We start from the raw sequence: 142265 nt of genomic DNA, 5'->3' as shown, positions 1-142265 counted from the left end.
GTATAATTGCGAGTTTATTTCTGGGTTATTCTGTTCCATTATCTATGTGTCTATTTTTATGCCAGTCCCATACTGTTTTGATTACACAGCTTTGTAATATAACTTGAAGTCTGGAATTGTAATACTTCCAGCTTTGTTTTTCTTTTTCAAAATTGCTTTGGCTATTTAGGGTGTTTTCTGGATATATAAATTTTAGGATTTTTTGTTCTAGGTCTGTGAAAAATTCTGTTGGTATTTTGATAGCGAATGCATTAAATCTGTAGATTGCTTTGGGTAGTACAGACATCTTAACATTATTTGTTCTTCCAATCCATAAGCAAGGAATGTCTTTCCATTTCTTTAGGTCCTCTTTAATTTCTTTCATCGACGTTTTATTGTTTTCAGTATACAGGTCTTTCACCTCTTTGGTTAAGTTTATTCCTTGGTATCTTATTACACATAATTCTCTTTTGAGGTTTTTTTTCTCACTACTCTGAGAAATTAAAGCTTTTTGAGAAACAAAACATTCACAGGAGTATGAAATCAGAAGCTACCTTCAGATAGCATCACATCTCCCTGCCTCAAAGTGTAGTAAAATTGCATAAAGAGATAAACATCTTTACTCCAAAATAAATTTTTTTTAAAGATTTATTTATTTATTCATGATAGACATAGAGAGAGAGAGAGAGAGAGGCAGAGACACAGGAGGAGGGAGAAGCAGGCTCCATGCCGAAGCCCGACGCGGGACTCGATCCAGGAACTCCAGGATCGCACCCTGGGCCAAAGGCAGGCACTAAACCACTGAGCCACCCAGGGGTCTCCAAAATAAAAATTTTAAGAGTGCAGAAATTCATACCATATTTGACTCTTCGCATTTATATTTATCTTATACTATCAAAATCTAATTACAGTTTTATATAATTAACTTAAAATATACTTATTTATTCATTTGAGAGAGAGAGTATGCATGCATGAACAGGGGATAGGAGCAGAGGGAGAGAGAACCTCAAACAGACTTCCCACTGGGCATGGAGCCCAAAATAGGGCTCAATCCCAGGACCTGGAGTCATGACCTAAGCTGCATCCAAGAGCCTGATACTCACCCAACTAAGCCACTCCAGTGACCCAGTTTTAAACATTTAACTTTTAAAAATGAAAACAGTTGTTATACGTATAAGTTAAATTTAAAGCAGCAGAGTAGAAATATGTGAACTAGGAGAAATTACTTAATCTCTCTGAATCTCAGTTTTCTCATCTGTAAAATGGGTATAATACTTCTTACTATTACTTATTATAATACTTCTAACTATAACCAAGGATTAGAAGAGATGACATATGTAAATTATTAAGCATAATGTTTGTCACATAGTGGGAGCTTCTTATATAGTAGTAATTCTTTTTTGTTTATTTTTTTTAAGACTTTATTTATTCAAGAGAGAGAGCGAGCATGAGCAGACTTCCTGCTAAGAAGGGAGATTGAGTCAGGGCTCAATCCAAGGACTACAGGATCATGACCTCAGCCAAAGGCAGACACGTAACCAACTGAACTACCCAGGTGCCCTGAGAGTTATAATTCTTATTGTTAAATATGATTAATGATAAATACTTAAAGTTTACTAAAGTTCTGTGAATGTGGGTGTGCATAATCATGTTATTTATCATAGAGCAGCATTCTTAAATCAGGCTGGTAATTACTTTAACTTATTTTTTAAAAACCAGACATGCCCCAGTTACAAAGTATATTTATAAAGATTAATAGCTTTCCTATATTTAAGGTGCTGGAAAATGCAAAAAGAAATCATCTCATTCAGCATAACAATAAATACAATAAAATATAAATTATTTAGGAATAATGGTAGTAAATGTACCTCTCTATATGACTGTGTGCATTAAATTATGTGAATACATTTAAAGTAGTAGGAAGTCAATAAATATTCACTGCTAATTAAGAAGAAAAATTATGCAGGATTTACATAATAAGAGTTCTAAAACTTTACTGAAGTGCTGCACTCTACACAAGTGAATTGAAAAAATGGAAAGAAACACTGTTTTTCTATATGAGAAGATTCAATATTGTAAAATCATTTTTCCCTTCAAAATTATCTATGTATTTAAAACAGTTTCAACCAAACACCAGTTCAGATTTTTGTGGGCCTTTAAATTTTATTCTCAAGTACATCTAGATCATAAAATGTTAAATATTTGGTACAGGTTTTTTTAAAAAAGAGGGGAGGTTTTGGCCCACCAGTAATTACAACGTATTATAAAGATATAAGATATCTTTATATTTATATCCAGTAACAAATATAAACACAATATATGTAAAGATACAGTATATGATAAAGGGATCAGTATGAAACAGGGCAAAAGGAATAGTTTTTCAATAAATGGATTTATGCTAGTGGCTATGTTATGCAAAAATTATATCTATACTTTACATCTACACAAAAATAAATTTTAGATGGATTAATATGTAGACATGAAACTTAAAATCATAAAGGTCCTAGAAATTTTCTTTCATTTATTCCACAAATATTTATTGAGGTGTTACTATGTTCTAGATACCATCTTGGTACAGGGAGACAGCACTAAACAAGATGGATGAAGTCTGTACTCTCTTAAAGCCTATATTCTATTGGGAGAAAACAGTCAGTAAAATAATAAAGAGTGATATGAAAGTTACTAGGACACTACTGTACATAGGATGGTCAAGGAATATTTTTCTGAAGAGATATTAGCTGAACTCAGAATTGAATGATAACATATAGCCAAATGCCTCAGCTGAATTATATGGGAAATAAAACCAACACAAAACAATTATACCAGGTAGTTAAATAGAGGTTGTTTCATATGGATGTCAAGAGTTGTTAAGTCAAATGGAGTATGGTAAGGCAACCCAGAGATGAGCAGGAAAGAAATCCACTCCCAGTCCTATGCAAATGAGACATAGGATTACTATGGCATGGGCTGCCAGGCTAGAGCTGGAACCACAGAGAAGATGCAATCACTGCTAAAGATAGTTCCTCACAGAGAGGTGAGGGGAATACCATAATCTCTCCCCTCCCTCTGTTTAATCTCTTGTAGGTGCTTTTGCAAAACCTAGTAGGCAAAGGACACCTGGGTGGCTCAGTGGTTGAGTGTCTGCCTTTGGATCAGGGGCTCAGGGTGTGATCCCAGGGTCCTCGGCAGGGAGCCTGCTTCTCCCTCTGCCTATGTCTCTGCCTCTCTCTCTGTTGTCTCTCATGAGTAAATAAATAAAATCTTAAAACAAAACAAAACAAAACCCTAGTGGGCAAGGGAATCTCAGGAAATGTGTTTGCAGATTTTGGTACCATGCAATGCAGAGAGGATCAGTCTGACTGCCCAAAATTGTGATAATCTGGGAGAACTTCCTTGGCAAGCAATAGCAATGCAAAGGCCAGTAAGTAGGAAGCAGAAAGAAAAGCAGATATTGGGATGTGATATGAAAATAAGGAAATCAGTGTGGGCAGAAGTTTGGTCAGTGGGCAGCCCGGGGGGCTCAATGGTTTAGCACCGCCTGCAGCCCAGCGTGTGATCCTGGAGTCCCAGGATTGAGTCCCATGTCTGGCTCCCTTCGTGGAGCCTGCTTCTCCCTCTGCCTTGTGTCTCTGCCTCTCTCTGTGTGTCTCTCATGAATAAATAAATAAAATATTTAAAAAAAAGTTTGGTCAGTGAGAAAAGTGTGGTATGAGATGCAGTTAAAGAAATGAGTGGGAATCACATGTTGTAGTGCACTGTGGGCTGTGATAAGGAATTTAGATTTTAGTCCAAGTAAAATAAGAAACAATTGTTGGTTTTACAAAAATGAATCTTATTTTTCATTTATGTGAGCATTCTGGCTTCTCCATGGAGAATTGAATATAGAAGTTGTCAAGAATAGAAGCATGGGTATGAGTTAGTATGCTATTTCAGTGACCCACATGAGTGATGCTGGTAGCTTTGGTAGAATCACTGGAGGGGTACACAGAGAGCAGTGGATGGATTCAAAATTTATACCGTAGATGTAGCTGCTGGAATTGCAGAGAAATTGGATGTGAGGAAGGACAAAAAAAAGAATCAAGGAAATTTAAGACATTTTGAAGTCTGATTCCAGTTAGGATGTAAAAGGATATGAAAATTCTTCCCTGATAGAAACAGCAAGAAAAAAACAGAATAAGATAATAATCATACTTTGCCTAATGAATAGTGGGGAAAATGAGGTCCAATTAACTGAATTTAGAGAGAAAGGAGACCTTCGTAGGTGGACAGAGTTGCATCAGCTTTCATATACAGAGGCAACCACATATGGGCAGGGGTAACAAGCCTGCCATCAATGAAGACTTGAGGACAAAAAATTGGCTAAGCCTTAGATGAAAGTGAAAACTAGTAGGATTGATTAGAATCTAAAATCTAAAAGTACAAACCAAACACAAGTACAAACCACTTGGCTGAATAATTCCCCATTCTGTCTCTACATTTTGAAAAGAGGTAGCTGAGGAGGAGCTGGTAAGCAGAGAGTAACCATATAGTTCCATGCATCCCTCATAGCTTTTGGATTCTGAAATCCTGATGAAATTGAATACAAAGGTGAATCAAAAATACTTATAGTTGTAGTCCAACTTCCTTCCATATCAAAGTCTGAGAAGATCAACAAGGTAACTGCTGTATAGAATATTAGGGGAAAGCTAATCAGAAATAAACTCAGTCTAATTGAAGTTGTGGTCCAATACCAACTCAGCCCAACTCTATGAAAATTATAAATGATCAGCTCCCCATTCTAGCAATCAAACAAAGGAAATGACTTATATTTTTTTGGAAATAAACAAAATACAAGCACAAAATCTATATTTTAAACTACACTATTCTTTTTTTGCACTATGTAAAGAATGAGACCAAAAAAAATGACACACATGAAAAAAGAAAATATGACCCAGAATTAAGAGGAAACACAGTCAATAAAAGCAGATCCACAGAGAACTCATTGCTGGAATTAGCAAACAAGAACTTAAAAAAAACTATTATAAATATATTAAAAGATTTATAAAAATATACATATAGCTGAAAAAAAAATCAATGTTTCAAGACAGAAATAGAAACTTTGTAAAAAGACAAATGGGAAGCACCTAGTTGGCTCAGTTCATTGGGCATCTGCCTTTGGCTCAGGTCATGACCTGGGAGTCCCGGGATTGAGGCTTGCATCAGGCTCCTTGCTCAGTGGGGAGCCTGCTTCCCCTCTCCCTCTGCCTGCTACTCCCCCGCTTGTGCTCTCTATCTCTAATAAATAAATAAATCTTTTTACAAAAGGCAAATGGAAATTCTATTTAAAAATTTCTTAAAAATATACAACATATAAAAATTTTAAATTTACTGGATACATTTAACATCAGATTGACACTACAGAAGAAAGATTCAGTGTACTTAAATTCATTAGAAATTATTCTGGCTGAAGCAAGAGAGGGAATATAATTGAAAAAAAATAAGTAAATAAAGACAGCAGTGAGCTGTGGGACAATATCAAGTAATCCCACATTACTTTTCTATGGACTTAATGTAACTGATGTCCCAGAAAGAGAGGGAAAAAAAGAATGGACAGAAAATATTTTGAAATATTAATGGTTATGAATCTCTCAATTTTGGTGAGAAACATTAACCATAATTTAAAAAACACAAACAATCCCAGCAGGATAAATAAATAAATAAATAAATAAATAAAACCACACTTAGGCACATCATGGTCTAATTGCTGAAAGCCAGAGATAAACAGAAAATCTTAAGAGTAGCCAAACAAAAAAAGGCAGATTACATGAGAACAATGATAAGAATGATAGCTGAGTTCTCACTGGAAATAAGGTAGGCCAAAAGACAATGAGATGACATTTTTAAAACACAGAAAGGAAAAAAAAACTGTCAAGTTAGAATTCTACATCCAATGAGAATATCCTCTAAAAACCAGGTTAAAAAAAAAAGACACTTTCAGTTAAATGAAAGCATTATTACTTCACAAGAAATCTTAGAAAATTTTTCTCCACAGCAGTATTAGGCTTTCTTTCTTTCTTCATGAAAGAGAACGAGAAAGCAGAAGGGAAATTTTATCTGATGGAAATCCAGATCTGTACAAAGATATGAAGAGTGTTAAAAAATACTGAAGAAATGCATAAACATAAAATATATTTTTCCTCTTTCCTCAATTTATTAAAAAATCAATTTATTGCTTAAGAAAAATAATAACAACATGTCATGGCTTTTACAAGATACATAGAAATAAAATGTATGTGAATAATAATACAGATGATAAGGGTGGGTAACTGAAAGAATGAAATATGATTCCTAGGGTTTTGTCCAAGACAGTTGTGATTATGGCAGTGCCATTTACTAAGGTTGAGAGATCCATGAAGAAATAGACTGGGAGGGAAGAAGTAAAAAAATAAATAAATAAAAATAAATAAATAAACCTCATCTGGACACTGTCAACTGCCTTAGTCAGTGTCCGTCTCACCGTGCTTAATAGCATTCTGATTCTTTCATGTACTTACCAATTTTTCATATACCCCAAGTGATTCAGGAAAAGCTGGCTTCACCTTCTCCGCCAGACTTGGCAACTAGTCTAAGGATAATTGCACTCTCTTCCTGTTATTAACTAATTAAGGAGTCCTGGCCTAAGCCAATAATTGTAAGGCATTCCATTGGCTGGAGGGAAGGTTTAGGAATGGGTTCAGGTGAGGAGTTTTCTGGGGTTTTATGAGAACAAAGTTTATTCTTTTTTAAGAGGGATCTATCAAAAAAAGCAATGTCCCTTCTTCCTCTGGACACTGTAGTAGGGAGAAGTGAGGCTGGAACTGTGGCAATCATCTTGAATCAGCTTGAGGATGAAGCCAGCCTCACAGGAGGGCAGTGCTAAGAGTGAAAAGTCATGCTGCTCCCTGCCTAGCACAGAGAGCCTGATGATGTGGAGCTGGATCCCAGGACCCTAGAATCGTGACCTGAGGTGAACACAGCCGCTTAACTAACTGAGCCACCCAGGCATTCCACAAACAAAAATTTAAAATCAAACAATAACCCAGAAAAATACTTAAACTGTAGTAACAGACAATGGGTTAATTCAAGTCTCTTACAAATCAATGAGAAAAACTGACTACAGCAATAGAAAGTTAGCAAAGGTCATAAACTCAGAACACACACATACAAATATAAGTGCCCATCAATATTTTCAACCTAACATACCAGCATATATAAAAAAATAAGAATGACAGTATTTAGAGAATGGATTGAAATAGGGGTTCACGCACTGCTTGTCCAAGTATAAATTAGTTGAACCAAAAGTGATAAACAATATGCATCAAACTACCCAGATAGCCTAGCAATTCCACTTCTTGGAATTTACCTCTAGAAAAAAATGATAAATACATTCATATTGGGCAGCCCTGGTGGCCCGGCGGTTTAGTGCCGCCTTCAGCCCGGGGTGTGATCCTGGAGATCCAGGATGGAGTCCCCCATCAGGCGCCCTGCATGGAGCCTGCTTCTCCCTCTGCCTGTGTCTCTGCCTCTCTCTCTGTCTGTGTCTCTCACGAATAAATAAATAAAATATTTTTAAAAATTCATTCAGATTACAAGGATGTTTACAATGCAAAATATTGGAAATGATGGGAGGTTTACAAATAAAGTATGGTTTATTTCATAAAATGGACTATGGTGCAGCCATTACAAGCTAGTTGAATATTAATGGTGTCTCAGGAAAATTTGGGTTGTGCTAGGCCAGTGTAACCAAATGCTGTAAGTGCTGTGAGTCAATGATAGCTAAGGACTGAAATGAACTTAGTCGGGCCACACTAGAGATTTAAAGATACCAGAGATAATGTCTCTCCATGTTTCTGGGGCCACATGGTCTTTAATTTCCACATCCTCTGTATCTATTCAGATAGGCTCCCTGCCTAGCAGGGAGAGCCTGATGATGCGGAGCTGGATCCCAGGACCCTAGGATTGTGACCTGAATAGATACAGAGGATGTGGAAGTTAAAGACCATGTCTTCTCTCCCCAGACAAGATTCCTGTGATTCTCTTAACTTCTGCCTTCAGATGGCTCTTCCTGACTGCTTGCAGCTCCACCAGAGCTTATAGCTGTAGGGTCTCACATCATATGATTGGCTTGATCTCTGGCTGTTAAGTTCAACTTCTTGAGAAAGAATACCTGACTGGCTTAGCTGAGCTTGTGGGTTGGCTCTGCCTGGGTGAGAAGTGTCAGCCTCAGCATTGTGGGCTGTGGCCAGGGATGAGGCCAACCCCCACTGGCCCCTGAAACACACCCTTCTGCTATGTCTAGTCCTGGGTGCCTCAACATCCCTTGTGGGTGCCCCGAACCCTGCCAACAGCTCTGAAAATCGTCCCCACATTAACTCCTCCTTAAAATTTCAGCCACGGATGCCTTCTGTTTTATGATAAAGATGTGAATATGATGCTTTCTAGAAGTTGATTAACTGAAACTGAACTGGTACCAGCTTCAACCTTGTAATAGCAAAGTGCCTTCTCAGGCCCGCTCCTCACCAGTCTCCGCATTGTCTTACAATGTAATATGAACAAGACTGTTACTCATGGTGAAAGTCTTTCTTGGCCACTAAATCCTCTCCTTTGCTAAGCATGAATTCTTCTCTGCTCTCCTGAAGCAGTGAGTTATTAGAATAATAAGGACCATAGAGGTAATCTATAAAAATGCCATTTTATATCTTACAGTCATTCAAACTTAGGACTAGAAATGTGAAAGGATAAGATATCTTTTTTTAAGATTATTAATTTATTTATTCATGAGAAACACACAGAGAGAGGCAGAGACACAGGCAGAGAGAGAAGCAGGGGCTTCAGGATCACGCCCTGAACCAAAGGCAGATCCTCAACTGCTGCCCCACCCAGGTGCCCCTAAGATAACTTTTTTGATGTCTTTCTGGGGGCAAGGAATATGCATTCCTACAAAATGCCAATATTCTTGATTCTTCCATATTTTTACATGCTGTACACCTGGGACAAAGGTGTAGCAAACATGGAAACCCACAACTTCATGTCTTTTCATATCCCTGACTCCACATGATGTTGGTATAGTGATAGGATAAGGCTCAATCATTTGAGATTTTCAAATTTGGTTTAAAATTTCAAATCTCAAGAGCACCTGGGTGCCCCAATTGGTTAAGCATCTGTCTTCAGCTCAGGGCATGATCTTGGGGTCCTGGGATAGAGCCCTGTGTAGGGCTCCCTGCTCAGTGGGGCGTCTGCTTCTTCCTTTCCCTCTGGCCTTCCCCCCATTCATGCTCTCTCTCTCTCAAATAAATAAATAAAATCTTTAAAAAATTTTAAATCTCTACAAATCCATATACCTAAAATAAATCAAATATTAATTAGTAAAAAGAATAACTTATTGGGATCCCTGGGTGGTGCAGCAGTTTAGCGCCTGCCTTTGGCCCAGGGCGCGATCCTGGAGACCCGGGATCGAATCCCACGCCGGGCTCCCGGTGCATGGAGCCTGCTTCTCCCTCTGCCTGTGTCTCTGCCTCTCTCTCTCTCTCTCTCTGTGTGACTATCATAAATAAATAAAAATTTAAAAAAAGGAATAACTTATTATTTGAAATTAATATCAATGGTAAGTGGCATTCCTGGGGTGGTGAGATGTCTTTTTAAGTGCATTATGACTTTGGCAGTCCTCTTGGCTGTGAGGCTGTTGACATCAGAGCAGTGTTTAACTGGGGAATTAGGCAGCTCAGCAGTGCGGGAATTACTTCTGTGATATCATCTATGTTATGCTGCCAGTAAATGTTCTGAAAATACTCTGCTCTGGAAAAGCTATGTCTGAATGAGAGAAGTCAGTTTTCCAAAATAATTCTCATCAATTCCTGCCTGCCCCCCCAAAAGCCAGTTGCGTAGACCAGAGAGAAATACAAGCAGCCTTGGCAAGGGGCATTGCTGAGAATTCAGGTTGAAGAGACATCTGCTGATAATGACCTCCAAATACAGCATAACATGGGTGTCATTAGATGGATGGTCCATTAACTGTGATTCCAGAATGTTCTATTTTACCTCTCTCTTTCTTTCTGCCTCCCTCCCTTCCCTCTGCTCTTTTTTCCATGGAAGAAAACAAAAGGGCAGAACTGCTTACATAAAGTTTTTATTTGAAAGCTGATATTAGACCCTAAAGAACATAGGACGGTTAAGGACTAAATATCAAGTTTAAAGTTGATGTAATGAAGAAACAATGATCATTTACTCTTGTAATTAAAGGAAAAGTCCTTACCAGCCTATAAAAGATAAAAAAATTCATTTTAAAAGATTTAGGGGATCCCTGGGTGGCTCAGCGGTTTGGCGCCTGCCTTTGGCCCAGGGCGCGATCCTGGAGTCCCGGGATCGAGTCCCGCGTCGGGCTCCCGGCCTGGAGCCTGCTTCCCCCTCCTGCCTGTGTCTCTGCTTCTCTCTCTCTCTGTCTATCATGAATAAATAAATCTTTTAAAAAAATAAATAAATAAAAATAAAAGATTTTAACAACTCCACAGTCCTTCAAATCATGTATTTTTAAAATTAATTAAACTATTACTTTTGCTTTAAAAGATCCCAAAAATGTTATAGGGGGCATCAATACAACATTTTTCGCAATTCCAGATTCTGAGTTCTTTGTTTAAAAAAAAAAAAAATCATTACATATTTCCTGGAACTGTTTTTTTTTTTTTTTTAAGTAATTCCTATCTATTTTGGCAAGCTCTATGAAAACATTAGCCTGCCTTGCAATAACACTTTAACAAAAGTTAGTTTCAGAGCTTAGCTAAGGAGAGTAAAGGATCCAATAGCCTACAAAGCAAATTTATAGCTGATGTAGTATTACTAAAAAAAAAAAAAAAAAAAAAAAGTAAACATGAAAAGTTATTTTTAGTTGATGAGAACTATGTGTTCCCATACTTTCCCTCCTTTATTCTGTAAACCATTCCCGTACATTTGCCAACAATCTAGCTAAACAGCACTGGGGTGCCCCTGGCTAGAGGGCATAAGACTTCCCACATTTGCTCGATACTGGTGTTAGACTCATCACTACCAGTGGCAACAAAAATAATCTTCACTGTCCATGAATGTACTGCAAAAGAATCATTCAGCCATTGCTGTGGGTGGTATTCTCAGGAATGGGTGACCCCATTGCTGAGGTCAGAAGCCTACCCTGTACTGCCTTTCTCAACACTTTATGTCCCCCTGAGGCTGAACCATATAGGTGGTCACAGTGGTCCTAGACCAGATCCTTCAGGAACTCAGAACCTTCTTTAGTGCATACAGTGACTCTATATTCCCCTTAGCAAAGAGCCAGTGGTAAAGGGGAGGGAGGGAAACGAGACTGAGGACTCTCTGTTGATGGGGTAGTTCTGGGGTCTTATGGCCAAAGCTGTTCCTGGAGGACCACAAGTAGATCACAACCTTTTACTGGTACGGTGTCTCTTTCACAGACTCTTGAGAGATTGGGTCACCACAGTAGTGCTGACACACCAGTTTTGGTAAATCTCAGTCACCTTTGGTATATGGTAGGTTCAGGGCTCTGAATTGCTAATAGTCCGTGTGTGTGGATCCATATGGCCCATCTGGATTGGATGTTGCCTGGGGTCAACAGCACCTGAGGGCAGCAGGGCTGGCAGCAGGTGTCCTTACCCTATGCGCCCCCTCTGGTACCCGAAGTTGTGACTTTGGCCACTCTGCGGGTACCATGCCATATGTCATCTCCTCTGAGGGTTTGTGTGACCTTTGCTTTCAGACCCCAGGAGGAGCTTGCAGTTGATGTCCTCTCTTATACTCAGTCAATGTGATGATGCCTTGTTTTACCTGGTCAGTCTTAAATCTTTCAGAATAAACTTCTTGCTCAGTCCATGGGCTACTTGCCTGCCCTCTCACTCCAGGGGTAGTATGGAAAGCATAGTGAGGCCAACAATGAAAGAGATCACATTCTAAGAGTGCAATGACTATAGCCTAAAGGAATCAAGAAAAAATATGGTTGGAAGGTTGTTGTTTTACCATTATGCTATAAAACTCCAAACAGTATCTTTTCTAACATTGGAAAATGAACCTTTGTTTGCATCTTCCTGCACTCTCTGGGTAATCCTGGCATTGGTGGCCACATCAACAAAACAACCTGGAGAGAGTCCGTGGATGCTAGTGTTTATGGCAATAGGCAGACAGCATGTCTCAGCCTCCTGAGCAATGGTGCAGCATTAGTTCTAGCATAAAGTCCTAGGGAACCACAGTCAGGAGAGTCACCATTGTGTCAACCCAAACAGGTTGCCAGTGCCATGACATTGCAAGTAATGGCCACATGGCTGTTTTTTCTCAAAAATGACAACTCTAACACTAGCTAAATGGTGACTTGACAATACAGAACAGGAAGAGATGGTGCCTGGACGCCACAAAGAATATTCACAAGTACCAACTAAGTGATAAATGAATATGGAAAGATCCCTTTTCTTTCTTTTTTTTTTTTTTAAGATCCCTTTTCAATTCACTATTCTAAATCTGTATCAGGGATCCCTGGGTGGCACAGCGGTTTGGCGCCTGCCTTTGGCCCAGGGCGCGATCCTGGAGACCCAGGATCGAATCCCACATCGGGCTCCCTGCATGGAGCCTGCTTCTCCCTCTGCTTATGTCTCTGCCTCTCTCTCTCTCTCTGTGACTATCATGAATAAATAAATAAAATCTTAAAAAAAATTTAAAAAAATCTGTATCAATAAATGCATATACATCACATGGTCCTATGAATTTTGTAATACATTCTTAAATTGTGTATATATTTATTTTAAAACAAGTATGCATTTGTCTAGGACAATGCACAACCTAGGGGCTTTGCTGGTTCTTCACAGCATATTCATATTTCCAGACTAACGTGCCTCAGTCACACAGAGCACACTACTGATGGGAAGTGAATTAGTATAGTGTCTCTAGAGGGAAATTTGGCAATACGCATCAAAATGCTCTTTATTTTACTGTTATTTATAATAGTAAAAAGTTGGAAACAATCTAAATGTCCAACAATAAAGGACTGATTAAATAAATTGTAATGGGACATTTAAATGGAATTGTTAAAATGAAAATGACACCTGAAGATCAGCTATTGTATTTTTAATTAAAATTGAGTGAGTTCACTTTCCTTTCCTGAGAATCAGCATGAGGCAATACAATTTCCAGTAGGTGGTTGTCTTGAATATTTCCCACTAGCATCTCCATTATACCCTCTGCCAACATAGATTCCCACTGCAGCATCCTCTCTGGGCCAAGAATCAATGTGATGCAGCAGAAATGTAAGAAGCATGTGCTCAGGGGCTGGCAGCTGCACTGGGTAGGAGCCATAAAAATGGATTCCACATAGCCCCTGTCCTCAAGAAGCTGACAGTCTGGGATGCCTGGGTGGCTCAGAAGTTGAATGTCTGCCTTCGGCTCAGGGTGTGATCCTGGGTCGGGGGATCAAGTCCCACATTGGACTCCCTGTGTGGAGCCTGCTTCTTCCTCTGTCTGTGTCTCTTGTCTCTCTCTGTATGTCTCTCATGAATAAATAAATAAAATCTTTTTTTAAAGAAAAAGAAGCTGACAGTCTAGGATATGAGATGAACAAGGAGGAATGTATAATAGAGTGATAGATGTTACAAGGTAGCACTTGCATGATTCACAACAAATGAGGGAAGTAATAGCTAAGTGTTAAGGTACAGGAAAGAAGTCCCAAAGGAAACAAGTCCGTAAACCAAGACCTGGAGGATGGGTAGAGTAGCCAGGGACGGGATGGGAAGAAGAGGGAATTCACTCAGGGGCTCAGATTTCAGGCACTCAGTGTGAGTCAGATGGTGAAAGTCTTGTAAGTCCACACTGTGCTGTCCTTGCCCTCTGCACTTCTCTGCTGAGCATTGCGTGATCATGATTGACACCTACTAACATCCTTGAAGGGAAACTCTGCTTCTAGTTTTTAAAGATTTATTTACTATTATACTTTTTAAATTGTTATATATTTTTTAAGATTTATGTATTTCGTTGAGAGAGAGAGCACAAGCTGGAGGAAGGGCAGAGGAAGAGGGAGAAAGAGACTCAAAGTCCCTGCTGAACATAGAGGCTGACGTGGGACTTGATCTCAGGACACTGATTTGAATGGAAATCAAGAGTCAATGCTTAACTGACTGAGCCACCCAGGTATCCCATAATCTTTTATTTTTAAAAAATAATATAAGGGGGTGCCTGGGTGGCTCAGTCAGTTAAGTGTCTGACTTTGGCTCAGATCATGGTCCTTGGATCAGCCCGGTATCAGGATCCCTGCTCAGCAGGGAGTCCGCTTTTCCTTCTCCCTCTACCCCTCCCCCTGCTCCTTCTCTCTCTCTCACTCTTTCTCTCTCTTTTTTTTTTTTAATTTTTATTTATTTATGATAGTCACACAGAGAGAGAAGCAGAGACACAGGCAGAGGGAGAAGCAGGCTCCATGCACCGGGAGCCCGACGTGGGATTCAATCCAGGGTATCCCGGATCGCGCTCCCGGCCAAAGGCAGGCGCCAAACCGCTGCGCCACCCAGGGATCCCTCTCTCACTCTTTCTCAAATAAATAAAAAAATCTTTAAAAAAATAGAATAAACTTTGTGTTGTGTGTATTTTACCATAGTAAAAAAAAAACCTTAAATATCAAAAAAGAAAAAAGTTATAAGACAAATACCCATATAGCTATCAAATGGAATAAACAAATATCAATATTATGTCATATTATATTTAATATAAATTTTAAAAATAAAATATTACCAACTTAAAAATTGAAGCTGAGGTCCTAATTTCAAATGGGGCCTCAAGAAAACATGCCAATGAGTCCCATGTTCCAAAGTAAGACCATCCATGCAAATGAGGAGGCCATCAATAAAGAAGATCAAAAGTAGTAAGCTTAAAAAAAAAAGTAGTTAGCTTATTTTTTTTAAGATTTTATTTATTTATTCATGAAAGACCCAGAGAGCGACAGAGACACAGGCGAAGGGAGAAGCAGGCTCCCTTGGGGAGTCCAATGCAGGACTCGATCCCAGGACCCCAGAGTCACACCCTGAGATGAAGGCAGACCCTCAACCGCCGAACCACCCGGGAGTCCCAAAAGTAGTTAGCTTTTATTTGGAATGAACTGCTGAAATAGTGAGCCAGTGTGATATTTCGTAGATGCCAAGCAGATCGAGATCCCAGAGGACTATATTGTGACACAAAGCAGAGTCCTAGAGTAAGACTAAGTATGTATTACTGTTCATTCCAAGTAAAAGCTAGCTACTTTTGATCCTTTTTATTGATGGATATTGAGAAGAACAATACTAACAGCTCAATAGCCACATAACAAGTTGTAGAAACTGTGTTGATTGTTCAGTCCATAGTACATGGAGCATGGCACCTGTGATTTGGGCTACCATTAGTTGAGTTTGCAGCAGGCCACCCTTGTCTGCCATGATTCATCTGAGTTATAAGGGGCAGCCAGGTAAGTGTTGAGGATCACCACCCCTCCATCCTTGAAGTCTTTAATAATGGTGCTAATCTCTGCAATTCCTCCTAGGATCGCTTCTAATTTTTTTCTTTTTTTTTAGAGAGTGCATGTGAGTGGGGGGAGGGGCAGAGAGAGACAGAGACAGAGACAGAGAATCTTATGCAGGCTCCATGCCCACTGTGGAGCCTTATATGGGGCTTGATCTCTCGACCCTGAGATCATGACCTGAGCTGAAATCAAGAGTCAGATACTTAGCCAACTGAGCCACCCACACACCCTGGATTGCTTCTAATTTTTATCAACTTGGTTGGGGGCAGTTTCAGTGACTTCTCCTTTTGTCTCTTATTCTACATTTCAGGAAATCATTGTAAGGGTTCTGCAAATTACTAAGTTTCTATTCTTATTACGCATGTGGGAGGTGGGAAAAAAACCACAGGGCAGGTCCATAGACCCAGTGGATCCATTGTAGGGTGTACTTGGATCAAGCTGCATGTATTATCTGCCCTTCATAAGCCCCAACTTAACTGGAGATGGTATTTCAGGTCCTGTGGTATCTGTGTCAATTCAGATTTTCTACCCATGGCTGTAGGTTTATTTGGGGGAAGGATTGAGGTAATATTTATCATTTATACTGTTAGTGGTGTTGCAGAGTCCTTCATAAAGGAGAACTGGCAGCCTTCCCTTCAATCAATGTGCTTTTAGGTCTGTGAATTGATTTAGCTTTGGACATTGAATAAGGTATTGTGATTTTCCATTGCTGTGGTAAATTTCAAACTTCAGCTTTCCAATGCTCAAGTTTTTTTTTGTTTTTTTTTTTTAATCCAAGTCAAAACTCACCATAGTTGACGGACATATTCATTCTAGCTCACCCACTAGAACAGAGCACCATGATTTATCAGTCTCCACTGCAGATCTTTGCACTCTAATTGCCACTCTGGCCTTGCTGCCCATTTTAGTAATATCATCCTCCTTGTGTTGTACCTCGGCTCTGCCACTTCAGAATCCTACCATCCACATTGACACTTGGCCGCCTATTGACAGTATCTCCCACTGGTCAACTCATAACCTACAACTTCTCAAAGATGACCATTCCTCCCTTGCCAGGGTAGTCCTTGTGTTTTGTGAAGGGTTTCTCTTCTGAGTTCTCCTAAGGAACACAGCCAGGTGGTGAGTTCTCTGCTCTCACATAGTGGACTATTCTAACATCCAACCTCCCTGAATTTTTCTAAAACTCCGCCAAGGAAATTCAAACATCTTAACCTCAATCTTTGTAGGTCATAATCTTGTCCATGCTTCAAGAAGCTATCTCAGCAATAAAGTAGAAGTGGATTTAGTGCTCTCACCAGGACTCCCAAATCACTGGAGTGTGTTACCATATCAATATATTCTCAAGGCATTGGGTGGCTCAGTGGTTAAGCGTCTGCCTTGGGCTCAGACCATGATCCTGGGGTTCTGGGATCAAGTCCCACATCAGGCTCCCCATGGGGGGAAGGCCTTTGTCTTTGCCTTTCTCTGTGTCTCTCATGAATGAATAAATAAAATCTTTTTTTAAAAAATTCTCTTCTACCCATCCTTATATTTGCCTCCTCCTTTATCCAGCACCTTTACAGTTACCCATTTTCTTCTCCTTCCTTTTTATGCATATTAGCCAGATCTTACAAATCTTTTGATTGTATATACTTTCTTTTTGGAGTATGGACTGTTTTCTCCCACTCAAGCTGTGCTGAGAGTGAACCCTGATTGGTGGCAGAGGTAAATCTTCAGAAGTAGAAGCATCATTTTGGACACCTCTTCAGGTGAGATCTTTAGTAAGCCTTGTAAGAATGAAGGTGTGTATCTGGTGCCTGGAGGTTCCAAAGACATTGAAGTTACAAGATCCCCAGGCTTCTCTACCCAATAATTCTAATGGCTTTGACTTTGATGAAGAAATCTTTTTATGGCTACGCATTTATTCCCCTCCACATCTCCACATCATTTTGTGTGTATGTGTGTGTGTGTGTGTGTGTCCCTGATTTTCATTCAGCACAATCAGTGGCTAAGAAGCTGTAACTTTGAACACTGCCATTGGACCCCCTTGTTTCTACAATCTGACTCAAGTTGGATATTACTGACCAAAACTTGCTTTTACTTTGTTGAAGTCTTCCAAAGCATTTGACAAAGGCCTGCCACCTCCAGAATCTTTATAATTACTCTTGCCCCAATACCATTTAGGTGCTAGAACTGTCACATAATCCAACATTTCACCTTCCACCTGTACCTCACCCAAGCCACCAGAGGTGAGATCCTTAGCAATTGTGATGTTACTGCATGCAGTTACCTCCCAACAATGGGTTCCTTATTGCTGTATGGTGCAGCTCCAAAATCCCATCCAGAATCTACTATCTATGGCAACTTCTGAGTTAGTTTGAATACTCTGAAAGCAGAGTCTTAGACAGGGCTTATGTGTAGGTACAATACCTGCAAAGGCACTTCTAGAGAGCAATGATGTAGGACTGGGGAGTGGAACAGAAGGAGAAAAAGTTAATAGGAGGAGAATGCCATACCATGTTGGCCATCTCTAGGGACAAATGGTGCCTATTCTTCCTGAGACCTTATAAGAAACCTTAAGAAACATATCTCAGAATTGTGTGCCTGAGGGATGAAAGAGGAAATCATCATTTGTTAAGGGTGACCCCACTTGTGCTAACTTTACCTGCACTTCTGAGTTGTTTTTTTAAGATTGTATTTATTTATTTGTTTGACAGACAGAGAGAGAACACAAGCAGGGGAGTGGCAGGCAGAGAAAGAGGGAGAAACAGACTCCCCACTGAGCAGGAAGCCTGATGTGGAGCTGGATCCCAGGGTTCCAGGATCATGGCCCTAGTTGAAGGCAGACGCTCAACTGACTGAGCCACCCAGGCACCCCTGCACTTCTGAGTTTTGCATGTTTGGATGAACAGTGGGTACTTTAGGCTTTGCCATGGCACAGCATCAGAGAGACCCTAGGGCAGGAAGTAAAAGGTGCTCAGAAACAGAATTCATATTGCTATGATGCTGAGTGTAACCGAAAAGGTTTGGGCTTTTGAATGTGTATTCCATAGCAAGAATAGGGACACCTGGGTGGCTGAGTGGTTGAGCTTTGCCTTCCGCCCAGGGCGTGATCCTGGAGTTCCGGGATTGAGTCCCACGTCGGGCTCCCTGCATGGAGCCTGCTTCTCCCTCTGCCTGTGTCTCTGCCTCTCTTTCTGTGTCTCTCATAAATAAATAAACAAAATCTTTAAAAAAAGCAAGAATATACTTCCTGTGATTTTTTCTAATAGAAAATATTAATTAAAACTGTATAGACGGCAGCCCGGGTGGGTCAGCGGTTTAGCACCGCCTTCAGTCCAGGGCATGATCCTGGAGACCTGGAATCGAGTCCCAATCAGGCTCCCTGCATGGAGCCTGCTTCTTCCTCTGCCTGTGTTCTGCCTCTCTCTCTCCCTCTGTCTCATGAAAACATAAATAAAATCTTTAAAAAAAACTGGATAGTCTCTGTCCCACCTAGGCGTAAAAGTGTTTTTGCAACAACATTAATTCCTTGTGATTTTTTATTTGAAAGAATTTATTTATTTATTCATGAAAGACACACACACACAGAGAGAGAGAGGCAGAGACACAGGCAGAGGGAGAAGCAAGCTCCATGCAGGGAGCCTGATGTGGGACTTAATCCCGGGACTCCAGGATCATGCCCCGCACCGAAGGCAGGTGCTAAACCACTGAGCCACGCAGGGATTCCCAATTCTTTCTGATTTTATATTCATTTCATTTTAATTTACTTTAGAAGTAGCTCAACATACACACGAGCACAAAATAATAGGAAGTGGGGAGAATTGCAGACAAAAAGAAAGCAAAAGGAAAACAACATAGTGCCTTCAAATATCCTAAATTTGTTAAAATGATTATGGTTGGGCAGCCTGGGTGGCTCAGCAGTTTAGCGCCACCTTCAGCCCAAGGCCTGATCCTGGAGACCCGGGATGGAGTCCCACGTGGGGCTCCCTGTATGGAGCCTGCTTCTCCCTCTGCCTGTGTCTCTGCCTCTCTCTCTCTCTCTGTGCGTGTCTCTCATGAGTAAATAAATAAAATCTTAAGAAAAAAGAATGATTATAGTTACTAATGTTACTAAGGATGTGGATAAACTCATATCATTTTATACTTCTACATGGAGTATACTTTGGTTCTATTCTTTCATAAATCAGTTTAGCAGTGCATTTCAAAAGGTATAGAAGCATCTTCAATAGATGCTCTAAGTGCCTTGCCCATATGCTGCAACATTCACTTCTGCTCTCAGAGGTTATCTGCTTAAAGATGTTCTGGCCATGGGCACTGTCTTAGTCCATACGGGCTGCTTTAACAAAAATATCATAGACTGAATGGCTTAAACAACATTTATTTTTCACAGTTCTGGAGGCTGGGAAATCCAAGGTCATGGTGCCAACAGCTTTAGTGTTTGAGAGGAGATAGCTTTCTGGTTCACAAATGGCCATCTTCTGTCTTCTCAATGTGACCTTACATGGTGGAAAAGGACCAAGAGGGCTCTCTGGTGTCTTTTTTATGAGGGCACTACTCCCATTCATGAGGGCTCCACCATTATGATTTAATCACACCAAAGTCCTCATCTCCTAAAACCATTGGGGGTTTGGATTTCAACATTCAAATTTTGGGGGAATACATTTGGTTTATACCAGGAATATACTCAGCTTACACACAGAACAAGCTGGAAGTGCCAGAGGGGGCTAATAGCTTCTAGAAGTATTCTTCAAACCATGACTGGGCGTTGGTGGATAATATCCCAGTTTCCTTGCCCTTCAGTTTGGCTAACTCAACAATATGCTCCATACTTCCTCTCAGAGTTCCCCAGTGGTACTGAGATCTGGTTGCTTATGGTGGTAACTGGTTGTTAGCAAACCCTTTATTAGCTTCCTTTCTTGCCCTGTCCCCCTTCCAAACTCTCTTACCAATGTTTCCTGGTATCACCTCCCACATGGCTGACTTACACTCAAATCTCCACTTCAGGGCTTGCTTCTAGGAAAATCGTATGGAGATAACAATGACGCTTTTTTGCCAATAATTCTCCTTCTGGGTAGTTATCCAAGTGAAATAATCCTTTAAAAAGGAGGGAGAGGGCAGCCCGGGTGGCTCAGAGGTTTATCGCCGCCTTCAGCCCAGAGTGTGATCCTGGAGACTCCAGATCAAGTCCCACATCAGGCTCCTTGCATGGAGCCTGCTTCTCCCTCTGCCTGTGTCTCTGCCTCTCTCTCTCTCTGTATGTGTCTCTCATGAATAAATAAATAAAATCTTAAAAAAAAAAGAGAGGGAAAAGTTATATCCAAAAAAGATTTTTAAATGATAGGAAAATTGCAAACAATCTAAATGTTCATCAAAGATTCATTCAATCACCCTGCATCTGCTGTATTCTAGGCACTATGCTGGCAGTCAGGATATCCAAATGAAATGCCATGTAATTGGATAAGATGGAGACAAGTAGGAAAATGATGAAAATGAACTAAAATAGTAGCAGGAGGAAACAGAGAGTATAGTATAGATTTGGAAAATTTCTTAGAGGGCATGAATAAACAGAACCAAATAACCTACGATAAAGGAAAATGTTGAAGAGAACTTCCAGGTTTGTGGCTTGGGCAAGTGAGTGATGCCATTAACCGGGACAGAGACTGAAGGAAAAGAAACTATTTCCTTTCTTTGACATTAATTTTTTCTGTAGTTTATAACTGGATCAGCTTTAAATTTTTATATATAACATATATATGCATATGTTTTAGCATGTCTGAAAATATATTTATTCTAACTCTGAAATTGAGAGTTTGAAAATCCCTGCTTCCCTCTATGTGTGTGTGTGTGTGTGTGTGTGTGTGTGTGTGTGTGTGTGTGTGTTTGTGTGTCATTCTTTTTTTCTAGCTACATGCTTTCTCTGCTTCTCTGGCCTTAATGGTGTAAGGCTATTAAATACTAGGCCATTAGGTGTAGTATTTTCATTCTATTTACCTCCAGAGACAAACTGATAGGCCTGATTCTAAATTCCTGAGAGAGAGAGAGGTTCCAATTGGTTCAGCTTGAGTTTGGCATCCATCTCTAGTCCAGTCAGCTGCACATGTATTACTTTTTATTTTTTTTTATTTATTTTTTTATTTTTTTAAATTTTTATTTATTTATGATAGTCACAGAGAGAGAGAGAGAGGCAGAGACACAGGCAGAGGGAGAAGCAGGCTCCATGCACCGGGAGCCCGATGTGGGATTCGATCCTGGGTCTACCAGGATCGCCCCTGGGCCAAAGGCAGGTGCCAAACCGCTGCGCCACCCAGGGATCCCTGTATTACTTTTTAAACCAGAACAAAGATATTATTTGTCAATATGTGTAAAATCCTTAATTGCCTTTGTGCCAGATAGCCTGCATTTGCAACTGCAAATGCATACTTTACCCTTCTCTCCATCTCGTGTGCCCAGAGATTGACTTCTATAGACCTCAGGGTTTTCTTGCCTCTGCTACCTGTTTCTCAGCAGTGAGAGATACTAGCAGGATATCAGGGACAGGAGAGGGAAAGCAGGTAATGTGTAGAAGACAGAACCATGACCCCTCAGACTGTCCATGTCCTAATTTCCAACACCTAGCAAAAGGGACTTTGCAGATGTGGTTAAATTAAAGATCTTAAGATGGGGAGATTACCTGGGTGTGTCCAATGTAATTACAAGGGTCCTTTGAAAGATGAAAGAGGGAAATGAAAGGTCAGAATAGAAGAATTGATATGACAATGGGTGCAGGGGTCAGAGTGATGCCATTGCTGGAAATGTCCATGAGCCAAAAAAAATGTGGGAAGCCTTTAGGAGCTGGAAAAGGCAAAGATCAGAGTTTCCTCTTGAGCCTCCAGAAGGAACACAGCTCCACCAACACCTTGATTTTAGTCAAATAAAACACATGTCCAGATTCAGAACTCCAGAATTTAATATAATAAATTTGTTTCAATCCACAAAGTTTGTGGTAACTTGTTACAGCTGCAGTAGGAAACTAATACAGTGTGCCTTCCCGCTGAAGTCATGATTAGTGTCTGCGTTCCTCTAAAGAAAGCCACTGTGCCCATCTGGCAGCCCTCTCCTGCCCACTATCTGGGTTTGATAACTATCCCCTTACCTTGTGCCTTCAGACCCCTACCTGTAGGATTTCTCCACCATTGCTAACCTAAGGTGTGTCATCCCGCTTTATTGATTTCCTTTAATCTTGTTCACGACTTTGTAAGTGGTCCTGTCCGTCAACACTCTTTAATTATTCTTTTTGAGTGTACCAGTTTTTTCTTCATAGCACATTGATGGAAACATCCAGAATTTCAAGAATTAAGGAGACTTAAGAAACATCTGGCACTTACAAAAGATTATGGTTGTAATGAAGTATTAAAAAATGAATTATTTTAAAATCCTGGTCACCATTACCCTGTTTTTGCCTTCCTTCATCCATTATTTATACTTCCTTCTAAGATTGCTCAAGGCAAAAAGATGTCACAAGTTACATATTTATCCGTCTCAGGCAACTTCTCCTTTAACAGATTTTTATGCCACTTTTGTCCTCTGGGATGGTTCAAAGTGCCTCTACTTGCTAGAGCTTTACTTCTCCCAGTCAAAATGTACTTATTCATCCTGCTGGAAAAATTGTGGTTGCTCCAGTTCTCACCATTCTGGTGGGGATGAGAAATTATGTCACTGTGGATTTACTTTGCATTCTCTAGTGACCTCTTGAAATGTCTAATGGCCATCTGAATATCTTCTTCATAAAATGCCTATTCAGATCACTTGTCCATTTTCCTATCCAGTAATCTTTTATATACCAATCTGTAGCCATTCTTCATGCATTCTGCACTTGAGTCATCTGTTAGATCTATCCTTTGGAACACTTCTCCAATCTGTGGCTTACCATTTCCCTTTTTTAATGCTGTCTCTTGCTGAACAGAAGTTCTTAATTTAAAGTAGCCTAACATATTTTTTCTTGTGTCCCATTAAGGTTGCAATATGTCTTTTTTCATGTTTCTTTTCCCCAAATCTTTATTATTTACTTTCCATGTTTAGCTCTCTAGTCCTTCAGAATTATTTACTGTGAATGGTCTGCAATAGAGGGTCAAGATTCTTTTTTCCATATGCTTATCCAATTGACTCAGCCTCATTAATTTTGTTTTTATCCTTCTTTTTTGACATAATTATTTATTAGGGAAGGGAGTGCATAAGGCAAGGTAGGTGAATTCCATAGAATGTGTATCATTCATTCATTTATTCAGTAATTAAATATATCCAGTTATCAAGAAAAAAGTGTGGACTTTTCTTCATTCAAGAAGTTAAATTTAAAAGCATAGTTTTTTTAAAGCATAGTTTTTAAGTCTTTTTATTTCTCAGAGTATCACTCTGGGTCTAATCAGAAGAGAGAAATCACATAAAAATTGAACAGAAAAAATTTAATGTAAAGATTTAATAACTACAGCAGAATGCTGGAGTAACAAAGGATTTACTAGAAAAAGTACGGGGAACTCTAAAGAATATGAGTAGTGGGTATAGGGGCAACTGGGTAGCTCAGTCTGTTAAGCATCTGCCTTTGGCTCAGGTCATAATCTTGAGGTCCTGGGATCAAACCCACAATGGGCTGCTTGCTCAACAGGGAGTCTGCTTCTCCCTCTGCCTCTCTCCCTCACTCAACCCCTGCTCAGGCTCTCTCTCTCAAATAAATAAATGAAAATTTAAAGAGTAGTAGGTATAAGAAGCAGCCATCACCTCTGTAGCTGAAGATAGTGCCCAAGCAAGAACACCCCCTCTGCTCCCCTCCTGCCACAGATGCCCCCTTGGGGCTGAGAGCCAGACCTTCTTGAGAAGCCATGCTCCTGACATTCTGAATGGCAGAGAAGTCCCCGTGGTGCTGCAGCAGTGGAACTTGCTGGAAATCCTGTACAGCTGGCTGCCAAAATTAATCACCACAAATCTAGTGGCTTAAGAACAGCGATTCATTCTTTCCCAGTTCTGGAGGCTGGAAGTCAGAAATCAAGGGGTCTGCAGGGTTATTCTCCTTCTGAAGGCAATAGGGGAGACAGGGAAAGATCTTGCCTTGTCTCTGCTGGCTTCTGGTGGCTGCAGGTATTCCTGTGGCTCCATTGCTCCAATCTCTACCTCCATCCTCACATTGCTATTTCCTGTCTCAAATGTCACTCTGCTCTTCTAAGGACACCTGTCATTGGATGTAAGAACTACCCAGATAACTTAGAATGATCATATCATCTTGAGGCCCTTACCTTATTTCAACCACAAATATCCTTTTGTGGTTGAAATAGGGCCACACTCACATGTTTGGAGGACACATATTTTTGGAAGGCTGCAATTCAATGCACTACAGTGCTTTCTGAAGGCTGCTGGGAATCAGCTGTCTAGGGTGCACAGGAAAGCTGCCCCTGGGAGAAGGTAGTCTGCTACAAAACTGCCCAAGGAACAGGGTGCTTCAGGAGCTTAGAGTTGGAGAAGACTGCTGAGCTACAGGAGCCTGCTGAGCTACACTAGAGTCAGGAAGCAAACCCTTTGCTCTTGCAATGTCTCTCTACTGACAATGATTGACATTGTGTGAGCTGCCTTCTAACACAGGGGGAAAATGCTTAAAGGGCCCAGATCTCTTTTCACAGAAAAGACAAGAAAATGACATGTTGGAGCTTTAAAGCAATAAATGGATAACCAGTATACTCAGATACCATGAAAGTCCTTTTGAGAGTCTATCACATATGCTGTGATATGCAGTTAGTTTTGAAAATTTTTCAAGGTTTTAATTTTAACTTCAGTATAGTTAACATATAGTGTAAGTAATATTAGTTTCAGGTGTACAGTGTAGTGATTCAGCACTCCCATCACTTTTTTAGCCCATCCCCCTGCCTCCTTCCCTTCTGGTAACCATCACTTTGTTCTCTGAGATGAAGATTCTGTTTCTTGGTTTGCCTCTCTTTTCTCCCCTTTGCTATTTGTTTTGCTTCCTAAATTCTACATATGAGTGAAATCAGATGATATTTATCCTTCTTTGACTGACTTATTTTGCTCAACATAATACTCTCTAGCCCCCAACCACATCATTGCAATGGTAAGATTTCATTCTTTTTTTTTTTTTAATTTTTATTTATTTATGATAGTCACGGGGGGGTGGGGGGGTGGGGGCAGAGACACAGGCAGAGGGAGAAGCAGGCTCCATGCACCGGGAGCCCGACGTGGGATTCGATCCCGGGTCTCCAGGATCGCGCCCTGGGCCAAAGGCAGGTGCCAAACCGCTGCGCCACCCAGGGATCCCTCATTCTTTTTTTATGACTAATATTCTGTTATATATCTATTCTGAATCTTCTTATCCATTCATCAATTGATGGACACTTGGGTTGTTTCCATAATTTGGCTATTGTAAATAATACTGCAATAAACATTGGGGTGGATGCATCCCTTTCAATTAATATTTTTATATCTTGGGAGTAAATACTCAGTAGTGTGATTGCTGGATCATAGGACAGCTCTATTTAAATTTTTTTTTTAAGATTTTATTTATTTATTCATGAGAGACACACACAGAGAGAGAGGCAGAGACACAGGCAGAGGGAGAAGCAGGCTCCATGCAGGGAGCCTGACGTGGGACTCGATCCCGGGACTCGATCCCGGGACTGCAGGATCACGCCCTGGGCCGAAGGCAGGCACTAAATCGCTGAGCCACCCAGGTATCCCCAACTATTTTAAATTCTTGAGAAAACTCCGTACTGTTTTCCAGAGTGGCTGCACCAGTTTGCATTCTCACCAATAGCGCAAGAGGGTTCTCCTTTCTCCACATCCTCATCAACGCCTATTGTTTCTTGTATTGTGGGGGAAATTTCTTTAAAGCTACAACTTATTTGGGCTTTTACCAAAGCTATTTTGGAGGCTATGCATGAAATTGAATAAGTATCAGCATTTTTGTTAGATATAATTCCATTTGGTATAAACTTAGGCAGCAGATATAGTTTATGGCTCCAAAATGTGGACTCATCTTAATCCCTTGAGCTTCATATCCATACATTGTTGTTGCTGGCAATTTGAGAAAATTAAAGTGCATTGTGTGGCTTTGTAATCTGTGTACAGTTTTTTTTATATTCACTAGATGACATAAGCCTATTAAATGTCATGTGAGACATATTTCTAAATATATTCATAAATAATAGTACCACTGACCTTTTTAAAAATTTGAGTATCGGGACACTTGGGTGGCTTAGTGGTTGAGTGTCTGCCTTTGGCTCTGGTTGTGATCCCAGGGTCCTAGGATTGAGTCCCACATTGGGCTCCCCACAGGGAGCCTGCTTCTCCCTCTGCTGTCTCTGCCTCTCTCTGTGTCTCTTACGAATAAATAAATAAAATCTTTTTTAAAAAATAAAATAAAAATTTGAGTATAGTTACAATACAAATGATGTTACATTAGTTTCAGGTATACAACATAGTGATACAACAACCCTCTAAGTTATGCTATGTTCACCACAAGTGTAGCTACCACCTGTCACCATACAATGCTATTATAATACCATTCACTATATTCCCTATATTATGCCTTTTATTCCCCAGACTTATTCATTCCATAACTGAAAGTTTGTATCTCCCATTCCCTTTCACCTGTTTTGCCCACCCCCAATCCTGCTCCCCTCTAGCAATGATCAGTTTGTTCTCCTTATATGTAGGTCTGATTCTGCTATTTCTTTACTCATTTGTTTTGTTTTTTAGATTACACATATAAATGAAGTCAAATGGTAGTTGTCTTTCTCTGTCTGGCTTATTGCACTTAGCATAAAACCTTCTAGATCCATCCATATTGTCATGAATGGCAAGATATCATCCTTTTTTATGGTTGAGTAATATTTCATTATATATATAACACAAATATTATATATGTATAATATATATAACATTATATATATATAATATAAATATAACCTCACATTTTCTTTATCCATTCATCTATAAGTGGGCAATTGGGCTGCTTCCATAACTTGGCTGTTGTAAGTAATGCTGCAATAGGGCAGCCCGGGTGGCTCAGCGGTTTAGCAATGCCGGGATCGAGTCCCACATCGGGCTTCCTGCATGGATCCTGCTTCTCCCTCTGCCTGTGTCTCTGCCTCTCTCTCTCTCTCTCTTTCTCTCTGTATCTCTCATGAATAAATAAATAAAATCTTTAAAAAAATCTTAAATGTATAGCTCAATAAATCATTATAGACAGATACACAAATATGTGTATATTATATACAACCTAGATTAAGATACAGAGTATTTCCAGAATCTCATAAATTTCTCTCATGCTCCTTCACAGTCAATATCTCCATCCCCCTGGCTGCCATATAGGTACTATTCTGCTGCCTCCTCTCAAATGTTGTATAATCTTCATTTAAATGTCTGCTGCCTATGTTTGAACTTGATATAATTAGAAACACATGGTATCTACTTTTTTGGAACAAGCACCATTTGAAGACACCTTCATTTCCTCATTGTATGAGTCAGCCTCTGTGAAATACACACACACACACACACATGCACACACATATGTGTGAGCCTGTTTTTTGACTTTCTATTTAGTTCTCCTGTTCAGCCTGTCAACTCTTGCATTAATATCACACTCTATTGTAGACCCTAATACCTGGAGAGATGAATCCTCCAGATCCATTCTTCTTCTTCTCTACTCTTGGAACCTTGAGTTTGTTTCTGGATTCTATCCTGTTTCTTTCTATTTGTTTATTTTTGTACTTTTTAAATTAGCTTTAGAATATGTATTAACATCTAGCAGAGCAAAACCTCCGGTTTCCTCTTCCTCAAGATTATTTTGGCTATTTTCGGCTCCTTGCATTTTTATATAAATGTTAGATTCAGCTTGTCAATTTCCACTGTTAAAGTGTTGGGCCAAATTCAAGATGGAGTTACCTCCTGCTAAGCCCCATAGAACTCACCTAACTTTCTACCCTTGGCTCTCCCAGAAAAGGAAGGCCTAAGTCAAGCAGCCTGTACTTGCCTGGTCAGCACAACTTGTCTGACCCAGAGCCAAGACTTCCCTTTGCCCCATACAAGGAAAATAGCCCTGCTTTAACCAGTCAGCAAATGCCCAATATAACTTCCTTTTACACCAGATTTTTAAAAATTAAGCATAAAAGTCTTTTGCTCACTTTTGTCTATACAAATCTCTCACCTTGTACAGCTCTTTAGAGCTCCTTTCTACATGCCAGAGTGGAGGCTACTCAAGTCATGAATTGCTGAATAAAAGCCTACTAGATCAGTAAATCATCTGTGGAAAGTTTTCTTTTAACGCCACCAAATAAGATCTGGCAGGGTTTTGACTGAGATTGTATTGAATCCATACTCACTTTGGGAAGTATTGGTAACTTTATAACACTAAAGTTTTCAAGCCATGAGCATTATCCTTCCATTTATGTAGTTCTTTAGTTTCTTTCAGTAATAGTTTGTGGTTTTCAGCCTAGAGGTTTTGTTAATCTTCTGTTAAATATTTTCTTCAACAGTTTATATTATAAAATTTTTAATTTTCTATTTGTTTGTGGTTAGATAAAATTACAATTGACCTTTATAAATATTGACTTTGTATTCAATGACATTGCTAAATTCACTTATTAATCTAATAGTTTGGTTGTAGATTACTTTGGATTTTTTGTATTGGTTGTGATAATATCAACTTTGATCTTTTACATTCATTATGCCATTTCTTAATTTTTCTCAGCTATATAATGTTGAACATAAGTGATAATGCTGGACATCATTGTCCTGTGTCCAATCTCAGGGGAGTGAGATTGTTCTCTATATATATGGGTCTGATTTTGCTGTTTCTTTACTCATTTGTTTTGTTTTTTAGATTACACATATAAGTGAAGTCAAATGGTAGTTTACTACCATTTGACAACTACCAGTTGACAACCACTCATAAATCTGTTCAGCAATGTATGGTAAAGCTGAACACAGACATACACCCCAAACTGAAAATAACCAAATTTAGAATAAATAAATAAATAGTGGAATAATCAAACAATTGAATATTATTTAGCAATGAGAATGAATGAACTATTTCTACATGCAACAATATGGACAAATCTCACGAATGTGTTGAGTGAAATAAATCAGACACAAAAAAGTATTCACTGTATAATTAAATAAAGTACAATAAAAGCAAAACCAATCAGTGGTATTAAAGGGCAGGGTGCTGATTACCCAGGGTTAATATGGTATCTAGGCTAGAGCTAGAGGGGGCTTCTGGAGGTCAGCTAGAACCAGAGTATTGATGTATAGCTGTGTTCACTTTGTAAACACTCACTGTTACACATTTATGATTTGTGTATATTTCTGTATGTGTACTTTGTTAAAAGATGAAATTCAACTGAGTAAATTTTTTAAAATATTTATTTATTTATTATTTATGATAGACATAGAGAGAGAGAGGCAGAGACACAGGAGGAGGGAGAAGCAGGCTCCTTGCCAGGAGCCTGATGCAGGACTCGATCCCGGGACTCCAGGATCGAGCCCTGGTCCAAAGGCAGGCGCTAAACCACTGAGCCACCCAGGGATCCCTCAACTGAGTAAATTTGAAGACCTAATTGGCTATATTCAACAATTCATAAGTTAGGCAGCATCCTATATAGCAAGGAAAAAGGAGCTCTGGAGAGCTGTATAGAATGGAAGACTTTTATAGGCAGAAGAAGGCAGGGCAAAGAAGTTATTGTAACAGAGTGGATTGTTTCAGACAAGGTCACCTTCCTACTGGTGACAGTAGGGATCTACCATGTGGGCTACTACACTAGTGCTGACCAAGTGACTTCACATTGGTTGGTTAGAGGTTACATTCCTGGGAGAGGCTGAAACTGCAAGTAGTTCAGATATGAGGTCTTTGTTTGCTGCCATAGGGCCTATCACATGTGACTCCATTTTGGACTTTAAGAAAAAAAAATTTTTCTTATTTATTTATTTATTTATTTATTTATTTATTTACAGAGAGAGAGTACAAGCAGGGGGAGCAGCAGGTGGAGGGAGAAGCAGGCTTTCCACATGGAGCTTGATCCCAGGACTCCCATATCACAACCCAAGCCAAAGGCAGACATTCAACCAACTAAGCCACCCAGGGACTACCATTTTTTAAAAAAATAATTTCAATAAAAGTTTTATTTCAAAAAAATATATGTACTTAATTGATGTTCCATTCTCACTGGAAACTATGCAACATAACAAAAGTATGCTTCGCTCTGTAAATGTACATATTCTGTACAGACAGTACACTTTTTAGTTATATCTTGATATATTTGTCCCTTTGAAGTTCCAGCTAAGGGGCCTAAGGGCAGTAAGTAGGTTTGCCCTCAAAGTGTTATAAATTTCTGATGTTAATTTGGGGAAGAGGAACTTCTTAGGAAATGGAAATTCAGAAAGCAGGCCTTATGCTAGTGAAAGAAGGGACTCTATCATCTTTTACAAAAATGTCTGCTTTTATATACAAATATTAGAAACTTTATAATTTTTCTGCTCATATTAAAAGGAATAAAATCTTTGCATTCTCATACTTCGATAGCATGTACTGGGAGATTCTTTTTTGTTCTCTCTGTCTCAGAGCGCAATAAATTAAGGATACAGACAGTAAATTCTTGCCATGCCTCATTTCTTTTGGTATTGGCTAGTGGTTCCCAATCTGTGGCAGCAGAAGCTGAATGGGCCAAGACATTACTATGATCCATCAAGCGTTATCTGTAAAATGAATAAATATCTCATATACATACATATATATATGCATTTAAAAATACACATGGGGAGACACCTGGGTGGCTTAGCGGTTAAGCGCCTGCCTTTGGTCCAAGGGCGTGATCCTGGAGACCTGGGATGGAGTCCCACATCAGGCTCCCTGCGTGGAGCCTGCTTCTCTTTCTGCCTGTGTCTCTGCTTCACTCTCTCTGTGTGTCTCTCATGAATAAATAATAAAAATAAAATCTTAAAAAAAAAGAAAATACACATGGGTGCTTTTTAAAATTAAAATGTATTTTAAAAAGAATTTCTAAATTAACAGATTTGTTCGCTGTGTATTTCCTTAAATATTTAAATACATGTACATAAGAGTATAGCTACTATCAAGGGGACTTCAACAATGTAGAGGCAAAAGGTGAACCTGATACTTAAAACTCTTGAAAACTTCTGATTTCAATTTCAGATTGGGCAAAGGAATGGTTTGCAGCCCTTGGAATTGGCAAGGTAGGACCTTGTTGGGTTGGGCATTATACCACAGAAAACAAGCCATCCTTTGTACATAGAATATCTAGAAGCAAGTTACTTTATTGTTTTCTTTTCATCTCTGAGCTTTTGGAAAGGCTTGTACACCTATTCTTCTAGAACAATAGTTTCAAACTTCAATAGTGTAAGAATCTCCTGAAGAGCTTGTAAAAGCAGTTTCCTGGACTCCCATCACCAGATATTTTGATTCAGTCCCCCAAGCTGGGGACTGAAATTTGCATTTCTAACAAGCTCAGAGTTGATGTAAATAATGCTGGTGAGAACCACTGCCTTAGAAACTTAGCTGCAGCCAGCAAACTAAGGCAGACTGTTAGAGGAGCAAGCACTACTCCCCCAACCAGGGAGGTGGACAAATGAGTTCCAAAGGGATGGTAAATATCTGGATTGTTGCTTTTAAAGATTTTATTTATTTATGAGAGAGAGAGAGAGATGCAGAGACACAGGCAGAGGGAGAAGCGGGCTCCATGCAGGGAGCTCGATGTGGGACTCGATCCCGGGACTCCATCCCAGGACTCCATCCCAGGACCCCAGGATCAAGCCCTGTGTTGAAGGCAGGCTCAAAATCTCTGAGCCACCCGGGATCCCTGGATTGTTGCTTTTAGATCAAGATGCTCTTCCTTTTAGGAAAATACCCCCACTAATGCCAACTTTGGAGAAAATTGGTTCATCTAAATGGGCAAATGGATTGCCTTTCCTTATTGAACAGTATGTATTTTCAGGTTAGAAAGAAATCTGATGAGCTGATTGATGCTGAAGAAGTTCAGAACAAGTCTCCCCCAAATGTGCCACTTTGGCATGTGGACTATTTTCAGCTGATGGCACTCAAGACCCAGCAGACTCAAGAAAACCTTTAACCTCTCCCTTAAACTCCCTAAAATAATTTAAATAGGGGGCCTGGCCCAGAAAGAAAGCTATTCCCAAGAGATAACTTTTCAAACTGTATGGCAGGACAAACATCTAATTACCAAACATCTGCTCTTTTTATTGTCCTATGAATCACCTCCTCCCCTTTGAAGGCTAGACTCCTAGCCCATTCCTTAGCAAGCCTCAATTGCCAGGCTGTCCCTGACTCTCATATTCTTATGGGGCTCTCATATGTATGTAATCAAATTTGTTTCTCTCCTGTCAAATTGTTTTATGTTAACTTGATTATTAGACCAGCCAAAAAACCTATAAGGGTATATAATACAATTATTTTCCTTCCCAACAGTGGGCACAGTTGGCAGGATACCTTGCTGGCTGGACACTGCTCGCTGCTGTAGCAGAGAGATCCTGGGGCCTCTGACAAGTGCCAGAGAAGATAAAATTCTTACTTCATTTATCTCCTGGAGCTCTTCCTGTAGAGTCAGGTGGAAATGAGAGTGGTGAGAGTCCTTTTTATTTTTCTACATTTAGATTAGCAAGAGAAAATATCTGTGGAACTGTTTCCTTGGGTATAGTGACCCTGTTAAAGATTTGTCATGAACACTCTTGGTTTTATTGATCCTTTTCCTCGCACAGATGGTTGCTGTTTTTCTTTGTTTCTGTCCATTGTGTTGTTTGTTTTAGGGAGGAAAACCCATAGTGCAGAATGCAGGCATAGGCCCTATTAACCTGCTGTTCAGGCCAGCCTCATAGACTGGTGAGTTCATGGTTTTCACTAGACTGACATTTGTTTAAACAAACTTTACTGTGGCTCCTGATAAAGCTTTGCAATATAGGTGAGGTCTGTAGCTGACGACCAATAAAGAATTCTTGAGATGTCTTTGGTGTAAAATGGTGGTTTTATTAAACCTGAAGACAGGACCCCTGGGCAGGTAGAGCTGCTGCCCCAGGCCTGGGAGGGGTAACTAATTATATACCTGGGAGTTGGGAGGGGCTTGGGGATAGCTACTCTCTAAGATAGACTGCTTTCTCAGTCTAGGTCTGGGAGTGAATTTTTTAGATCTTTAGATCTTGTGAGGGCTGCATCTTTTGCATTCTTTTGTGGTAATGAGATCCTACTCATCAGTGGCCAGACAATGGATCCTTTGAATTGTCTATATCTGAAAGAAACAAAAATTTCTTTTTAGAGAGCTCTCAATCTAAACAACTATATTATTGGTTTTTTTTTTTTTAAGATTTTATTTATTTATTCCTGAGAGACACAGAGAGAGAAAGCGGCAGAGACACAGGCAGAGGGAGAAGCAGGCTCCCTGCTGGGAGCCCAATGGGGACTTGATCCCAGGACCTCAGGTCATGCCCTGAGCCAAAGACAGACACTCAACCACTGAGCCACCCAGGCACCCCTCTTATTGGTTTTTATGGGAGGACCAAATCGAATAGGAGACACACAAAAGTATAAGGGCTAGCCTTAGAGAATCCCTTAATAAGATGAAAGAACAGAAGTTAGACTTAGAACAAAAATCAAATGCAATGTAAATGTCCCTTCTCAAAATCCAGACTATTAACTTCCATCCATCTGCCTATTTTAACTCCCATCTATCTGCCTATTTTAACTTCCCTTTCCCCTACAAGCTTTACAGAGAGCACTCTGGCCTGATGTTCCCAGGCCCAGGTATACAGGTGACTTGTGTACAAGCTGAAAGTCAGGAGCACCTGGGGCTGGCGGTAGCGCTTGCTTTGCTGGGTTCTGTATTTTGGCTCCACCAGCTTCAGGTCTTCCCGTGCAGTGTCCTTCCAGATATATCCTAGACTCTCACTCAAAGAATTCATGTCCCTGAGCAGCAGCAGATCCTTATAAAACTCCCTTATCCCCACTTTCAGAGGACTCCACTGAATTTGAATTTAAAAATAAATTAAAAAGGATTAATGGCTATTTATAAACCCATTTAAAAGGAACTTGTTTGGCTGCTGAGGGGAATCCTTGCGTCCATGATTATATTGCAGCTATCAGACAGGGAGACGACCCTCTGGAACATGCCCCCTCCAGAGGAAACAGATGACCAGAATTTCTCCTAGGCCTTCCTGCAAATGATTAGCTGAGAGTCAATACTCAGGGGCTGATAGAGAGGCCTTTCCCCTAAGGTGAATCGATCCAAGGTTGAATCCCACACTCAGAAGGAAAGCCTTGGTTAGAACACTTTATGCGGACTTTACTGAGACAGATTGCATTAAACGCTGAAACTAAAAACAAAAAAAAACAAAAAAAAAACGCTGAAACTGGGGATCCCGGGGGTGGCTCAGCGGTTTGGCGCCTGCCTTCCGCCTAGAGCGTGATCTTGGAGTCCTGGGATCGAGTCCCACATCAGGCTCCCTGCATGGAGCCTGCTTCTCCCTCTGCCTGTGTCTCTGCCTCTCTCTGGGTGTGTCTCTCTCTGCGTCTGTGTCTCTCTCATGAATAAATGAATAAAATCTTAATAAAATAAAATAAATAACCCCTGAAGCTGTTTGTCCTGGCTGAAAACTTGCAAGATGGCTAAAAGACTTTTTTTTTTTTTTTTTTTTTTTTTTTTTAGGATAGACACACACACAGAGAGAGAGAGAGAGAGAGAGAGAGGCAGAAACACAGGCAGAGGGAGAAGCAGGCTCCATGCACCGGGAGCCCGACGTGGGACTCGATCCCGGGTCTCCAGGATCGCGCCCTGGGCCAAAGGCAGGCGCTAAACCGCTGCGCCACCCAGTTTTTTTTTTTTTTTTTTTTTAAAACGTAGCTCTGTAGTCAAAAGTTGGCCAGATTAGAAACTGATATTCAGCCTGATTAAAAAAAAAAAAATTAATGTCTTTTCTGCTAAGCTAAAGTAAAACTATGTACCTAGAGGGAAAGAAACAAATCGAGGATAATGTAGTTGGATGGGTAGATCAATCTATGATGCCATTTAGGTTGTAACCCAATTCCTTGAGGGATTAAAAGCAACTGTCCTGATTTTACAAATCCTTGCAAAAGGAAAAACATGGCCCCAGAAACTATTCAATCTTTCCTTTTAACCAATTCTCAAACCTCCACTCTTTATCTCAAAAGACTTGTAAGTATTGTCTTCAAGAAACCAACGTTTTTATTGGAGGAACTTGAGCACTTTCTTGGTGCATTTTGAGGAAGATTTTCTATCTCCCATTTTCTCTAGAACCTAAGAGCCATTCTTTTTTTTTTTTTTTTTTTTTTTATGTTATTTATTTATTCATGAGAGACACACACAGAGAGGCAGAGACACAGGCAGAGGGAGGAGCAGGCTCCATGCAGGGAGCCTGACATGGGACTCCTGGATCAGGCCCTGGGTGGAAGGCGGCTCTAAACTGCTCAGCTACCCAGGGTGCGGGGCTGCCAGAGCCATTCTTTGAAATGCATTATTTAGAGAGAAGTTTCTCAACAGAAGAAGAAAAAAAAAAAAAAAAAAAAAAAGAGGAGAGGAGAGGGGAAGTATTGGGAATTGGGCATAGAAAAATATCTACACATATTACTAACTGTAAGATCTCTGCATCAGTCTGTATGTCTTATGTATTTCTATGTGGATATATTTAGATGTGTGATATTTTTCTGTCCCTGAAAGATATTGCTAAAATTAATTTGTAAAGGAGCTCTATTTAATTGGCTTAAAATTAATCACTTATAAATTAAGCATTTCTAAAACTCAGAAATAAAATAGAAATTAATCCAAATATTTCTCAAATTCTCGTGATCTAGAATAATTATAAGTAAATAAAATCTAGTTTAGGGGTGCCTGGGTGGCTTAGTTAAGTGTCTGCCTTCTGCTGCTCAGGTCATGATCTTAGGGTCCTGGGTTCAAGCCCTGCGTGGGCTCCTTGCTCAGTGGGGAGTCTGCTTCTCCCTCTCCCTCTGCCCCTCCCTAAGGCTTGTGCTTTGTTTTTCTCAAATAAATAAATAAAGTCTTAAAAATAAATAAAATAAAAACAAGTTTAAGTATGTTGTTTTAATTAATACAGACATGTCTCTAGTATTAAATATAATACTTTTAGTCCACTTAGGTTTACTAAAAGTCATATGAGTTCATGTTATCTCTGTTACAGAATTTATCAGCAAGAAGATCATTTAAGATGAGGCTTAGCTGTTTAATATCACATCAAATTGTCATGACTAATTCAGACACAGTTGTTAAGCAAAATGAATTAAGTAAATGTTAGATAAAAATTTGTAAATGAACTTGTCAGCAATATTTATGCTTTAAATACCTCAAACCATTTTGGTAACTTAAAACCTTAAAGTTTTACTAAGTTAAATTAGATGATAATTATTAAATATCTAGATAACTTCCAAATTAAAGAAAATATTGAACATTTATTACTGGGCCTTCTGCCAAAAGTCTTCCATTTTGTTCAGCTCCATGGATCTCCTTAACATTTGCTACATAGGATTCTGTTTGATTCATGCACTTTGCCAATTACATCATCAAAAATACTCATCTGAGCTTCGTGGGTTTTTAAAAACACCATTACAGGGAAAATAAAAATATTTGGACCCGTTGGTAAACATGTGTCATATTGAAATATTATACTGTGAATAAGCACATGCTTCTAGAAATTATGAATGTATTAGTAAATTTGTGAATGCAAAGAGTGCTAGTATGATATGGTTCACAATTGCTTACTTTTTAGTTTTCACTAGGAATTAAGATTTCCAAAGGTTAAGAATTCTAATTAATATATGTGATTAGAGCTACTGAAATAATAAGGGAAACATCTTCATGTGCAAGGAAAGTCAAATGTATGTTTTACTGAGGAAAAAGAAAATTGTAAAATGTTTGTGGAAAAGGACTCTTTGGAAAGGATTTTTTTTTTTTTTTTTGGTATGGTCAGAGGTGTTGGGGATTGAAATAAATTTAATTAAGTGAATGAGCTTTCATATCAAAAGTAGCTGATACACAATTAAAATTTGGTTTTCTCTCTGTTAAAAAGACAAAGCTTTCTTGGAGTATTGGTCTGCTCTTGATAATAAGAGATTGTGAAAGGATTTTCCTTACCCTTAAAATAATCTACCTAGAAAACAAAAATTCTGTGTTTTGTCAAAATGTCCTGTGCCTGGAGAGCCTGGGTGATGATTCACTTGGTTAAGCCCCAACTCTTGATTTCAGCTCAAGTCATGAGCTGACTTGGGGTTGTGAGATTGAGGCCCCTCCCCAAGGCTTGTGCTTTGTCTTTCTCAAATAAATAAATAAAGTCTTACACTCAGCATAGAGTCTGCTTAGGATTCTCTCTTTCCCTCTCCCTCTACCCCTACACCCACTCAGACATTTTTTTCCTTTCATAAATAAATAAATAAATAGTAAAAATAAATAAATAAATAAATTTATTTATTTATTTATTTAAAAAAATGTCCTGTGCTTCATTTTGTCTTTTTTTTTTTTTTTTTGAAGTTTATTTATTTAGTGGGCTCAAACTCACAACTCCAAGATCAAGAGTCCTATGCTCCTCCTAACTGAGTCAGCAAGGCACCCTTCCTTTTGTCTTAATTAGATATTTGGGGCACCTGAGTGGCTCAGTGGTTGAGCCCTTGCCTTTGGCTCAGGTCATGATCCCGAGGTCTTTGGATGGAGTCCTGCATCAGGCTTCCTGCAGGAAGCCTGCTTCTCCTCCTTCTTCTGTCCCTCCCCCCTGCTCCTGCTCTTTTTTTCTCTCTCTCAAATGCATAGATGAAATGTTTTTTAAAAAATCTTAAAGTTCTTGTGTCCTGATATAATAATTATAGATATGATCTTCAAATTTTGTATGTCACAAAAACAACCCAATTTCCTTGTCAATTACATTATAATGAACTATCATCAGATCTTTAACCATGCGCATTTTTAAGTTTTTGTTATTTATAGACAGTTATTGTTTTACTCTGATGCTTTTGCAAATGTGTTTCATCTTCAAGATTTGTTGAAAGGATTTTGACTAAGATAGGTTTCTGGCAACTTTAAGATTGTGAAACTGAACTGGGTAAGAATTTCTAGAACAAATGGGAAACAAATCTGGATTCAAGCAAAACAAGTGTTAATTACATGGGACTACATGAGCTAAGGAAGATAATTATAATTATTTATGAGTTTTTATTTAAAATATTGCTGATTCCTGAGGCTCTTGCCTGGCTCAGTCAGAAGAACACGTGATTCCTGATCTCAGGGTTGTGAGTTTGAGCCCCACATTGGGTGTCAATATTACTTAAAAACAAACAAACAAATAAATAAACTTTAAGAAAAAAAGAGAAAAACAAACTATTGCTGATTTAAAAGTTTTTACTTTCCAGACATAAGGTCTTTTCTCTCAAGCTAACAATGACTTACAGAAATTTGGTAAATTATTCCTTTATAAGTAGAGGTGAAATAGTTTTTTTTCCCTCTCTGCTGGATCTCTCCAGAATTCAGAAGCTATTAGTGAGTATTCCTTCTATTTATTTATTTATTTATTTATTTATTTATTTATTTATTTATTTATTTATTTATTTATTTATTTTAGATTTTAAAAATTTCTTTGACAGAGAGGGAGAGAGCCAGAGAGCACAAACAGGTGGAACATCAAAGAGAGAGGGAGAAGCAGGCTCCCCGCTGAGCAGGGAGCTCAGATGTGGGGCTCCATCCCAGGACCTGGTATCATGACCTGAGCCAAAGGCAGACGCTTAACCACTGCGCCACCCAGGTGCTCCTTACTGAGTAATCTTATTTTCATGGCAGTATAGTTTTTTCATAAGTTCAGTAAGAATCTGTTCTCCTGGGGATCCCTGGGTGGCTTAGCGGTTTGGTGCCTGCCTTCGGCCCAGGGCACAATCCTGGAGTCCCGGGATCGAGTCCCACGTCGGGCTCCCGGCATGGAGCTTGCCTGTCCCTCTGCCCTCCTTGTAACAGGACCCAATTGGAAAGATTGGTTATGGGGCACCTGAGTGGCTCGGGGGTTGAGCGTCTGCCTTAGGCTTAGGTTGTGATCCTGGAGTCCCCGGATCGAGTCCCACATCAGGCTCCCTGCATGGAGCCTGCTTCTCCCTCTGCCTGTGTCTCTGCCTCTCTGTGTGTGTGTGTCTCTCATGAATAAATAAATAAAATCTCTTAAAAAAAGAAATAAACATTGGTTATAATACAAAGGCCTTAATTATATTTGAGAGAGACATAAATAGATTTAGATACAAGACAGCTTTAAGGAACTAAAGTTGACTCTACAGAGCCAATAAAGTCCATTGGAAAATTTGGCCTGGTACCTTGCTTATAAGGTTCCCAACAGCAGGTAAGAAAGGTTGCTTACTGGCAGGCACAGGAATCTTAGGGTATTTTGGGGACCTAGAGAAAAGAGGAATTCACCCAACTCTATAGGTATTGTAGGCACAGTCTGATGTGAGTCCTTGGGGCGTCTTCTTTGTCTCAAGAGGCTTTTAAAAATTCAATCTTAGATTCCCTATGAAAAGTTCCAACCAAGAACATATAAAAGAGCCTATGTGATCAATCACTCTCCTTGATGCACTTATGTAAATAATCAGGCCCAGTTTATTGAAATTAGATTTGATTTGCAGATGAATTAGTCTTGTGATTATCTTTGATACAAATGAGCAAAACTGTAGAGGGAAAAATTGTGTTTCAGTAATATACCTTTTTGGGTATAAAATTCTAGTGCTATTAATAGTCTTTGAGATTTTGTTTTCTCAACAATTGAACTAGATCCTGTATTCTTCTAATTTACTCAAAAATTCACCTATTTCTCTTCAATGTTTCCAATTTTCTCTCACCCTTTTGACTTGGAATCATTGAGAACTAAAACTACCCTTTTTCTGAAGCCATGCAAACTAAAACTGGACAACTTGATATAAACTTCAAAGAAATCACCACAACCATTCCCGTATAGACAATTGTCATGCCTGCTACTGTGTAGGCCATTCAGAAAGACCACCAGGGACATTCAAGTTGCAAATCAGGAGAATCTATCAAACTGTTACTGCCTGCCCTCACTCCATCCAAAGATGCTTCAAGCTGGACATTTAGAAATCTTCTTGACCAGCTGCCTTCAGAATTCAGAAACTGGGATTATATTCAGCTCCAATTATTAACCTTTGTTTTTCTTTTTTTTTTTTTTCATAGATATGCCTCTTAGTAAATACTTGATTGCTTGCACCATAGGCCTAACATTGGGAGCCCACTTGCATCACTGTCTCTTGAAATGAGACACAACTGTTTAACTGAACTGGACTATTCTCAGGACTGAGACCCCTGGTTCATTGAGCTGGAGCTTAAATTCTGGACTGTGAAACTTCTTGGGAAAGTTTCAAATGTATGAGGTAAGGAGTTCAGAACAAGTCCCCACAAATGTGCTACTTTGACATGTGGCCTATTTTCAGTTGAAGGCACTCATGACCCAGCAGACTCAAGAAAAACTTTTACCTCTCCTTAAACTACCTAAAAAAATTTAGATAGAGGTCTTGGTCCAGGAAGAGAGCTTTTACCAAGAGATATATTTTTTTTCTTTTCTGTGCGGCAGAATAAATATCTAATTACCAAATATCTGCTCTTCTTACTGTTCTGTGAATTACCCTCCTCCTCTTTGAAACCCTAGGCCCCTGTCCGATTCCTTAGCTCAAGATGGCATATTAGTCTCAATTGCCAGCCTCACCCTTGAGTCTCATAGTCTTATGGGGCCCCCATATGTATACAACCAACTTTGTTTTTTTCTCTTGTTAATGATTTATTTTGAATTATTTGAAACACCCAAAGAATCTGAAGGGGTAGGAGAACTTTTTCCTTCCCAACAATCTTGGAGATATCATGCTTTTAATAGAAATAATCAGTTACAGTGACAGAACTTTAGAAACCAGGGCCATTAGATTGTGGGGTATTTCTGGAGGAGGTGCCATGTATTTGTAAATTACACCATGTAAGGAGAAAGGCTAGTTGGCTGCTTAATTTTCTTTTTTTTTTAAATATTTATTTATGATAGACATAGACATAGAGAGAGAGAGAGAGAGAGAGAGAGGCAGAGACACAGACAGAGGGACAAGCAGGCTCCATGCTGGGAGCCCGATGTGGGACTCGATCCTGGGACTCCAGGATTGAGCCCTGGGCCAAAGGCAGGTGCCAAACCACTGAGCCACCCAGGGATCCCCTTAATTTTCTGTTACTGTGATTTCTTCTACCTCGCATAGTTTACTGTTTTTACTGGTAAAAATTTTCACTATGTGTATAAGGACTTTTTTTTCCCCTCTATGTATTTTAATCCTTTCAAGCAGCTCTGTCTCATAGAACTCTAGTTTTTATTTAAATTCTACTTAGTTAATATATAGTCTAATACTGGTTTCAGGAGTAGAATTAGTAGAATTCATTACTTACATATAGCACCCAGTCCTCATAATAACAAGTACCCTCCTTAATACCCATCACCCTTTAGCCTCACCCCCACCCACCTCTCTCCATCAACTCTGTTTGTTCTCTATCATCAAGAGTCTCTTATGGTTTGCTTCCTCCCTCTCATCCTCTTTTTTCCCCCTACCCTCACAGTCATCTATTTTATTTCCTAAATTCCACATATGAGTGAAATCATATGGTATTTGTTTCTGACTGACTTATTCCACGTAACCTAATACACTGTAGCTCCATCCATGTTATTGCAAATGGCAAGATTTCATTCTTTTTGATGGCTGAGTAATATTCCATTATATATATGTTGAATATATATAATATGAATTATATATAATGATCAATTATATATATAATGATATATGTATATAATCCATCAGTCAATGGACACTTGGGATTGAACTAAGTACTCAACTTTATTTTTTTTGTTTTATTATTATTATTTTTTAATAATACATTTATTTTTTATTGGTGTTCAATTTACCAACATACAGAATAACACCCAGTGCTCATCCCGTCAAGTGCCCCCCTCAGTGCCTGTCACCCATTCACCCCCACCCCCGCCCTCCTCCCCTTCCACCACCCCTCGTTCGTTTCCCAGAGTTAGGAGTCTTTATGTTCTGTCTCCTTTTCTGATATTTCCCGCACATTTCTTCTCCCTTCCCTTATATTCCCTTTCACTATCATTTATATTCCCCAAATGAATGAGAACATATAATGTTTGTCCTTCTCCGATTGACTTACTTCACTCAGCGTAATACCCTCCAGTTCCATCCACGTTGAAGCAAATGGTAGGTATTTGTCATTTCTAATAGCTGAGTAATATTCCATTGTATACATAGACCACATCTTCTTTACCCATTCATCTTTCGATGGACACCGAGGCTCCTTCCATAGTTTGGCTATTGTGGACATTGCTGCTATAAACATCGGGGTGCAGGTGTCCTGGCGTTTCATTGCATCTGTATCTTTGGGGTAAATCCCCAACAGTGCAATTGCTGGGTCGTAGGCCAGGTATATTTTTAACACTTTGAGGAACCTCCACACAGTTTTCCAGAGTGGCTGCACCAGTTCACATTCCCACCAACAGTGTAAGAGGGTTCCCTTTTCTCCGCATCCTCTCCAACATTTGTGGTTTCCTGCCTTGTTAATTTTCCCCATTCTCACTGGTGTGAGGTGGTATCTCATTGTGGTTTTGGTTTGTATTTCCCTGATGGCAAGTGATGCAGAGCATTTTCTCATGTGCGTGTTGGCCATGTCTATGTCTTCCTCTGTGAGATTTCTCTTCATGTCTTTTGCCCATTTCATGATTGGAATGTTTGTTTTTTTGGCGTTGAGTTTAATAAGTTCTTTATAGATCTTGGAAACGAGCCCTTTATCTGATACGTCATTTGCAAATATTTTCTCCCATCCTGTAGGTTGTCTTTTAGTTTTGTTGACTGTATCCTTTGCTGTGCAAAAGCTTCTTATCTTGATGAAGTCCCAATGGTTCATTTTTGCTTTTGTTTATTTTGCCTTCGTGGATGTATCTTTTTTTTTTAATTTTTATTTATTTATGATAGTCACACAGAGAGAGAGAGAGGCAGAGACACAGGCAGAGGGAGAAGCAGAGGGAGAAGCAGGCTCCATGCACCGGGAGCCAGACGTGGGATTCGAGTCTCCAGGATCGCGCCCTGGGCCAAAGACAGGCGCTAAACCGCTGCGCCACCCAGGGATCCCTCGTGGATGTATCTTGCAAGAAGTTACTGTGGCTGAGTTCAAAAAGGGTGTTGCCTGTGTTCTCCTCTAGGATTTCGATGGAATCTTGTCTCACATTTAGATCTTTCATCCATTTCGAATTTATCTTTGTGTATGGTGCAAGAGAGTGGTCTAGTTTCATTCTTCTGCATGTGGATGTCCAATTTTCCCAGCACCATTTATTGAAGAGACTGTCTTTCTTCCAGTGGATATTCTTTCCTCCTTTATCGAATATTAGTTGACCATAAAGTTCAGGGTCCACTTCTGGGTTCTCTATTCTGTTCCATTGATCTATGTGTCTGTTTTTGTGCCAGTACCACACTGTCTTGATGACCACAGCTTTGTAGTACAACCTGAAATCTGGCATTGTGATGCCCCCAGATATGGTTTTCTTTTTTAAAATTCCCCTGGCGGGGATCCCTGGGTGGCGCAGCGGTTTGGCGCCTGCCTTTGGCCCAGGGCGCGATCCTGGAGACCCGGGATCGAATCCCACGTCGGGCTCCCAGTGCATGGAGCCTGCTTCTCCCTCTGCCTGTGTCTCTGTCTCTGTCTCTCTCTCTCTCTGTGACTATCATAAATTAAAAAAAAAAAAATTAAAAAAAAATAAAATAAAATTCCCCTGGCTATTCGGGGTCTTTTCTGATTCCACACAAATCTTAAAATAATTTGTTCTAACTCTCTGAAGAAAGTCCATGGTATTTTGATAGGGATTGCATTAAACGTGTAAATTGCCCTGGGTAACATTGACATTTTCACAATATTAATTCTTGCAATCCATGAGCATGGAATATTTTTCCATCTCTTGTGTCTTCCTCAATTTCTTTCAGAAGTGTTCTATAGTTTTTAGGGTATAGATCCTTTACCTCTTTGGTTAGGTTTATTCCTAGGTATCTTATGCTTTTGGGTGCAATTGTAAATGGGATTGACTCCTTAATTTCTCTTTCTTCAGTCTCATTGTTAGTGTATAGAAATGCCACTGATTTCTGGGCATTTTTTTTTTTTTTAATTTCTGGGCATTGATTTTGTATCCTGCCACGCTACCAAAATGCTGTATGAGTTCTAGCAATCTTGGGGTGGAGGCTTTTGGGTTTTCTATGTACAGTATCATGTCATCGGCGAAGAGGGAGAGTTTGACTTCTTCTTTGCCAATTTGAATGCCTTTAATAATGTCTTTTTGTTGTCTGATTGCCGAGGCTAGGACTTCCAGTACTATGTTGAATAGCAGTGGTGAGAGTGGACATCCCTGTCTTGTTCCTGATCTTAGGAGAAAGGCTCCCAGTGCTTCCCCATTGAGAATATTTGCTGTGGGCTTTTCGTAGATGGCTTTTAAGATGTCGAGGAATGTTCCCTCTATCCCTACACTCTGAAGAGTTTTGATCAGGAATGGATGCTGTATTTTGTCAAATGCTTTCTCTGCATCTAATGAGAGGATCATATGGTTCTTGGTTTTTCTCTTGCTGATATGATGAATCACATTGATTGTTTTACGAGTGTTTAACTACTCAACTTTAAATACAGACTGGGCAAATGGGAGTTTATAGCCAAGGTCCAGGGTGAGGGGTCAGCAGATAGGAAATTACTAAGAGATATTACAAAACAAAATTCAATTGAATAAATTATAATGATAATATTGGCTTTGTTCAATGATCCATGAATCGGGTATCATCAAATTTAGCAAAAGGAAATGACCTGAGGAGCTGTCCAAATTGAAAGACTTTTACAGGCCAAAGGGGGCAGGAACAAGTTACTTATGCTAGGCAAAAAAAGGAGGTTATTGCAAGATTACTTTTTCTCAGAGGATGGCAGGGGTCTATCAACAGATTACCTAACTAGTGTTCATCAGGTGACTCCTAATTGACTCATTTAAGATCCCATTTCTTTCTTTCTTTTTTTTTTTTTTTTTAATATTTATTTATTCATGAGAGACACACAGAGAGAGAGAGAGGTGAGGCAGAGACACAGGCGGAGGGAGAAGCAGGCTCCCTGAAGAGAGCCCAATGAGGGACTAGATCCCAGGACCCGAGGATCACGACCTGAGCCAAAGGCAGATGTTCAAACGCTGAGCCACCCAGGTGCTTCAAGATCCCATTTCCGAGAGAGCTGAAACAGAAATTAAGTGTAGGTTCGGTGACAGGACGCTTAACAAGCAACTCCACTTTAAGAATGTTATTTTGTTTTTTTGTGTAAGATTTTTATTTATTTATTCATGAGAGAGAGCGAGAGAGAGGCAGAGATACAGGCAGGGGGAGAAGCAGGCTCCATGCGAGGAGCCCGACGTGGGACTGGATCCTGGGACTCCAGGATCACGGCCTGGGCTGAAGGCAGACTCTAAATCACGGGGTCACCCGGGCTGCCCTGTTATTTTGTTTTTAACACAAAAAACATCAGGGGCATTCTGACTAAACTGACTTACTAGGATTCTTGCTGAAGGCAGGCAAGGGTGATCAGATATGATTGGGAGGATAGTGGAAGATGAGAAACCTGATTAAATATTGAGGGTGATCAGATATTAAGAATGGGGGGACCTGGATAAACTGACTTAGCATGATTTTGCTAAAGAGAAACAGGGAAGTCCAAAAGTCAATGGCTAGTTGAAAAAGTGCTCAGAGGAACCTGAGTAGAATTTGTTAGAGGAGTGACTCTTTGTCATGTCACTTAATTTTAATTAAAATGTAAAGGATGGGATGCCTGGGTGCCTCAGTCGATTAAACCTCCACTCTTGATTGCACTTGGGTCAGGATCTCAGGGTCCTGGGATCAAGCCCCAGGTTGGGCTCTGTGCTCAGTGAGGAGTCTGCTGGAGATCTTCCCCCTCTCCCTCTGCTCCTCCTCCTCCTCCCGTGCCCTCTCTCCCTCTAAAACTAATAAATCAATAAATACTTAAAAAGATTTTTAAAAAGAAAAAATCTAAGCGTCAATATTGGATAGCACCGCTTAAAGTTTTCTTGATCCTTCACATTTGTTAGGATGGTGATGTAACAAGCTACCGTAAGCATACAGTTCACCAACAGTGAATCACCTTAATCTGAAGCGAGATCACTTCTATAACCAGCACGTTTGTGCGCTGTAAAAGATCATTTGTTCTTTTTTTATAAGTAACATTAATGTTTAAGTTGTGTGACGTTTACTTAACCACCTGTATCCTCCGTAACTGCCGGAGAGGCTTATCTGGCACAAAACCCATAGGTAGATGGGAGCTGGCACCCGGGCTGGTTTATACTCTCCCAGAGGGCTGAGAAATTTGTCTCAAAATCGGACACGGTCGCTACACTGATCTAAATGACGCTTAAAATGAAACGAAAATACTGCATTAGAAAATTAAGAGTAGGGATCCCTGGGTGGCGCAGCGGTTTGGCGCCTGCCTTTGGCCCCTGCCTTTGGCCCAGGGCGCGATCCTGGAGACCCGGGATCGAATCCCACGTCGGGCTCCCGGTGCATGGAGCCTGCTTCTCCCTCTGCCTATGTCTCTGCCTCTCTCTCTCTCTCTGTGTGACTATCATAAATAAATAAATAAATAAATAAATAAATAAATAAATAAATAAATAAATAAAAGAAAATTAAGAGTAGAGCGAAAACCAGAAATGGGACAGCAAGAGGCCAGGAGGTCCGTTCCTGGAACTCGCGTTCAGCAGCTCCCGCCTCCGACGCCGCTCCTCGCCGCTCGAGCGCAGCCAGCCGCCGAGTCCCCGGCGCCCTCGCACCGCAGCGTCCGGGTGGTCCCCTGGCCCCGCCCCCTCCACCTGGGTGCCCTCGGGGCCACGCCTCCTCCGAGCGCCCCGCCCCGCCCCGCCGCCGTGCGACTCCGGGCGGCGCGAGTCTGCGCGCTGACGTTCGACGCTTCAGGTACTTTCCCCGCGGCCGGCCGGGCCCGGCGTGGGGGCGGGGCAGGGCACAGAGCGCGCATGCGCCGCGGCGCCAGCGCTCTCCCCGGATCGTGCGGGGCCTGAGCCTCTCCGCCGGCGCAGGCTCCGCTAGCGCCAGCTCGCTCCCGCCGCCATGTCTGCCACCGTCGAGCGGGAGTTTGAGGAGTTGGATGCTCAGAATCGTTGGCAGCAGCTGTACTTGGTGAGTCGCGGGCTCGTGCAGCAGCCACGGTCCTCACCGAGGACCCGGGCTCGTGCCCGCCGGCTCCCTCCCGCCTCCCCCGCCTCCTGCTCGGGGCGGAAGTGGTGGCGCGCGGGCCGCGTCAGGGGCGCGCCTGCGCCGAGCGAGTCTCTGGTCCCTTCTGAAAAAAAGACCTCCGACGGGCGGGGGGGGCGGGGGGTACTCCTGGTGAGCGCAAGCGCGGAGCTGGCTCTGGAAGGCGGCTCCACAGCGGCGCCTGGTGGCGGGCGGGGGCGTGCTCCGCCGCCGGGAGGGACGTGGGAGGCTGCGGGGCCCGGGAGACCGGGGGCGGGGGGCGTCCGCGAGGCTGCTTTATACTGTCCCCTTCGCGCGCCCTGGTGCCTGCGTCTGCCCGCCGGTACCTCGCTCCCTGGCCGGGTGTCCTGCGGCCGAGCGGGGCCGGCGCGGCGCCCGCTCCCGAAGGCTCGACCGGCCCTGGCCTTGCTGCCGTGGGTGGGCCCGGGGCCCCGGACCGTGCGGACCGCCGCGCTCCCCGCGAACCCGCGGTCTTGGTGTTCGCGGGGAGCCCGGCGTCTCAGCGCCTGGTCGTCCCCACAGCTTCCAGGAACGAGAGTATCTGGCCTTGGTTGTGTTGGTTAGAAGAATAAGGATGTTCCCTTTGAAACCTCTTTACTGGGAAATACTTAACATACAGCAGAACTCACAGGTTTTATGTATGGAGTCGAGCGGGTTCTCTGGACACACAGGCCTGGGTGAGTTCCAGCCAGGTCACGGTAAGGAACCTGCCCGTTCCCCGCGGAGGTGCTGTGCTGCACCTTCTCCCATCCTTAGGCCATCGCTGCTCTCATTCTTGCCGCCATACGATCATCTTGCCTATTAACCGAAATCGTGTGAATGGAATCACCTAGTTGAATTCTTAGGGGACTAGTTTTTTTTTTCACATCAGGGAACCTTTTAATTCAAATAGAAATTTATACCCTTGAAAATGACTTAGTTGCCTGTTCTGTACTGCTTAATTATTAGCATATTATTCCCAAGATTAAATTGAGTGGTTGTTCAGTTAAAAGTTGTTTCTGCTGTTCGGTTCACTCTTTATACAGGAAAGGGGGGGGGAAGGTTTTCCTATAAATCTGGATGATCTTAGGTTTCTTCCCATTTAAATTCATTTAAAGGACAGTAAGAATTGTTTGTCTTCGTGTTCAGAATGTATCCGTTTCTTCTTGAAGACATTAGCAGGAAGTATAATAAATACCCTGACTCACATGACTACAGAGTATGTTAAAATAAGAGTACTAACCTTTAAGAATGCTGCTAAAGGCCTTACCAAATATAGAAAATTTTAAATGCAAATTCTAGTAGGAATCTTTATGTGAGAGCCTGCCAGCTGTGTCTTCTCCAGTTACATTTGTTTAAATAGAAGCTACTGTCTCCAAGTTGCTGGTGGTATATCAAAGTACAGATTTGAGAAGAGAAAGGTGAATGCTATGATTTAATTGAGCTTAACATTTTGGTTGGGGGTGGGGTGGGGTGGCAGTAGCATTATCTTTGAAGAAAAATTTTTTAAAGTTTTATTTGAATGAGAGGGGGAGAGAGCACGAGCAGGGGGCAGAAGCAGAGGGAGAAGCAGGCTTCCCGTTGAACAGGGAGCCAGATGTGAGGCTTGATTCCAGGACCCTGAGATCATGACCTGAGCCAAAGGCAGATGCTTAACAAACTGAGCCACTCAGGTGCCTCAGTATCTTTGGAAACTTAATGAAAACTGTAATCCCTTTGACCAGAAAAGTATACTTACTTGCATCATCTGAAAATTTCACATTCAGTTTCAAGGAATTCAGGAAAACCTTCCATGGACTTGTGCCAAGGAATCAATCCTTTAGTGGGTTGGTCAATGTGCATACTTTCTTTTTTTCCTAATGGAAGAAGAAGAGTATTAGTTTGGTCTTTAGAAATCATACAATACATACTGGTGTTATAGTAAAAGTAGGTCACAAAACAAGAAAGTAATGGAAAGCAAGTCGAGGAAAAGGTTTTTCCTTTGACTCTAGAATATCCATTCAGCCATACTATAAATTTGTATTGAGCACTAGTGGTGTGCCAGTCCCTTCTCTGGACCTTTGAGATTTGGCATCTCGAAAATACAGTGAAGTTTATTCTCTTGAGGAGCTCACAATTCTAGGACTTCTTCTTTTGATGATTTCTTCACAGTTCCCTATTTTCATTCATTGACTCCCAAGGTGCCTATTATGTATCACATTAGACTGAGTTCCAGCTCTCAAGGATCCAGCCTGGTGGGGAGTAGTAAATGGGTAAGAAGATGAAAACATAAAAGTGAGAAAGGCAAAACTGGTGTTAAGCACAGAATGTTGTCTAATCACCCAAAAGGGTGCACCTGGGAGTTCTGGTGATGCTTCCTGCAGGAGGGATAGCCTTCCCTAAGCCTTGAAGGACAGATTGGCCAGGTGAAGAGAATAAGGGAGGGTGGAAAGAATTAGTGTTCCAGAGAAGGGAGGAATGTGTGCAGAGGCACAGAGCATAGAATGCCAAGAGGACTACCAATAAATTAGCCTCGTGAGGATAATGGAATGAAATTGAGATGCTGGAGGGATAAGGCTGGAGAGTAAGACAGAGTCTATTAGGTACCTGTAGATCAGACTGGCATGTGGGCTAATTGATAGGACTCATTGAGGAATTTTAAGCCTGGAAGTACCATGATCATACCATATTTACTTTTTAGTAAGATCACTCTACTAGTATAATTGATGGGGCTAACCATAGGAAGGTAGTGCAGGGAAGTGGTCTGTTGGAATAAACCTGACGAGAAATGTTGACTAAGGCAGTGGCAGAAGAAAGGAAGGGGAAATACAGATTTGAAATGGTAGGGGATAGATGTGTTTGGCTTGGAAACTATTCAGTTCAGTTGAGATACTTCTAAGATACCAATATGGAAATAGGTCCAGGGGAGGCCTGAGCTGTAAATAGGGTTTGGGAAATCATGAGCACATAGGTGGTGTTTGGGGTCCTAGATATGGATGAACTCATCCAGGGAAAATATGGAAGGTTTGGAAATGCTGAAGCCCAATGACAGAAATCTTGACCACCACCTACAATTAAAGGCATAGGTAAAGAAAGGAGCTTGCAAAAAAGACTGGAGGGAAATAACCACAGAAGTAGGGAGAAAATCGATTGTAGGTGTGAACAGAGTTGATGGTCAGGAGCGCCACATGGAGCAAATGGGACAAATAAAGTCAAAACTGAAAGGGCCCATTGACTTAAGGAGCAGATGGTCGGATACCTTTATTTTTTATTTTATTTATTTTTTTTTAGAGAGAGAGAGAGGGAGGAAGGGAGGGGAGGGCAGAAGGAGAGGGGGAGAGAGCGAATCTTAAGCAGGCTTGGTGCCCAGTGTGAACCCGACGTGGGTCTCAATCTCACAACCCTGATGAGATCATGACCAGAGCCTAAATCAAAAGTCGATGCTTAACCAACTGAGCCACCCAGGTCCCTTCAGATACCTTTAAGAAGAACAATTTCAGTGGAGTACAGAAGACAAGCTGGGCATTGAGAAGAGAACATGGGAAGAAGTACAACCAAGTAAATATAGACCATTCTTTTAAGAAGCCCATGTTGACCAGTGGAGTGGGGAAGGTAGCTAAAATGAAGCAGTTATGTCCCTTCTTACAGAAAACCTTCAGTGGTTTCCCATTGCTCATAATGTAGAACTCATATTCTTCTGTGGCTCACAAGACGACATGGCCTGCCTCTCCGTATGACTTTCTTCCTTCTTTCCACTGGATTCTGTTCCTTGATACGTGTCTATTCTGTCCTGAAGGCCTTCATAATTGTAGCTCTCTTTGCATTAGCACTACTTCTCCTTTCCCCTCCATTTTTGCTTAACTACCTCCTACTCATTCCTGAAGTCTCACTTCCTTGGTGGGGTCCTTCCCGATCCTCTAATGCAGGATATGATCCTCTGTTACATACTCTATAGTGTTCTATGACTTCCCCTTTCATAGCAGTGTGTTGGATGTCATATGCAGCAGATTATTTAAGGAACACAAATTTGCATTAAGCAAACAACTATTACTTGAGTAAGGAAAAAGTGCTTAAGTGGGCTCTGCTTTGTCTATCACAATACTGAGTGCTATATGTGTTCATTTTTTTTGGCAATGTTAATTGGATTAGGAAAAAGGCTTTGATCTTGGGCAATAACTATATAAAACTAAAGTTGAACTTAGTAGTGTGAGAACTTTGACTTTACACCTTACTGAAAGTCTTGCAGGAAGAGAAAAATGAATTGATTATTTTCAGTCTGGGACTGGCCCCTGACTCCTTTTTACCCAGTTTTGAACAGTTGCTTTTATAACATAGTTTTTTTTTTTTTTAAGATTTTTAAAAATTTATTTGATAGAGCCAGAGAGTACAAGCAGGAATATCTGCAGAGGGAGGAGAAGCAGGCTCCCCGCTGAGTAGGGAGTCTATATGGGGCTCAGTTCCAGGACCCTGGGATCATGACCTGAGCGGAAGGCAGACGCTTAACTGACTGAGGCACCCAGGTGCCCCTATGACATAACTTGTGATAATAGGTTTCTTGGGAATGGATTATGGGGTCAGAGCAGAACAGACTATGAATTTATTTTCTTTTTTTTTTAATTTAATTTTTATTTATTTATGATAGAGAGAGAGAGAGAAGCAGAGACACAGGCAGAGGGAGAAGCAGGCTCCATGGACCGGGGAGCCCGACGTGGGATTCGATCCCGGGTCTCCAGGATCACGCCCTGGGCCAAAGGCAGGCGCTAAATCGCTGCGCCACCCAGGGATCCCTGAATTTATTTTCTGCACTATCTCATCAGAGCTTCATGCAGGCAGTACCAAGGTCTTGCATAGCATCAGGCACTTAAATGCATGATAAATATTTGTGGAGTAATGACTTCTTCCCAGGGAAGGGTAACTTGATATGTTTACATGAAGTAAGGGGTGGGTGGGTGGGGGAGGTGACAGAGGATAAGCCTAAAGAGAGAGATTGGAAGTTGAAGACATAGAAGGGATTACTGTTGGAATCAAAACCCTTGGAAAGTAGGTGCTGATGGGAGCAAGAGCACACAGATGGAAGAACTGTCTTGAAAGGGCACAACTGGCAGAGGTGAGATTGCTGGAAAAGCCTAATTTGGTTTGACGGACAAACTAATGACATTTTGTTTTTAAGATTTTATTTATTTATTCATGAGAGATGCAGAGAGAGAAGCAGAGACACAGGCAGAGGGAGAAGCAGTCTCTCTGCAGGGAGCCCAATGTGGAACTCGATCCCAGGACCCGGGATCACGCCCTGAGCTGAAGGCAGATGCTCAATCACTGAGCCACCCAGGCGTCCCCAACTAATGACATTAAGGTAGTCTGAGGTTAACTGGCTTTTTGAGAAATGTTCATGATTGCTTTTTTGTCTTTAGTCACTGCTGATTGCTGTCTGAATCAGGCTGGGGTATGAGAAGGGCAAAAAAAGAATGGAGCTTTTATGAGATTTCAGGGAAGGGAATAAAACTATAGGGAAATGGAAAAAAACAAACAAACAACAAAAGGCAGCCAAGCCATGGAATAATGTTTCTAGTAAATGGTGGCTCAGAAAGAATTTAGTTGACTAATCAGAGTTTAGGAACCATGAAACTCTTAACTGGCTATTTTTCTTCATTAGAAATTTGCACTTCAAATATTGTCAGAGTAAGAGCCACTTGTGAGTCAGCTAAGTTTTAGAAGTAGGGTATCAAGGGAAGTCTGTTTTTGTAGTATTTATAACGGGTAGCCAAACGACAGATCAAAGCTTTCTTATTCTAAAACAGTTCCTTTGCAGTGTGTACTGCACATTGTCCTACAAATGTTTAACCCTAGGGCTTGGAGTTTTACATGGTTGCATGTGTTCTTGCTATACAGAGTCCTTGAGTTTCCTTAAAAATAGCCTGCTTTCTCACACTTTTGGAGTCTTTGCCCATGTTGGATGTATTCTGTGCCTACCTTATCTACCTAGAAAACCTCTTCAAGACTAGTCTCTGGTTTCTTTAGGTAAAGTTATATGTTCCTTCTCTGACTCCTTATTAGAGAATGAATCACATTGTTTTATAACTGTCTATGTCTGTGTCTAGCTCTTTCAGGGGTACTTTGTTTTTCTTTGTTTCCCCATCATTTGCCTGTAGTTCTGAGACATGTTAGGTGCCCAGTATTCACTAAACAAAAAGAATGCTGTTCCCCTTTTAAAATGTCAGCACCTTGGGGTGCCTGGCTAGCTCAGTTTGTGGAGCATGTGACTCTTGATCTTAGGGTTGTGAGTTTGAGCCCTATGTTAGATGTAAAGATTACTTAAAAATCTTAAAAATAAATAAAATGTCAGCATATTGGTTTATTCCAGCCCCTTCATTCACAGCTGAGGAGATGCCCCTCCAACATGAGATTGGGACTTAGGTAAGGTTACCACCGTGTCTAACAGTGACATGGGTGGGACCTAAATTTAGTCCTTATAATTCTCATTTCTGTGCTATCCCAGTTTGCCACCTGACTGCTTACACTGCTTTCTCCTTAAGATCTACCTGAGAATAATGATGCTGAGGGAATCACTTACATTTTTCATAGCAAGGAGAGAATGGAATGTGTTAAAATAGGTGGGGTCATTTTGGGATTGGAGGCCTTCAAGACAGTATATGAGATCCATGGATTAAACTGGAAAGTGATTTCCAAGTCCCCTGAAACTGTATGTTGAATCATGTGTATGTGTGAGTGTATTTGGGTATTTTTGTCTGTAGAGATTCCATAATTTTTGTCACATTCTCATGTAGATCTCTGTGGCTCTTCAATAGATAAGGACCCCAGGGGATGCCTGGGTGGCTCAGTGGTTGAGCATCTGCCTTCGGCTCAGGGCATGATCCCAGGGTCCTGGGATGGAGTCCTGCATTGGGCTCCCTGTGGGGAGCCTGCTTCTCCCTCTGCATATGTCCCTGCCTCTCTCTGTGTGTCTCTTATGAATAAACAAATAAAATCTTAAAAAAAATAGGTAAGGACCCTATTTTTAAAGGACCCAGCTTTAAGGGAAAGCAGGCTTGGGAATGGTGCCCCAATAGATAATATATAACTAGGGATTATAACTATGTTTTGCCTTTGATATACGTTCTGTATTACTGGTACTGCCTGTAGTTGTGGAAATCCAGTCAGTGTTTGTCCTCTAGCCTTTCTAGCTTGCCTTTTTCAATATCTTAATAATTTTTTTTTTTTTTTTTTTTTTAATGGGCAGAGGAGCAGGAGAATTTTTTTTTTTTTTTTTTTTTTTTTTTTTTTTTTTTGAGCAGGAGAATCTTAAGCAGGCTTCACACCCAGCACAGAGCCTGCCTGATATGGGGCTCCATTTCACAATCCTGAGATCATGACCTGATGAAGAGTCAGATGCTTAACCAACTCAGCTACTCACGCTCCCCTCAATTTCTTGATTTTAACTAGAATCTCCAAGAACTCTTTTTGGCTTTTCCCAGATTGCTACGATGCACATAATTCCCTTTTGCCAGTTAGAGATATGTTATGGCTCTTCCAGTCTCCTGTTTGTCTCTTGTTCTGTTTCCCTGCTTGATCTCCTCTCTTATCCTTCACAGTCTCTTTCCAGAGACTGAATCAGAGATAAGGACATATCAGCTCTAGGAAAGCAAGATTAAAAATAACACAGGTGTGCTTTCCACAGTCTCAAATGAGCATACATAGGATTTGTCTTCCTTGGAAATTCTTTTTTTTTTTTCCCTTGGAAATTCTTATCCAGATTCTCTGTGTTCTCTGTTCTCATCATGGTGCATGTGGTAGTTTCACTTAGCGCTCGTTAAAGTAGCTGTTTCTTGGTAGTAAGCTTTTGGGGCTTGTTTGTTTATTTATTTCAGCGAGCATGAGCAGGGAGGAGCAGAGGGAGAGGGAGAAGCAGACTCTGCTGTGTACAGAGCCGGACGTGGGGCTTGATTCCATGACCCTGAGATCATAACTTGAACCGAAATCAAGAGCTGAACACTCAGGCAACTGAGCCACCCTTGCAACCCTGTTACCCTTGCAACCCTGTTGGGGCTTCTTTAAACTAACTGGCAGATTAGAACTTTTATAATACTGTCTATTATTTTGGGTAGCATGCTTTAGCTATGTACTAAGTCAGTCTAGCATGTAAAATTTAAAACATAGCAGTTGATAATTGAGGAAGAAATATGGTTTAGCATGATAATTTTAAAGTATGTAAATTCTGACTCTACTGTTCTGAGTAGAATACTAAACTTAAACTTTTCTTGTTACAGTCTTAATTGGAATGATGTTCTAGCTTGCCTGGCTATTGTCTGAAATAGCTGTTAAAAATTAACGTCTTAATGAATGCTAATTTAATGTTCTGTTTATGGTATAGTAGTGATGGTTCAGGCAGTTGTTTTGGCTTAACAGTGAAATCTTTGCTTTTAAAGATCTTAAGCAACTTTAGACACCTTTCAAGTGAAATGTATGACCAAGAGAAATGTCCACATACTATAAAATCCTCTAAAATTTAGCATGTCATTTCAGAGTGCTGGGGTTGATGACCTCTGGGAAAAAAAGTCCTGGTCGTCAAGAAACTGATTACACATTAGACACTTCTATCTATGAATTTCTGGTGCTTTTCAGTGTGGTATTTTCATGTTTGTTTTAATGTATGCATCTTATTCCTTTTGCAACCAGTATGTTTGATTTAATATGCTCTTTGTTCTGTCAGTTTAATTTGGCTTATGTCACTGATCTTTTGTAACTTTTTTTCAAACTGCTTTCATTCCTCTAAAGAAAATCTCATACTTTGTTTTTTCACTGTATTTAGACAGTTTTATACTCTGAAAGCTATCAGTTCCTTTTTTGCAGTTTCTAGTTGACCCTTCGACAATCAGGGTTAGGGGCCCCAACCCCTGCACAGTCAGAAATCTACATATAACTTTTGACTTCCTTAAACTTAGCTGCTAATAGCCTATTGTTGATTGGAAGCCTTATCCATAACACAGTCGATTAACACATATCTTGTATGTTATGTATATTATGTACTGCATTCTTACAATAAAGTAAGCTAGAGGAATGAAAATGTTATTAAGAAAATCATAAGGAAGAGAAAATACCCATTTTGTTCAAGGATCAACTGTACTTAATGGTACTTCCAGGAATTCTTTAGATGGGTTAGAGTTAAGGTGGTATGGCTCCCAGAGTCTGTTCCTAGTCAAGGGCTGGTATGCTGAGGTAACCTTAGAAAATTGCAGTTAGTCCATGACAGAACTGCTTCTGCATTGATTTATATTTTAATCATTGCCTGCTTCCCTTTCTACCTCCCTCTATCCCACCCCTATGAAACAAATATTAGCATTCTGTTCTGCACCTTACTTTTTTCGCATTAAGTACACTTCCATCAATGGTATAAGAAAGTACTTGACTTGTTTCCTTATACCTTCACCTACCCAGTTATATTCTAAAACTTTCTGATCTTTACCTGATAGGTGAAAAATGGTCTTACTGTAGTTATAATTTGCAATTTTTGTTGCAGTGAATGAAGTTGAACAACTTCTCTTTTTTAGGAGCTATTTGTATTTCCTTTCTCTTTTTGGTATGTAGGAGTTCTTTACACATTAAGGAAGTTAAGCCTTTATCATGTATTGTAAATATTTTTTTAATGTCTCAATTACCTTTGGCCTTGTTGATAGTATTTTTTTCCTGTAGAAAATTTAAATTTTTATGAAATCAGATTTATCAGCCTTTTCTAGGTTTTCATGCCACAGCTTAGAAAGCTCTTGTCTATTTTATGATTACAAAAAATTTTCTCCAATGTTTTCTTTTTCTTTTCTTTAAGATTTTATTTATTTATTCATGAGAGACAGTGAGAGAAAGGCAGAGACAGGCAGAGGGAGAAGCAGGCTCCATGCGGGAGCCTGACATGGGACTTGATCCCGGGTCTCCAGGATCCCACCCTGGGCCGAAGGTGCTAAACTGCTGAGCCACCGGGGCTGCCCTCTTCAATGTTTTCTTATACTATTCTATGATTTTTTTTAATGTTTAAATAATTGCTCAACTAGGATTTTATTCTGATAAAAGGAATGAGGTAGACATCCAGTTAATTTTTTGTGATAAAATATATGTAACAAAATGTTCCATTTTAGCCATTTTTAAGTGTACATTTTAATGTCATCGATTCCATTTGTAATGTTGTGCAACCATCACCACTGTTTCCAAAACCCTTTTAGCACTCTGAATAGAAACTCTGTACCCATTAAGCAATACTTCCCTATTTCTCCCTCCTCCTGGTAACTTCTGCTCCTTTCTTTTTTCTTTCTTTTTTTTTCTTTTTCTTTTTCTTTTTCTTTTTCTTTTTCTTTTTCTTTTTCTTTTTCTTTTTCTTTTTCTTTTTCTTTTTCTTTTTCTTTTTCTTTTTCTTTTTCTTTTTCTTTTTCTTTTTCTTTTTCTCTTTTTTCTGCTCTACTTTCTATCTGTGAATTTACCTAATCTAGATACCTCATACAAGTGGAATCACACAATGTTTGACCCCTTGTATCTGGCTTATTTCACTTAGCATAATGTTGTCAAGGTTGAGCTATGTGTTGTAGCCTGTTATCAGTTTCATTTCTTTTTATGTCCAACTAATTTTTTTTGTATGTACCTACCACATTTTGTTTCTCCATTCATCTGTTAACAGACACTTGTTTCTACCTTTTTACTACTATGTATAATGCTGTTGTTAACATTGCTGTGCAGATAGCCATTGGAGTCCTTGTTTTTAATTCTTTTGGATTTGGACCTGGAAGCGAAGTTGCTGGATAATACGGCAATTCTATGTTTAACTTTTTGAGTAACTGCTAAACTGTTTATAGAAAACTATAGAAGTGGCTGCAACACTTTTATATTCCCACTAGTGATGTTTTGAGGCTTCTAATTTCTTCATATCCTCCCAAACACTTTTTCCATTTATAAAGTTATAGTCATGCAAAAATAAAATTACAGTCATATCAGTGGGTATGAAGTGGTTTAGATATGCATTTCTGTAATGACTAAGGATGTTGAGTATCTTTTTCATGTGTTTATTGACTACTTGTATGTTTTTGGAGAAGTATCTTTTCAAGTCCTTCACCTATTTTTTTTTCCTAAGACTTCATTTTATAAGAGCAGTTTTAGGTTCACAGCAAAATTGAGGGGAAAATACAGAAATTTCTCATATACCGCCTGCCCCCACACATTATCAAAATCCCCCACCAGAGTGGTTATGTGTGTTAAAAGTTGATGAACCTACATTGATATATTGCAAAGACCCAAAGTCCATAGTTTACCTTGGGGTTCATTTCTTGTGGTGTACATTCTGAGGGTTTGGGCATATGTACAGGTGTCCCATCATTATGGCACCATATATAAAAATCCAGTTCTCTCCCTTTTCATTCCTACCTTCTCCAACCCCAGCAACCACATTGATCTTTTTATTGTCTACATAGTTTCACCTTTTCCAAAATGTTTTATAGTTGGAATCACATGGTAAGTAATTCTTTCACTTAGTAATATGTATTTAAGGTTCCTACATGTCTTTGACGCTGGAGAGTTCATTTCTTTTTAACACTGAATAATACTCCTTTGACTGATGTACCATAGTTTGTTTATCCATTCATCTGCCGAAGGACGTCTTGGTTTCTTCCAAGTTTTGGCAGTTGTGCATTAAGCTGCTGTAAACATCTGTGTCGGTTTTTGTGTAGACATAAGTTTTCAACTTCTTTGGGTAAATAGGAAGGAGTGCAATTACTGGATCATATGGTAAGAATATGTTTAATTTTGTAAGAAACTGCCAAAATGTTTTCCAAAGTGACTGTACCATTTTGTATTCTCACCAACAATGAATGAGAGTTCTTGTGCTTTATATCCTTGTCGGCATTTGGTGTTATCAGTGTTCCAGATTTTGGCCATTCTAATAGATGTCTTCCTTTTTTTATGTTGTTTATCCTTTTATTATTAAATTGTAGAAGTTTTTTGTATATTGTGGCTGTTGATCCCTTGTCAAATATATGATACCCAAATTTTCTCCCAATCCAAGTGTTTCCTTTTAACTGTATATTGTCATTGAAGCACAAAAGTTTGAAATTTTAAGTCCAGTGTGTTTTTTGGTCTCCTGTGCTTTTGGTGTCATAATTTAAGAAACCATTACCAAATCCAGGATCATGATGATTTTCAATTCCTATGCTTTCTTCTAAGAGTTTTTTAGTTTTAGCTCTTATATTTGGTCTTTGATCCATTTTAGTTAATTTTTGCATATGGTGAAAGTCAGCTTCATTTTTTTGCATGTAGATATCTAGTTTTCCCAACGCCATTTGTTGACTTTTCTTTCCACCTTAAATGAATTTGACCTGCTTGTTGAAAATCAAATGACCATAGATCTGAGAGTTTATTTCTGAGCTCTGTATTCTATTCCATTGATCTCTATGAACGTTTTTCTGCCAGACCACTCTGATATGATTACTATAACTTTGCAATAAGTTTTATAATTGGGAAGTGTGAGTCTTCCAACTTTGTTACTCTTTTTCAAGATTATTTCAGCTAGAGTCCTATAAAATTCAATATAAATATTATTATTTTTAAAAAGATTTTATTTATTTATTCATGAGAGGCAGAGACACAGGCAGAGGGAGAAGCAGGCTCCATGCAGGGAGCCCAATGTGGAACTCAATCCTGAGACCCCAGGATCATGCCCAGAGCTGAAAGCAGATGCTCACTGCTGAGCCATCAGGTGTCCCCCATATAAATATTATGATGAGGTTTTTATATTTCTGCAAAAATAGTCACTGGAATTTTGATAGAGATTACACTGAATCAGTATATCACTTTAGATAGTTTATATTCTTAGTATTTAAATCTAATTCATGAATACAGGGTATCTTTGCATTTCTTTAGGTTGTCTTTAATTTCAGCTGTGTTTTTAGTTTTCAGTATACAAATCTTTTACCTTTTTGGTTAAGTTTATTCTGAAGCATTCTTCTTGATTCTGTTGTAGGTGTGTCCGTCCTTCCTTCCTTCCTTCCTTCCTTCCTTCCTTCCTTCCTTCCTTCCTTCCTTCGCTTATTCATGAGAGACACACAGAGAGAGGCGGAGAAGCAGGCTTCATGCAGGGAGCCTGATGTGTGACTCAATCCTGGAACTCCAGGATCATGCTCTGGGCCGAAGGCAGGCGCTAAACCGCTGAGCCACCCAGACATCCCCTTAAGTGGGATTTTCTTAATTTCCTTCTTTGGAGTTATTGCTCGTGTATAGAAATACTGATTTTTGTGTGTTAATTTTGTGTTTTGCGGCTTTGCTGAATTTATTAGCTCCAACAGTTTTTTGTGTGTAGGTTTTTTAGGATTTTCTACATATAAGATCATGTCATTTGTGAATAAAGATAGTTTAACAACTTCCTTTCCAGTTTGGATTCCTATTTATGTATTATAGCCCAGCTGCTCTGGCTGAAATTTCAGGACTCTGTTGAATAGAAGTGGTAAAAATGTGGGATGCCGGGCTGGCTCAGTTGGTAGAGTGTGTGATTTTTGATCTTGGGGTTGTGAGTTTGAGCCCCATGTTGGGTATGGAGATTACTGAAAAATAAAATCTTTAAAATAAATAAAATCTTAAAAAAAAAGAAGTGATTAAACTGGAAATCCTTGTCTTGTTCCTGACCAACTTTTATCTAAATAACTACCAGCTTTTGTCTGTTTGCTGAGTATCTCATCCCTCTTTCCTCCCTCTTCCTGCTATTTAGAATACCATCTTTAGTTTCCAAGATCAGATGAGATCGAGTGTGTTCACAGTGGTATGGCCGTAGAGTACCATCTTTATAGTTTGCAGAATTACTGTGTGTGTATTGGGTAAATGAAACATGAATAATTGCCTATATAATCTGACCTCTCTGCACCTGTTCATCCTCATTTCTTGGATTGTCCTCTCTTGTCCACCGTAAGTTTTGTGCTGCTTACACTTCTTTTTTTTTTTTTTTTTTTTGGTGTTCAATTTGCCAACACATAGAGTAACACCCAGTGCTCATCCCATCAAGTGCCTCCCTCAGTGCCCGTCACCCAGTCAACCCCACCCCCCGCCCACTTCCCTTTCTACCACCCCTTGTTCGTTTCCCAGTTAGGAGTCTCTCATGTTCTGTCTCCCTTTCTGATATTTCCCACTCACTTTTTCTCCTTTCCCCTTTATTCCCTTTCACTATTTTTTATATTCCCCAAATGAATGAGACCATATAATGTTTGTCCTTCTCGGATTGACTTATTTCACTCAGCATAATACCCTCCAGTTCCATCCACGTTGAAGCAAATGGTGGGTATTTGTTGTTTCTAAAGGTTGAGTAATATTCCATTGTATACATAGACCACAGCTTCTTTATCCAGTCATCTTTCGATGGACACCAAGGCTCCTTCCACAGTTTGGCTATTGTGGACATTGCTGCTAGAAACATCGGGATGCTTACACTTCTTGTAAGACATCAGTTATTCATTCTTCCATTTGTTCATGTTTATTTTTTCATTTGTCTTTTTAAACGTACTTTCACATCTTTGCATAAGCTGTTTTTTTGCTTAGATCTGTCATTCTTGTTTACATGGCGTAGCCCTGGTCATTCTTTTTTTTTTTTTTTAAAGCTTTTTCTTATTGTAAGTAATCTTTATACCCAATGTGGGGCTCAAACTTGCAACCCCAAGATCAAGAGTCTCATGCTTCTCCAATTGAACCAGCTGGGCACCCCTCCTGGTTATCTTTTAGGTCTGTTAATGTACTGTGCCCCTTACTCCCCCAGGTGAAAATAAATCCACCTTCTGTGTTTATTTTAAATGTGAGTGTACTTTTCTTATGGCACTGGCTCCTTGATAGTCTTAAGGAAAATTCTGAGGCCTGATTCCAAAAACAGTTGTTAGATACAGTTATACAAATAGCAGTGAACATTGACAAGAATAATGATAAATAATGAGAAATGCATATAATTTTTCAGGTCCTTAATCCCATGCAGTAGAAGCTTTTTTGTTCTTATCATTGAAATGAGTAAAATTCAGTGATTAAAAAAATCTACATTATTACTTGGCATCAGAGAAGGGTCTTACCCCCATATGTTTGAGACTTAGAGGATTTTTTTTTCAGTTTTATTAATAAATGATTGACATGCATCACTGTATGTATACATTTAAGGCATACAGCTTGGTGACTTGATTTATATGTATTATAAAATTATTACCACAGTTCGTTCTGCTAACATCCATCTTCTCATATAAATACAATAAAAAGGAAGGAACACTCATATGAATGTTGTGCCTCCCAACACATGATGAGAACTTTAGGATTTACTCTCAATAACTTTTCTCTGTATCACACAGTAGTGTTCAGCTATAGTCATCATGTTGTACATTACCTCCATAGTACTTATTTATCTTATAACTGGAAGTTTGTATCTTTTAACCAGCTTCTTCCAGTTCCAAGATTTAGGGGATTTTGATATTAAGCAGTGGGAGCATCCACAAAAACTTGGTTAAGACTTGATGCCCGCACTTTTCTGTGAAGATGAACAAATGTTACAGCTGAAAAATTCAGCACCTCAAGAAGATTAGACTAATTGGATCATTTAGAGCATGTGAAATAGTATAAGAAATAGGGAAAACTGGAATTCAGTTCCCAAAACAAGAGGAGGTTATAAAAACAAACAGAACAAAAGGATTCTTAAACTTATAAAAACATATTTATTTAAAAAGTTAAGACTCAGTAGCAAAACAGATGGTGCAGGAAATACCAGGTTAGTTTGAGAAAAATCTCTGAATTCAGGAAAAGATATTTAAAGTGAATATTATGAGAAAACATTTAAAACACGTAAAAGTCTCAAACCTCTGTGTTACATGGTTCTGAGAGAACAGCGGACCTTGAGATGAAGCAGTGACCAGAGAAATAATGGAAGAATGTCTCTGAGCTGAAGAACACCTTTAATTTCAAGATTAAAAGGCACCACAAAGTCCTCACCAAGACTATATTTAAAAAACAATAAAAATTTAGGTGCATCCTGGTGAATTTTCTAAATATTCAGAATAAAAGAAAAAGCCCTTGCAAGGTAGAAAAACAAGTTATCTTAGAGAAGAACCAGTCAGACTTGCATTAGACTTAACACATTCTGACATTGAATGCCAGAAGATAATAGAAAATATTACCCAAGAGCTGAAAGAAATGAAATAAGTATAGAAAGTAGGCTTGGGCATTGAAACCAAGTAAAATATAGAGTTAATGCTAAATAATTATAATTATTGTTGTGAACCTTACTACAAATGATAGTTTTGAAATAATTGAAAATGTAAAAAATATGGATTCAAAGTTCTAGATTATTTCAAGAAAATACGGGAGATTGGTCTATAGGAAGAGGTAAGTGAAACCTATGATAATTGTACCATAGATATTTTACCAGATGGGAATTTATTAATAGATGCTTTCACACTAGTAGAAAATAAAACTTCAAACATGCTTTTACAAAATTTTAAGACTAATCCCCACTAGGATAGAAATGACATTTTCCCCCCCTTAAACTACTAGAGGGAAAGAGGAACAAAGAAAACTTGATAATACAGAAAAAACGGGGAAAAGGAAATAAAGAAGCATAACATATGGAAAGTAGCAGCTGTTACAAATCATTTTTGGATGAAAGAATAAATCAGTACTGCCATTAGAGACTCTAGAAAATAACTAGATGATGCTTTTCTAAACAGGATTTGGCCAGCCTTTAAAGCAAGAAGGGAAAAAAAGGATATTAATAGGCTAAGCATTTCATTCAAGCTTGAAAACAGTAAAAAAACAAAGCTTTAGAAGGATTGATTGAATAAAAGGAAAGGTAAAAATAAATGAGTTCGCATCTCCCCTTCCAAATAGACCGTTTAATTTTATCTATGTTATAGTCCTTAAGTTCTAATATGTCATTGACAGTATCTAGAGATATAGTATAGAACACCATTCCCAAATTCTGGGAATATAAAGATGGTCAGTATGAGGGTGTGTAATACTTTGTAATTCATCCTCGTTGATTAAAGGAGAAGAAAAGTGTAGTCATGTTAAAATCAGTTAAAATAAAAATTTTTAAATATTTAAAAATAAACTTAAATGTGTTGGATTTGAGGCACATGAGTGGCTCAGTCAGCTAAGCATCTGACTCTTGATTTCCTCTCGGGTAATGATCTCAGAGTTGTGGCTTTTAAACAGCTACATGATATTCTGTTGGATGTACATTATTTTTTCAATTAGTCTTTCCCCTGTCATTGGACATTCAGGTTATTTCTAGCTTTCAACATTATTAATAACTCCACGAAAGAGGTCTTTGTACATGAGTTACCCACATCTTGGATCATTGCCACTAAAAGAGAAATAACTAGGGAGTCAATTATTTGAGGCCTTTTTTGAGCAAAAATTGTAAAATGGATGTAAAAATTTTTTTGGTATTCTTTAAAAGAAGATCCTTCCCATTTAGATTTAGCATTAATTAGATAAGAGTTGGTATTAGATTAGAACAGTGGTTTTCAACTGAATATTAATAGGGCATTTGTGGTAGATCTTGCTGTCCATGGGAATTTGACAGTGTCTACAGAGGTTTGTCACAGGAGGGATGCTACAACATCTCATGAGTAGAGAGGCCAGTGTTGCTGCTGCTAAACATCCTGCAGTGCACAAGACAGTCCCCCAACGAAGAATTATCCAGCCTCAAATGTCAATAGTGCTGAGGTTGAAAAATCTTGGATTTGCAGGTTTTGGTGCTGACAGGAAACATCTTTAGTCTTTAGAGCCACTGTTTATGGGTTGTCTCTGCTTTAGGAGGGAAATGTTTTAGCATCAAACATCAGTGGAGACCGATTTTCCCAAATACGATACAAACATAGTGTATAACTCAACACCGATTTTCCCATTCCCGTTTTGAGAAACACCATGAGTTTTATTGTTTATACAAAGTACTTATAAACTTATTTATTTTTGTATATTGAGTATTCTTGAAAATGACTCCTTCAGTGTCAGACCTAGTTAACTGAGATTTGGCCATACCATAAGTATTAGAGATCTATGTTTAGCTGCTTGAGGAGGAACATCAGGCAGTAGCTGACATAACAGATAGAGGCTTATTTTTCAACTACAGTGAAAATTCTGGAGGTAGGAGTCCGGAGTTGTTACTATGGCTCCTCTGTTTCTGCTTAGCCTTCCTTAGAATGTGCTTTTTGTAGGCCCAGGATATATTGTGCCCATTCTCACCCTTCACCCCCAATATCAAGGCAGGCAGAATTGAGAAGCAGCAGGTCAGCAGAGCCAGCCCTTTGGATAAAAGCTTTCCTGCAGCCCAGTCCAGGGATTTCTGCTTGTTCTCATTGCCTGGGACTGTCTCATGACCATTGTTACTTATACGGGAGGCTGGAAAATACAGGTTGTTAGTTGGGCTAACAGGTTGTAAGTTAGAAAGTAAAGTTAGAAAATAAAAATTAGAAAATTTGAGTAATAAAGAATGGATATTGGGATATGCAACTAGTATGGACCTCTGGAGGTACTTTTTAAAGTATTGGGGGTTCTTTGTTGAGCTTGACTGTAATCCTACACAGTGAAGGAAAGCTGTATTGGGAGTTCTGGTCTTCTTAAATGCACTGAAATTAAAGAGGAACAAACATTGGAAATTTGAGAGAATGGACTCTTACAGAGTTTTGTGGGGGTTTTTTTATTGGTGAAAAAATAGAATGTGTTTGTTATGAATATATTTCTTTACCCCCCAAACTTGGCTGTTTTATGGTGTTTGGGAAATTAAAATCTCTTCGATACCTCTGTTACTTGAGAGTACCCTATTTAATTTTTTTTTCAACGTCAGTAATGACTTGTGGTATATACAAATAAGTGTGTTTCTTTAGTTTAAAAATTGGAATCAACAGCTGAGAGATAGATGCACTTAAGTGTGGAACATAGGTGTCTATGCATAACACAGGCATTGAAGAAGGCTAGTGTAATAGAGGAACCTTCTTTGCCCATTAAAAAAATTTTTAATTGGAGTTGTATATAATCTGGATAGCAGTCCTTTATCAGATAAATGATTTACTTCTGTTTTCTCCCATTCTGTGGGTTGCAACAACTTTTCAATGTGATTTTTAAAACTATAGCATTAGAGCTGATATTAATACTAGTATTTATTAGTATTTTAGCTAGTTTAAAGTAATCTATGAATATATGGTTTGAAATCCAAATGGCACAAAAACTGTCCAATAAAAGGAGTAAAAAGGGCAGGTTACTTTAGAAAGAGAGAGGGGCTGGGATACCTGGGTGGCTCAGTGGTTGAGCCTCTGCCTTCAGCTCAGGGCGTGATCCTGGTCTGGGGGATCGAGTCCCGCATCGGGCTCCCTGTGACAAGCCTGCTTCTCCCTTTGCCTGTGTCTCTGCCTCTCTATCTGTCTCTCATGAATAAATAAATAAAATCTTTTTTTAAAAAGAGTGAGGTAGGATAGGGGAGAGCATTTAGCTGTATATGATATGTGGAGGTGTTTTTTTTTTAGTTGTGTAAGTTTCAGGTGTACAGCTTTATAATTGACATCTTTATACATGACAAAGTGATGGCCACCACAAGACTAATGACTATCCATTACCATGCATTTGTCTTCCTTCACCCATTTCATCCACTCTCAAGCCCCCTTCCCCAGAGGTAACCACTAGTTTGTTTTCTGTATATATGAATTTGCTTTTATTTTGTTTGTAGTTTTTGGATTTCACATGTGAGCGAATCATGCAGTGTTTGTCTTTCTCCTGTGATTTATTTCATTTAGCATATCTCAAGGCCCATCCGTGCTGTAACAAATGGCAAAATTTCATTCTTGTTTTTGGCTGAGTAGTTCATTGTTTTATTTACATTTGAATACTCTGGTTTCTCTTCAGATCGTATAAATCTTTCGCCTTTTACATTTGTGTGTGTGTGTGTCACATCATCTTTATCCTTTCCCCTATAAATGGGCACTGAAGTTGTCCACATCTTGGCTCTTATAAATAATGCTGCAATGATGTGTTTTATTCCTTTTCTTAAAAAAGAGATTTCGGGGCTCCGGGGTGGCTCAGTTGGTTGAGCATCTGACTCTTGATTTTTGCTCAGGTCACGATTTTAGTGTCATGGGATCGAGCCCCGTGACAACTCCATGCTCAGTGTGGATGGAGTCTGCTTAAGATTCTCCCTCTCGGGATCCCTGGGTGGCGCAGCGGTTTGGCGCCTGCCTTTGGCCCAGGGCGCGATCCTGGAGACCCGGGATCGAGTCCCACGTCGGGCTCCCGGTGCATGGAGCCTGCTTCTCCCTCTGCCTGTGTCTCTGCTTCATTCTCTCTCTCTCTGTGACTATCACAAAAAAAAAAAAAAAAAATTAAGATTCTCCCTCTCCCCTTTCCCAACTCCACTGTGCATACTCTCTCTCTAAAATAAATTAAAAAAAAAAAAATAGAAGGTCTGAAGCAGATCTTCAAAAGTGGCAATAAATGTTTAACGTCACTGATGGTAACATGAGTGTGATATGTATATTTTTCTGTTTGAAATATTTCATAATGAAAACACATTTTAGTTACATAAATCTGTACCCTTCCCTAGGGTGATCCTGGTCTGGGGGATCGAGTCCCGCATCGGGCTCCCTGTGACAAGCCTGCTTCTCCCTCTGCCTGTGTCTCTGCCTCTCTATCTGTCTCTCATGAATAAATAAATAAAATCTTTTTTTAAAAAGAGTGAGGTAGGATAGGGGAGAGCATTTAGCATTAGCTTCCCTAGATGTTCAGCCTTCCCCCAAAAGTTACTAATTTCTCATCTCCTTCTAGAATTACTCACTGTATGCTAGCCATATTTATGTTTGAATGGATTGTTCCCTCCCTGTCATGGGAGCATATTCTTTTGTGCTTTTTTCACTATGCATAAATCTTTGCACGCAGGTGTGTGGCTATGGGATACAAATTCCTAGTAGATAAAATTGGTAGGTCAGATTTATGATCTTAATAAATCATTCTCAACCATTGTATCTGTTTACATTCTGCAGTAATGTATGAGAATACTTTATTCTCATCTGCATAGTGTTATCAGAATCTTTTATTCTGGCCAATGTATTTTCTCTACACTTGATACAGAAAAGTCATTAACAGAAAACTGTTTTTGTATTATTTTAAGGTGACATTTTTCTATCAGTTACTAACTTGAAATATAAAATTTATAGTGTTTCAGCTCTATAAAGTGTTTGAGGTTATGCAAATAACTTTAAGCCTAGAACTGAATGTGTTTAGTTTTACATATAAAATTTATTATTTAATGTTTAAAAACTTACCTAATTAATGTGTAGTTAATAGCTAATAGTTAACACTTTTTCATGTTTTCAGCTAATTACAATTATTTGTTATAATATGCTTTCATGGAAAAGTATTTGAAACTGAAAGATAGTATTTCTGTCCAGATTATTATATGAGGCTATATAAGTTTCACACTAAAACTGAATAAATCATATAAAAATAGAAAATTGAAGGTCAGTTTACCTTAAAAACATAGATGTACATCTTATATAAAATAATGGTGGTTCATCCAGACAATGGGATATTATTCAGCACTAAAAAGAAATGAGCTATCGAGCCATGAAAAGACATGGAGGAGCCTTAAAGGCATATTACTAAGTGAAAATGTGTAAATTGTAATTCAGCACATTACCAGAGTAAAGGTGCACAGCTATATGATCACTTCCATAAATGCAGGGGAAACATTGAATAAAATTGAACACCCACTCATAAAAAATGTTTACCCAACTAGAGATTGAAGAGAACCCTTTTAACTTGAAGAGTATCTATTAACCAGAAACCCAAAGCAGGTATTACGCTTAGGGACAGTTGTTTTAAAATCAGGGGGAAAAATATCTACTTACTATTGAATAGGCAATCTTAGCCAATGGAGTTAGATAAGAAAAAGAAATGAGATATGAATAAATAAGAAATCTGAAGGATAGGGAAGAGACAGAATTACCACTATTTGATAGTATTGAGAAATTCAGAGCCACTCCAAAATATTAGAGAGCTCAATGAGATTGCTGGATGAGAAGGAAGCATTAAAAAGTCAGTAGCAGGGTTATCCCTGGGTGGCTCAGCGGTTTAGTGCCTGCGTTTGGCCCAGGGAGCGATCCTGTAGTCCCGGGATTGAGTCCCACGTCGGGCTCCCGGCATGGAGCCTGCTTCTTCCTCCTCCTGTGTCTCTGCCTCTCTCTCTCTCTCTGTCTCTCTCTCTCTATGTCTATCATAAATGAATAAATAAATCTTAAAAAAAAAAAGTCAGTAGCAACAGTTGTAGCGAATATGTAGTATGTGTTTCTGATTGTGTGTGTGGCAGATTGCATTTTCCAAAGTGGCTTTACCAACAATAAATTATGTTCCACATGCTCTTTGTACGCACAGTGTGACTGAGATTCCTCCCCCTGAAAGGCTGTGTTCCCTACTCTTTGCATCTTAAAACCGTGGACGAAAATACAGGCTAGAAAGTTAACCTGTTCTGAGGTTGGTGACATACAAGCATGAGGAACCAATAGTAGGGGCATTTGTCAAGAAGTGACTTGAATGATTTATTTATGCTTAATTTATACAATTGAGTGGTGCCTCACTTTTGAAATGCTTTTTATTATATGTGATAGTGTGAGCCAAAACCCAATTAATTTTTACTGTTAATGCAAATATTTTTTTTTAAAGATTTTATTTATTTATTCATGATAGTCACACAGAGAGAGACAGAGAGGCAGAGACACAGGCAGAGGGAGAAGCAGGCTCCATGCAGGGAGCCCGACGTGGGATTCGATCCCAGGTCTCCAGGATCACTCCCCGGGCCAAAGGCAGGCGCCAAACCGCTGTGCCACCCAGGGATCCCTAATGCAAATATTTTTTTAATGTTTCTGTTTTTACCTGAATTCTCAAAATAATATGTTCTATTTGGGTGAAAAAAACATACACCAAATAGCTGAGTGCTTAGTGCACTTAGGAATTTCTTATACAGTGGAATGCTGAGAACTGTAAGGGTCCTAGAATGAGCTTCTAGCTTCTGGCTTAGTAATGGCTGCTGTTTATGGCTCTAGAAATAAAATTTGAGGATATTTCTGGACTCAAAGTAACAGTAATAATGGCACGAAGATGAAGAAATAGATGAAAGTTTTAAGATGGAAACTCCAAAATAGAGGTAGATATTACTGAGAGTTTAGTGAGAATCTGAGTATGATGTTAGCCTTAGATACACCTCCATTGCATTAGTTTTGTGTTACATATAGTGTTTAATGTTGCTTGTAGGGGTTGAATATTGCTGGTCAGTATATAAATACCTCAAGAGCAGAGACTCTGGTGCCTGAAGGATGTCTGTGGAGTCCTGGGTCCTGCCACCTTCCTGGCTTTGTGAACTTTGGCAGGTTGTTTAACCTCTTAAAGCCTGTCATCCCTCACATATAAACCAGGGATGATAATTGTTCCTGTTGGTGTTGTAAGAACTGAATGAGATAATGTCGACAATGAGTTCTGTGTTGTACTTGGCATATCATCAGTGCTTGATAAATGTTACTTTATACTGGCTGGGAAAGTATCTGTTTTGCTATATACAATTTAAGAGGAATGTTAAAATATATTTTTGTTATTTTAAGGAAATTCGCAATGAGTCCCATGACTATCCTCATAGAGTGGCCAAGTTTCCAGAAAACAGAAATCGAAACAGATACAGAGATGTAAGCCCATGTAAGTACTTGTGGGTTTGTGTGCATGTGTATGTTTGTTGGTTTGTTTTAGGAGGCAGGATACAATGAAAAAGAAGGTTTGGGATCAGGGTTAAGTACAGTGGTTTTCTTCATATTAACATAATACATGTTCTTTATTTGTTAAAAAATATTTATTTATTCATGAGAGACACAGAGAGAGGGAGGCAGAGACACAGGGAGAGGGAGAAGCAAGTTCCTCGCAGGGAGCCCTATGCGGGACTCAATCTCTGAACCCCGGGATCATACCATGAGCCAAAGGCAGACGCCCAACCGCTGAGCCACCCAGGGGGTCCCAATACATGTTCTTTAAAGAAAAACTTCTACTACATAGTAAAAAGGAAAGAAAATTGCTCATAATTTTTGCATCCTTCAAACACAGTCACCATTATTTTTATGTATGTCCTACTTTTTTATCTTATGCATAATTTTCTTTCTTTAAAATAATTATCACATGTGTGTATGTGTATTCATATATGTATATTTTCTTATTGTTCCATAACCTTTTAAATATTGCTTAAAATGTTAGTGTAGTTTGCTTTTTTCCCCCCAAATTATAAGAGTAGTATTTGCTTAGTGTAGAAAACTTAAAACAGAAATGTGTAAAGGGAAAAGCTTCATGATTTAAAAAGAAATGTAAAACTTTTGGATTTATATTCTTTTTGTATTTTTTTCCTGAATAAACATATATACATACTTTTATTTTTATTTTTAAAATATTTATTTATTTGAGAGAGAGTGTGAATGTGCATGTGAGCAGAAGGGGTGGGAGAGGGAGAAAATTTCAGGCAGGCTCCATGCTGATCGCTGAGCCTGACGTGGGGCTCAGTCTCTTGATCTTGAGATCATGACCTGAACTGAAACCAAGAGTCAGATGCTTAACTGACTGAGCCACCCAGATGCTCCTACACACGTTCTTTTAAATTTGAGATTAGAATCCTTCACGTATTAATTGTGGCTCTTTTCCTACCTCACAATATGTTGTAAGCCTTTTCCTGTCATAAGTCTTTCAATGTCTTTGGATATGCCATTCTTTTATGTAATGGTTCCTTTGTGGTTGGACATTTGGGTTCCAATTGTTCCAATACTCATATATATACACAATTCTGTGAATAATTTTCATACTGTGGTTTTAAAAATGTGTTTATCCTGAGGTGATTTTATTTTTTGTTCTGATTGATAACAATTCGTTCAAATACTAAATTAGGCTGCCTTACTATTCCACAGTGTTATCCCATATTTGATTTTAGTGGGCATAGGTATTTTCTTTAGGGCTGCTTGTTAGTAGGAACGTTAAAAAAAAGTACTAATTTTGGTTCCTGCTTGTGTGTAGCTCTTTTCCTCTAGTTGATGAGGTATGGTGCTAGTATGCTGAGGCCTCCTATGTAGGCTGAATAAGCTCACTCTACTCAAGGCCAAAGATTATATACCCTTATTTATGTTGTATTCCTTGTTAGGAGGGTATGGATATACCACTGAAAATCTAATTGCTGGGGAAAAGGTCCGTACTTCCTTTCTTAAAGAAACAAAATGTTTGTTTTTCTGTTGCCCAAGTACATTTTCATGAAAAGTGTATTGGCTGATTTTAGGCAAATCAGAGATTTGAGACTACTTTTGAGAAGTAATCTCTTGGGCACTCCCGGTGGCGCAGCGGTTTAGCGCCGCCTGCAGCCCGGGGTCTGATCCTGGAGACCCAGGATCGAGTCCCGCGTCAGGCTCCCTGCATGGAGCCCACTTCTCCCTCTGCCTGTGTCTCTGCCTCTCAGTCTCTCTCTCTCTGAATAAAAAAAAAAAAAAAAAAAGCTTATTTAAAAAAAAAAAAGAGAAGTAATCTCTTACAATATTTCATGTTTATTTTAAATTACTTACTGAATATTATATTTCTCTGACATGTTTTCTTTACCAATTAGTGGTGTTTGTAAAGATAAGTCACAGCGGAGAGTGGTTTTCTATTCTTCTTCACTTGGCAGCACATTTGAAGATATGACAAGCTTCCTCTGAAACCTGGCTCACCATGGCAACAATTCTGGGGGTGTGTGCAGGGAATGGGGGTGGTGTGGGCAGAGGTTCTAACGTGTAGGAGCCCCTTCACCCACTCAAATTTCTGTTGAGTATCATTGAGCTAGAACACTAATCTCTAGTGTTTACCATGAATTTTAAAGACTGTTCCAGTGGTACACCTTGCTTTGTTGCCTCTAATTAAAAAAACCCAAGCTTCTTATTTTGATAATTGTAGATTTGTATGCATTTGTGAGAAATAGCACTCAAAGATCCTGCATACGCTTCCCCTGGTTTTCCCCGGTTGTAACATCTTGCATAATTGCAACCAGGAAATCGACATGGATGCCATCCATCCAGATCTCCCTGGTGTCACCTACACTCATTTGTGGCTGCGTTCAGTTCTGCTCAGCTGTGTTACATGGTAGAGTCTGGGGTCTCCACCACAGTTTGGATACAGACCAGTGGAATAGCTCTGCCACGAGATCCCTCCTATCTTCCTGTGCCAAGCCACAAGTTGCCTTTGATTTTTACATACATCTGTTATAATTGCAATATTTGGATGTGATAAACTGTGTTTGAACCCTCTCATTCGTTTGATCGAATTGATCTAAATGGAGGAATTGTTAAAAATTGGAACTTAGACACTTAAAAGTAAGACATTTGCAACTTAAATCTGTCTCAAGTATGTAAACACATCAATGAAACTCTTGTGATTTTTCTCTTAAATGTTAGACTCGTACTCAACTGCTTGTTGGACTGCAAGGAGAGCTTGATTTACTTACTGGTGTACTTACTAACTCTACCTCCATCCTCACTAGCTTGAGCTTTTTTTTCTGTGTGTCTTCTCAGGAACGGAGTCATTTGCTTTGTGTAGGTACCTAGTATTAGGAAGAGACGTTTCTTCCTCAGAGAAGATGTGATTCAGTGCCTCTCTGCTGTCTTTCTGGCCACTGTATCTATGACGTCCCCTGGAGCTGCCTTCTGCTGTGAGCATGCCACTCAGCTAACCCTCTCCCCTACACCTTCTCCTTGAAGCCTGGCTCTTCTCTGAGTAAAATACCTTTCTGTCTCTCTGAGGTAGAAGCTACTTATTCTTGCTGCCCATGTAACCAGAGTTTCCTAAACTAGGCTCTTGCAAATTAAAACGATCTGCTCTGAGGCTTGTGCCATCTAGACATGTCACATTACCAATCTTGTATCTGTCCTTACCTGACTTCATAGTCCCTGCCTGGTAGCCACCTCTCCCAGGTTTGCTGACGGCTTGAATGCTGACGAGCCATTCGTTATCTTCCTCTTTGCCCCCTTCTCTCAGTACCTCTTTCTTTGTTTCTAGATGGGATTGTGTCTCTGAGAAGGGACCATATGATGCCTTAGCCTTACAGTTCTGGACCTCTTTAGCTCTCAACCGGAAGTCTTAAATGCTGCTACCTTGAGGGCTACTCTCTGTTTTCCCAGCCCTTTGACTTCATCAGGATCTTTAGTTTGTTGACTTTTTCATTTATTACAGTACATTACTTCCTTCTCCACCTTACTTATTACTTAATGACTTTCTTGCTGTTCTGATATGTTAGGAAAATAATCTCTGTGGCTCTTTAATTCTACCTCGCCTATGAAACCTAGTGTCAGATAGTCGTTCAGTTTCTGTAACCTTGGGGTTCATGAGTGTACCTTGGGTGGGCTTGTGCACTGGCTAGACCTGGGGGTGTCTTGCTGTCTTCCTACATGCCCTTGTCACTCCCACTGCCCCATGTCCCCCGGGAAACCAGCTCTCAACCCACCTCCATGCCCACCACTTGTAGAATGTGATCCGCCTTTAATTCTGCAGAGAAACATTTTAAAAATTCAGAAATAACTCTTCAACTTCATGTTCTACCACCCAGAAACTTATTTCTCTTTTCACTCCTCTTTTCATGAAGTCCCAGGGAAAAAAAACCCTTCTCCCTCATGTCCTAGGTTTATATCCTAATGCCTCATTCCTCCTCAGAGACCTCATTCACCATCAACACTACTCTTACTCTGTCTTCAACCTCTTTCCTGTAGCTCCTTTCCCTTACTATGTAAATGTGCTTCAGCCTCTTCTCATCTCAACCATTGTATCCCATCTCAGCTCCACTTACTCTGTTACCTGTGTGGGCACAAGCACATGCACACCTGTGTGCACACACAGTCTGCAAAAAAAAAACCAAAACAAAAAAAAGACACCATATTATTTGTCTCTCCAGCCTCAACACATGTACATTCTTTAGCCCATGGTTCTACCCCAGCCGCCCCACTGAAACCTTTATTCTAAAGTACTGTTTTCAAGCTTTCTAGTTTTCAAATACAGTGAGGGACTTTCCATTGGTTTATTTTCTTATCCCTCTATGACTTTTGACATTGTTGACTCTGCTTTGCTTCCCTAACACTGTATTTTTTTAAATTTTGCTATTATTTCTCTGGCTAGTCAGGCATTTTCAGAACTTCTGTTCCTCAGTTGACTATGTTCTTCAGGGTTCTGTCTCCCCTTCCTTCTTACTCTAACACTTGTGTGAATGGTCTCATCTTCTGTGGGTTTGGTTACCATCTGCTTGTCACTCTAAATTTCATCTGTAGCCTAGATCTCCTTTTAGCTATAGATCCATTTATGCAAAGCACTCATCTCTGTGTGGATGTTCTGTAGCTGCCTCAGACTCAGTATGTCTAGATACTGAGCTAGCATTGCTCCCAACGTAGTCCATTGATCCTGACACTGAGACCTGCTTTTTGTTTTATTGCCCATGTTCATAAATGGTACTATTATTGACACATTTGCTGCAGCTAGAAACTCAGACTCCTCTCCTATTCAGCTCCCATATCTACTTGATAACTAAGTAATTATAATTCCATTTCCACAATATTTTTTTTAATTAATTTTTTTTTTTTTTTTGAGAAGAAGAGAGTGTGTGTGCACTGAGAGGGAGGTAGGGTGAGGAGGAGCAGAGGGAGAGGGAGAGAGAACCTCTGACATAAGGCTCAGTCTCACAACCCTGAGATCATGACCTGAGCTGAAGTGAAGAGTCAGACGCTCAACAGACTGAGCCACCCAGGCGTCCCCACAATGTGTTTTATTTTTTTAATTTAAAATTTTTTTAAAGATTTTATTTATTAATGAGAGACACAGAGAGAGAAGCAGAGACACAGGTGAGGGGAAATCAGGCTCCATGCAAGGAACTTGATATGGGACTCCATCCCAGGACTCCAGGATCACGCCCTGGGCTGAAGGCAGGGACTAAACCGCTGAGCCAGCCAGGGATCCCCCCACAATGTGTTTTAAATCTCTTCTTCATTCTGTTAGTACTGGCTTGATTCAGGCCCTCACTCTTCCTCTTCTGGATTTTTACAGTAGACTCTTAACTAGTTGCCTTGTCTATATTCTGTTCCTACTTCAGTCTGTTCACCATATGGTATCCAGGATAATCTTTGTAAAATGCATCTCTGTATTCACTCTCCCCTCTAGTAGCATTCCATAAGTTTTATGAGAAATTAGTTCTGTATCATTATCACACAAGATCTTTTGGGGACTGATCCTTCACATACTCAGATTTTTTCTACCCATTTTCTTACAAATTACTGATTTTGGTAAAATTGAATCACTTAGAGTTCTCCCAATGTGACCAGTTTCTAATATTTTTTTTTAAAGATTTTATTTTGTTATTTTTTATTTTTTTAAAGATTTTATTTATTTATTCATGAGAGACACACAGAGAGGCAGAGACATAGATAGAGGGAGAAGTAGGCTTCTCTGTGGGGAGCCTGATGCAGGACTCAATCCCTGGACCCAGGATCACAACCTGAGCCGAAGACAGATGCTCAACCACTGAGCCACCCAGATCCCTTAAAAATTTTATTTTTAAGTAATCTCTACATTCTATTATGGGGTTCAGTTGAACTCACAACCATGAGATCAAGCATCACATGCTCCTCTGTCTGAGCCAGCCAGGCACCCCCAAATGTGACCAGAACTCAGTGTCTAAAAATGTATCATTCCCTTTTTGGAGCATGTAAGTCAAAATCCTCTTCTTCCAAATATCTCCATGACCACTTCCCCTTGGGTGTCATTCTCATGCAGTGGAGGAGGTCATGGAGGTGATAGCTCTCATTAAGTCTAGACAGGCCCAGGAATGTATATTTTTTAAACACTCCCCAGATGATGTAGATGCACCTTTCGTTATTGATAGACATTGTATCATTTAAAAATGTATTTCCATACATAATACTTAGCATTGTTGGTTTGGTTCAGAACATGTGTATTGAAAACCAGCTGTATAGCTGACTGACACTATGCTGTGCACTGAGAATACTGTGAATATATGTATCCTGCCCTCTGATAATTCACAGTATAGTGAGGGAGATACAGGCCCATTGTGCTGTATATGTATCATGAGATAGGACCATGTATTGGTGGATCTGTGTCTAGGGAGTTAGGGATGGCTTTTAAGAAAATATATGATAACCAGCTAGGTAAAGGGAAACTGGACATAAATTATTTTTTATGAGTCTCAGATTTTTTTCTTGATTTTGATTCAGTAGGTCTGGAAATCTGTGTTTTTAAACAGTTTCCTTACATGATCCTTATGTACCCAGCTCAGCACCAGTCCTAAGATTGACATATAGAAACTACATTTGGAGGAGTGAATATGAGAAACATAATCAAATGGGGATATTTTGAAACAGAAAGAACTTGAGGAAGTCCGCAATGTTCCTATAATTGCCATGACCAAAAGATAACCTCCATTGTCTCAGTTGTGAGACAATTGTGAAAGAGATAGGCAAGAACTTGGTTGGTTGAGAAGAGAGTAAAAGATCTTAATAATCACTTCAAGAATTGAATTTATACTACTAGAGACTACTGCTAATCTGCTAATTTTGAAATTTTCCTTACTTTTTGCCTGACAGGTAGAAATTCTGTAAATCTTGAGTTTGGTCTAAAAGGAATTGTCAGCAAGACTTAGTGAACTGTCATTGTTTTTACTGACCCTGAAACAGTTTGTTGCTTTTTTTTTTTTTAATTGTGGTTAAAAAAACACATGATATAAATTTTACCCTCTTAACAATTTTTAGATGTACATTGATATAGTGTTAACTATATGCATGTTATTGTACAACTGATCTTTTCATCTGCGTGACTAAAACTACCTATTGAACAACAGCAAACATACATTTCCCCTCTAGCCCCTGGCAACCACTATTCTACTTTCTGTTTATGAGTTTGATTACTTCAGATACTTCATGTAAGTAGAATCATGCAGTATTTGTCTTTTTATGACAGGCTTATTTCACTTAACATAATATCCTCAAGGTTCATTCATGTCAAACTGTTAGTTTTTAAAGGAAGGTGACACAGAGACTTTTGATTCTAGTAGTATGGCAGATTAGATAGTCCATAGTCCCTTACTGCTGCAAAACAAGATTTTCTTTTTTTTTTTTTTTTCAAGATTTTCAATAAACATACTTTTTTAAAAGTTACCAGGTGTGGGGGGACCTGGGTGGCACCATCAGTTAAACGTCTGACTCGATTTCGGCTCAGATCATGGTCTCAGGGTCATAAGATCAAGCCCCATGTCTGGCTGGTTCCCTGCTCATTGAGAGGTCTGCATGAGATTCTCTCTCTGCCCCCCCCCCCCCCCATATACATGCACACTCTCTCAAATAAATAAAATCTTACTTAAAAATTTAAAAAAATAAAAAATTACTAAGTGGGGAGGAAGTGAGAATTCCAGACCTCCTTCACCTCACCATTCCCTAAAAAAAGAAATCTCAGCAAATGGCATAGCTACTCTAAATGAAAATGTCAGTATTAGCTCTAAGATTTGTATAATAAATGTATTTGTATAACAGTAAGATAGCCTCAGGGTCACTGAGTGTTATGCTATATGTTGGCAAATTGAACTCCAATAAAAAAAAAAAAGATAGCCTCAAGGTATGTTAACCAAAACTCAATAGAATTACAGGAAGAAATTGACACTTCTATGTTTATGGCCTTTTAGTAAGACAGAATATTGGTAAAGAACTAGAAGATCAGCCACATAATTAAGCTTATTTAATTTTTTATTAATTTTTTATATTTTTTTAAATATTTATTTATTCATGATAGACACACACACACACACAGAGGGGGAGAGAGAGAGAGAGAGAGAGAGAGAGAGAGAGAGAGAGAGGCGCAGAGACACAGGCTGAGGGAGAAGTAGGCTCCATGCTGGGAGCCCGATGTGGGACTGGATCCTGGGACTCCAGGATCATGCCCTGGGCCAAAAGGCAGGCCCTAAACCGCTGAGCTACCCAGGGATCCCCAAGCTTATTTTAATAAGAAAAATATATAGAACCTTACGTCCAACAATTAGAGAATACATTTTCTTCTAGGACTTTGGAATATTTATAAAAAAATGGACCATCGAATTGGCTGTAAAGTAAATCTTAACAATTTAGGAATTGCTGTCTTATAGGCCATGTTCTTTGACCAGAATGCAATTAAATTATAGATTATTAATAAAAAGGCAAAAGTTCACATAAATTTGGAGATTTAAAGATTTCTAAGTAATTCATGGGTCAAGAAGAAATCATAGTGGAAACTTTAAAATGCTTAAAAGTGAGCAGTACATAAAATACTACTTACCAAAACTTTTGTAAAGCAGCAAAAACAGTAATGCAAAGAAAATATGTTGTCTTGGGGTGCCTGAGTGGCTCAGTCAGTTAAGTGTCTTGTCTGCCTCTTGATTTTGGCTCAGGTCATAATCTTAGGACCCGGGATCAAACCCTGCATCGGGCTCTGCGCTCAGTGAGGAGTCTGCTTCAGGATTCTCTCTCCCTCTGCCACTCCCCTTGCTCACTCACATGCAGTTTCTTTGTAAAATAAATAAGGAAATCTTTAAAAAAAATGTTGTCTTAAATGTATTAAAACAATGATAAAAATTAATGTGCTAAGAAAAGGGCCTAGTTCTTTCTGTGAACTTGTTACAGAACTTGAATAACCAAACCTGAAAAGTTTAATAATAACACTAAAGTTACAGGCATATTTCCCTCATGAATATAGATGTAAAGATTAGCAGACTGAATATAGCAGAGTCTGTAAGTTTATTTTAGGAATAAAAGGGTGGCTTAACATTAGCAAATCTTTTTTTTTTTTAACGTTAGAAAATCTTAAAGATGTTGGTTCACCACAGTAATGAGGTAAAGGAGAAAAAAGTCATATGAATATTTCAGTAGATGCAGAAAGATTATTTAAAGTCAGTGCTTGCTCATGATTAAAAACAAAACACATAGCAAACTGGAAAGAGAGGGGAACTTCTGTAACCTAATATAAGCTACTTACAAGACACCTATAATAACTTAAGTCTGAATGATAACATGTTAGAAACTTTTTTTTAAATTTTTTTTTTACAAAATGAAGAACAAGACAAGGATGCCCACTCTCACTACATCTATTTCACATCATGCTTTAGGTCCTAGCCACTATAGAAAAAAAGAATAAGAAATAAAAGGCATACAGATTGGAAAAAAAGAAACAAAGCTACCATTTTTTTTGATGCTATATAACAAACCACCCCAAAACAGTCCCTTAAAACCATAGCAGTCATTTTTCATCAATGCAAAATTGGGGGTTAATTGGACTCAGGAGATTCTTGCTCAGGGTCTTGCGTGCAGTTAGAGTTCAGATGATAGCCAAGGCCTTCTCACTCGGTTATGGGCTGTCAGCTGGAACACCTACATAGGGCATGACCATGTGACCTGGACTTCTTGCAAAGAGTAGCTGGGTTTTAGGAGTGAGTGTTCTGAAGGAGCCATCTGGGAACTGAAATGCCTTGTACCACCTAAATTTAGAAGTCTCATCATTCCATCACATTCTTTTCATTAGTGGCCATTCAGGTTCTAGGAGAGGAGATTGATGCTCCACCATTAGATGGAAGAATTATCAAAGAATTGTGGACATGTTTTAAAACCATCACTATTTTCTTCATAATCCAGAAAATGTATGGACAAGTCAAAGAATTATGAAGAAACATTTTGGTAGTCTCAGAATAATAAGACAAAAGACCTTTGAATTATTAAAACAGACCTTTATACATGACAGGCGTCTGTCATCTTTCTTAGTAATCAAATTTAGATAAAAGCTGTTGTATAATAGTAATCAGAACATGTATAGATATAAGTTAAATTTTATAGTAATTTTTATGTAAATATTTGCTAACATTCTTCCTTATCCCATCTAAGCTTTAAAAATAAAAACCAAATGCACTTCACATTTTCAAACCATTCTATTGTCAACTTTTTTGCTTAAAGGTTTTCTCATTATATGTTAGGACTTTGACCTTTGGTTCTCTTTTTAATTTTGTTATGTTTTTAATCTTTAATTTTTATCAATTCTAAATCAAAGATATTTTAATAGTTTATTTCTACAGATCATTGATGCACTGGAGTGGATCCAAGAAATAAGAATTAGAATTCTTGGAGCACCTGGGTGGCTCTGGTTGAGCATCTGCCTTTGGCTCAGGTTGGGGTCCCTGGGGTCGAGTCCCTCATTGGGCTCCCCTCAGGGAGCATACTTCTCCCTCTGCCTGTGTCTCTGCCTCACTCTGTGTCTCATGAATAAGTAAATAAAATCTTTAAAAAACAATTCTTAGTGAAGAAGCTAGAATTGATTAGATGGGGAAAGAAAACTTATACTGAACAACATGATAGCTGACTTCAGATATCTGAAATTCATACGGTAAGGGATGTGTTGTCCTCTGTTAAGCTTGAACAATAGAACTGCAGTTGAATGATAACACTGGATGGATAACACTGTTGGTGAATTTCAGGTCACCAGTTTTTTGACCTATAGAACATTGGTTAATTATTGTTTTTTTTTTTTAGAGATATTCTTATATTCATATTCTTAATCAATCTTCTATAAATATTCCCTCTCTCAACTTTTTTTTTTCCGCATCAACAATTTTATTTTATTATTATTTTTTTAATTTATTTTTTATTGGTGTTCAATTTACTAACATACAGAATAACCCCCAGTGCCCGTCACCCATTCACTCCCACCCCCCGCCCTCCTCCCCTTCTACCACCCCTAGTTCGTTTCCCAGAGTTAGCAGTCTTTACGTTCTGTCTCCCTTTCTGATATTTCCCACACATTTCTTCCCCCTTCCCTTATATTCCTTTTCACTATTATTTATATTCCCCAAATGAATGAGAACATATAATGTTTGTCCTTCTCCGACTGGCTTACTTCACTCAGCATAATACCCTCCAGTTCCATCCACGTTGAAGCAAATGGTGGGTATTTGTCATTTCTAATAGCTGAGTAATATTCCATTGTATACATAAACCACATCTTCTTTATCCACTCATCTTTCGTTGGACACCGAGGCTCCTTCCACAGTTTGGCTATCGTGGCCATTGCTGCTAGAAACATCGGGGTGCAGGTGTCCCGGCGTTTCATTGCATTTGTATCTTTGGGGTAAATCCCCAACAGTGCAATTGCTGGGTCGTAGGGCAGGTATATTTTTAACTGTTTGAGGAACCTCCACACAGTTTTCCAGAGTGGCTGCACCAGTTCACATTCCCACCAACAGTGTAAGAGGGTTCCCTTTTCTCCGCATCCTCTCCAACATTTGTTGTTTCCTGCCTTGTTAATTTTCCCCATTCTCACTGGTGTGAGGTGGTATCTCATTGTGGTTTTGATTTGTATTTCCCTGATGGCAAGTGATGCAGAGCATTTTCTCATGTGCATGTTGGCCATGTCTATGTCTTCCTCTGTGAGATTTCTCTTCATGTCTTTTGCCCATTTCATGATTGGATTGTTTGTTTCTTTGGTGTTGAGTTTGATAAGTTCTTTATAGATCTTGGAAACTAGCCCTTTATCTGATACGTCATTTGCAAATATCTTCTCCCATTCTGTAGGTTGTCTTTGAGTTTTGTTGACTGTATCCTTTGCTGTGCAAAAGCTTCTTATCTTGATGAAGTCCCAATAGTTCATTTTTGCTTTTGTTTCTTTTGCCTTCGTGGATGTATCTTGCAAGAAGTTACTGTGGCCGAGTTCAAAAAGGGTGTTGCCTGTGTTCTTCTCTAGGATTTTGATGGAATCTTGTCTCACGTTTAGATCTTTCATCCATTTTGAGTTTATCTTTGTGTATGGTGAAAGAGAGTGGTCTAGTTTCATTCTTCTGCATGTGGATGTCCAATTTTCCCAGCACCATTTATTGAAGAGACTGTCTTTCTTCCAATGGATAGTCTTTCCTCCTTTATCGAATATTAGTTGCCCATAAAGTTCAGGGTCCACTTCTGGATTCTCTATTCTGTTCCACTGATCTATGTGTCTGTTTTTGTGCCAGTACCACACTGTCTTGATGACCACAGCTTTGTAGTACAACCTGAAATCTGGCATTGTGATGCCCCCAGCTATGGTTTTCTTTTTTAAAATTCCCCTGGCTATTCGGGGTCTTTTCTGATTCCACACAAATCTTAAAATAATTTGTTCTAACTCTCTGAAGAAAGTCCATGGTATTTTGATAGGGATTGCATTAAACGTGTATATTGCCCTGGGTAACATTGACATTTTCACAATATTAATTCTGCCAATCCATGAGCATGGAATATTTTTCCATCTCTTGTGTCTTCCTCAATTTCTTTCAGAAGTGTTCTATAGTTTTGAGGGTATAGATCCTTTACATCTTTGGTTAGGTTTATTCCTAGGTATCTTATGCTTTTGGGTGCAATTGTAAATGGGATTGACTCCTTAATTTCTCTTTCTTCATTCTCATTGTTAGTGTATAGAAATGCCACTGATTTCTGGGCATTGATTTTGTATCCTGCCACGCTACCGAATTGCTGTATGAGTTCTAGCAATCTTGGGGTGGAGACTTTTGGGTTTTCTATGTAGAGTATCATGTCATCGGCGAAGAGGGAGAGTTTGACTTCTTCTTTGCCAATTTGAATGCCTTTAATGTCTTTTTGTTGTCTGATTGCTGAGGCTAGGACTTCCAGTACTATATTGAACAGCAGTGGTGAGAGTGGACATCCCTGTCTTGTTCCTGATCTTAGGGGAAAGGCTCCCAGTGCTTCCCCATTGAGAATGATATTTGCTGTGGGCTTTTCATAGATGGCTTTTAAGATGTCGAGGAATGTTCCCTCTATCCCTACACTCTGAAGAGTTTTGATCAGGAATGGATGCTGTATTTTGTCAAATGCTTTCTCTGCATCTAATGAGAGGATCATATGGTTCTTGGTTTTTCTCTTGCTGATATGATGAATCACATTGATTGTTTTACGGGTGTTGAACCAGCCTTGTGTCCCAGGGATAAATCCTACTTGGTCATGGTGAATAATTTTCTTAATGTATTGTTGGATCCTATTGGCCAGTATCTTGTTGAGAATTTTTGCATCCATGTTCATCAGGGATATTGGTCTGTAATTCTCCTTTTTGGTGGGGTCTTTGTCTGGTTTTGGAATTAAGGTGATGCTGGCCTCATAGAACGAATTTGGAAGTACTCCATCTCTTTCTATCTTTCCAAACAGCTTTAGGAGAATAGGTATGGTTTCTTCTTTAAATGTTTGATAAAATTCCCCTGGGAAGCCATCTGGCCCTGGACTCTTGTGCCTTGGGAGGTTTTTGATGACTGCTTCAATTTCCTCCCTGGTTATTGGCCTGTTCAGGTTTTCTATTTCTTCCTGTTCCAGTTTTGGTAGTTTGTGGCTTTCCAGGAATGCGTCCATTTCTTCTAGATTGCCTAATTTATTGGCGTATAGCTGTTCATAATATGTTTTTAAAATCGTTTGTATTTCCTTGGTGTTGGTAGTGATCTCTCCTTTCTCATTCATGATTTTATTAATTTGAGTCTTCTCTCTCTTCTTTTTAATAAGGCTGGCTAATGGTTTATCTATCTTATTAATTCTTTCAAAGAACCAACTCCTGGTTTTGTTGATCTGTTCCACAGTTCTTCTGGTCTCGATTTCGTTGAGTTCTGCTCGAATCTTTATTAACTCCCTTCTTCTCTTGGGTGTAGGATCTATTTGCTGTTTTTTCTCTAGCTCCTTTATGTGTAAGGTTAGCTTTTGTATTTGAGTTCTTTCCAGTTTTTGAATGGATGCTTGTATTGCGATGTATTTCCCCCTTAGGACTGCTTTTGCTGCATCCCAAAGATTTTGAACGGTTGTATCTTCATTCTCATTAGTTTCCATGAATCTTTTTAATTCTTCCTTAATTTCCTGGTTGACCCTTTTATCTTTTAGCAGGATGGTCATTAACCTCCACGTGTTTGAGGTCCTTCCAAACTTCTTGTTGTGATTTAGTTCTAATTTCAAGGCATTATGGTCTGAGAATATGCAGGGGACGATCCCAATCTTTTGGTATCGGTTTAGACCCGATTTGTGACCCAATATGTGGTCTATTCTGGAGAAAGTTCCATGTGCGCTTGAGAAGAATGTGTATTCAGTTGAGTTTGGATGTAAAGTTCTGTAGATATCTGTGAAATCCATCTGGTCCAGTGTATCATTTAAAGCTCTCGTTTCTTTGGAGATGTTGTGCTTAGAAGACCTATCGAGTATAGAAAGCACTAGATTGAAGTCACCAAGTATAAGTGTATTATTATCTAAGTATTTCTTCACTTTGGTTAATAATTGATATATTTGGCAGCTCCCACATTCGGGGCATATATATTGAGGATTGTTAAGTCCTCTTGTTGAATAGATCCTTTAAGTATGATATAGTGTCCCTCTTCATCTCTCACTACAGTCTTTGGGGTAAATTTTAGTTTATCTGATATAAGGATGGCTACCCCTGCTTTCTTTTGAGGACCATTCGAATGGTAAATGGTTCTCCAACCTTTTATTTTCAGGCTGTAGGTGTCCTTTTGTCTAAAATGAGTCTCTTGTAGACAGCAAATAGATGGGTCCTGCTTTTTTATCCAGTCTGACACCCTGCGCCTTTTGATGGGGTCATTAAGCCCGTTCACATTCAGAGTTACTATTGAGAGATATGAGTTTAGTGTCATCATGATATCTATTCAGTCCTTGTTTTTGTGGACTGTTCCACTGAACTTCTTCTTAAAGGGGAATTTTAAGAGTCCCCCTTAAAATTTCTTGCAGAGCTGGTTTGGAGGTCACATATTCTTTTAGTTGCTGCCTGTCTTGGAAGCTCTTTATCTCTCCTTCCATTTTGAATGAGAGCCTTGCTGGGTAAAGTATTCTTGGTTGCATGTTCTTCTCATTTAGGACCCTGAATATATCCTGCCAGCCCTTTCTGGCCTGCCAGGTCTCTGTGGAGAGGTCTGCTGTTACCCTAATACTCCTCCCCATAAAAGTCAGGGATTTCTTGTCTCTTGCTGCTTTAAGGATCTTCTCTTTATCTTTGGAATTTGCAAGCTTCACTATTAAATGTCGAGGTGTTGAACGGTTTTTATTGATTTTAGGGGGGGGATCTCTCTATTTCCTGGATCTGAATGCCTGTTTCCCTTCCCAGATTAGGAAAGTTTTCAGCTAGAATTTGTTCAAATACATATTCTGGCCCTCTGTCCCTTTCGGCGCCCTCGGGAACCCCAATTAAACGTAGGTTTTTCTTTCTCAGGCTGTCGTTTATTTCCCTTAATCTATCCTCATGGTCTTTTAATTGTTTGTCTCTTTTTTCCTCAGTTTCCCTCTTTGCTATCAACTTGTCTTCTATGTCACTCACTCGTTCTTCCACCTCGTTAACCCTCGTCGTTAGGACTTCTAGTTTGGATTGCATCTCATTCAATTGATTTTTAATTTCTGCCTGATTAGCTCTAAATTCTGCAGTCATGAAGTCTCTTGAGTCCTTTATACTTTTTTCTAGAGCCACCAGTAGCTGTATAATAGTGCTTCTGAATTGGCTTTCTGACATTGAATTGTAATCCAGATTTTGTAACTCTGTGGGAGAGAGGACTGTTTCTGATTCTTTCTTTTGAGGTGAGGTTTTCCTTCTAGTCATTTTGCTCAGTGCAGAGTGGCCAAAAGCAAGTTGTATTGGGAAAAGGAGAATAAGAGAGGAGAGAAAGAAGGAAAGAAAAGAGAAAAAAAAGGGAAGAAAAAAAACGGAAAAAAAAAAAAAGAAAAAGAAAAAGAAAGGAGAAAAAAAGGGGGTGGGGGAAGGAAACAAATCAAAAAGCAAAACAAAACAAAACAAAACAAAAAAAAAAGAAGAACCACCGGGGAGTATCTTCTGATTCTGTGTACTTTAAGTCCCTTGGCTTCTCCTGGAAGTTGTCAGTCTAGCTGGTCTTCTGGGGGAGGGGCCTGTTGTGCTGATTTTCAGGTGTTAGCACTTGGGGGAGCTGCTGTGCCCCTGCCTGGTGCAGGGCTCATTGGGGGTTGTTTACCCCGTGAGGCCGCAGGAGGAACAGCCCCAGTGGCGGGGCCAGCTCTGGAAACCTGGATTCAGCTCCGGCAGGAACTCCGTCTGCAGGGCCTGGAGGCTCCGGGGCGGGGCCGCTGATCTGCTCAGCTCGGGGCAGGAGCTTCCTTGCTGTCCTGGGCCCTCCCGGCCTCTGCCTGTCCCGGGGGAGGCCGGATCCTGGGCTGTGTCCCGGCGCCCTGTGCTCCGGAGCCTGCGCTGTTGGATTCGCGCTCCCGGGCCGCCCAACCCCCTCCGTGGAGCTGCCGCCCGAGCCCCTCCGAGCTGCTCCTGGAACCGCGCAGCCCCCTCCGCACGGAGCCTCTTCCTCTGCCCGAGCCCCTATGAGCTGCTCCCGGGGCCGCGCAGCCCCCTCCGCGGAGCCGCCGCCCGAGCCCCTCCGAGCTGCTCCGGGTCCCGCCGTGCGCGCTGCAGCCCTTAGGGAGCTCGGCGCACTCTCCCGGGGCGCAGGTGTCTGTTAGTGTCCCCGGGAGCCCGCGGGCATCCCCGCCCTCCTGGGTCCTGCTCCACCTCCCTGCGAGCCCCTTTCCGCCCGGGAAGGTCGGTGCAGCTCCTGCGTCTCCGGGACGGGGCTCTCCTGTCCTGGGGACACTCGCCCCGGCCTCAGCCCGGCTCCTCGCGGGGCCCCTCCCCCTTGGAGGCCTTTGTTTCTTTATTTCTTTTTCCCCGTCTTCCTACCTGGATAGAAGCGCGAACTCTTCTCACTGTTGCATTCCAGGTGTTCTCTAATTCTCAGGCCGAATTCATAGATTTTCAGGATGATTGGAAGGTTTTCTAGGTAATTTGGTGGAGACAGGTGATTTGGAGACCCTACTCTTCCGCCATCTTGCTCCTCCCCCCCCCCCGGCCCCCCCGGGTAATTATTTTTGAAATACCTCTTGTATGCTTTACTTCTTGCCCCATTCCTTGTCTCTTCCTCACTTTCTTCATCCATTTACCTTTTTCTCATCTTAAACTGTTGATTCCTTAACAGGTGCAGCCTTTTTTTTTAATTTAATATTTATTTATTTATTTATTTATTTATTTATTTATTTATTTATTTATTTTAAAGATTTTATTTATTCATGACAGAGAGAGAGAGAGAGAGAGGCAGAGGGAGAAGCAGGCTCTGTGCACAGAGCCCGACATGGGACTTGATCCCGGGTCTCCAGGATCACGCCCTTGGCCAAAGGTGGTGCTAAAACTGCTGGGCCACTGGGACTGCCCCCCCCCCTTTTTTTAAACTGGACTACCTGCCCCCCAGTAAAGTTTTGTTGAGTCTTCAAGACATAGGTATCACTCCTCTGAGAGGTACTCGCTAGAAGTTACTAGTTTGTTTCTATAGCACTTTATTTCTGTACTTAGGCACTAATCTTACTGCCTTATAATTTAATTTATTACATATACTCTGTAGAGGAGTGACTTTCATTCAACAAGGGTATTTACCATTCCCTAAGAGACATTTTGGAAAATTGTGGGGGCTTTTTTCTTCTAGTGTATTTCTACTCAACTATTTATATATATTAAAATAGATATTATCTTATTGTAAACTACTTTTCACTTATTTTGTTATATATTTCAGCTAGGGCATTATTGATATTTAAAAAATTATATCTAGTTCCTGTTACCTCTAATAAAAAATTATATATAGTTCCTGTTACCTCTAATAGTAAAGGAAGTATTAAAGACTTCATTAAGCCTCTCCTCTCTCCTCTGAATAATTCAGTCTAAAAGCCCTTGGAATTGGGGACCAGCATGTGGAAGGCATGTAGATAAGAGGAGGGCATGTTTGAAGAATGGAGGAAAGGCGGAGTGAACCCTGTGATGTTAGACTAGAATTACTGTATCAGTGTATGAACTCATGGTTTTCAGTGAATATGGATATACAGATATGTAGAAATGTATGTGTGCTTATATTTCCTAGCCCTGACTCCTGAGAAGCCTTGCAAATAATGACACCTTCTTAGTATTGGGCATGCCTAGCTTTTCATATCTAAATTTCATTCTCCACTAAGAGGAAACAGGGCTCTTTGAAGAAATTACTGATTCCAGGGGTGGGGCAGGGAGAGTATAAGAGTAGCCTGGAATATCTTGTAGTCCCAGAAGGTAAGGTTGATCAAGAAATGATGAGGCTATGTCAAAAAGGACACAGAAACCATCTTGAAAGCTCATGCTCCAAATCTGGTGTTGATTTGAACATTTGAAATTAATAATAGTTATAACCTACTGAATAAAATAGGAATCCATGAATTTGCACTAGTATAAAGAAATATGAATAAATACATGGGGAGAAAGGAAAGATCTACCTTAGGTTGGCAAGTAATGTTGAAATAGATGGTAAACTCAGTGGGTAAAATTCTGATGAGGAACAGAAGATTTACATAGTCTTAAAAAACCCTTACATAAAATAGTTATTAATACAAGAGGAGAATAGTAGCTGTGCAGAGAAGTTTGGCAGATACCAACCTTAAACAAATAATCAGGACCAATAATGAAATACATCACATTGAAATCCTGAACTGCCCCATAGAATGTGGTGAGTATACAGCATCACTCTGCTGAACTTGCCAGAGTATACAACATGTACTCCTTCTTGAGGAATATCAGACAACTCAAATGGATTGATACTCTGTAATCTTTAAAGAGTTATAAAACTCTTCCCAGGGAAGACTGAGGAATGGTTCTAGGTTGGAGACCAAAGACATGTGACATCTAAACCTATTATGTGGTCGGGGCACCTGAGTGGCTCAGGCTTGGTTTTGTCCCAGGTCATGATCTCAGGATTGTGAGATCAAGCTGGATCAGGCTCTGCACTCTGCACAGAGTCTGCTTGGGGTTCTTTCTTCTCCTTCCTCCTCTGCCCCTCCCCCAATGTGAGCACACTTGTGTGCTCTCATGCATGCTCTCTCTCAAATAAAATCTTTAAAAAATGTAACATGTGATCCTGTATTGGATCCTTTTATTTAAAAGGCATTATTAGGACATTTGGGGAAACTTGAATAGGGTCTGAATTAGTAAAGTATCACTGTTAATTTTATGATTTTGATGGCTATACTGTGGTAAGTAGATAGAGTCCTTTGTAGAAAATACACACAAAAATATTCAGGGGTATTATATCATGTTTGTAACTTGCTCTCATGATTTAGGGTAAAAAAATCTTTGTGTTTTTCTTGGCATTTTTCTGTAAGTTTTGAAATTATTTCAATTTAAATTTTTTAAAAGATTATTTAAAGGGTGGGGATATTCTAGTAAATACATGAAGGCAAGAAAAGGAAATAAAAGGTAAACAGAATTGAAAGGAAGAAATAAAACTCTTTGCAGAAAGTCTAAGCATGGTAGTCTACATAGAAAATCCTAAAGAATCTACCAGAAAAATCTCCTGGAACTAATAAGTGAGTTAAACCAGGTTGCTGTATATAAGATCACCATGAAAAAATTAATTATCTTTATTTACTTTAATTACTATCAATAGACACATGGAAACCAAGATTTAAAATACAAAGTCATTTAGGGGCACCTGGGTGGCACAGTCAGCTCAGGCCATGATCTGAGGGTTGTGAGATGGAGCCCTGTGTCAGGCTCCATGCTCAGTGTGGAGTTTGGTGAAATTCTCTCTCTCCTCTCCGCCCTTCCCACTCATGTCCTTTTTTTCTTTTTCATTAAAAAAAAAAAAAAAAGTCATTTACAGTTGCTCTTAAAAAATGAAATATTTTGAAATAAATCTAATAAAACATGTATAGGACCTACATGTTGAAAACAACAAAACACTGATAAGGGAAACCAAATAAATGGGGAAACATACCATGTTCATGGATTGGAAATCTTAACATAGTACAGGTATTATAGTATAGTTCTCTCCAAATTTTTGTAGGTTTAACACAATTCCTATCATAATCTCAGGAAGATTTATTTGTAGATACAGACAAGCTTCCTCTTAAATGTGTGACAGAGGAACTAAAATAAAATAACTTCATAAAAGGTGAGAAGGAATCACTCTGTCTGATTTTTAAGACTTATTGTATAACTATGGTATCAAGATGATGTGGTATCGGCAGATGGATAGAAACACAAATTGGTAAAACTAGAGAATGCCTGGGTGGTTCAGCAGTTGAGTGTCTGCCTTTGGCTCAGGGTGTGATCCCAGGTCCTGGGATTGAGGCCCGCATTGGACCCTGAAAGGAGCCTGCTTCTCCCTCTTCCTAGGTTTCTGCCTCTCTCTCTCTTTTTCTCTGTTTTTCATGAATAAATAAATAAACCTTAAAAAAAAAAAAAAAAAACTAGAACAGAGAACCTAGAAATGGCCTCATGCACATATGGTGAACTGATTTTTGATAGAGGTGCAGAGCAATTTAATGGCAGAAGGATGATCTTTTCAACAGTCCATATTGGAGCAATTGGACCTCCACAGTCCAAAAAAAAAAAAAGAAAAAGTTCAACCTAAACTTCCTTATACAAAAATCCCTAATACAGAAATTAAATATATAAAGTATATGAAATATAAATATATTTAAAAATACCAAAATTTTTTTAAAAATTTAAGACAGAAAATTCAGGACCTAAGGTTAGATAAGAGTTCTTTTTTTTTTTATTTTTTTTTATTTTTTTATTTTTTTTTATTGGTGTTCAATTTACTAACATACAGAATAACCCCCAGTGCCCGTCACCCATTCACTCCCACCCCCCGCCCTCCTCCCCTTCCAACACCCCTAGTTCGTTTCCCAGAGTTAGCAGTCTTTACGTTCTGTCTCCCTTTCTGATATTTCCCACACATTTCTTCCCCCTTCCCTTATATTCCCTTTCACTATTATTTATATTCCCCAAATGAATGAGAACATATAATGTTTGTCCTTCTCCGACTGGCTTACTTCGCTCAGCATAATACCCTCCAGTTCCATCCACGTTGAAGCAAATGGTGGGTATTTGTCATTTCTAATAGCTGAGTAATATTCCATTGTATACATAAACCACATCTTCTTTATCCATTCAGATAAGAGTTCTTAATGTGATGCCAAAAGCATAGTCTATGAAAGAAAAAAATCAATGAATTGGAGTAAACCAGAATTAAAAGCCTTTGCTCTGCTAAAGACCTTGCTAGGATATTGAGGATGAAAAAATAAGGACAGACTGGGGGAAGATATTTATAAACCACAAAGAATTTGTACCTAGAATATATACAGGACTCCTAAAATTCAAGAGTAAAAGGCTAAACTATAAAACCAAAAAAAGTACAGTTAGGAAATGGGCAAAAGATTATGAACACAGATGGCAGATAACCATGTAAGCATATGAAAGATATCATTAACTGTTAGGGAACTATCATTAACCATTAGGGAAATGAAAATTAAAACAATGTTGGTTTTAACCATGTTATATACCCACTGGAACAGCAAAAATAATGAGGCTACAATATTCCAAGGATACAGAAACTAGGTCTCATATAAGGCTAGCGAGGACATAAAATGTGTGGCCACTGTGGAAAATTGACAGTTTCTTGAAAAACTAAACGTATCTTATATAACTCAGCCATTGTGCTCCTGGGCATTTATTCCAGAAAATTGCAACCTTCTGTCCATACAGAAGTGCATTTCCTGAATGTGTATAGCAGCTTTGTTTGTAATAGCTCCAAATTGGCAACAGCCCAAATGCCCATCAACAGGTAAGTGGTTAGCAAACTGGTTTATTCATACCTTGGCATACTACTTCGCAGTAAAAAGAAGTGAGCTATTGATAACATGCAACAAGTTGGGTGGATCTCAGAGGACTCATGCTGAGTCAAAAAATCTAATCTCAAAGGTTACATATTGTATGATTCCATTTTTACAGCATTCTTGAAATGATAAAATTATAGAGATGAAGAATAGATTAATGGGTTAGGAACAGGGTTAGGGGAGAGTGTGACTATAGGGGTTGCACAGAGGATCTTTGTGGTAATGGAACAGGACTGTATCTTGATTGTGGTGGTGGTTTCACAGTCCCCACATGTGATAAAATGGCATAGAACTATACACACCCACACAAATGGATGCCTGTAAAACAGGAAATTGGAGTACAGCGTAGGTTATACCAGCATCTTTCCAGGTTTCTGAATTTGATGCCTTGATTTAGGTACTGGGCAAAGGTACTGTGCTAAGCAGTGGGAATACATGGTGAGCATGACAGGGCCCTGGCTGCAGATGGCTGAAAACATAGGTGCCCCAAGGCTGAGTGGATCAAAATCTTGCCATAACGGTAGCCTTCTAACAGATGGCCCCCGCTGTAGCCACAGCTCATCACTTGGGCAGCTCTGCTATAGAGTACTTACTTACACTGGGGACTAGAGAGAGGAGCACAGTGTGCAGGGAGGGTACTTAATGTCCCAGGGAAACGTGGCACATCTTCCAGGACCATTGATTATACTCAGAATGTGGGGAGGGAAGGTGTGGTTACCTATATATTAAAATACAGATGCATAATGAAGTAGAATTTTTAAGTTCCTATACATTTTTTCTTTTTTAAAGATTTTATTTATTTATTCACGAGAGACAGAGAGAGAGAGAGAGAGAGGCAGAGACCTAGGCAGAGGGAGGAGAAGCAGACTCCTTTCAGGGAGCCCAATACGAAACTCGATCCCGAACCACGGGATCACACCCCGAGCTGAAGGCAGGCGCTCATCCTGAGCCACTGAGCCACCCAGGCGTCCCAAGTTCCTATAAATTTTTAAGATGAAACAGTTTTCAAGGAGTCTTACTTGGATGCTAATAATGTTTCTCAAGTAGTAGGTTGCTCTTTTCTGTATAAATCACAGCTGTGTCTGTGGTCCATAAGTTGGTAGAGCCAGGACAGACATCAGAATCTACATCTTTAGGCCCCTTAGCCTTCTCACCCATTTTCTTTCATTAATTCTAGATAGGTCTACTGAGAAGTTCTGGAGGTGTCTGAGCTTGTTCTTTTTGCTGAATTAGGTCACTCTTCAAGTCAGCTAACATAATCTCCTCTCCTCTGTTGGTTTTAGAATGGTTTATTTTATTTTTTTAAGATTTTATTTATTCATGAGAGACACAGAGAGAGGCAGAGACACAGGCAGAGGGAGAAGCAGGTGCCCTGCAAGGAGCTGGATGTGGGACTCGATCCCAGGACCCTGAGATCACCCCCTGAGCCGAAGGCAGACACTCAACCACTGAGCCCCCCAGGCATCCCCTCAGAATGGTTTAATAGTGATTTGTCATTCTAACAAAATTCTATCATATTTTGATAATTTGAATATGAAAATTTTCTGGAATTTGTTGTCTAAACAATGCTTGAACAGTTGCCAACTTAAGTTTATTTTTTTTATTTTTTTTTACCTAAGTTGTTTAGAACACTCTTCTAGGTAAACACTTAAGGTGGAAGTACAAACTTTTTCTCTCAGTCAAGTTTATGAAGTTAGACAAATCAATCAGTACAGATTTTCTTGATTCTCTGAACCTAAATTGCAGCCTGCTTCTCTTCCCTTTGTTTACTGGGCTCAAGCTCTATTATCTGTGTCCCTCAGATATCTTAGGTGCATACCCACCTTAAGGTATTTACTCTGGCCTGGAAAGATCTTAACCAAAATATTCACATGATTGACCTCCCCCAAGTCTTTGCTTAAATGTCACTGTCTCAGTGAGGCCCACCCTGCCTACCCTATTTAGAATTGCCTCCCTCCCTAGCATGACTGGGCTTTTTTTCCCCATAGCATTTGTTACTGTGTAACATTTATTTAGTTGTTTTACTTATTGCTATCTCCCTTTCTGAGAAGGTAAGGTTCACAAGGGTATGGTTAGGTCCTAAACCCCTAGAGCCGTCCTTGAATATAGAAGGAATTTAATAAATATTTGGTCTACGTTGTTTCCATGGTGTCCCATGGACTTTTGGATGTAAGGAAAGTACTTTCCCCCGACTCCCTCTACCCCCCTGCCCCCCCCTCCCCCATTTTAGGCTCTATCTCTCCTTAAAGGAGAGATTCTGACTTTCAAGGAAAATAGTGAGACACTTACTGATAATTAAATTTAGTATGTCTTATTTTATACAAAGTATCAAAGAGGAAGATGTCCATGTTCCATAGTACATTAATAGATTTTATACTTTTTAAAGATACTTCCCAGGTGTTCTTTCCTTTGCAGAGACTCTTTGGGCTAAAGATCTGTTTTCAATTTGGAGATGTGTGGAAGACAGATTTAATCAATTAATATTGTCGTATCAGGTTTAGGAACTTGAAATCTTGGTGGATTGAAAGAGATTGAAGTCACAGATGGTCAACCTATTGTTTGAAGAAGAACCTACTCGGTGTTTCTTGAACAATGCGTACTTGGTTAGCAAGTTGGTGATGGTGTGCACCCACGATGTGCTTCACTGTAACTGTCTCCATTCCTGCCACTGTTTGGTTCTGTACTCATCTCTAGATTGAATTGTTAATGCATCAGTGCATTGTCTTTCTTCCTCCAGCTGGTGGTTATTTTCTTGAAATCAGATGTGCTTCTGTCAGTCCTTTAAAGAGCTTCATTGAGGTAGCCTTAACATGTTTTGGGACCTCTTCAGCCTTTTTGAATTTGCCAGTCCTTCATGATATTCCTTTTTACTCCTTTTTATGTGTATGCTCCTTCTTCATCTGTGTAGTGAAGCCTGCTTATCTCACTCAGCTTCCTCAGGTATCAGTTGGTCAGCTTTCTTCCTACAACACATAGTCTAATAAAGATGACACTAGGAATTACTACTTAATAGAACTTTTCCTGGGACACCTGGGTGGCTCAGCTGTTGAGTGTCTGCCATCAGCTCAGGATGTGATCCCAGTTCCAGGAATCGAGCCCCATGTCGGGCTCCCTGCAAGGAGCCTGCTTGTCTCTCTGCCTATGTCTCCGCCTCTCTCTCTCTCTCTCTCTCTGTGTCTCTCATGAATAAATAAATAGCATCTTTTTTAAAAATAGAACTTTTTCCTTTTTTTAAATTTCAATTTTTTAAAAAAATAGGCTCCCCACAGAGTATGGAGCCCAATCCAATGCAGGGCTTTAACTCATGACTCTGATATCAAGACCTGAGCCAAGATCAAGAGTTGGTCACCTCACCAACTGAGCTGCCTGGGCACCCCTAGAAAGTTTTCTTTTAAAAAGCTTTAAACAAATTATGTGTTATCTTTATGTCACTTGCCTGGCTCCTAAAATATATTATTTGAGTGAAAATTGTACATAAAGTTGTTGAAGAATATAAATGTAAAGAACGGATCTTCATGGTGGTAGCCTCAGAGAGGCTATTTAGAGCAGATTAAGTCCTAGTCTGGATCTTCATGGAAGTGGGCTTTGTGTTGCAGAGATGAAGACAGTAGTCGTACCTGATGGAAAGAACAGTGTGAAAGGTGATTTCAAAAAGAATTTAGGATGTGTGCAAAGGTTAGTAAAGTAACCAACCTGGACAGATCAGAGATAATGTAGTGTGGAAAATAGTCTCCTCAATCGTACAAACCTAGTTTAAATCTCCTCTTGTGCTTCTCTAGTGTGTGTATGGTAATGACTTGATTCCCCAAGTGTCAGTAAAATGAGCATGATAATGTCAACTTTATAAGGTTGTAAGGATTGAGAGCGGAAATATAGTAGGATGTGTCATATAGTACCTGACACATCATAGGTGCTAAATCCTGTATGGTGGTCGTAGTTGGTTATGTCATCAGTAAAGAAACTATTCATTAAATCAAGTTTTATTTTCAGAAGAAACAATTAAAATGTTAATTCTGTGTGTACTAAAGTATGTGATTCTTCATTAATATGGTAGTGCTTTTATGGTGACTTGGATTTTAGTTCTAGCTTTGCTTTTTGACTTATTTCTTGATTCGAGAGAGAAAAATAACGATATTTATGTCTCAAGTATTTAATTTGTAGAGTCAAGGAGGATAAACATATCTATGAAATGCTTTGCATTCTTGCAGGGAGGAAACATGGAAATACAGGCATCAGTATTTGAAAACTTACAGTTTTCCCCTGGTTGAGACAGAAGAATGAAAGTGTAAAGTCTTTCAGTACTGTTTTACTTACTAATGGAGCTAGTCTTCTTCCCCAGTTGATTATAATGATTGTTTATCTCTACTGTGGTATAACCTATGGAGGATAGTTAATGATGAGTGTGAATCCTTTTTCCTGTTTGACTTACCTTCCAAAAGGAGATCTTTTTTACAATAATGATGAAAGCTGAATCAGTGAAGGGGGTAAGGGATGTTAAAAAAAAAAAAAAAGACTTATTATGACATTGTTGAAAGAGGAAGCTAATCTGTATTGTCAGCTCAGGCCACAGCTAGAGCGTCATTTCTTGACAGATGAAACCATTTCTCAGAAAACATACTGTTTGAGGGTGGGAGGTGAAGGGAATCTTCATCAGAAGTTTGCTCAAATTTTATCCAATTTATAAGCTACAATTCTATTGGATATTGCATTTCTTCATTCACTTGGTGGCAAGAATTAAGAACAGATAGGATATTTAGTGTAAATTTCCTTCAGGGGAGCAGTTTGATACATTAAAAATATATAGATACATATTCTTGATAGCTGAGCTTTTGGTGTTATTGGATGTTATTAGACATTGAAAAATAAGATTTCCTGTGAAGCATGGTTTGATTGCTTTTCGTTATCTCCTGCAATGTAGTTTGAACGGTCTTTATTTTTCTCCCTTTGCTGGATTTTTTGAAAAATACAAAAGAGGAAGATAACTATATACTTACTTAATGATGATAAGGTACTGTGGGCTTTGAGTTTTATTATTTAGAGCCAAAGGACTCAATGTGATAATCTCATTTCAGAGATTTCTGGGCAGAATAAACTCTGGGAGAGGAGAAAGCATTTAACTTTCTGGTGTTTTCATTTTTGCTTTTTGTACTAATTCAGAAGTCAGAAGTTTGGTTTGGAATGAACAGTTAGTAGATTTTGGGCTGACTGATAGTAACAGGGCAGAGAAAGGGGACATTTGACTCCCAGGGGACCTGTGAGGGGACCTGTGTCCACTCTCACACTTTAAACCGTACATGAAGTGATTCTTTTTTTTTTTTTTAATTTTTATTTATTTATGATAGTCACACAGAGAGAGAGAGGCAGAGAGAGAAGCAGGCTCCATGCACCGGGAGCCCGACGTGGGATTCGAACCCGGGTCTCCAGGATTGCGCCCTGGGCCAAAGGCAGGCACTAAACCGCTACGCCACCCAGGGATCCCCATGAAGTGATTCTTAATTGGAGAAGAGGCATTGTCTGTTATCTTTACTAGAGAATATAAATCATAGTCATAATTTTTCATAAAAAGGCTTTGATAGTTTCACTTCCTGAAATGTACTGTATAATTATTATCTTTGTAGATAATTTGAACGTGATATGTTTTATTTAACACTAGAAACTCTTACTTTTCTTTTCCTTCAGAATCACTTAAATAACTTTAAAGTTTTTATTAATCTATTATAGAGCAGATGAATTAAAATAAATTTCTAATAATGTAGGTGAATTTGAGAGTTTTGTTTTTAATTACTCCTGAGGAGAAAATATAGATTCAACCAACATTTGTAGCCAGTTCTAAATAGTTAGTTTTCCCAAGGATTACCTTCTTTTTTTAGTTTTAATCTGCTAGCAAAATTTTTTTAAAAATTTATTTTTTCCTGAAAAAATTCATGTTCCTTTGCTTTTGTTGACTATATAAGTAAATGTTATAGGGAAGCAGAGGCCAGACTCTGCAGGACTCTGGATGTCTTTCAGGTAGCACCCTGTTCCCCTTTGGTCAGACCACTGAGCTCCAGGAAATATATCTGTTGTTTTACCATTGTATGATTCGGTATTTTCAATGTATTAAAGTGACAGATGATGTAGATTTTTTTTATTTATTTTTTATTTTTTTATTATTATTTTTTTTTGATGTAGATTTTAAAGCTAGGGAAAACTACTGAATTCTAGTTCAAGGTCCTGAGGGCAATGTGTCAAACACTCTTAAAAACAAACTGCCGAAGGTCTTCCTCTGGGCTTGATTTTTTCATAACTCTGGATGGCAACCTGCAAGATAACTCAATTCCCAGGTCCCTGGAGAGGAACCTTCCTAATTTTTATGGATTCTAGCTTCTTTTGGCCAAATTGCTTTTTTCACTTGTGCAATAGATATGATTAACCTTTGGGGTTTGTGTTCTTTCTGTGATTACAACATGAGGAAACACATCCCTTTGGTATTATATTCTAGTGAAACTAGAATTTTATGGATAGTAAAAGCATACATTCTCCTGATACATCAGTGTTTTCTAGGAGATATATGGTCTTTGTTTTGCTAATTGGGTAGCTGACCTTTTTACCATCTCACATAATTTAACAGTTAAAAGGTGATTAAACTGTTAAAAAAAAAAAGTGACTAAAAAAAAAAAAAGTGCTTGCTGACATCATCTTTCCGAGAACACTAGTATAAGTGATTTACTATAACAAGATCTTAGTTTTTCCTGTTGGCAAATGACATGTAATATTTACAGAGGTCTTGAGTTCAGGCCAGCACATACATCTCAGATAAATTGATGTGTGAAACTGTAGCCATTTAGCATTTTCTTTCATACAGAGATAATGTAAACAGTTTTTTGTTTTAGTTTAAAAGTGGAGAAAGGATATTTAGTATAAATTTCCTTCGGGGAGCAGTTTGATTGAATGTATCCTCCAAAATTAAACATCAAACATGTTTGGTTTAAAATTCAGTTACATTCTTCAGATGGTTGCATATTTAGGATACTAAGCCAGTGTTAACTCTGTTATGATGCACATACCTTCTCTTCCTGAGAAAACTCCTCCTTTTCCACCAAAATGATATAAGGTCAAGTTTTGTAGTCTACATATTTAAATCAGCATAAATTCTAAATCTATGAGACTTTTACTTTTTTCCCCCTAAAGTATGGTTTTTAATAGCTCCATCAAGGTGTAATACATCTTTCATATATACTGTAATTTGCCTTCTGTTGGACATATTGGAAATTTGTGTTATTTCCTCTTGTGTCTGTTACTGTTAATCCCTGTGCTATGTCTGGCTGTATGCGTTGGTTTCATTCACAAAAATGGAAACCTTGGATTTTAAAGGATTTACACCTGTTATTCTAAACCAGGCATATGAAAATTCTCTTATAGTTTCATCTAATGCTTGCTAAGGAGCTAGACATGGCCTGGGCAGCACTGGGCATCATTAAAAAAAAAATCTTTGCCAAAAATTTTTTAATTAAAAAAAGTTTTCATTTTAATTTGCATTTCTTTAATAGTGAGATTAAACAAATGTTTTTCACATTTGTAAGTCCTTTGTGTATTCTCTTTGTTCACTTTTTAAAATGGGGTTCCCTGCAATTTCTTACTGATTTGTAGGTACTCTTCATATCTTAGTGCTTTGGTTGTATATGCTGCAAATATGTTTTAATTTTGAGGCTTCTCTTTTTTAAATTGATATATATTGGACATATATTAGTTTCAGGTGTGCAATAGTAGTGACTCAACATTTATATACATTCTGAAATGCTCACCACAATAAGTGTAATTAGGTCTGTCACCAAAGAAAGTTGCTACAGTGTTATTGACTATATTCCCTGTGCTGTATTTTTCATCTAGGGGCTGGCTGACTTAAAACTGGAAGTTTGTAACTCTTAATTCCCTTCACCTATTTTCCTCACCTCCCCACCTTCCTCCTCTCTGACAACCACTGGTTTTGTTCTCTGTTTATGAGTTTGTTTCAGTTTCTTGTTTGTTTTCTTTTTTTAGATTCCATGTAGAAGTGAAGTCATATGGTCTTTTTTTTTTTTTTTTTCTTAACCTGATTTATTTTAATTGGTATAATACCCTCCAGGTCATCCATTTTGTTGCAGATGGTGACATTTTTACTTTTAAAAGGTAGAACTATGGAGTACCTCGATGGCTCAGTCATTAAGTGTCTGCTCTCTGCCTTTGGCTCAGGTTATGATCCCAGAGGTCCCTGGATCAAGCCCCATATTGGGCTCTCTGCTCAGTAAGGAGTCTGCTTCTCTCTCCCTCTCCCTCTGTCCCAACCCCAGCCTCCACTGTCTTAAATAAATAAATAAAATCTTTTTAAAAAATTAAAAGGTAGAAATATATCTAAAATAGATATATTTGTCTATTGTGTTATAATACAATCTAAGTAATAGAAGCATCTTTAGTTGTCTTATAAAGAATTAGAATATTCCAGGGCATGGCTGTTTGAATCAGTAGAGCATACAACTCTTAATCTTGAGTTTGTGAGTTCAAGCCCCATGTTAGGCATGGAGCCTAGTTAAAAAAAAAAAAAAAAAAAAAGAATTACAATATCCCATCTGCATTTAAATATTTTTAAATCTTAATTTAAATATAGTTAAGTACTCAGAATTACTTAAATATAGCTGAATGCAGATCGGTTGAAGAATGAAGAAAATGAACTGTAGTTACCATGGGAATCTAGTCTCATCTATTTGAGGCCAGTTTTTTTTGTAGATAGACTTATCAGTTCTTAGGCACCAAGACTAAATGATCTTTTTACTTTTAGGAAGATAGGTGCTTTATTCCTTTTACTATGTTTTACTCTTTGGTCAATTTTTCAAGTTATAGTAGCTATCGTATTACAAACAAAAAGCATTTCTAATACCACAGTAACAAACAAAAAGATTTAATTTTTATACTTACTTCAAAAAAAAAGGAATAATTTAGGATTTGACTCAACTCTCTAATGGTGCTAATTTATTTTTCTTTGTTTTGTTCTATCATTCTATAAATACCTAGAACATTAATATTAAAGTAAAAAAGAAATGGGAAGTTTCTTTTTTTTTTTTTTTTTGAAATGGGAAGTTTCAAATGACAATTATGGTTTATCATTCTCTGTTTCAGATGATCACAGTCGTGTTAAACTGCAAAATGCTGAAAATGATTATATTAATGCCAGTTTAGTTGACATAGAAGAGGCGCAGAGGAGTTACATCTTAACACAGGCAAGTGATGTGATGTGAAGCAAATGCCTTGACAGTGCGATTATTATGGTTGGTCTGCTTTGAAACATAGTTAAAGTATGTCTTTACTTCTTTTGGAAATGAAATGCTATTTCAGTTTTTTCTGTTGTTACATGGTAAAATGTAGACATTTTGATGTTTTGTATGGTTTTGCAGGTTTGTATGTGAACATGAAATTAAAGTTATTTTTAAAAAGGAAAATTTTTTATTTTTTATTTTTTATTTTTTTTTTTATGATAGTCATACAGAGAGAGAGAGAGGCAGAGACACAGGCAGAGGGAGAAGCAGGCTCCATGCACCGGGAGCCCGACATGGGACTCGATCCCGGGTCTCCAGGATCACGCCCTGGGCCAAAGGCAGGCGCCAAACCGCTGCGCCACCCAGGGATCCCCAAAAAGGAAATTTTTTTAATGAATGGCATAGGCTAGTTCTTTTAAGGCAAATTATCTTCTTGCTTTATGTTGATACAAGGCAATTGTTAATGCTTTGTTAAGTTCTCTTCACATAATCTGCATCATAATCAGAGGCTCTTTGAAAGCCCTTCTCTGGCATATATTTTCAGAGAGTATGAACATCCCTTTGATGGTGGTGTCTGGCATTTGTTCAGAACGAGGATAGTAAGACCAGGTGCCCAGAATACTGTCTGGGAGACCATCAAGTGTGATGGTTCCTTGTGAAATTCTGCTTGCATGGTACACTGGCTACACACATAGTTGAGCACTACTGTTCTTTTGTTTTTTGATAATAGAAATTATTTTGGTTTGTCCACACCAGCTACCCTTTATCAAATCAGAGACTTAGTGAACAGTGCTTTTATATCCCCTGGTGAATGATTTTTAAATTCAAAATAAAAGTTGTGGGGCACTTGGGTGGCCAGTGGTTGAGCGTCTGCCTTCGGCTCAGGGCATGATCCCAGGGTCCTGGGACGGAGTTCTACATCGGACTCCCCACAGGGAGCCTGCTTCTCCCTCTGCCTATGTCTTTGCCTCTCTCTCTGTGTCTCTCATGAATAAATAAATAAAATCTGCAAAAAATAAAAGTAGCTAGTGTACCTATGAAAAGATACTCAATTTTTCTAGTCCCTAGGAATATAAATTTAAACCAGTGATCAATTACAGCTTTTTACCAGTCAAAATAGTGAAGATTTAAAAATTTATAAAACTTAGTGGTTAAATATGTACAGATATAATGATATATGAGTGTTAATTGCAACTTAATTTTAATAGTACAAGACCAGAAATAATAGTATAGAAATAATCTGTGAGGGACTGGCTAAATAAATTCTACATATACCATTAATATTGGTTATTTTAAGAATTAGGAATAAGTAGACTTTAGTTTGCCATTTTCTGCCTTTTTTGTAATATTTGGAGGTTTTCTTACAAACATTCATGACGTTTTTAATAAACTCATTTATAGAATTTCAATTTACTTTGTACCTGAAAAAACTATAATGTTCAAGAATAGAAAAGAATAATTACTCTAAGTCACTTACCATACTTCTTTCTCCTTCTTTTTCTCTCCTTTTTTCCCAGTCTTGTTTATTAGTTCTTCTTTCTCATTGTAGTCCCAAATTTTGTAGGTGATTTTCAGGATTCTGATTTAGGAATTTTTTTCCCCTTTTTCATTCTACACTTGAGACTTCAGCTCTCTGGCACCATATGTTCAACCCTTTTATCTTAAGGAAATATAGATGTTGGATTCACAGTATCTATGCCCAAATTCCAGTCCAACTACTTTATTGGATGTTCATTCATCTGACGAAGATTTATTGACTACCTACTGTCTGGTAGGCATTGTTTAAATAAAACAGTGGAGCATCTGGGTAGCTCAGTCAGTTAAGTATTCAAATCTTGATTTCAGCTCAGGTCATGATCTCAGGGTTGTGAGATCAAGCTCCAAGTCAGACTCCATACTAGACATGGAATCTGCTAGAGATTCTCTCTCCCTCTCCAGCTGCCCCTCCTTCCCTTAAAATTTTAAAAAAATTAGACATTAAATAAACGCTGTTGTTATGAACTTCACATTGTAGTGGGAAATAAAATTAATAACAGCAATTTTGTAACATTCTATACTTTATATGTTTTGTATAATTTAAGGCTCAGAATAACTCTCTTGTAAACGTTGTCATCACCCTGGTTTTATGCATGAGGAATTATCTAAAGAGACCAGGAACATTAAATGACTTTACCAAATCCATTTAAGTGAGTTGAAGCCAGAATTTGAAGCCCCATTGGCTCCACTGGTCATGCCCTAATCATTCAGCTCTGCTACTATAAAACTGCTGTGTGATCTTGGGCAAGCTACTTAACTCCCCAAGTCTATATATACATATCTATGTCTCTATTATAGATGTATACCTATATTATCTGTGAAACAGTGTTGAGTGAAATTCTTACAGTGCCTGGTACTGTGGTAAGCCCTCCATAGATTATTGGTTGTGGCATTTGTTACTACTTTGTAGTAGTAGTAGTAATAGTAGTAATAATAATCCTCTTATAAAATATTGTAAATCCCATCATAACAGAAAATGCTTATTAATTGTGTTTAAGCATCCTGTCCCTGTTGGGCTGCTCTGTGTGTCCTGATAGAGCCGCATGTATTTAGAACTGGGGGACCCAGAAGGCTGTTTTCAGCTTTTTATTCTTTCCCTATATTTTCCAGGTCCTCACTGGATATTTTTACGCAGATGACTCATTTACTCACAAATTCTGCATTTTCTACATCTTACTCTCTTTTTCCTTCTTTCTTCTTCTTTTTTTTTTTTTTTTTTTTTTTTTTTTAAACCAAGCCAGCTTGGAATGGACCCTGACTTGATCCTTGTCCTTCCATGATGCTTCCCTATATCAGTGTCGTCCTCATTTTTAAGGCTCCACTATAGCATGAAGATCTGATGGCTTACCCTTTACTCTTGTGGCACTTCATATGTTTTAGTTAGTAGGACTTGTAGCACTTAATATGTTTCAGTTAGTAGGACAAGGACTTCTTGCCTCTTAGCAAGCTCTTTGAAGGCCAAGAACATTCTACTAGAGAAAACTAGAGATGCTGAATGTTTATTATAACCTTAGCTGTTCTGATTGTCTTTTGTTACTTATTTTTGTCATATTTTTCCTCTGAATTAAAAAAAAATGTATCAGTCCTTGGTATAAATCTCCATTTCGTAGAAAAAAAATTGATAGTATTGCTTGTAGGTGGAAGAGTTGAGAGAGACCCCACCCCCACCCAGAACCACTGATAGAATGTGTTTTGTGTTTGTGTTTCCAGTATATATACACACTAAGAAGTGACTTCTCTGGTGAATCGTTAGATCCATTTGTTTTTAGATGAAAGAAAAAGCATTCATTTTACTGGGGATTTTCTCATTGCCCTGTTTTACATTTACACTTTGTTTTGTTTTAAAATAGATCATGTAATAGATATATAGAGTGAGGAGAACAGTATCTTCAAACATTTGGTTGTCATTTCTCAGGATTCTGAGTAGATTTCTAGCTTTTTTATAACTTTCTGTTATTCAAATAATATTAACGGAGCATCTGCTACACACCAGGGAATACAACTGTCCAAAAGATGCTTTCCGCCTCAAACCATGTGAATCACCGTGTTTGACATTGAAAGCTGAAGTTGTGGGATACCTGGCCTGCAGCCCCCAAAGCTGCCCCTTGCTCTGTCCTGTGAGGAGAATGCCTGCTGACTTATGTTAGCTACAATAGAGCCTCATTCATTTGCACCTTTAAAATTAGTTATAATTTGACCATGGCCTTTTCATCTTTTATTTGCCCTTTCTTCTGCCCTGTGCCACCATTAAGCAAAATGTGAAGGTAATTGGATTTGATTTCTTTCCCCACCATGGCAGTATTGTAATATGAACCATTGCCCCATTTAAGTCTGCTATTGAGGTCACACAATGCTGTGGTGTTTGTAGATTAACAGCTTCATAGTGGTTCAGACACTTTGAAATTTCTGCTTTTTCTGGAAATCTTTTTCGAGTTAACTTTGGGTGGCTGGTTGGCCAGTGATGGCACAAATTTCCTCTTTTGTATGACTTCCATGATCCATGGCACATAGGACCTCTCTTCTTGCTGTGGAAGCTGAAAGATACAGAAATTTCCTTTGCATACCTCCTTTGCAACTACAACATAACCAGTCAGATATTTCTGCCCACAATTTTGAGGCTGGTTTGTTTATAGGTTATATACGTGATTACTATGGCCACCTTAGTATGGTGATGCCAGCAAAGGAAGGTGATAGTAGTGACAGCATCAGGAACACTGTCCCAGGCTGACTCTTTGAGCAGGATCTTGCTTTGACATTGATTCCACTGAAGCTTGGCTTCCCAGCCCTCAACTGAAAGTCATCTGAGAGTCTGAAAAATTCATTTTCTCCCTAAGTTAATAAAAATTAGTTTTGGGGGTGCCTGGGTGGCTCAGTGGTTGAGCATCTGCCTTTGGCTCAGGTCATGATCCTGGGGTCCTGGGATCAAGTCCAGTATCAAGCTCTCTATAGAGAGTCTGCTTCTCCCTCTGCCTGTGTCTGTGCCTCTCTTTCTTTCTCATGAATAAATAAGTAAAATCTTAAAAAAAAAAAAAAAGTCAGTTTTGATCACTTATAAGCAACTAGTACAGACCTATTTTTTTAAACTCAAGTGAGGTTTGTTTTTTTTTTAATTTTATTTATTCATGAGAGAGACAGAGAAGAGAGAGGCAGAGATACAGAGGGAGAAGCAGGCTCCATGCACGGAGCCTGATGTGGGACTCAGTCCTGGAACTCCTGGGATCACGCCCTGAGCTGAAGGCACCCAGGCATCTCACTCAAGTGGATTTATTATTATTATTATTTTTAAAGATTTTATTGATTTATTCATGAGAAACACACACACAGAGGCAGAGACACAGGCAGAGGGAGAAGCAGGCTCCAAGCAGGGAGCCCAACATGAGACTAGATCCATGGTCTCCAGGATCACGCCCTAGGCCGAAGGCAGCGCTAAACTGCTGAGCCACCCTGGCTGCCCTCAAGTGCATTTAAAGTCATGATTTACTTACTAGGATTTGATACATTGTTCCTAAACTAGAGCATACTTGAAGGAATTTTCCTTGAGCTTTGTTGAATCTCCTTTGTCTTATCTACTTTTTCTTCTCTGTTCTTACAGGGTCCACTTCCTAATACAGGTTGCCATTTCTGGCTCATGGTTTGGCAGCAAAAAACCAAAGCAGTTGTCATGCTAAACCGAGTTGTGGAGAAGGAATCGGTGAGTAACACTTAATATTTACAACTTAGTGTACTGCCTGTATCTTTCACTTGTAAATGTTTTCATATTTCTTTTGGGATACTCATTTTTTCCTAAAAGTAGTAGTATATCATTTTCCTTCTTGCCTTAACTATTTAAATATTAGTTGTATACCACTACCCTTCCAAGATGTAAATATAATGAAATAAATATTGACCAATAGTGACATAGATCTTTGGAATCCTTAGGTTTTATTAGAATTTTTATAATTTATTATTATCAAAATCTCAAAAAGTTTGTAAAAGATTAAAGTGACTGGTTTTTGTTAACCTATATGAAGTTTTATTGGCTCTTAGTCATAAGACAGTAAGTATGGAAATGTATGAGTTTATTGAAACCTGAAGTACAATTTAAACTCAGTGCTAATTAGTTAAGTCTTAACTTTTGTAGCTTTAGATTCTTTTACTGTCAGTAAAGCAAATTGTAAAGTATTGTCAGCCTAAGATCTTCTTCAGATTCCTGATTCTTACTTTTTCTAAATTCACAGTTGGTGGCTTTCGATGGTGGTGCAAGTTATTCTACTCTGTTTCTAATCTGAAGTGGCACCCACATACCAGGATGTCTAGCAGTGTTAGCATAGTTATTTACAGTGGCTTTTTTATGGCTTCCAATAGGACTTAAAAATTAAGTGATGATATTTGAACAGTTTGAGCAGTATTGCAAACTAGATGATTTAGAAGATTCATTTCTCTTTCTGGAGTATAATTACTATATTAATATGATAAGACTGCCACTGGAAATTAGAAATCATATTTATGGTGGGTTGGCTCTATATGCTTAATAAGATTCAGATTTAATTATTTTCAGAAAGCTACTACATGGGTGATATTGCTTTGCTTATGAAGAGGCCCATAATGTCTGATTATCTTTCTTTTTATGGTGTTAGCAGCCCTTGCTGGTCTTAGTTCCTCAATTAGTTAAGGGTTACAAAATAGTGGTATTCCAATTTTATCATTCCTTCTTAAATTTTTGTTGGAATACTTCTATAGAAAGAAGCTTTGAGCACCTGGAGGCACAGTTGGTTAAGCATCTGACTCTTGTTTGGGCTCATGCACTGTGATCTCAGGGTCGTGAGATCTAGCCCCACGTTGAACTCCACGCTCAGTCTGTTTCTCTCTCCCTCTCCCTTCTGTCCTTCCCCACCCCATGAGGGTGTATGCACACACTCTCTCTCTTTCTCTCTCAAATAAATCTTAAAAAAAAAAAAAAGAAAAGATACTTCCCTTCTAGTTAGTTGGCCACTTTTATATAGAAAAAGCAATTTTCAAAATAAGTTGATTCCATAGTGTCCTCAACAGGTGACCAATTAGATTTTTTTTGGGGGGGGGGAGGGGGCGTGAGGCAGGGGAAGAGGGAGATGAATTATTATGAACTCATAGATATTTATTATTTATTTTTTTAAAGAATTGATTGATTTGACAGAGCACACAAGTAGGGAAAGCAGGAGAGGGAGAAGCAGGCTCCCCACTGAGCGGGGAGCCTGATGTGGGGCTCCATCCCTGGACTCTTGGGTCATGACCTGAGCCAAAGGCAGATGCTTAACCTACTGAGCCACCCAAGTGCCCTGAACCCATAGGTTTAAACATATTTGATGCACTGCACTCCAGTGCAGTTATTATCCATCTTAGTAGTTCAGTTACTCCTCTGTTGCCTAGCAGGAATCTCTTCAAGTTGGGCTCTGAGTTGGGCTCTGTTGCCTAGTCAGGAATCTCTTCAAGTTGGGCTCTTTGGTTTTGTCTCTTCAAGTAAGAGACAAAACCAAAGAGTCTTTAATAATTTTCTTACTCTCTGAAATGACTAATTGTTGCAGGCTCATCTTAATCTCTTCATAGAATCAGACATTTCTCTAAGGAGCCTTAGTGTTCTTACAATGGGCATAAGAACCCATTACAATGGGTATTTCAAAATGACAATAAAAATAGGGATGTTTACTGCTGCTGGGTTGATCATGGTTTTTAGAGCTTTTTGGTGAATAGAGCGAAAGAAAAAATGGTGTGTTACTTAACATATTTCAAGGGCTCATACTGATACTTCCAATTCAAATTTAGGACTGCTTAACCCTTTCTACCTTCTATCTTTTGCCTCCTTTTTCCATATCATGAATCCTGCTTCTCAAAGATGCTACGGATAAAGAATATCTTATGACTCATTTACTTTGTCCCATATTACACACAAATAATACTCATAATAAGAGTATGAACTCCTCACCAAAACAATTACTGAAAAAGTTTAAAGTTTTGTTTTTCTCATCTCTTTCTGTTTTTATGTTGTATTTTACCTGCATTGTCAGAGTATATAAAATACTATATAGTCTCTCTTATATCCCTTTAAAAATCTTAGTTCTACATGTAAGCATATATTTAATTTTCCTTGCTAGTCTTGTTGATGTCTCTCCAGTTGTTCTGTATAGCTCATTCTGTAGTGGATCCTAAGGAAGGACTCATGGGTCTTTATAGTTCCTGATTTCCTACCTGTCGATGAAAGTTTAATCTCCTCTCTTAATGCTTAAAAATCATTTTGGCAGGATATAAAATCTTGGCTCACATTTGCTTTTCTTTGAGCAACTTAAATACATTACTCCATTTCCTTCTGGCATTACAGATTACTGACAAAGTCCATTGGACATCTGATTTTATTTCCTTTATAAGTCCTATGTTCTTTTTATTTAGGTTACCCAAAGGCTTTTTTTTTTCTTCAAATTCCACTAATTTTACCAAAATATAGCTTAGTGTTGGTTATTCTGGGTCAGTTTTTCCAGGTGTGTAGTATGCTTTCAGTTGTGACTTTTTAAAGAAAAAATGTATTGATTATACTTGTTAGTGGTTACTGGTTGTTTGCTTTGGTGTTCCTCTTTGGGTCCCTATTATACGTGTTAGATTTTCTTTGCTTGTTTCTTTTAAGTTCTGTCTGTCTCTCTACTTTTCTTTTTTTTTTATTAAAAATGTTTCTTTTCCTCTTTTTTTCCTGAGACATTATCTGCTGCATTATTCATGTCTCTTTTCCTCTCAGTTTAGTCTTCATTTCTGAATGACGTATTCTTGGATTCCTAATTTTTTTTGTCTCATATCACCTCCTTTCTGAGTTCTCATTCTCATTTATGCTCTTTCACTTCTTGTATCATATTTAAAATGTCTTTTAGCATGTTTGGAAATATCAGCTCATAGTAATTATTTGTTGGAGATATTGTTGCTGTTTGTGATTTGGAAAAGAAGAAATGACCATATTTTATAAGGATATTTTTGTGGTGTTTTTTTCCCTAATGAAGTGGCTCTTTATCTTACCTTGACATAGTTCACTGGCCTCATAATTTGGCTTTTGGGAAGATGCTTTTATTGTCACAAATAGAAATTCCATATCAGTTCTGCCAAAATGCACCAAATCTAGTTAAAGAGGGCTTTTCTTCTTCCTCCTCTTTTTTTTTAAGATTTTATTTATTTATTTATTTATTTATTTATTTATTTATTTATTTATTTATTTATTTATTTATTTATTTATTTATTTGAGAAGGGCAGAGGGAAAAAGATAGAGAGACAAGCAGGCTGATTGGGGAGCCTGTTTCTGGTCTCGATCCCAGGACCCTGAGATCTGACCTGAGCTGAAGTCAGATGCTTAACTGACTGAGCCACCCAGGTGCCCCAAAGGGGGCTTTATTCACTTCCCTGACTTAATTTTAGTAAGTGAATATAAAATGTTGTTTCTGGATAAGGAATATTTGGTAGCAGATTCATAGTATTTGTAGAAAATACTTGTAAAATAAAGCCTTTTCAGTACTGTTTGAAGAAAAGATTCTTACAAGAGTTAGACAGTTTTAGAAATATAAAGTGAATACCAGTATGATGTTGAGGTACAGGTTATCATGCTTCAGAAATGACAAATTTACTTTTATGGTCATATCTGTTTATGGTTTTTCTATTTTTTTAATTTTATTTTTTAAAGATTTTTATTTATTTAGTCATGAGAGAGAGAGAGAGATCGGCAGAGACACAGGCAGAGGGAGAAGCAGGCTCCGTGCACGGAACCTGATGTGGGACTGGATCCCGGGACTCCAGGATCACGCCCTGGGCTGAAGGCAGGTGCCAAACCGCTGAGCCACCCAGGGATCTTCCAGTTTATGGCTTTTTTAGTATAAATAATAGGAACATTTTATAAACCTGCTTTTATAAATGTCAATCTTATTAAAATACATTAAGCAAAAAAATACATTAAGCGTCAAATATAGTGTAATTGTTCATAGATTTATAGCGCGTGTGTGTGTGACTTCCTTTCCCAGCTTTTTAGGGTTTCATAATGTCTATGAACTAATATATATGTATATATATATTCTTAAATTTAGGTTAAATGTGCACAGTACTGGCCAACAAAAGATGATCCAGAGATGCTGTTTAAAGAAACAGGATTCAGTGTGAAGTTCTTGTCAGAAGATGTGAAGTCATATTATACAGTACATCTACTGCAGTTAGAAAATATCAATGTAAGACCCTTCATGCCTAAAAGATTGGACTTTATATACTGATTTTCAGAATTATTTTTTGCCATTATATTTGAAGTTTGGGGTTGCATACACATTTCATAGTATCTATAATAGTATATAATCATAACCATTGTGTTTACACTGTGTTTCTTATATGTAGTAGCTCTCTGAAGACTCTTGAGAAAACTTAGAAACTAAGGATCTTAAAGTTCAGGTTGATATATAAGGATTGAAGATAATTTATTAAAATTAATTGGGGATTAAGGGAGAGAACTTTACAAGCAGGTCAACCTGGGTTCAAATCCCAGCTCTGCTGTTAAGTAGAAAAGTCCTTGGGACTTGTTCCTCAGCATCCCTCATTATTTCCTCATCTGTAAAGCAGAGATTGTAATACTGTTGTGGAGATCAAATGAAGATATGTATGCAAAGTACCTGATTGATGTACTTATGAGTACCTGATTGTACTTAGGAGAGTGCCAGGCTGTTCAAGGAAATAACTTGTTAATTCAGATGATTCACCGCAGAGAAATTTGTCCTTACTGAATTGGGGGAAATGGTGAAATTAATGTAGCATATGGTCTCAAGAATACTTACTTGGGTCTTTCCAGAAATATAAGAATTGTTCCTTATTTCTTTGTTGAGATACATGTACATGGTGGATTGTGAACCTGCTCTTGTCGAGTTGGGGATGAAGACCTTTCTTTCCCTTCCAGCACCTCCCTGTTTTGTCTTCTTTGTGTTGTAATCAGGATAACTGGAAAATGTCAAATGACAGTGATTCCGGGTTGCTCTTAGGAAATAAGAAAATGTTTATTTGCCAAAAAAATGATTTCAGCAATGTATCTGGTCTGTACAGTGAGATACTTTTAGTTAACCATTAACTGAATTAAATGATTAACATGGACTCATTGACCAACAAGTTTTATAGAGAAGGGATATATAAAGTGTGTACACACACACACACACTTTTAGCTATGTAGAAGCACATTTTATGGTTGATCTCTTGGAATGCTTCTGTTGTTGCCGTCTACCTTTCAGTACAGGGTGCATATATGCACACAGGGGGCCCAGGCCCAGCTTCTCATCATATCCATAACTAAGCTTTTTATGTGATCCCTTGGGTTATCTAAGAAGTCTCTTGGTTGGGTATTACAAGACTTCAGATTTATTTATAAGTTTCCCTTACTGTAGTTATTTTGCACCAACTATTCCATTTCCTCATGTCTTTTTTTTTTTTTTTTTTAAGATTTTATTTATTCACGAGAGACACACAGAGAGAGGCAGAGACATAGGCAGAGGCAGAAGCAGAAGCAGGCTCCCTGTAGGGAGCCCGATGTGGGACTTGATCCCAGGACCAGGTCATGCCCTTAGCCCAAGGCAGATGCTCAACCACTGAGCCACTCAGGTGTCCCACATTTCCATATCTCTTAAGCTGCCCTGAGATACATCAACAACTTTGAGTTTTGTTTTTTAAGATTTTATTTATTCATGAGAAGAAGAGAGAGACATAGGCTAAGGGAGAAGCAGAGAAGCAGGCTCCTCTCAGGGAGCCCAGTGTGGGACTAGATCCTGGATCCTGGGATCACACCCTGAGCCAAAGGCAGACACTCAACCGATGAGCCACCCAGGTGTCCCTACATCAACAACTTTGTGATACTAGATTGTGCAGTACTTATTCCCAGAAACAGAACTGCTTTCCTTTAAACTTCTCATAGTTCTTCAAATCATCTTCTCATGGTATTTATCCCAGGTACCTCATCTGCTTCTGGCATTAAGACTGATTTGGATGGAGAAGGGCATAGATGTTTTTCCCTGTTTCTGAAACCTATCCTAATTAAGAGTGGATTGTACCTTAATAATAAAATGAAATGACTTTTATATTTTACCATTTTGTAAAGTGCTTTTATATATATACATCATTTGACCCACAGCCTTCCTCTAATTTGATAAATATTCTTAATATTTCTGTATTTCCTGTATTTTTTTAAACCTAAAATCCACTAGATTATAAATTTTTTTCCTGTAAATAGATTACTCAGCTAATAAGTGACAGGCTGGAACTCAAATCCAGATCTCCTGACTTCTAATGACATGCGGCTAAGTCTTTTGAAAAAAAGTGTTAATTGTCCTAGTAAAGGAAGAGTCTGGTTCTGAAGGATCTTTCTGAATTTGAGGCCAGCATGTGAACTGGCCAACCACTGTTTTAGTTGCTAGCAACTCTGTGATTTCTTATTGGCCTGGGTTCAGAGTCCACTATAATTAATAGCAACAATATGTTTACATTCTACCTTACAATCTTTAGTAAGAACTAGGAATATTAGAAGAACAAAGTAGCTTTTCGGTATGAAAAGCAGAATTGCATTTGGCTAGACTACCTGAATTTATTTTATTTTTTTTCAAAGATTTTATTTATTTGCGAGAAACACAGAGGGAGAGAGAGGCAGAAACACAGGCAGAGGAAGAAGCAGGCTCCATGCAGGGAGCCTGACATGAGACGCAATCCCGGGTCTCCAGGATCACACCCTGGGCTGAAGGTGGTGCTAAACCACTGGGCCACTGAATTTAAATCCCAACTCTACTCCTTCCGGCTGTGTGATTGGTCCCACTATTTACCCTCTATGCCTCAGTTTCTCATCTACAGAATGAGGATACGGAAACACGTACCTGAGAGGGGTGCTGTAAGGATTAAGTGAATTAATGCTGTAACGGGCCTAAGACTCTATGCAGAATTCACAATTACTAGCTTTAGTTGTGCATCTGTTTCCTTTGTAATAAAAATGAATTGGGAAGGACTGTAGGAGCAGGGGCAGTTGAAAAGAACAAATTAAGGAGTGACAAAGGTGATGCTGCAGGAGGGGAGTGGTCATGAACCTCACCCTGAGCTGCAAAAACCAGTTTGCTGCTAAAGGAGTCTGACACGTGTGTATTAACAGGTCTGGGGCCAAAGCTGTGATCTGTGTGGGCTCTGCACACCAGCAGCCCTTTCCAGTGTCTTCATTAGAGCTAAGAGTTTGAACTTTTGCCCCTGAATGAGGAGATTCCATCTCTGCTTTTAAAGTGGCCCCATGGCTTAAGCTACTGAGAAGGTTTTGCAGGGCTTTTAAAATATAAGGTCATCTGGAGTGCTTATTTGTCTTTCAGGATTTTCTTTTTAGTTGCCCTTCACTGTTTTCCATAATATTGTTGGCCAGCTTTATGTTTATCAAGTTCCAGGAATGGTATTGTAATGCTGGCTGCCTTCTATTTCTCTGTCCCTGTGGATTTGCCGGAAACCGGATGAGTGCCTAATTATTATCATGCTCATCTGGGATTTGATACAAAATAGTTTAAACAGTTAATTCCACCTGGAATGTCCTCTTCTCCTCTCTGCCTATTTATATCCTGAACATCCTTCAGGACCACCTTGTGGCCCGTTTCTTACTTAGATCTTTCTTAATTCATCTATGACTCACTCATTCTTAATAGCTATGATCTTATACTTCTCTCTGTAATTTAAAATTTTACCATTTTTCTGGCTTGTTCAGTACTTGTATATGTATGTACTTTGACTCTATAACAAGGTTTTCAGCTCCCCGTGGGTAGAGCCCTTACCTGTTGCCTTTGTGTTTCCCTCCACCATTGCACCAAGTGAGTGGTTATTCTAAAACATAGGCATGACCCTTCTACCTTGCTCTAAAAAAATCCTCCCATGGCCAGTGCAGAAGAAATCCAGGATCAGCCCAGACTGGTCCTTCCTCCTTGTTTATCTCCACAGGCACTCAGGGTTTCTTCTTGCTAACAGTCCTACACTTCTCAAATAGCTTGTTCCTTGGGGGCCCACATCTCTGTGTATTGCTTTTCTCTCTGCTTAGAATGCAACCCCCATGCCTACCTGCTTCTGTCACTCCCCCATCCTCCTGATGGTGAGTTCTGTTCACCTTTCAAAATGAAATTACAGTAACTAAATATTTAATACAGACCATATAATGATCCTGGCAGAAGTTGATGAGAGATTGAACTAAGGCACTTACAGTGAGCTACAGATCTGATATAAATCTGTATTTAGGGGATCCCTGGGTGGCGCAGCGGTTTGGCGCCTGCCTTTGGCCCAGGGCGTGATCCTGGAGACCCGGGATCGAATCCCACATCGGGCTCCCGGTGCTTGGAGCCTGCTTCTCCCTCTGCCTATGTCTCTGCCTCTCTCTCTCTCTCTCTCTGTGACTATCATAAATAAATAAAAATTTTAAAAAAAAAATTAAAAAAAAATAAATCTGTATTTAGGAGCTAGGGTTCACAAACTTTGCTACTCCTTGATGTATAGGAAATGTTAAGCGAGGCAATCGAAAATGTGGAGAGGTTTACAGTTGATTGGAGCTTACTAGGGGCTACAATAGAGACAATTAGTATGGTTGTTTCAGAAAGTTATCTGTTAAGCCTTTACCATATGCAGGCCTAGATTAGGTACTTTACATTCAGTCTTTCATTTATCCCTCACAATAGCCTTATAAGGTAAGTACTACTTTTAACCATTTACAGATGACCAAAATGGGCTTATGACAGTCTTTTGGAAACATAATCTTAGTACTTCTGTAAATGTCCAAAGTGTGTTAATAATTGGGCCCAGGACCAAAGAGCTGCACAGATTTTTTTTCTATTAATTAGAAAACTTATTATCTTGTCTATCTATATAAAATAATAGTTAACTTGAATGTGAATGGCTTTAGATGGCATACACTTAAATTGCCATAAACCTGGCTATTGGCCGTTGTCTTATTGTACCTACTGAGTTCCTAGATTGTCTTCCTGGCCTCCGTATACAATGAATTAGATATCCTTACTCAAGGATAGAATTCTCCTTCAAGAAAAGTAGATAAGATTTTGCCTTAAAAAGAACAACGAACCACTGACATTTTGTGCAGTGTGTGGTATGCATAATGCAGTGTTTTACAAAGAAGATTTGGCAAACACATGCAGATGGAGATGGGGATGCATCCAGATGGCCATGTAATTGTGGATGCAACCAGGTGCTGCAGTAGAAGGGGATGGAAGAGGCTAACTGGGCATCACAGGAGGATTGATGTGACTTGATGACCTGGGAAAAAGAAAGGGGGCTTCTACCAGTTTTGAAATAAGGAATTTGTCAAAAATTGTAAGGTCTACATATATAGCTTGTTTGGAATAAAGATGAATTTTGTTTTAGCCCTCTAGCCTTTGGCAGTCCTTCCCCTCCTCCCTTTTTTTCCAGCAGGAAAAAGAGGGAGAAGAGGTCCAATCAAGCATATGAACATTTCTTTTCTATCTTAGTAGTAAAACATATGGATCTTATTGCTTCATGAAGAAGTGGTCCGTTGGCAATTGTATGACTTTTGTGGGCCATGATTTTGAATCTTGTTTCTATAGGGACACATTAATAAAAATTAATTTCTTAAGAAGTTCTTTAATCTGGTCTTTAATCTGGTCCTGATAGGGAAAGAAAAACACTGATTCTCAAAAATCTATTAGTGGGGAAGACTGCATTATAGAAACAGTTGTGAACATTTCTGGGAATTGGCTTTGAGTATCCCAGACAGCGTGACCTGAATTTGAAAAAAATCAAGAGACTGCTAGTCTTGAACCAGAATCATACAAGCGCAAAAAAAAAAAAAAAAAAAGGCAAGTTGTTCAGGATTGTGGGTTAACTCTAGGTTTTAAGCCAGGAGGTGATGCAGTAAGTGAGCATAAGTGAGTATACAACCATATGGGAAGACTGGGCCATACCCTGTAGAGCACAGCTCACAGGTGAGCAGGGTTCTATCCCCCTTCCCTAAACCCCACCCCCACCCCCCAGACCTGGGAGCTCCACATGGGATCTGGTTTTATTCATGATGAAGTCTAGCCCTGCTGTGGGAGGTCAGTGCTTCATGGTGGCAGATGACCACAGCACAGCCATTGTCAGGAGGGAAATGAGGATAAATACTCCCACTGGAGTCTTAGACCCTATTTAAAGGAAGATATGATTGAGTTCTCCGTGCCCCTGGGCTACGTAAGGAACGACCACTGTAGCCCGTTTCTCTGCTGTTACTGTGTTATCTGTCTATTTATGGGTAGCCTTCATAATTTAGAATATTTTAAATACCTTTTTTATTTTTTTATTTTATTTTTAAGATTTATTTTTATTTATTTATGATAGACATAGAGAGAGAGAGGCAGAGACACAGGCAGAGATTGAAGCAGGCTCCATGCCGGGAGCCCGACGCGGGACCCGATCCCGGGACTCCAGGATCGCGCCCTGAGCCAAAGACAGGCGCGAGACCGCTGAGCCACCCAGGGATCCCCTAAATACCTTTTTTAATACAGTAAATTTAATTCCCCACCTTTTTTACATATAATAAGCTGTAATTTTAAAAGGAAATGTTTTGATATTTAGTAATCCCAATGACCCTAGTAATAAATTTCTATCTTCTAGTACCTTCATTATATTGAGAACCTATGGATCAGAGTGTATTTGGAATTATGAAAGCTGAATGTTAAGAAAAATTACTCACTAAAAGTATATAATTTGAAATTTTTAAAATAATTTCTGCACTCTATTTTATCAGTGTTATACCTCATATAACCAAGTCTGGGGCTTAGGAGTCTTAATTTTTACTAAAAAAAGGGGGGGGATTTACTTCGTAAAAAATGAAAGTTAACTTTAATTTTGAAAACTTGTACTGAAAGCAGGATGCCGTAATAATAATCTTTATCTGTTAACCACTACAGATATCATGTTTTGTTTTGTTTTCTGATGTTGCTTGTATGGCTTCTCCCTCCAAAACATCCTACAATGAAACTGAGAAATTATGCAGAGATATGTTAGAGGATTACTGCTTTGGTTTACAGAAATGAAGACTAGAAGGCACCGAAGTGCTTCTTGGGGCAAAAGGCAGCTGGCAAAAGCTTAGGAACATTTTCATAATGAGTTAGTCAGAAATAAAGCTCATCAGGAATATCCAGGAAGTGATAGCGAATGCCAGGCAGGCTTTAAGAGACAGGAAGCATTTAGCATATTGGTAAACCATTTTAGCACATCAGCAAAGTCCTATAAACAGTTTTAGGATTGGAAATTATTACCAGGGGAAAAGCAGCAATTAGAAGAACAGTTTCAATAAAAAATATAGATTTTTTTAAAATTAATTCTTGAGTTGCTCTTCTGAGCCTATGTAGCAAAATCTACAAGATAACTCATATAATGAGAAAAATTATATCTAAAAATGTTGGGCATTCTTAAAAAAGGAAGCCATTGAAGAATGTAAAATTATACTGGTATGATTTTTTAAAAATAGAAGTGGGAAAACAGGAACACTCATCATGATGTATGAATTAAAATATTGGCAATGTATATGGTATATAGGTCAGTGGCTAAGAACCCAGACTGCTGCTTCAAATTCTGGCTTTGCCTTTTTCTTAAATGTGTCACCTTGGGTAAATTATTTGACCATTGACGTTAATGAGTTATCTCATCTGGAGAATGAGTTTTATTAGGATTTGTTGTATGGATTGAGTTAATACATAAGCTTAGAACATGCCTGCAAAATAATGTTTTAGAAATGTTAGCTATTATAAATAAATTCCAAATTCTTCTGAAGAACTCCAAACTTGTGTAAGTGATTATCAAAACAAACTTTATGGTACAAAGTCCATAAGGATTAAAAGTATTACACAAAACACATTCTCTCTGAGGTAGGTTTTTTTGTTTTGTTTTGTTTTTTAAGAAAAATTAGAAACTAACTTTTCCCTTGATTTTCACTTTTTAGAGTGGTGAAACCAGAACAATATCTCACTTTCATTATACTACCTGGCCAGATTTTGGAGTCCCTGAATCACCAGCTTCATTTCTCAATTTCTTATTTAAAGTGAGAGAGTCTGGTTCCTTGAATCCTGAGCATGGGCCTGCAGTGATCCACTGTAGTGCAGGCATTGGGCGGTCAGGCACCTTTTCTCTAGTAGATACCTGTCTTGTTCTGGTAAGTGCTTCTTATGATCTAATTTTAGTCTTGTTTAATTTTTTATTTTATTTTTTATCAGCAGAAGTAGCTCTAATGTCAGTATCCCAGAACTGTGATTTTTAAACTTCTGCCTTCTTTAGAAAACCTAAACAAAATTTATTTATATACCCTTTATAACTGCCTCTTATTTGTGAAGTGGTGGGGCTCTGTCTGAGAGGATTCTTAGAGATCTCTGAGAAAGCTTTTTCTCCTGGTAGCTTTATATTAAAGAATAATAGATTTCCCTTCTTCCTTGTTTTTCAAATATAAATTGATATGTAATATTGAATTCCTTCCAGCTCAAGCACTTTATTTCTCTTGCCCTTAGTTCCCTTATTTACAAGCTAAGGATAATGATACTATTTTATTTTCCCCATAGGGTCGTTGTGAGAATTAACTGAATTAGTACATTAGAACACTAAGAAGAGACCCTAGTGTTTTCTAAGCACTCAAAAAATCTTAGTATTGCTATTTCCTTGAGATTCCAATCTGTGCCCCTGATGGCCGGATTCTTTCTCCACCAACCCATTCCCAGCTCCACCTTGATACAGGCCTGTGCCTTTTCTTTTAGAAGAAAAGGTCCATTTTTCCTTACTTGGGATTTAGGGCATCTCTAGAATATAGAAATGGTTGAGTCTGTATTCCTTTACAACTGTATTGTATTACTTTACAACTGTATTGTATGATTACATACCATACTGTATTCTTTACAGAATGTATTACTTTACAACTCTGCCTATATGTAATATAATTAAATCAAAACCTGTATTGTTACGGGGCACCTGGATGGCTTAGTTGGTAGAATGTGCAACTCTTGATCCTGGAGTCATGAGTTGAAACCCCATGTCAGGCGTAGAGCATATTTAATTTAAAAATAATATAATTTTTTTTTAAAAGATGTTTAAAAGAAAACTGGGTTGGAGCACCTGGGTGTTTCAGTCAGGTAGGTGTCTGACTCTTGGTTTTGGCTCAGGTCATGATCTTGGGATCGTAAGTTCAAGACCCAGGTTGGGCTCTGTGTTCAGTGGGGAGACTGCTTGAGGTTCTCTCCCACTCCCTCCGCACCCCCCACCCTTCACATTCTCTCTTAAGTAAATAAATAAAATCTTAAAACTGATAGTTACATTAAAGTGAACTTCAACACATTTAAAGAAAACTCTGTTCACTTAATGGTGAATGACTATTAAAAACTGAATTGTGTATTTGTGCCTCTTTCCTGCCAGACATAACTTCCACTTTTTTCTTTTTCAGTTGGGTTGAGGGTTATGTTAGTTATAATACCAGATTGATAGTCTAGGGCTGATGCAGTGACTTAACGGTATCATTGTGGATCTGGGATCTTACTATCTTGTCCACCATCTTTAGATGGCTGCTGGACACAGACGTGAAGGCAGAAAGGGCACTGGGCAAAAAGGTTTGACTTCTGCCAAGACTTAAAAAAAAGAAAAAAAAAAACACACTAATTTCCATGGATTTATCTTTACATTAAGCTAGAACGGGTCATAAATCCTTCCTTAAGACAAACACTGGCCAAAGTAAATAAGATTACCATGATTGGTTTGGAATCAGTTGTATATCAGCTAAAGGCCTCCATATACTGCTCAGACAGTTGAGGTGTGGGGAAGTTGGTGGATTGAGGTAGCTGTTTTGTACAGAAAGAGTTACAGCTACTGTGGTAACTTCATGTTCTTGGGGAGGGGCAAATTGCACATTGCAAAATGCTTTGCAGCTAGCTGTTCTGTATTGTTTCTCTTTCTTGGACTCTACAACAAAAGGCTTGAATAATTTTTACCTTTCTTACAGATGGAAAAAGGAGATGATATTAACATTAAACAACTATTACTGAATATGAGAAAATATCGAATGGGACTTATTCAGACACCAGATCAACTCAGATTTTCATATATGACTATAATAGAAGGAGCAAAATTTATAAAGGGAGATTCAAATATACAGGTAAACTTTTTTAGGGAAATAAATAATACCTGTGTATTATATAGGATTAGCATCAAATAACTGCACTCCATTTAAGCACTTGTTTTCTCCCTTTGTTCAAAAAAGCAAATTTAAATTAATGTGAAAAACCCAGCTGGCCATCTTAAAATTGCAAAGTTTAAGCTCACTTCCTCATGTGTGTTTCAGCATCATGGTAAATCTTAGATGCCTTTTACTCAAAAGCCCTAGTGGGAACAAGATTTCATTAAAGAAAGTGAAATTTTCATGTAAGGAGGGTTTAAGCATTTAATCATTAAAATAAACCAGATCATTTTGGTAATTTTGGCACATTAAAAAGGAATTCTACATAAAATTATAGAATACTCAGTTTATGTAATGTAATAGATTCTTATTAATTCTTTTAACAGTGAGCAACTCCAGTACTTACAGCCAACATAATGAAATTCCAGAGAAAGAGAAAGTTCTCTGTCTGTGGTTGGTGGCTATACTCTTTTGAAGATATTTTTATTCCACATTTGCAAAAACTAAGTTCAAAGACTGATGATCAGAAATCTGTGTTATGTACTAATATAAGATACAGAATAGAAACAGAAGTAACAGACCCCCATTTCTTGTCTGATCTGGTCACATAGTATTGCTCATAGTAGATCTAATGTCTGTATTTCTCTTATGAACACATATAACTGCCTCTTTAATTTCTATAATTACTAGGTGAAATAGTATTCTAAATAAGCCTTCTTTAACTCAAACCATTTTATGATAATGATAATGGAATTAAATATAAGTTAAATGTGTAGATTTCAAAGACATGAAAATAGTCTTAAGCAGTTCTGTTTCTCAGATAACTTTTGTTCTGATCATTAGTATTGTAACTATTCAAGACAAACTATTATCAGTAAAGCTTTAAAGTTTTGTTAAAATCTTGCCATTTGCAACGACATGAATGGAGCTAGAAAGTATAATGCGAAGCGAAGTAAGTCAGTCTGAAAGACAAATACCATATGATTTCACTCACATATGGAATTTAAGAAACAAAACAAATAAGCAAAGGGGAAAAAAATAAGAGAGAGGCAAACCAAGAAATGGACTCTTAACTATAGAGAACAATGTGATGGTTACCAGAGAGGAAGTGGGTGGGGGGATGGTTTAAATAGGTGATGGGCACTTGTGATGAGCCCTGGATGATGTATGGAAGAGCTGAATTATTGTACCCCTGAAACTAACATAACACTGTATGTTGACTAGCTAGAACTGAAATTTAAAAAGTTTCATTTAAAAGGGTTTTTTTCATATCTTTAAATAGCAGTAAGAATAATCTTTAATGAAGAAAAATATTTCATCAGTCCATAAAATACTCAGCATGTAGATTAGGCCCACAAAACATGAGATCCTTCTTCAGAAGTTAGACCTTGGGAACCCTGGGTTTGCTTGGCAGTGAATAATGTGATTCAGAAGTAAAAGTTATCTCAAATGTATAAGTTTAGGACAATCTCTCTCTCTCTCTCTCTCTAATCTCTGTGAACTTCTCTCCAGTTTAAATCAAGTTGAAAAAGAGTTAAATGGGTACACCAAACCTTTTTCACACATTTGTAGGTTCCTTGGTTTTTTGTTGCTTATTTCCTGGATGTTCTTACAGACAAATTGTAGGGAAAGTATACTGTCCTTTGGATAGTATTCCTTCTGCCACTTTAAAATTTTTTCAAGTTTCCTTAGTTTCAGAATATATACTTACTCACTTTGAGGATCTACAGAGATGAGTTTTATGGCGGTCTTTATTATTATGATGGTGTAGTTTGTGGCTTGGGAAAGTTCTTTCTGTTTCAATGTATCTGGTACAGTTATAGCCATCAGAGTCTCTTTGTAGCTTTATCCAGCACTCCTTGTAAAACCCAAGGCATTCTCTGCCCTTTCATCAGGTAGGACGTTGGAAAGGTCTCTATTTTTCAGTACTCAGGATCAGAAAAATCTGTTACCCATTTGGAGGGGTCGATTTCCACAGAAATAGTCTTAAGCCTCCTGTAATTTATGTGTGGCTGTAATATTTTTTATTATAAGGATAATTTAATGAGTATATGTATATTAATGAGTAAATGTATATGGATTTGTTTATTTTACATAGATCTTTTTCTCTGCCTGGAACTTTGCTATCCAATACTATAGCCATTAGCCACATGTGTTATTGAGTACGTGAAATATGGCAAATCTGAATCGAGATCTGCTTAAAGTATAAAACATACACCAGATTTTGAAGATTAAATATAGGGAGAAGTAGTATAAAATATCTCAATTTTTAAAATATTGTATGTTCAAATGAATATTTTTATATTGAATTAAATAAAACATTGTTACAATTCATCTTTTTTTTAAAAAAACACAACTACTAGACATTTGAAAATTGTATGTGTGGCTACCATTATATTTCATTGGGCAGTACTGTTCTAGAACCTTAGCTTAGAATAAAAGTCTAAGAGAAGTAAAGTTCTCTGAAATTCTAAATCATAAGGTCTAAAGTTAATGTAGAAACCTTAAATTGCATGAATATAACTGTGACCTATAAAAATGTTTCTTTGACATGTAAAGATAGGATAGCCAATTTATAAAAAGACTCTTCTTTCTCTCCATATGTCTACCTCTTCCTCTTTACCTCTGAATTTTGGGAAAAGTTAATATTTGTAAGAAGAAAGAAAGGAGCTTCTTTCTGGTGTGAGCCCTGTGGCCAGGAGTGTGGGAGGGTGATGTTTCCTGAACCTCTGTATCTTCAGAAAACTGTCTGTTCAACAGCACCTGAGCCATATTTCTTTGTTTCTTGTACTTTTTCCTAAAGGGAAAAACTAAAGGGGCATCTATCTTCACCATCAGCCTTAATTTAGATTTATATTATGTGAGTGGTATTTTCATTGGATACGGTTTTATGTTAATTTTTCTGTGAAGATTTCTGGCATATGTAGACATAAAGTGTTCTAGAACCTGTTGAGATAAAAGAGAGCTGTTAATATTCACATCTAAAGTGATGTTTCTGAAATTAGTAAATACATGTGTTTAAAATCACACGCATGTATTTACTTTTGGAAATTTCTAATGATCTTTACCTAGATAAATAGAGGTAATTTCTTGTCGTCTCTAGAAATATATCATTTACCTTACATTTTTCTTGGCACAAGGTTGGGCATAAAAAGACCTTGTAATTACTAGTATTATCACTTATTAGCACACTCCCAGTATCCATATGACAGACAACCTCACAGAGTAACATATCTAGATTGATAATTCAGAGTTGATGTTGTAAGACCTCTAACTGGTAATTTGAAACAACTAATAAAGTAATTACAGTGTGTTTCAAGTTTAATGACAGGACTTTAACTGCTTCTTTGAAGGACTTTCTTCAGTGAGAAATGAGTGGGGTTGCAGGTGGTATGCAGAGAGCATTGTTCATAGCAGCATGTGACATGTGGGAGTGTGGTTCAACATGAGTATAGGTTTAGGAAGATAAGAAACTCTCAGTCCAGAAAGCCGTACTCCAGGCCTCAAGATGAGAGCTTGAATGAAGTTGTAGCTGAGTGCAATATTGATTCCTTGACTTCCCAAGTCAGCAGTGACAAGCCAAGACAGGTGACTCTGGATTGTCAGCTTGCTGCTTTGTAGGTTACAGAGAAGGCAAAGTTGAGTGAGTTTGCTGGCCAGAGATGTGGCAAAATGACAGTGCTTTTTTTTTTTTTTTTTAATTCACCACCATTAAATATCTCCTATTCTCTATCCCCTTCCCTTGTGCTAAGTCCTTTTCTTGTTGACAGATTCTGAATTTGTTGCATATTCTGGGAAGTAGTCCAGTGAAACTTGACTTTTGTCATTGTCTTGTTTATTGACATTGTTGAGTTTTGTCCAACTCTAAGGCCAGGTTGTTATAACTAGGTCCCAGTGAAGAATCGAAATTTTAAAAAATTAAACAGCCTAAATTTTGGAGGCAGTTTGCATTTTTTTGGGGGGAGGATCTTTATCTGGTATATGAAATTGATGAAATTTTCAGAGATACAGATAATCATGAAGAATTATAGCATTAAAGTTTTGGCCCATTTGTTAATTAGCTGCGTGGCATGGGCAAGTTACTTCTATGCTGTTAACCCATCTCATCTGTAGAAAGGGGATGATAATAATAAGAGTACTAGCACCTACCTCCTGAGATTCTTCTGAGGATTAAGAGCTGGTGCAGTTGAAGCATTAGGTCAGTGTGGGTATAGTAAATGTTTGAGAAATTTCTGCATGTGCATCTTCAATATACAAATCTAGACTGAGTAACAAAAATGTAAAACGAGAAGAAAGAAAACTGACATAATCATCTAAAGTGAAAATACCTACTCTTAGTTCCATTATAGCAGTCTCTCAGGTATTGGTAACATATTCTTTCTGGATATGGTTTGCATCCTCTTAGGTCCTTGCTCAGGAGAGGTGGGTTCCATCCCATTGTTTCTTAAACTAAGTTCAGAGCCATTCTTTTCCTTGAGGTCTACTTCCTTTCTGGCCTCATCTCTCAGAGTCAAGCTCTACATGTTCTTCATTTCTACCAAAGCTCTACACGTTCTTCATCTTCTACCAAACTGACCTACTCACTATCCTCCAAATGTAGCAAATTACAGAATTTTACATTCTCTTTTTGTAAATCAGCTACTATAAAAGAGATATGTTAACTATGCATCTTAATAAAATAGCTATATATGGGAAAGGTGGAGTGTGGTAAATGCCTTTTTCTTTTTAAAATTTCTTTGTTGTAGGATAATGAAATAAGATAGGAACTAACTTATCAGTGTTATCAATGAATTTTTCCAAAGACTTTTTTTCCCCTACAATCTAAATATACAAGTGCTGTTTTTAACAATGCCATTTTGTACCAAAGCAACTCCAGGGAAAGAGTGTTTAAGTTCCAAACAAGTATAAATTGCAATGTTCCATCTGTGTTCGAAATAATTAAAGTCTTCAGGCAATAAGTTTATAGAGTCTTTTATTCATAAGATTCTAGACTCCTTGCTTCTGTGATAAGATCTTCAAAGAGGGCCACCCCTGTCCATACCAGATCATTTTGCACCAGTGTCAGAGTCCTAGATAATCAAACCATTGGCTCTCACTGCCATCTTTCCTACTCTTACTATTGGCAGGGAGTTGGGTGGTTGTATTCCCAGCCCTTGAAGGACTTGAGGAACCAGAGGTCCCCCCATGGTGAAGTTATACCTGCCATCTCCCACTCTGGCTAGCACTTTGTCACTGCCCCTCATCTTCCAGGGGCTGAGATATACTTTGCACCACTTCCACTCTTCCTAGGGATGGTGGCAGTGAGAGCAAAGGAATCTAACATTTGCTAGACATGGCGCTAGGCATGTTATGTCATTAATCACTGCAGGCTTCCAAGGTAAGTGATGACGGCCTGTTTAATAGATGAAGGAAATGGAATTTCTCTTCATCTTGGGCTGAACCCCACCTCTTGAAGTCTAGACATGCAAGCGGAGTTTTTCCCACCTGGTGGTGGGCTACCTGGAGCTGCTAGCATACCTGATAGGAAAGAACAAAATTAAGGTCCTCTGGCATCAGAGAGAACTGCCTGGAAATCTTACTGTTGTTTCTCTTACTGTTCCTCACTGTTATTCTACTGGCAGGGAATAAGGAGATGCCAGATCACATTCAAGTGCCATCTTAGTCACTGTTTCCAGTGTTAACATACCTGTGGATTAGGAATCCAGCAGAATCTGGCTCTAGCTAAAATCTCACTTATCATGAATATTTTGATGAGGTCCTAGTATAGTTTGTCTCAAATAGGTTAAAGTCTACTTACTTTCATTAAGACTATTATATTCAACTGCATATAGCCATGTACATAAATATTAAATGCTTTATTATTTTTTAATAATAAAGCTTAAAATAGGTAACATCTCAATTGATACATCCTTTTATTTAAAGAAAAATAAAATTTTAGTGTTTGTATTGGTTTTTCACTTCTCTTTCCTACCTAGAAACGATGGAAAGAACTTTCTAAGGAAGACTTATGTCCTGCTTTTGATCATTCACCAACCAAAATAATGACTGAAAAATACAATGGGAATAGGATAGGCCTGGAAGAAGAAAAACTGACAGGTGACAGATATACAGGACTATCCTCTAAAATACAGGATACGACGGAGGAGAACAGTGAGAGGTAAGCTTATGGTAATAACATGCTTGAAAAGATGAAACATTTTTCTTTCAATAAGGTTAGTGGATATGAACTAATCTAGGCCCTTTGTTTATTGAATTAATGTAGCTATTCATTTATTTATTACCTAAGGGTATTTAAGTAGTATATGATGACATCATCGATCTCAAAGAGCTTTCAGCCCTATTAAAGAAGCCAGTACTTACAGACAGAAACCAGTTGGAAAGTGGTTTAACTCAATTCTAATTTGAGTGCTTAAATTAATACAGTTAAATGCTAAAATGTATAATAGGATACGGAAAATAAGTGGTACAAGTATTAGTGTTCATACTGTAGTTGTAATGTAATTGATAATGTGCCTTTAATGAAATTATAAAATATTTAAATGAATATTTAAACTTCATTCCATTATTGAAAGGGGAGAAGCCTTTAAAAAAACATTACCCAAAATGCCCTTTTACACTTTTCAGGAGTTTTGAATCCATATGAATGTGTAAACGATTTAAGTTTTTAAATTAAAATGTTTACATTTCTAAGGCTCTAGTAATCTCCCACCCATTAGGAAGCTGGTATCCTAAGGTTTGAGTGAATGAGTGTGTTCACTTCCCCTCTTCAGTGCCTCTTAGAGATGTTTTCTCTCTTCTTTTTGTCAAATATGCTTTTTATTGTGGCACATTTTATGTTTTAGTCCTATTTGTTACATTGCAATGTTGAGGTACCATGAAAATTGTTGAGGTCTCCTGTAGATTATAGTAGCTTCACTTATTTCCCCAATTTAAAAATTACCTGAAATCTTATGAAAGGTAACATTGCAATAAATACAGATATATGTGTTGTTAAGTATTCTACTGAAGAGTTCATTATGACTTAGCAGTATTATTCCTTATTTATGGCTCTAGTGGTTTTAGTCTATAAGCTAAAGCATTAAGATGTTATTCCTTCCTTCATCATAAATATAATAGTTTTAAATCAAGAAATGTTTTAAGTTACCTTATCTTTTTCAGTAATAAGATCCTCATGTTCCTAATGTTGTTTTGGCTAGTACCATGTGCAAAATTAAATGGAAAACAGGATTGATGATTGAGTCAGTGTCCTTAGTTGTCGAGTTTTAATTTTTAAGGACACAAACCCCAACAAGGTACATCATGCATTGTCCAAGTTCCATAGTATCGAGCTCAGGAAAACCACTCAGGAATTACAGAGTGATTGAAGAGGTGGTTTTATTAGGGGTGAGGGGGTGGTGTGTATATATGCTGTTTGTTGCCCCCCACCCACAGGAGAGAGGAGACCACATCATGCTTGAAAGCAGAGACAGAATCCCAGAAGGAAAGTAAGGACTTTGAGTAGAGAAAGCTAGTTGAAGGAGCAAGGTTGTAGAAAAGTAAAAGCATAAAGATTGCTGTGAAAAATTGTATTGTTGAGTCTTAATAAACTTTAATACTAATCTATAGTTTTGTATTAGGGAGGCTAATAAAATCAAAATCTTACTGAAAGAATTTCAGTTTCAAGAGAGTAGAACACAATACTTCATTTTCTTTCATTTTCATGATTAAATATCCTTCAAGGCAGTTTTTTCCTATTGAAGGTCACATTTCCACTGTCTTGAAATCAATTTAGTGAGCCATAAAAAGAGCATTTTTAAAATAATAGGATAAAATAAAATAGAAATTAGAGTTTGAGTTAGAGAATAAAATAAATCAGTATCATAGATAATAACTAAGTATTTTAACATTTTTATGTATACATAATATATAAATTCTACATATTAACATAAATATTGTGTATGTGTATAAATATGTCTTGGTGTACAGTTACTTTGTTGTGATGGTAGGGTATTTCTTGCTGTTAAGGTTTAGCATCAAAGCTTAAAAGCTAATGTTCTCAATTATAGTGCAACCCATAAGCCCAGATCACTGAGTGAAGAACCATTCAGATAAATGAGAAGTCAGGTTATTTGGATCCTTCTCCTATGTGTTTGCATAGTGTGAAGTATGCCTGTTGAAAGCTGTATGGGCAGTAACCTGCTATGTGTGCCACAATGAAGAATTCTACATGCTCTTCTGTAGGCAAGGGTCCACAGGAGTCCTTTCCTGCCAATTTGTGGGTTTTGATTACATAACCGTGTAGGAAGACTTGGGCAGTTTATCATGTAGACATAATTTCCTGAGGCCAAACTAGGTATAAAGATTTTATTGTATCACAAATGGAGAGTGGTTTTTATTTCTCTGGAATTGCAGACTTAAACTAAGTGATGCCATCTCTTGGTACTTTCATTCCATTCCTGAAAACATATGTATAGTACATTTTTTAAAAACAAGAATCTCTATTCCATTAATAATTTTAAATGGGAAAAATTGTGTTCTCAGCCCAACCAAAACCATAACCAATTTCTCTAAATATCATAAAAATCCTCTTTTAAAAATCCTCTTTTAAAAATCCTCTTAAACTGCTGTTTATTTGAAGCACTAATTACATAATCATGTGACACTCCATGAACTCCTATTGGGTTTATATGGTAAATATCAACACTGAATAAAAATTGTAATTATCCTCTGTATTGCAATGAAAAAAAATTTTTTTAAGATTTTATTTATTTATTCATGAGAGACACCCAGAGAGAGAGAGAGAGAGAGGGGCAGAGCCACAGGCAGAGGGAGAAGCAGGCTCCATGCACGGAGCCCAACATGGGACTCAATCCCAGGACTCCAGGATTACGCCCCAGGCCAAAGGCAGGCGCTAAACTGCTGAGCCACCCAGGGATCCCCACAATGAAAATTTTAAATGAAATAATCTATTCAAGAATCCACCTAAATTGGAACCTGGTTGCTTGGTGGCCTCAGGCTCCTGACAGAAACAAATACAGGGACCCATGGAAGTCTGGCCCCTTGGATGGGACTCTGTATTCTTTTACATATTTTATATATGCTTTGCTTTCACTTAAATACAACTTAATTTTTTTTCACTGATAGATATACACGTGTATTTGTACATGTGAATTTTAAATTCAGAGAGTGAATTCTGAGTAATAATTTTTGCAAGCCATCATAGCAAATATTCAAAGTTCAGACAGCCAAAGATACCTGGCTATATGATAGGTAAAATGAAGAAGACATTAGAAATCATAGGGTACACAGAGACAGGCAAAATAGAGTCCCTGAGTTGCAAACATATTTAGGGGGTAAAATAGGATCCCAAATTAGCAACATAAGTAATTTACTGTAAGTTAAATGCTGTTAAGATAAGAATAGAGGGGCTCTGGAGGGAGAAATTCAAGAACAGAATTGAAATGAGAGGACTAGAGAGAGGAGAAGATTTCTAGTTTAGAAGGGAACAAATTTGGAGAACAGCAAAAAAAAAAAAAAAAAAAAAAAAACAACACTTGAGCAGGAACAAAGTTGTGCACGGCCGGTGAATACTGGCTAGTTTTTGTGTGCACAGGTGTTTTCCAGTTCTCTTGGGAATATACCTAGGAGTGCAGTTGCAGGGTCATAAGGTAACCTTAGATTTCACATTTTGAGGACCTACCTATTTTATGTAGCATCTGCATCCTTGTACATTCCCACCAGCAGTGTTTGAGGGTTCCAGTAGTCCAGAGAATTTGAACATTGATAAAATTACCTAATATATAGTCGTTATTCACGTTTCTCTAGTTGTCTAAAAAAATCTACCTTATAGCTTTATTAAAAAGTAACTTTGAGATATAAAGTTCACTCATTTCGCTTGATGGAATGAGCACTGGGTGTTATACTATATATTGGCAAACTGATAAAAACAAATTAAAAATAAGGTTCACTCATTCAAAGCATATACTTTAGTAGATTTAGTGTATTTACGAAGTTGTGAAACCATCATCATAATCTAATTTCAGAATATTTTCATGATCCCAAAATTTCTTTAGCTATTTAAAGAAATAATCCAAGATATAGTCAAGGATTATGCATTGTATTTGGTTGGTTTGATTCTTTAGTCTCTGTTAAATTGAAATTGTTTACCACTTTCTCTTTTTTCCTTGCTTTGACCTTGACATTTTTGCAGCTGCTATACCAGTTGCCTTTTAAAACAGTCCACAATCTGGATTCCTCTGATTGTTTCTCATTATTAGATTCAGGTTAAGCATTTTGGCGGGGAAAAAAGTTGGCTTTTAATGTAGTACACTGAAAAGGCATTCAAGATTTTTAATCAAGCTACAGAACCAGAGAGCTAGACTGTAGAAAAATTACTCTGGTGATAATACTTAATTCAGAGGTTAGGTTTTTGCTATATTATAGGCAATAAGTGAAAAGAAGAGATAGATTTTGTGGAAGTTTTTTAAAGTGAAGAAATAATAATTTACATGTTAGTCATTGGCCATTTTTTACAGTGTTCTAGGACCATGTGTCTTGGGAGCCTGAGAGCTTCCGTTGGAACAAACGTTCTGTGGATGTGAATAGGAAAATGGAAGCCAGAAATATGTGTGGACAAACAGCAATAGGCATCCCATGATAGAATCTTTACAAAGTATTAAATAGATAGCTTTTACCAGTGACCTTTGACAAATCACGTGTAAACATTAAAGGGCCTTAGATGCCAGGGACTCTTATCCCCCACTTCTTCCAGCTGGTTAGCAAGAAAGAAAGCTGACAGCCACCAGCTCCCATTTCAACGAAGAAAGCACCATGCTTATTTTCAGGTCCTCCAAAAAGTATTTATTAGTTGAATATTGTACCAGAAATTGTTGATGAAATATCAGAATACATCTCTAGACCACTTGGAATATTGAAACTCTCCCTCTTTTTTTATTCCAGTGTTTTAATGAGTTTAAAAATACGGGGTTTAGGGGGCAGGTATTTGGGCTTTGGTGCTCTGTATTAAAGTAATTAAATCCTGCCATGAACATCCTTTTGTTTTTATTTTTTCCTAGCGTTCTACGGAAACGTATTCGAGAGGACAGAAAAGCTAACACAGCTCAGAAGGTGCAGCAGATGAAACAGAGGCTAAATGAGACTGAACGAAAAAGGAAAAGGTGGTTATATTGGCAACCTATTCTCACTAAGATGGGGTTTGTGTCATTCATTTTGGTGGGCGCTTTTGTTGGCTGGACACTATTGTTTCAGCAGAATGTCCTATAAATAAACAATTCTGCCCAGCAAGCCACTGCACTAGTAGGTGACAGTGTTGCGTTAGTCCCAAGGGTTTGTCTCTTAGCAGACTCCTTGCATCCCAGAAACAGTGCAGTAGAATAGACACCAACCAGATAAATGATATATTCAGACCCCAGCCCAACATCTCAGGGCGCTATCCCCTAACTGTAAACGGCTATCTGAAATAAAGACTTGAATACTTATTGAAAACTGGTACATTTTGCAACTGTATTCATACATGTTAAGTGTAATATTTCCTGATCAGATTGAGAAATCCTTTATCACAAGGATTTGTTTATGGAGGCTCTCTGGATTTTAACCTGCACTTGATACAAGCAATAAATATTGTGGTTTTATCTACATTATTACTGGAAAGAAAATGACCTTTAAATAATGCGTGTAATGTATAATGTACTGTTGACATGGGCATCAACATTTTATATTCTTAACCATTTCAGGGTAAATATATTTTATAAGTATCTATTTAATCTTTTGTAGTTAAATGTACTTTTTAAAAGCTCAATTTGAAAAATCTGTTAACATAAAAAATAAATTGTGTGTTGATTCAATTGTACTGAATACATTTTCCTAAAGAGAAATTTGATATGAGCAGTTAAAACTAACTCTAAGCAGTTTTTATTGTATATTTGCATTTCTTTTATGTTTTACAGTTTTCCCAATTTTAAAAAGAAAAATAAAGAAACAAAAATTTCCCTAAAAATTTCTTTGAAGGAATACTCCTTACTGGCATAGTCAGGTAACATTTGGTCGAGACTTTGTAAAGAAATTGGTTTCTGTAAAGCCCGTGATGAATACTGTTTAATTTTCATGAAAATGTCTATGTAATTACCCTAATTTATAATTAGGGTAAATCATACTTAGAAAATAAAAATAAGGAGCAGCATTTTATTATACATCATTTCAGTTTACTAGACTGAAGTTTTGAAGTAAAATTTTTTTCAAGTTCTTTCTATTCAATAAATAGTATGATGATGTACAAACCTGACCTTGTCCCTTTAACTTCTTAATGGGTATTTTTAAAGCATATTGTTTTAAAGCATATTTTTAAAGCATATTGAACTTAACTGCTCATTTGAGTGCTAGCCTTCTTCAGATCCCAACATTCCATTCAGTGTTTAACTTAATTTAAACTTTAAATAGTTGTTATAGATTTAATTGCTAATATAGTAAAATCACATTATTTCAGTGGTTTTCAAGCCATGCTCATTGGATTTCTGAGGGGTCTCCGAGAGGTGGTTGGAAGGATTCCAAGCTACCAGCCTATACTTTCAACCAGACCATCTCTATTTTTCCTATTTTATACATTACATACAATCTCTGTATGAGGTGTAATTATTTTAAGGGGACAGTTATAATTTTTAAAACAGTTTGAAAACCATTTGTATAGATAGGTATTTTGAATTGTTTTGAGTAGCCTTCTTGAATGTGTTGAATTATGCTGAAATCTGAAAGCAGGATGTAGTTGGTACTACATATTAAATCAGATTTACATAACTTGTGCCTGTGTCCTAATTCAGTATTACTGTGTCCTGTAACCTTTAAATGGAGAGGAGGTAAGAGGGACTTTTTTTTTTTTTTTTAATGTCTATTTGCACTAAACCTGTGTTCAGGTACCAGGACCCGCCATTATTGGTTTAAAACCTTTCTAATTTTTCTAATTTGCCTTGGTTTATATTTGTAAAATACAGTATATTACTCTGTAAGTCAAATACGGATAAATCATACTAAATTTCCAACTGAAGATAGCCTTGCCTTAAACAAAAAGGCAGAGACTTCTTACAGGAAACAAAGGGTGTTAATGACGCACATTGCCCCTTTGCAGGGTAAATGTGCTTCACTGGATTCAGGATTTTAGCTTTGCTGTTTGTCTTCTTTCTGTTCTCTGACTGGTGTTTGTTGTCATATATCTTAACATGATACTCAGTGAAGTAAACATTTGTTGATGAACTTCTGCAAGGGTTATTCATCTTTCCTCCTTTCAAGCAGATCCTGAAGGATAGTGTGTTAAGTTTATACCAGTAATAATATTTTTGGGGTCCATGTATTAATTATTAAAAAATGTGCTGTAGTGCCCGAGGCCATCATCTTGACCCTTTATTAAGTGGGAAAGACACAGGGCTCCTGCCTTCTCAGGTAGCAGCCAGAGGACAAAGTTAGCAATCCACAATAGATTCTACATTTTTACAAAATTTGTGCATCCTTAAGTCTTCCTAATATTTTCTAAATATAACAGACTTTTTTTTCGATATAACAGACTTTTAAAGTCAGTTGTGTAGTTTGATTTTAATGAGGTAGTGTTATTTTTTGAACAGGGAAGAAAAAAAGATTTTTAGAAAACCAGAGGCTTTATTATTTCTAAGAAAGGATATTTGCATTAATATATAGTACATTCGTGTTCATATGCCTCTACTGATAAACTGACAGCAGTCTGACTTAATGCCATCTTTTCTGGATATACCAGCTGGTTATGTATCTGTCTCCAGGTTTAGCTAGGTATTCTATGCTGGCCTCTTAGCAGTTTTAATCTATGCTTGCATATATGGAACATGTAAAAATATAATTCTTCATTTTTCAGTTTATCCATATATAAAATAAAAATAATACCTTTTCTTGAATTCTTAGATGATTAAGAAAAATGTAGTGTCTTAAAGTGTATAAAGAACTTTAGAACAATATAAAGATCATTCCTCATGTTTAGGGAATACTTTATAATATATGCTCTGTCCTTTTCCTATTCTATCTTCAAATTAATACTGTGTATTAATATTTCTACCAGAAAATGAACAAAAAGAGAAAGGAAATAAAATATTGACTTTTTTTTTTTTAAATAGCTCTGCTTAACAGGTATGTCACAAGAAGGAACTGTAACTCTTAATTTTATGTGTATTTGTGCTTGTCCCCTTCGTTTCAAATAAACTAGAATTGATGGTATGAATCAACAAATATGTATTGGTTTGAAAAGTAGTTTATGATATGAAACTTTTTATAGCAAGTCCTTCTTTGCTCTCCGTGTCAATTGAGAATGGTGGTTGTAATCATTTATTGATCATTTACTATGTGCCAGGCACTGTGCTAATAAGCACTTTAATAGATTATCCCATTTAATCCTTACAACAAGCTTTTGAGGTAGATGTTGTTATTATTCACCCATAATCAGCCTGAGACTTGACAGTTCCACATTCTTTTATGCTGCTATTGTTGAAAAGTCTCCTATATGTAGTATATTTTAGAAGTAGGTTATTCTCAAAGACAGACTTAGCTTTTGCAAGTCATTTCCCTTTTAGAAAAATACATCTGACTAGATTCTATGTAAATAGACACAGGCCAGAACCTGATTATATTAGAAATACTGTCATTAACCTTTGTATACTCTACTTCATCGAGTACCTACATCCCCAAAGTGCCTGCCTGGTTATTGTACAGATTTTAAAATCTAGTCTGCCTTGATTTTTACTTTGAGACACAAAACTTACAGAGGTTTTATTTTAATGTAATCTACTATAAGCCTGGTGCCATTAGGTATATCATCCATGTCTTCTGTGTTTAGGCAGAAGTCTAGTAATCACTCCTTCTGTAAACATCGATTGATTTTTTTTTTGTCCAGCGGTCAGTCCACGTGGATTTGTTGCGGGCTTAGGGAGTAAGGAAGGAGCAAGGGTGTGAATCTCTAGTCTGCTGCATCCCAGTAGTGCGGGGAGCTGAGGTCAGACCTTGGTGCAGTGATCCTGGTCTGAAACTAAGGTGTTTCTGTGTTCTCATTTCTGTGTCAGCAGATAATGAAGTTTCTCTCACTTTAAGAAATCTTTAATTTGGCCTTATTTAGAGGATAGAGGCACAAAAGCTTACAAATAAAATTTTGAAAGTAATACTCTTCCACAGGACAAAACTAAGTTCTCCTGAGTTAATTTCCCTGGATGATTTATTCCAAAATTGACCTGTTTCTTAGGTCTTTTTCCCTAGTTCATTTGTTTGGATTTGATGTTTTCTTATACTTATTTTCAAAGCAGTATTTATAGGACAGTATCACCAACAGCTCCTATGAGAGTGAATGAGTATTTTAGAACTTGCAGCTCTCTTGTTCCATTGGATACATTACGTATAAGTGATGACATGCCTTCATGGGAAGAAACTCGGGTTGTTTAAGCTGCACAAAACCTGCTCTGCCTGGGCAGGAATCCCCAGTCCAGATACTGCACACTTTAGGCTATATTTCATGTATTCACCGTAATATAGCTATTCTGTTGTTCATCCAGATCTGACAATGTAAGCTTTTAATTTAGGAATTTTAAGTTACTCACTTTCTTGGGTAGTGTTTGAAAGAACAGACTCCTAGGAGAATGGTAGAGTTTGGCCATCTCATTTTTTCCTTAGCAACAGGAATTTTCTGAATATTTACCACATTCAGATTTCTCCAAGAACACCCAGTTCTGCACAGGTGCTTTTCCTCAACACTCCTCAGAGAAATGGTTATCTCCTTTGGCTACTGATTTCTGGAAACTTCTTTGGGGAGAGTTTTTTTCCTCACTGCCCTTTATTCTGTCACAGAGCATTGCTAAGTGGAAGCAGTGTATCAGACAAGAAGCTTGAACTTGGTTTGAAAGGCTTTGTCTTCATCAGTAACAACCCCTGACAATGAAAAAGTTTTAAAGAGCTCTGACCATCTCTGAAGTCTGCTGGGAGAAGGAAAAGTTCAATCTTTTGAACTCTTTCTATTTTGGATTTATAATGTACAGCAGAATAAAGGAATTGTAGGATATAGTGACAATATACTTACAGAGTCCAGTACTGTCTGGTTTTTCATTACATAGTGTATTTTGGGAAGTTATAAGGAGAATTGCATGGGGATTTTTTTTCTTTATGGAGACCATTTTTGAAAGGACATCCATTCTTTATTGTTGCTCTAATTTGACAGATTTTATAGACAAGAAGGTGTTGGTATTTCAAATTACTACCATAAAATCATTGAAGTTATTTTGAGTTTGGTGAATTCGGGAGAGGGAAACTAGATAAGTTTGTTTTGTCTGTAAGGTAATGCTTTTGCTCACCTTACAGAAGGTTTTTTGATTCTTTTCAGTTAAAAAAAAAAAAAAAGAATATCTGGTGGCAAAGAATACTTTGGATGCAGTTTGACTTTCTGTTACTTCAGATATGGAGCCAGCTTGGGAGGATCATTCTCTGTTTGTAAGCCTGGCCCAGTTCCAGAATAAGGGCAGTGGGCAGTATGTGCAGGCTGCTTTCTCCAAAGAAGGAGGCAAGCATGGCTAATTATTCCACTTAATTTCTTTGAACCCAGTTTACTTTTGACTTATTGAACAAATCAGCAAAAAAATGATTCAATTGAACATATTTTTTCCTAAAATAAAGCCCATTTGTCTTCAGTTTTGCAAATAGATACGTTTTATAAAAGTTAATACTCCCAGTGATTTTACCTTATTTTCTTATCCTTCAGAATAATATTTACAAAGAAAAGTGAATTTTAAAAAACACTATTAATTTTTTTTAGTTATTACAAACAATAGTTTATCCTTCATAGGTGAATCTCTGTCACCGTGCTAGGGAAAACAACAGTGTATGTTGGACACTTGAAGTGCTGCCAGTCAGCTGACCTGCATAATCTAAATTGAATCTGCTTCATACCTCATCTAGATGCATCACCCTGTTTTGAAGTAAGAAAACCAGGTCAGAGAATAAGTAACTTGCCCATGATTGCACGGCTATTACATGAGAGCTGAAATTCACACCCCCGTCTGTAGAATTCCAGTAACTCCAAACCACATGCTGCTTCCATTATGACATGTGGACTCTGTTTTTTTATGGAATATTCAAATATTTAAACAGAAAGAATTAGACTGCTACTTTAACTTATTAAAATTCAAAGTAGTGCTTTTTTTTTTTAAGTCAACCAAGTCAAACTTTACCTCCAAAAAAAAATTGTGAAAACAGTCTGCACTGCCACTGAACCAAAGAAATACTGAAACGTCAGAATATTCTCTAAACCAGACGATTATTTCATTCACCTTGATTGATTGAATGGAGTTACTTTGATGAGCAGATTTTCTGAATGTGTGGGAAATAAATACGTATTTTGCAGCAGAGTCAGTAAGAGGTCCCTTTCCTTACTTCCATCCAATGTGGTGCAGGGTTCATTAGGACCATGCAGTAAGCACCTGTAGTAGGTTTTGTGACTTGCAGACATCTATCTCCTTAGAAGGTTTTCTTGATACCTTGACATTTCTGTGTCAATGTTGGACAATAAAAGAAAAGGACTTCAGAACACCACCAGGTGCTTGGTATTATTCTTTAGTAGGAAGAGTCAGTAGTCAGGAAGAAGCCCAGTTTGCAGTATTTTGACGGTTTTTTGACTGTTTTGGGGGTATGTGTGGGCATGGTTTGTTTATATTCCTATTTATATATGTGGAGACACAATGACAAGTATTTACGTTTGGGGTTTTTTTTGTTGATGTTATGGTGAGGGAAGTCAGGGGAAGAACAGAAATACCATTTACCTCAAAAGTTCAGTTATTTGCAAATATTGTGAAATACCATCAAAAACTGCACTTAAAATAGTTATTTCATCTGTTGCTTAAGTTCTCTTTCATCTTTACTTTTCAATATTAAAATACAGTAAGTCTGTCAATTATTTTATGTCTCTGTTTTTTTTAATACTTTAACTTAAATCATGTCACTTTGGTTCTGTATTGCTATAATCAGTATTATCCTTCAGGACCAAAAGAAGCATGCTGCTAACAGTCTGATTTAAAGATTTAAGCCAATTTTATGTTAAGCCATTACATTCATAATATTTTTAACAGTATGATACAGTGGAGGTTCAAATTGGATTAGACTTTTGCATTGAATTCCAAAGTATTGGTAAGTCTAGCACATGCCATAAAATCTTGTGAAACTATTGTGGCTACATTTTTAAAACCTTTCCATCTGTCAGTATCTCACATGGAGGTCATTTCTTGAGTAATACAGGATGACCTGAGAAATTCAGAGTTAGTAATTCTTTAAAAAGTCATGTAAGTTATGGTGCTTTAACATGAGTCTACCTCACACCACCAATTCTGTTTGAAAATTGAGTATGTAAGCAGATTTACCAGGATAACAGTGAAGCACTTAGTGTGGATGAATGTGACATGTTGGAATGTTTTTTAGTTGACTTTTTATTTCACTGTTAGTCCTTTTATGTTTGTGTGTATCTGTGTATGTCTGTGTGTTTGGTAAATATGAATTGAATAGATGACTTCTTATTTTATGTTTTAGGCCAAGATTGACAGACACCTAAATATTCATGACTTGAGAATATTCTGCAGCTATAAATTTTGAACCATTGATGTGCAAAGCAAGACCTGAAGCCCACTCCGGAAACTAAAGTGAGGCTTGATAAACCTGTAGATTGCCTCACATTTGTCTGTTTACAAAGTAAACTTTACATCCAGGGAACGAAGAGCATCACCAGCAGAAGACTGCAGAACCCTCTAATTTGATGTATTGTTAAGTTTTTTAATACATGTATGAAATGTAGAAAGATGTAAAAGAAATAAATTAGGAGAGACTACTTTGTATTGTACTGCCATTCCTACTGTATTTTTATACTTTTTGGCAGCATTAAATATTTTTATTAAATAGACTATGTTGGTTTGTGTGCATTATCTTAGGTCAGCTCTGCTTCAGATAATGAATGTTTCCTTAAGGGTTTACTCTCACTTTTTTATAACTTAAATTGACATTTAAATTGAAATTGGTTCAAAATGCTGGTCACTTGCTTTTTGAGATCTTTTTTAGTTACTTATCAAATAGTCTTCCTATCAAAATAGGTTAGGTGAAAGCACAAAAGAAAGTTAGAAAAAAAAAAAGAGTATTCCTTTTGTTACTTAGAAAAGTATTTATGGATAATGATGTTATCCATTAATAATAATGGTATTAAATTATTTTCAAATGAGTACAGCAGTTCAATGCGGTTTTTAAAATCACTGTGTTATTCTGTGTTGGATGTTGTGCTTTCCTCATTTTCTATTATAAAGAGACCAGAGTTCTTCCTGAGTGAAGCTTTGGCTTCTTTACCATTTAATTTCCCAACCAAGTGATGAGTCTGGGCTAAATATCCAGTCAGTTGTCAGGTTACTGGTGATATATTCTTGTTGTCTAGACAAGACACTCAAGCCTCTGTCACATGAGCATCACCTTAACAGTCTAACAAACTCATAATTGTTTTCATTTTGCCAAATGTGAAAGTTTGATAATACCATTCATTGAATATATCTGTTTCATCTTTTAAAAATGTAATGACTCACCTTATGTTCCTTTTGCCTTGTTTTCCAGCATTTTTGGTTTATTTTAGGAGTAAGCAAACTTTCAGTCCCTGGTAAATCTTTCATAAAGAATG

General features: G+C 38.4%; 1 protein-coding gene across 3 annotated transcripts; it reads left to right on the top strand.

Annotated features, from left to right (window-relative positions):
* The first annotated feature begins 47613 nt into the window (after positions 1 to 47613).
* PTPN2 (protein tyrosine phosphatase non-receptor type 2) lies at positions 47614 to 141509 on the top strand. Of its 3 annotated transcripts, XM_038543927.1 has the most exons (11): positions 47614 to 47795; positions 71447 to 71537; positions 102746 to 102846; positions 108011 to 108109; positions 112482 to 112619; positions 120374 to 120583; positions 122408 to 122560; positions 128557 to 128738; positions 133636 to 133737; positions 134527 to 134612; positions 141143 to 141509. In XM_038543927.1, the coding sequence occupies exons 1-10, from the start codon at positions 47727 to 47729 to the stop codon at positions 134606 to 134608; spliced, it is 1227 nt and encodes a 408-aa protein (XP_038399855.1). In that variant the 5' UTR covers positions 47614 to 47726; the 3' UTR covers positions 134609 to 134612; positions 141143 to 141509. The 3 variants fall into 3 exon arrangements, with proteins under 3 accessions (XP_038399855.1, XP_038399854.1, XP_038399856.1); XM_038543928.1 differs by lacking the exon at positions 134527 to 134612 and having other exon boundaries at positions 47615 to 47795; XM_038543926.1 differs by lacking the exons at positions 134527 to 134612; positions 141143 to 141509 and having other exon boundaries at positions 133636 to 134424.
* The last annotated feature ends 756 nt before the right edge of the window (positions 141510 to 142265 follow it).

This window comes from Canis lupus, chromosome 7 (assembly GCF_011100685.1).
Source record: "Canis lupus familiaris isolate Mischka breed German Shepherd chromosome 7, alternate assembly UU_Cfam_GSD_1.0, whole genome shotgun sequence".
NCBI lineage: Eukaryota > Metazoa > Chordata > Mammalia > Carnivora > Canidae > Canis > Canis lupus.
The sequence above is the reverse complement of the archived record's forward strand: the minus strand, read 5'-3'. Positions and strand labels throughout refer to the sequence as shown.

What these genes read in the sequence shown, in the direction of transcription:
- PTPN2 (XM_038543926.1), top strand. Translation starts at nt 47,727, where the DNA reads ATGTCTGCCACCGTCGAGCGGGAGTTTGAGGAGTTGGATGCTCAGAAT. An exon ending in ATACAGAGATGTAAGCCCAT is followed by an intron (nt 71,538 to 102,745) that starts GTAAGTACTTGT and finishes TCTCTGTTTCAG; the next exon opens with ATGATCACAGTCGTGTTAAA. An exon ending in ACGGAGGAGAACAGTGAGAG is followed by an intron (nt 128,739 to 133,635) that starts GTAAGCTTATGG and finishes ATTTTTTCCTAG; the next exon opens with CGTTCTACGGAAACGTATTC.